General features: G+C 39.8%; 1 long non-coding RNA gene across 2 annotated transcripts; it reads right to left on the bottom strand.

Moving 5' to 3' along the window:
• Nucleotides 1–75,163: 75,163 nt before the first annotated feature.
• LOC121160616 lies at nt 75,164–141,257 on the bottom strand. Of its 2 annotated transcripts, XR_005884561.1 has the most exons (4): nt 140,233–141,257; nt 125,011–125,106; nt 105,839–105,913; nt 75,164–76,378 (listed from the first exon to the last, which is right to left on the bottom strand). It is a non-coding gene; the product is annotated as an uncharacterized LOC121160616 (long non-coding RNA). The 2 variants fall into 2 exon arrangements; XR_005884560.1 differs by lacking the exon at nt 75,164–76,378 and having other exon boundaries at nt 105,740–105,913; nt 140,233–141,253.
• Between the last annotated feature and the right edge of the window lie 2,922 nt (nt 141,258–144,179).

Raw genomic sequence — 144,179 nt, 5'->3', positions numbered from 1 at the left:
AAGTGACTAAACTTCTGGTTTATGTTTGCAATTGGATTTTTAGTGGAAATGCATTGGAACTGGCATCAGAAGGTCTGTGTTAGATTAACTCTACCACTTGTGAGCAATGTGGCTGCGTTCTGGTTTCCTCACCCGTACTGTGGTGAAATTCAGACATCACAAGGCTTTGATGAGAAGTACATGAACAGGTGTTTGTGAACACCTAGCCAGCAGGCCTTTCCCAGTAGACCTGCCATAAGTGTGTGGTGGATGTGGCCCTGAGGGTCTGTCTTGTGCTTGTGAAATTAACCAAGGACACAGTGGCTCCCAAAAGGGAGACTCTTTCTTGTTGAATTTTATCTTCATCCCTACTGAAGAGGATGGTGGTAATGGATTAGCAGCAGGTCATAGAACATACCTAATACAGCTTTCAGAAATAATGATTGTGTAGCAGTTATGCTTATTATTGTGTATGAGTTTGATAGAATACTTTCACTAGATTGTAAAGTGGATGGATGTTGGTCATGTTATTTTCTTTCTTTACTAGACAGAACTTTGGAATAATTTGCTCAAAAGATCCAGAAAAAAAATTTCGGAAGTACAGAAATGTTATATTTAAAACAGGAAATGGGAATAACAATTAAATATGGGTAGCTTTTCTTCTGTTACTTAGGAGTTCCTAAGATCTTAGTGTCCCTTCAAAAGGATATCGGTAAGTTTTGAACGTTTGCCAACTTCCTGTATAATAGAGAAATCATGTGCATACTACTCTCACGCATTGGAAAGGTCTAGAACAGAGGGTGTGTTTGGGGGGGCAAGATTTTTCCACCGACTTCGCGATTATTTGGTAAATGTGGGGTCAGCAGGTTTGAATATTTAACACTGAAAAAGAAAGTTTGGCACCATGCTTGGCACAGAAGGACTTTTGTTGGAGGGAATAGTTCATTTTTAAACATTATTTGGGAAGCCAAAACTCAAATGTAGATACTTGACTTCATGACTTCATGAAATGTTGATCAAGACACTCCAGTGAATAAAGCACACTGGACTCAGGGGGGCTCTGGGGGCAGCGGCCAAGTTGGGGACAGCACACAATGAGTCTATTTGGGTGATTTTCCTCCCCCCAAATACTTTCTCTCTCTCTCTCTCTCTCTCTCTCTCTCTCTCTCTCTCTCTCTCTCTCTCCCCCCTCTCTCTCTCTCTCTCTCTCTCTCTCTCTCTCTCTCACACACACACACACACACACACACACCCCTACCTCCTTCAAAATGCCATCACTCTTCTTATTGTGGGCTAATTGACAAGCAAGAAGCTCAGCCTGCAACACATTCCTCAGGACAAATGAGGAGCGACCCCTGCAAGGGGCCTGTGGGGGTGGGAGGCTCCGTGCAGATTTTTTTTTTTTTTTTACATGAATTCTAGCTCTATTTTGGGAAGCTCCCCGAGGCAAAGCCTGGAGGCTGGCTCGGGACTTGCTGAGAGCCACTCTCCCCAGGAAACCATCAGAGCTCCTTTCTCTCCTCCCTAGGTGTTTTCCGGAATTCCCCTCTTAGGAAATCATTGGCCCCCTCTGAGCTGCTCCCCGCTTAATTAGGGCACTCTCACCTCCCTACCAGACCCAACAACAGACCCCTTGGTCTCTAATTGTGACTATGGTTAATTCTGCCCAGCGGGCAGGTGGTTGCCGTAGCCCAGTCTCTTCCCCACTGCCCCTCCCTCTGCCCCGCGGGACAAATACCATACTTTGGATTTAACCCTTGAGGTTTATACTCCATCCCAGGGAAAACATGTAATTAACGCTTTCAGAAGTTTGTGACAATCAGCTTAGCACATATAGGGCTCTTCTGGTTTTAATGAAAGAAGAGCGTTGTATTGTAGAGTTTAGAATGCTTGTTTTTATTTCAATCTTCAACATAGGTAATTATGTTGGAACTTCAGTTGATTAGATGACTCAGTTTCAGTGGAATTAAACAAAACCAGGTAACTTTATTTGGGAAAGTAGCATTACTTGGTCCTCATCGGTTTCATAATTGTTTTACAATTGTGCGCATAGTTGGAGAGCCCTGGTCCGTAATTAAGAGCTTGTGCATGATTGTGGGAACCTGAGTCCCAGATTCTTCTTATTCTTGGTTTGCTCCTTGACTCTTAGCGAGGTGCTTTGGAAAGCTATTGAGGTCTTTGCCAAACATCTTAGCTGACTTGTCCACCACAAATACTGTTACAAGACTTCTTACACACATGTGATGTGCATGGTTTCTATTTCAACACAAGCCTTTTCAATGCAATGAATACTTGGATGGCTTTGATAGAGGCAAGAGTTTGCAGTTCCCTAGTTTACTATCAAATACACTCAGAAGGCAAATTTATGCTTGATGGCTTGTCTTATCCTCTGAAGAATTCCTGCTCCGTGTCTTCTTTGAAAGTCTCTGGGAACTATGGCAGTCTTTTTTTTTTTTTTTAATACTAATACATTTTAAATTATTTATTCATTGTATTTATGATGTGAAGGGAAAGGGGACAGAGAAGGAAAGGAGAGAAGAGGAGAATCTCCATATGTTGCATCATTCCCCACATGCTGCTAGCCTGCCAGGACTGGACTGGGCCAAGGCCAGCGTTCAGGAACTCAATCTTGAATCTTCCTTGTGGGGAACAAGGATCCAACTATTTCAGCCATCACCTGCTGTCTCCCAGAGTGTGTGTTGGCAGTCAGCTGGAATTGGGGGTCTAGCAAGGCTGAACCCAGGAATTCCTACATGGGATACGAACATCTCAAATGGTGCGTTGACCACTAGGCTTGATGTCTGCCCCCAAAGGACCTCTCTAGTCTGTGCCAGTCAAGCAGCGAGTTCCGCACCCCTTAGATGTTTCTATGTGAGGGAACCATCAGAGATCTCAAAATGCAGTGAACTGCATTTTGCCTCCCTTGGTCTGGGGTACCTGAGGCTCAGTAATCCTCGGCTCTCACGTGATGCTGTAGGGCCTGCTGCCACTGGTTTTCAGTGGATCACACTTTGGATGGCAGAGCAATGAAATCATCTGATTAAAGGGATTCCTTTTAATTAAAGTGTAAATGAGTGTCAGGCCCAACACAGCTGGATTTTGTGTGTTAATGGATTTTTTTTTTTTTTTTTCAGAAACTAAGCCTCAGAGTAAGTAGCTTGAGCTCTTTTTTGCAGGCCTACTTTTCTGGTGGGGAGGGGTCACCGGAATTGCAAACCCGATTTCTCTGGCTTCCCATCTCCACTCCATGCGCCTTTCTGGCTCTTCGCATCCGTGACGCATCTCCATGCATTCCATCTCTGCTCTGTATTCAAGGTCATGAATGAAACTAAAATATCACCTCATATTTATTCTTTTTGCATGATGAATTGTTTATAAATTCTTGGTAAAAGATAGATTCTAAAACACTGAATTCTGATACATTTGTGACAAAAATCTTGAGCCAATATTTGAATAGCCAGTATTGGCATCCAAAAAGTAGCACAACTTCAATAATAAATTGATAAAATTCCTGTATAAAATCTTTTTTAAAATTTGTGCTATTGCTAATAAACCAATATTCACTTCATGAAACTGTGCCATAATGGGAAGGATACTGGATTAGAACTGAGAGTGTTTCATTCTAATTTCAAATCTGTGGTCGTTTTCTGAGGGACACTGACCAACATCAATAGAAATTAAATCATACTATTCCCATTCATGAATTCTATTGATTAGTTGAGCAAATATTTGCTGAAAAGTTAGTATATAGTGGTTATACATGTAGTATACACTCAGAACTTAAGTATTGACCAAATTTTTATGTAATTTTTAAAAAAGCTTCATTTATATTTATTGGAAAGTCAAATTTACAGAGAGAAGAAGAGACAGAGAAAAATCTCCCACCTCCTGATTCACTCACTCCCCAAATGACCACAGCAGCTGGAGCTGAGCTGATTCAAACTCAGGAGCCAGGAGCTTTTCCGGGTTTCCCATGTGAGTGCAGGGTCCCAAGGCTTTGGGCCGTCCTGTATTGCTTTCCCAAGCCACAACCAGGGAGCTGGATGGGAAGTGGAACAGCCGGGGTATGAACCAGTTGCCATATGGGATCCTGGCACATGCAAGGCAAAGATTTAGCTATTGAGCTGTCATTTCAGGCCCATATTCTTAAATATTTTTAGGTCACAGTTTGTTTTTTTTTTAAGTTGCATTTATTTACGGCTTGCAATTTAGATACATAGAAAAAGGACTCTACCCTTACCTACATTCTGCCTGGTGTGGTAGGAGGTAACCTCTGTTTTCTGTTGCTTTGCTGAATCGGAAGTTAACTCTGGAAGCCCCGAGGACCTAGCAGGCTGCTTCTTGTAGCAACTTTTGCTGCTGGGTGGTAGCCAAGGAAGGTGTCCAGTTGCATTCATATAAACTGCTTCTAGTGAATTTGGGTGGGCTCGCTCGACTGTCAGGAAAACGGTTGTTGGCCAGTGGGAAGTATTAAGGAAACTTGGGACCAGATGAGCACCTGCTGAATGCCTTGTGCCAGGGCCAGTAGTGCAATGTGCACTGTCAGAAAGGTTAGTCATGTCATGACTCTGGAGAATAAGCACATTTGGAATGGGACCCCAGCCAGTCAAGGGGCATATAGGGAACATGCTACAACCTCCAGGGGGAGGGACAAGGGCAAGGACCCAAGAAGGTGTTGGCTTTCTGCCACTCACGCTATGATGGTTCTAGGCAAATCTCCAGACCCAGCAGTGGGCTGGAAGACTAAGCAGGAAATTGAAGATGAAGTCTAGTTAGAGAACAAGACTGCAGCCTGGTGCTGAGGGTTCATCAGACACCAGGCCTACAGTGGGAAGACAAATTCCAGACCCAACACATTGGTGTTAATCCCTGCCCTGGTCAGGGTTAGATGACTCAGATCCTGGGCAGGGCTGTGTCCATAATTGGCCAGAACTTGGGAGGCAGGGATCATGAGGGAGGAATGAGTGGGGTAATTTTGCTGGTATCCTCAGCCCCAGTATTGCCAACTTCACCGGTCCCTTTGTGGGTGGGAGGGAGGGGCACTGCAATCTGTCAGTAGCCAATGAGTTCCCTGACTCAGAAAGGCTTTTAATCTCTGGGGGTAACTTTGTAAAGTGGACATTTCCCGGAGATGTAGCACCTTGATCCCCACCTCCTGTTTCCTTACTAAACATTCTGGATAGATATGTTGTTTGTGTCCTCTGATCAAAGACCAGAGAGGGAACCACCTGCAGTTGAACCAATTTGGTTGATTGCTTATACATAGAAATAAGAAATAAAAAAAGAACATATATCATGAGGTTTCTGTGGCTATCTCAGTGAGAGGGGCTAGTGACTTCTGGTATCTGGGATTTTTGTTGATTCTTTAGGGGAAAGTTTAAAGATGAGGTTTGACCTGGAGTAGCATCTGTCATGAAGTGGGGATGATCCAGTGCTTAGGTATCTTGGTGAAGTCCCATCTATGGAAAACAAAAATCAAAAAAACCAGAAGAACTCAAGTGTTTGTTATTTACATTTTAAAAAGACAGGAATGCTGATTGGAAGTGAAGACTTTTATTTTAGCCCATGAGAAAGATATCACATATACGTATAATAAACAATCTCACATTGGTAAAAATCATTCTAAAAATTAGTCACCATCTGTATTGATAGACTTCAGCAGAGGGTTCCTAAAATTTCTCAGATAGGATCCTTGGTCAGTTGATAAATTCCCCATTGGGAAGGGGTTTATGACTACTGATGAAAAAATAGCCATTCTTCATCAGCCTCTTCTTAAGTATCATTTCTATGTGAAAAATGTGAGACGATGCTCTGTGGTAAGAAGACCGGGATCCAATCTCAGTTTGATGTCTTCAAGCAGGAAAGCTTGAACCGAACATTCCTAGGCTTGTCCCTCTTGGGGGCAAAGACGGGAAGCTGTGGATCTCCGTCACACCCCGAATGGAAGGCACAGGTTAAAGCCACTTTCCACATCCACAGTGCCTGACAGCATGAGCCTACACTCACTATGTGGTTTCAGAGCAGGTGGCTCAAGCCTGCACACAAATAAAACTATAATTTTGTCATGTTCTTATGATTAAAGAGAGTAGTGTTGTTTTTTTTTTTTTTCCACTGAGTATAAGCTTACTCAGGTGTGCTGTTTATTCAGCGTGTTGTAATGCACCATTTAGGTCATCAGACCATGCAGGTTTGCCCGGTAATTGCCTTACTGAAAACCAGATTACCTATTGTTGGAACATCAGTTTTTTGGGAGTATGCCAAATAACTGACAGCTGGGAATTATCTACAGTTCTTGTGAGATGAAGGTACTTGCATTTAGCTAAAATGGGTTAACTACTTCAGAGAAATGGATGTCTTCAAGGAACCTCCAAGGCCCTATCTCCAGCCTAGCCAGGAGAAATTTATCATGAGCATTTTCTTTCATGGGCTGCCATTCTTGAGGCTTCAACAAAGCAAGGACAATCTGACACTCGTGTTCTGACCATTTCCCCTGCCTAAGAACTTCTAAGGTGTTATTGAGATCTCAAAATTTGGCCTTTTTAGAAACTGGAAGTGTTTTGAAAACATATATAGCAGTAATTAGAAAGATGGGTAGATTTATATAGATGAAAAAACTTGCTATGGGGATACTTCTTAGCTCTCTATGTTGAAGATAGGTTGAAAATCAATAGTTGGGAACCCGTGTGGTGGGTGTATCAGGCTAATCCACCACCCTGAGACGCTGACATCCATATAGGCCCTGGTTTAGGTACCTGCTGCTCCACTTGTGGCCCTGGGAAAGCGTTAGAGGACAGCCCAAGTTTTTGGTCTCCTGCACCAATATGGAAGACCAGGAGGAGGCTCCTGGCTCCTGGCTGCTGGTTTCAGGTCTGTTCAGCTCTGGCTGTTGAGACCATTTGGGGAGTGAGCCAGTGGATGGAAGAGCTTTTCTTTATTTCTTCTCTCTTTGCAAAATTTGTCTTTCAATTATATATATGTGTGTGTATATATACACATATATTTGACATAAATACTCTTATACGCATACATATGCAAAATATGTATATATGCATGTATTTATGTATATATTCATATATTATATAATTTATATATCAAATATTTATATATACATGTACATACATACACACAAGTATATGTATGTGTACATATGCATTTATTTAAAGGTAGCTGCTAGGTTGAAATGTGCTGTTGCTTTCTCCTTTTAGACAAATGAAAGTGGGGAACATCTAATTATTCACGGCATGAATGACAATAATGGAAAACATGTTTCCATTAGTTAAATAAATAAATCACTTTATTTTTTCAAATTCTCTTTTGTCCATGTACCTGTAAGTTTATTTTTTCCTAGTTTTAACCATACCATACATACATGCTTGAGAGTGAATGCCATGTATAACTTTTTTCTTATCTTGAGTAATTATTCCAAATACATTGATAGCTTTAATTTTTTACATAGTTCTTATAGTTTTAAGAAACATTTTTTGAATTATGTTTACAGTTATTTTTCTGTATCCTTCGTCTGGATTTCTGGAAGTTCTATAGAGTAGGGGAAAGGGCTAGAGCAATGGCTCTCAGATAGGGCTATTTTACCACTTTAGGGATATTTAGAAATGATGGGAGACATTTTGGTGTCAAAAGTTTGGGGTGTGGCTGATAGGGTGTTACTCACATTTGGAAGACAGAGGTCAGGGGTGCTGTTGCATATCCTAAAATGTACAGGAAAATTCCTGCACTCTGAGAAACTCTTGCCAAGTTCGAAATGCCAGTAGTGTCAGGGTTGACAATCTTCCACCTCGACACTTTTTATCTGTCTCACATACTTGGCTTAGATTGTAGGGAATGCATAAAGAAATTTAAAATAGGCTTAAAAATCATCTCAAGATGGACTTGGTTAGGATCTGAGGCTGTGAAGTTGCTGGAAGCGATGTAGAGGAAACATTCCAAGACATAGTGCAAGGGATAACTTCTTGGATAAGACCCCCCAGAGTCCAAGAAGAAATTGAACCAAATTTTGACTTTATCAAATTCAGCAGTTTTTGCACCACAAAGGAAGTGATTAGTGAACGAGGAGACATCCAACAGAATGGGCAAAATATTTGCAAAACTAATCTGACAAATGATTAAGATTGTGAGTGTATCAGCAACTTAAAAAAAAACAAAAACAAAAACAACACACCGAAAAGTCATCCAATCCAAGCTGGGTAATGGGTAAGGATTGCATTAGGTAGTTCTGAAAAGAATGCCAATAGCCAATACGTACATCATTCAATACATGTGCTGAATATGTCACTCAAAACACAGCTCAATATCACTAGCCATCAGGTAAACCTAAGTTAAAACAGTAATGAGATCATGTCACCCCTGTCAGAATGACAAAGTCTGAAACACAGCAAGAGATGGAGGTGGGGATAAAGAGAAAGGAGAATGCCTGCACACACGACTCCTGAAAATATGAATGAGTGCAGCCACTGTGGAAAACAGTGTGGGAATTTCTTTAAAACAACTCGAAATAGACTTCCCTTATGATACAGCAATCCTGTTACTGTATATTATACCCCAGACCTAACCACATTGTCCAAGAAATATCTGCACCGTGATGTTTATAGCAGTACTGTTCATAATAAGCCAAAGTTTGGAATCAATCAAAATGTCCATCATACGATGAATGAATAAAGGCAATGTGGCGTGTATACATAATAGAATAATATTCAGCCGTAAAAAAGCAGTAAAAATTCTACCATTTGCAGCACAATGCATGAAACCGGAGGACATTGTGTTGAGGGAAATAAGACAGACAAAGAATAGTAAATACTGCAAATTCTCCCTTATATATGGCAACTAAAATTTAAAAAGAAGAAAACAAGGACAGAGAAAGGAATGAAAGAAGGGAGGAAGGGACGAAGGAAGGAAGGAAGAAAGGCAGACAGGAAGGTAGGCCGTCTGAGCAGGTGGCCACCTGCATCTTGGGAACGGGTTCCCGCAGAAGCTGGCCATCCAGGGGCCTGATCCTGGACCTCCCACCTCCCAAAATGTGAAAAATGTAAGCTTGTCCTTCATGTGCTAACATTGTGCATTAGGCTATGTAGCTGGAAATTGTTTTCATGTGCTTCTTTGTGCCTTTGACAAATGTCACACCCTTTGCTGTTTACATTAGTCACAGTGGAGGGGAAAGTGCCCGAGAACTGAGCTTCACAATTGGCAGAGCAGGTCACTGTGCTTGGGTTTACTTCCATGCAGTGAAGTAGATCATTACTCTTGGGTAGTAAGTAGCGGGGTTACAAATCAACAGGAGTCGCAACGAGAACCTGTTCAGCTGTCCACAAATCTCTCCTGCCATAGGCCTAACTGTTCCTGGATGCAAGATAGTATGCAAGATATTGTTTCATCACTAATACTGTGAAAACTTATTCCAGTACTGGTTTTCATCAGCTCTAACAAGGTATTGACTGTGACACATCAATATCTCTTTTGCAATGTTGTGTATGCCTGTGAGAAATAGCAGAGAAGTCTTCTAATTTTAATTGTAAGTTGCTATTATTGATAAAACACATGCCAGTTCAGATATGCTAAAACATAGAAAACTAAGTTTATCCCAAATTGATGAGGTATTGTCATATTGTCCATGTGATTGAATCCATGTGTGCTTTCTGTAAATCTGCCTTTCAAACAAAAATAAATAAAACCTTAACATTGGTCATTCAATAGTATGTTTATTCTGGTGCAAAAATATTTGTAATCCATTCTGTTTTTTCATTAAAAAGTTAATATAAAACACGTATTAAGAAGAAACCATTAGTGTGTTTCAAAATATCTTTACACCAAATGAAAATTACTTTAAATTCCATTTTCTCTAAACTTTTTGAATTTTTTTATAAAGGACAAGAATATGAAATATCTGGAAAAATTCTGTAATATTACAATGCAGTGATATATGAATATCTACTTATGTATGTATTTCTATAATCCATTCTGGTTTTTTCCATTAGTAGTATATGGACTAATATCCAGACTTTGGAAAATCAGTCCTCTATAACTTACTTTAACTTTCTGAATTCTGTTCAATTATTGGGTTACAATCCTTGGTCTTCCATTACAATACTATTCTATTCCTGACTAATTTAGACTTCAGTGAAAAAGCAAGGATGACTTCATCCTTTTGGCCCTAAGTATTCTTTTTCAGCTTTTAAAAAACTTAAAAAGGAAAGCCAGAAATGTTAGAATAATGCAAAATAGCCAATGATTGCAAAACAAGGCCAAAGTCTAATAACAGGTAATTCTGGCAGGTCATAAAAAGGAACACTTGGTCGTTTATGACTCAAAGCTTGTATAAGCTGAAATGTGATGATGAAACCTTAATACACCCTTTTTAAAAATTATTATTTTTTTTAATAACATCGTATTATGTGACACAATTTTATAGGTACTTGGATTCCCACCACCCCTCCTATAACCCTCCCCCCATGGTGGATTCCTCCACCTTGTTGCGTGATCACAGTTCAAGTTCAGTTGAGATTCCTTCATTGCAAGCATATACCAAGCATAGAGTCCAGCATCTTATTGTCCAGGTAAGTTCAACGGTTTCTTGGGGAGACCTTCTCTGGTCTGAAGGTAGAGCCAACAGAGTAAAAACCCGATCAATCAAAAGTCCCAACATAACATCAGCAACAATATACAATGTTATGATATTAATTGACATAGTATTGAGTAAACAATCTATTAAAGATAATGCAAGTTCTTAACCACATCCTGTGACTACTCCATTGACATTTCAACAATTGAGGTGCATAACAGTTATAGGAAGGGGTGTAGCACCAGAAAACCTTAATACACCCTTGAAGAAACTTTCCAGAGTCTAGATCCATCAATCCTAGGTCATTAACAATTTGCAAATAGTAAGAGTAGCTTTGTTGGCTTAATTTCAGAGTAATCAAGAAAACATTACTTTTCAAAAAGTTACTACTTGAGTGAAAACATGCAAAACTTAACTAGTTCTGTGCAACCATTCGCAGTAGTCAAGACTGCCCGGGCATACATATTGGTGGTGCATATCTTGTTTGAGTCAGAAGCCTAAAAAGAGTTTATATAAAACTGAATCAAGTCATGGTAAGACAGCTCAATAAAAGGACTGAAAAATAAGCTTATAGAAATTAGTGATTGACCTAGCCATGAACATAAAACATCCAAACAGGGAATTTTTAAGAAGTGAGAACATCAAAGCTGCAGTTGTAAAAGCAGCTTCTTTTGGACAAGGATAAAATTTAGCAGCCCTCTTGTGACCAATGTTGACAATAACAGAAAGGTGTATCGAAAAAGTATTGTAAGATGTTTTGTGGAGTCAGAAGTATTTTCTCTCTTTGCAAAAGATTTATACATTCACTTGAAAGGCAGAATTAGAGAAAGAGAGAGAGGGAGAGAGAGAGAATCTTTCCTCCTCTGGTTCTACCTAAACAGCCAGGACAGAAGCCAGGAACCCAGAGTTTCTTTTGGTCTTCCACGTGGGTGAAGGGACCCAATCATTCGAGCCCCCTTTCACAGTTTTCCCAGGCGGTGAGCTGGATCAGGGGAGGAACAGCTGGGACATGAGCTGGCACCTGTTAGATTGACGGTCTCAGGTGAGGGCTTAACCCTGAGCGACACAGCACCGGCTCCAGAATTATCTTCTCTTACACAAAACTCATGACTCTGCTGGGGAAAAAAAAGTCTCAGGTGTTCGACATTGCTAAGAATCGGTTGCTGCCAGAGATCGTGGGCAGCTGGTACACTTGCTTGTCCTCTGTTTTCATAAACATGAAGTGAGGATGCGAGACTTGTTTAGTAAACCCAATGAAGTCACTGGGAGGCCCAGGAGAACAACGTATGTGGCTGGACTTGTCAACCGCAAAGTGCCACAGTTGTATTGTATAGTTCAAAGGACAGAGCAGCAATTTGTCAGAAATATTCTTAAAATAATCTCAGACATTGAATGGAACAGAATATTTTACTAGCCTTGTGACTTTGTAAGTCTTTCAGTTGTTAAATATTTATACTTTACAATAAACTTCTTTGTATTTTCTTCCTTTACTGCTTCAATTTTTAAGTTCTTTCTGAAGCCCACAGATGTCTTTCTTTTTATATTAGCTTTAATAATATTTATCTCGAGATAGGTGTTTGGTGGAGCAACTAAGGTGCTGCTTGTACCACTTGCATGCAGTAACAGAGAGCCTACGTTTGAGTTGCAGCTCCATTCTTGTTTGTTTGTTTGTTTGTTCACTTATTGTTTTTTTAGACATAGTTTTGTTGGTGCTGGGGTCTTCCTTCTCCCTCTGGCAAGCTCCCTCCCCTCCCCTCTGTTCTCCCTCCAGTCTCACAATGGGTATCTTTCATGAATTTTCCTATGTCCATCATGCTGCCACTGGAGTGTCTCCTAACCATGCAGCGGAGTGTCAGTCATTTTGCTGTGAGTTCATTCTTGCTCCATTCTTTACACTCGCTAATCCCTGCCCTGGTGGCACTAAGTGGTGACTTAGGGGTGTCTGCTGCCCAAGCGGGAGTCCTGGATGAATTTCCTAGCTTTCAGCTTCAGGCCGACTCAGTCCTGGTATTTTGCAAAGAAGTAAGCAAATGAGAGATTCCTTTTTTGTTGTTTTCTTTTTTTAAAGGCTTGTTTATTTTTATTTGAAAATCATAGTTACAGAGAGAAGGAGATACGCACACATGGAGTGGGGCGGGAAGAGAAAGATCTTTAATCCACTCTCTAAATGACTATAACATCTGTAGCTGAACCAATCCTAAACCAGGAGCCAAGAGCTTCTTTTGGATCTCCCATGTGGGTTCAGGGTCTCAAGGACTTAAGCCATCCTCCATTGCTTTAGCAGACCATAAGCAAGGAACTGGACTGCAGTGAAGCAGCTGGAACTCTAACTGACATCCATATGGGATACCAGCACTTCAGGAGGAAGATCTGCCTGTTGAGTGACTGTGTTGGCCCCCATAAAAATAAATCTTACAAAAATGATATTGGTCTCTTTCTTTTAGGTAAATAGGAGGAATTGATGACATTTGAAAATTTTACTTGATATTGCCTGGAAATTTTGCTATTCTTTATGAGTTAAGTGTTTCTATTCTTACCATATTTCAGTAATTCAGAGATTCTTTGGTCTCTTTGTAGAGTGCTCACAGTTCAACAATTATCTCTGAGAGTCATTGCTCTATGAGCTGGTGATTCAGTGTGCACCTCCACAAATGTCATCAACAAGTAAATGTACAAAGATATACCTATGTAAATGAGGTTAGGTGATGTTAATGCTAGGAAGAATCAGAAAAGAGTGACTGTTAAGTAATGGATGTGGTGGAGGAAAAACAAAGTCACCCTGGGCTGGAGGGAGAATAAGTGTCCATGTCCTGAAACAGAACAGTGAGGAAGTTAGTGACAAAGAAAGGAGCATTACAGAGTCTGGGAAGAGTTGAGGAATTCCAGTTGCGGCATCGGAGGAGGAATAGTGAAGAATAGCTCGTTGGGTTTCTCCTGCAAATGGTGAAGAAACCTGTGAGTTACTAAGACTTGCAATAAGCCTATCAACTCCTGCAATAATAGCAGATTGCACTTCCTCATCCAGTTCTCATGTCAAAGTAAGCTCAGACTACTTGAACTCATTGACTGAGGGAGAGTTCAGGTCCCCTTGGAAAGGTTTCAGCTGGTAAGAGAAAGTTTCCATTCAACTGTCCCCAGAAGCTCAGTGGCCATCTACCAGGTACTGGGTCCTGGGGGAAAGAGAATGCTTGGACTTTCCCTAGGACCACTAGATCACTGGCATGGGCGCAGTCATGAAAATGAGTTAGAATGGGGTTTTTGGAGGTCAAGAAATAGATGAATTTGGGTCCAAGTCTGTCTGCAGTATGTGGTCAGTATGCATTCATCTTTGGGCCATCTATATGTTGATATCAGGAAACAAGAGCAGAAACAAAGATAGCAAAATCCGTCTGGGAAATTGGAGTGATATCCACAAAGTGGATCAATCCTGCCAGAGTGAATAGTGCCATGGTCTGATGCCAGTGGTGTACACAGAACTGGAATTTTTGAAATTGGCTTAGAAACAAATATGAGAATATGAAGCTTGTTCCAGGGCTTGGGGTTGGGTGGGGTGGAATACTCCTTAACCAAATTGTAAACTAAAAGGTAGTACCGTGAGGTCGGTCCTTTAAATTGTCTTCTAGCATTATACATTTTGTCTCGTAAACATGAAGCTCTTCCCTCTTGTTGTTTCCTGGTGACTTGATTAAGCAGCAGCAGCCAATGACCCTGAGAATCAGACTGGAGACTGTATCACTAGATTTTTCCCTGTTGTCCCATCCAGAACCTAGGGGAAACTCCTCTTTTCAGTCTTCTTTCATCATCCCTTGGTCGCAACCCTTGACTGTTGTGAGCATAAATTAGATAAATCTGTCCAAACAACTTTAAGCTTAGTAGGGGAAAAAAAAAATCGAACCAAACTCAATCTGTCATTTTTTCCTGGAGGCCAGGCTGCTCTGCACAGGGATGGCTTTTCTGCAGCCTTTGGTTTCATATTTCGCATCATGAATGCCATCAACACGTCACACTCAGACGCAAAGAGTTCTAGTTTTAAATTCTGTACTTGTTTATTTCCTTCCGACAGCCACATCATGAACCCAGCCCTTAAATGGGTCTCAGCTACCACTCCCTGACAAACCTCAAGGCAGCAATTTGCAGAGAAAAGCATTAATTAGGTCAAACAGAAACCACTCCATGGGATGCATTTCCATTCCTTTTATGCTGGCATAAATTGTATTTGAGTAATATTCACATTTGTAATATATATGAAATGTATTAAGATATAGTAATTTATTTGTTAATTATGTCATATAACACAAAAACAAACAATGAGGGTGATATAGGTATTCTGCACAAAGAAACTGATGAAGCTTTAATTCAACTCACAACATGGTGGATATTTCTGTTCTGCTTCTAATTAGACCATTTCTTTTGTTGCTCTTCTTATCCATTCCGGTGCCATTTCTGGTTTGTAATCCAGACTGTTTCACACGAATATTGGACCACTTGAAAATGCTGAAAGTTTAGAATATAAACCAATTTTTAAATTTTATTTATTTTATAGTGAAGGAGAGAGAGGAGGGAGAAAGGAGAGAATCCTGCCATCTGCTGGTTGACATCGCAAATATCCACAATGGCTAAAGATGAGTTACCCAGCAAAGCTCAAATCACTTTTTCCATATTGGTGACAGGGATCCAACAACTTGAGCCATTATCTCTGTCTCCTAAGTTCTGTATTAACGTAAAGCAGGAGTCAGGATCCAAGACAGAAGCTGAACCCATGACATGAGATGCCTGCATCTTCAATGCCAGGCTAAAATGTCTGCTCCTATAAACAGATTTGAGTTCATTGTATTTCAATGATCATGTGTTTGTTTCATTGCCTTACCCCCAAATAACTCTCCCTCGGTGTATACAGAAACATATCCTCGTTGTTGCTCTCCCAACATAACCCACAAGGAAATCTCTTTGTCCTCTGCCTGCAAAGATGCTATAAACTCTCTGTCAAACGAGTGAGGGTTTGACTTGACAGACTGGATGATGTCTGGGAAACTCGGACCCCTCCTTCACACCCCCCATCCACACAAAAAGGAGAAGAGGTTGAGCCTGCATGGGTTAGGACTTCCGGCTCCCAGTTCCCTCAATGCTGTCTTTCTTGTGCGATCTCTCTTTCTCTTATACTACTGAACATCCTCTCCCTAACCTCCAAACTAAACTGTGGTGAAAATTTTGTTTTGCCTCTTTTGGGTTTCTCTGTAAACTTTATTGCAAATACATTGCAACTTTTATGCATTTCCCAGTATTCCTCAGAGAGCAGTTAGAGCAGCCAAGTGGAATATATTCTAACCTTATGAGAACACAAACCCAACATATTTGTTTGCTCTTTCCAGCTCTGAGCTATGCAGCCAGCTGCTTGGTTTTTTGAGACCTCGGGTGTTGACGGAGTCTTAGGATGGGGCACAAGAGCTTGACCTGCTGCTTTTTCTCACCATCCCACTGTGGCCGAGGCCAGAAATTCTCCTTGACTTTATACTTCTCCGTACTTTAATGTCTCATTGTTACTGCTGAGAGCTTTTTCTGTTGAGGAGACACTTTGTGAATATTCCTTTAATTTACTATCACCATTCTGCTGCCTCCGCACAGTGTTAAACAACCTGCAGACACCAAGGACAGGAGACTGGTTATATGAAGCTGTTTAGGTTCTTGAAGGCTGGAACGGTCGGTTGAATGTCTTGCCCATCTTGCTACTTTGGCTCAACTGGCTGGGAAAAGTATTTCGGGCTGATTTTTAAGTACGTTTTTTCATCAAACTGTAAAAGTGATGTGTGTGTGTATGTGTGTGTGTGTGTGTGTGTGCCACACAGAGAGAGAAAGAGGGAGAGAGAGAGAGAGAGAGAGAGAGAGAGAGAGAGAGAGAGATTGCATTAGCTTATTTTCAAGATTGATCTAGTTGCAAGGTAAAGTCACACACACACAGAGGGAAGGACACAGAGGGAGATCTCCCATCTGCTGATTTACTCCTGAAATGGCCATCTTCGCCAGCTAATGTCAGTAGCCAGGAACTCTACCCCTCTGCCATGGGTGGTAAGGGTCCAACTACTTGTAGCATCCTTTGCTGCTTTCCCAGGCACGTTAGCAGGGAGCAGGACAGAGGTATAGCAGCCAATCCTCAAGCCAGCACTGTGGTGCTGGATGATAGCGTCTCAGGTGGTGGCTTAACTCACTGTACCACAATACCAGCCCCGGAAGGAAGCTTCAAACAATAAATATAAACAGACTAAAGAAGAAATGTTGGAAATGGTAAGAAAAAAGTATCTCCAAACCCTAAGTAAAACTTTGCTGAATCTATTTTATTTTCCTTAAAAGTGCTGTCTGTCTTTCTTTACCCTTTTTGTTTTTCCATTGTGTTCTCCCCAGGGAGCTCTACTCTGCATTCCTTTCTGCTGCTTCCTTCTGTTTCTTTCCTGACATTTAACACAGCCTGTTCAACTCGGTCTGGCTGTGGCGTATATTTTTAGATCCTCCTGCAGGCATCATCTCTGTGCCCAGTACAGTCCCAGGGGATCACTCAGGAGAGTCTTTGGAATGCTTTCCCTGGAGCCTTGAGAAAGTTTCCCTCTCTATGTCCCTTGCTTAGGATTTCCATTTCTTTGAGTCTTCCTGGTCTCTCTTGTCTGAACGTTCTTGGGCGTGTAGGCATGTGCAGAGCGGAGTGATTGCTTGATGGCTTGTGAGGCTGTGATACTACTGTAGTGAAGAGAAATGTTTAAAAAATCACTGCCAAGCAAGCAGAAATCCATCAAGAAAAGCAGAGTTGGGAAAGAGTGAAAAGTGTTGGGAGTACGCCACAGAGGTGTTTGTAGAAGATGGTCTCTGTTTTCTGTGAACAGCCAACAGCTTCCTTTATTGGGATGTCCACCAGATGCACACTGGAAAAACTGGATCATATAGGAGAGTCTTGGCTTGCTAGGAAGGTAACCAGAAACCTAGATGTGGCAGTCACTTTGGCCACTAAGGTTTCCTAGCAGCACTTTCACAGGGTTCGATGAAAACGTATGAAGTCCCTAACATGGGCTAGGTGCTGGTATTCTGAAATACAGATAGAGAGAAATCATCAGGGTTTAGAACTTCACTGGATCTGGTAACTTGGTGCAAGGGTGGGGCAGAGGTTGTGTTTGACAGGTATTGAGTGGAATATGCCTTAAGGGCTTCTAATGGGAGACTCCAGAGAAGGGTGGATATGCAGTTCAGGGGCTTAACAGGGAGAGTTCAGAACTAGCATCTTGGATTTGTGAGTCATTAGTGTGGCTGGAAGAAGTTACTAAAATCTCTCTGATCCTTGGTTTCCTAATCCGTGAACAAAATAAGTACTTAACGTCCCAAACGCGCTGGGTTTTTTCAATTGTTAACGGGTAATTTACATCAGAGTGTCTCTAAATTGTGGAGTGATTCCATTGTAAGATCTTGATATTACTAATCCAACACTCTGTTTATAAAATGTCCACTGGTGGCCTGGAACACAAAATGATGCCAGATTCAGCCTTTCCCTCAAGGGGCTTCCAATTACTTCAGGATCTGGAAAGAATATTTCTGTCTTCAAAACAACAAGGAAGGTGAACTTTTCCTGAGTACTCTTAGAACTTGGGTGGAAGCGTTGGGTACAACAAGGAGAAGTGTTTCTGAAATTGTCAAAGATTTAAGCTCTGCTTCTCGTGAAATTGTCAAGGATTTAAACTCTGCTTCTCGTGAAATTGTCAAGGATTTAAACTCTGCTTCTCGTGAAGATCATATCCAAGGTGATAAAAATGTCTGTCCAGCCTGAGTGGTATGTAAAAGCTTTTCATGTTCTTTCATCATAAAGTAGATTTATAGGATGCCTTCTCTATTTGGAAGTTGGCCCCTTGTGGAAGACTGAAACACCCTGTAAGGGCATTCTCCATCTTGACACAGGATAACCATGAACCAAATCAAAGTTAGAGCCAGGACTATCTGCTCAACTTGTGGAGCTTAGTACAAATCTGGGATTCAGGCCCATTCACAGTTACACAAGAATATTAAGATGGCAAAAATAAAGCACTAAGAATCAACCCTTTCAAGCTGCCATGCTCTGCTGAGGCATTGCCCACTTGTTTCCCCAGGGGCATCATCTAGGTCATTCTTTGAAACAAGGGAGAGAACTTGGATTCTCCATACACTCAGTGAGCGCTGTTAAAGCTAGTCCCTGTCAGATCAGTCCAGAAGCAGGTATAGGGATTATAATGATAGAGCATTCTTCCCTTGAGGAATGCATTTGCTTACTTATCAACAACAACAACAACATATACATTATTTGTTGAAACTTCAGTCTAAAGGCTACCTTCTAAATGGTTCACTGGGGAGTTTTTCTTTTTCTGTGTCCATGGACAGACTTTGTGCATAAGCAGGTAAAGGTTTGAACTCAATCTTTCTTTCCTGAGAGGGGAGAATTTGCCCATTATCAGGGCTTTCCACAGCATCATCTCATGAAAGGCTCATAGGATTGAGGACGGACAACATTCACTCTCACAGTGAGCACCTGTATTCTTAGACAGAGCACCATGAGAAAAACGTAGGAACTCCCTGAGTCCCAACAGTTTTTTTTTTTTTTCAGACAGCAGAGTTGAATATACTCTCTCAATACTCAAACACTTCCTTCTGAGTTTTCCTTGCCCCTTTATTATGGACAAAGGTTATATTTTGGGTCTGCTTCAAAGCCAGTGCAATTGCACATCACTTTGCCTCACAGCCATGTTTCTGAGCATGCAAACTGAGTCATCCTTCAGCGCTTAAGATCGCTTTCCATACAGCTGGGCAGCCCAAAGCAACTCCACAGCAAATGCTTTAAAAACAAAGAAACCTCTGAGACTTCAGTAATGACATTCTTTTTAATCAATACTGGAAAATCAGATTTACAGAGGGAAGGAGAGACAGAGAGGAAGTTCTTCCATCCACTGGTTCACTCCCCAAGTGGCTGCAACAACAAGAGCTGAGCCAATCCAAACCCAGGCACCAGGAGCTTCTTTTGGGTCTCCCACATGGATGTAGGATCCCAAGACTTTGGGCTGTCCTCTACTGCTTTCCCAGGCTACAAGCAAGGAGCAGGATGGGAAGTGGAGTAGCCAGAACACAAACCGACACGCATATGGGATCCCAAGGTATGAAAGTCCAGGACTTTAGCCACTAGGTTATTGCACTGAGCCTAGTAATCACATTCTAATGTTTATTCTCTGTTTATTTGGATTAAATAAACAGAGCTGCTTAAGAAATCTTAAGCGAGCTTAAAGAGCTGCTAAGAAATCTTTATCCAATATAAAAAAAATTAACATACATCCTATAACAGTTTCCCCAGAGGCAAAAGAATTCTGGGTGTGATATACTTGTAATTATATTTTAAGTCAATGTTTAATCGTAGCCTTAGGAGAGATACAGAATCGGAACATGCTTCTGCTCACTAGCCTGTGTGCACAGGGACAGTGGATGTCTGGCCAGCTGCTCCCCCGCACATCCTTGCCTTCCTTGATGACAGGCAATTGAGGACTGTAGAGTACGTGGTAGCCGAACTTGGAGAAAGAAGAAGTTGATTTAAATCCTTTTTTAGTTCGATTGTTTGCCTCAAACCCATTTGACTTGGAAACGATCTCTTAAGATTGCAGAACCTCAATTTCCTCAGGTTACCAGTGTTATAAAGGGTCTCTGTGAGAATGTGGGGAGACAAATTTCATAACAATTTTATAGAATGCAAAGTCTAAAATGCATTTAGTGATCAATGCAGAGCCAAGGTTTTACTTGCTTGTCTTATTCGGACTTCTAACACAATTGTTTTTTGGGATATCTGATCCAGATGTTTCTTATTCAGACCACGTAATTGTTTTCAATATTTCCTAGAAATTATTCATCTTCTCCAGAAAGTGTAGCCTCTTCTATCTAAAAATAAATCACTTGAGAGGAGAGTCTTGAGATTCTTCAATTTAGTACTGAAAACTAAATACAAGTACCTATGAGTTCCAGAGAAGGGACTGCTCGCCCTCTAGTGGGTGCCAGGAGAAATAGCACAAAATTTATAAACGCTATGGCATGTGTCTTTAGAGGAGTTAACTTCCCAAGTTATTGCTTTTTCTGCTGTTTAAATTAGACTCTAGTTTATTTACTAATTTAACCTGGCTACTACTACTCTACCAGTTTTTCCATGATCTATTTTTGTTTTGCAAAAGTACATACTGCTTTGACTTTTGAAAGCTGTAGAATATGAGATTTTCAGCACGAGTTCAATTCCTTCTTTCCAGGTGCCATTTTTATGGTTAGAGTAGTAACATGAATGCTGAATAGGATCCTGTCTTAATTTACTTTGCTTCAATTAATTTCAAATTAAATAATTTCAATCAAGATTATGAACTAGGTTTCTGGTGAGTAGGGAACGGGCAGAAAAAAATGAGTGCTCTTGGAAAATTTCTCAATGATGTTTTATCCCTTTACAAGAAACGAATGCATACCGTACTTTCCATGGAATTGTTGGCTGTTTATATTGTTTTAAATTGATGTGGGCACATTTTCATCTCTGCGTAGCTTTGAGCTTCACGCCATCACTTTTAAGTAAGGTAAATATAAGTTACATGAGTCATACAGTTACATTTACAAGTAATTATCTTTCATTTTATCACTAGAGAACAGACCTACCGTGCTGGAGCCAACCTCCGGCTTTTCTCCACCTCCGGGACTTCCTCCACGGTGAGAGGTGTGATACGAGGGCGGACAGGGGGTGGTATGGTATCAGTGGGCGTTGCGAGGACGGAAACTGCAGCCTTGTCCACTCGGATTCTGCTTAGCCTGTCCTTGCTGCTGCTTTAGTTTCACTGGGACATAATTTGTTGCCAAACTTTGAGCAGGACTTTAAAACTCAACGCTGAACGTTAAGGGTGCTAAGAACACAAGGTGGTTATTTGGAGAGGAGTCTTGGGGTGATGTTCGTAGGTCCTCCTTGGGGAAGTGCTGTCAGAAGGCTCCTGTGAGGGGCCGGTTTAGAAGCCTGAGCTGATTGCAGTTGCTCTCACTCCTCCTGAGCTTACCATGCAGTCTTTACATGGTCACAGCCACCAGCACCATCTATTGCTCTCATCAGAGGCCAAGCCAATTGCACCGCTCATTGTTGGACATGAATGTCACTTTATAAGTGAGTTGCCTCATGTTTTCATAGCAGCAGTGGAAAATTGTCATTTCTATCTCATGATGGGCAGCTGTTGTGTCCTTAGTAGGTCTTTGTGGGTCTGATAAGACTCAGTTTATGATGAGTGAATGTGACTGCCACTTGTGGTCTGATTCTACCAAGGTTCCAAGCAGCATAACCAGATTTTTTTGTTTTGTTTTGTTTTCAGAAAGTATCTAATTCTCTCTGGTCTTGCTCTAGTGCCTAAAGGTCCTATGCTGTGATTCTCCTTCTGGGATGTTCCACTGACTGCACACAGCATATTTCCCTCACTATTGATTTTTCTAACATTAAGTCCTTTTTCAGATACTTTTCACTAATGGTAGACTGCTGGAATGAACTCACACTTGCTTCAGAACCCTTTCCTGCCCAGACCTCACTCAAAGATTGCAGCTCTTGCAATCGCCCAAAATATGGACTGGAGCAGAAATCCTGGATGGAGTGTGCAGTTCCTGGAACCCCAAAAGACTTTTCTTGTTTGTGTCTTGTTTCTTTGGAAAAGTGTGCCTCAGCATGTCCTTAAGCACTAGATTTCTGAGCATTTTGCAGAAGTGGCAGATCCCCATCACTGAAGGTTTGCTTCCAACCCTCTGTAGCACCTGTGTGGCCTACAGTTCAAGCCATCTTTTGTTCATTTATCCCAAGCAACGTAATGCTGATGATGCAATGGATCAATATGCTATTCTGTGCCTGGTTCAGATCATCTGTCTCTCTGCTTGACCTCCAAGGGCAGGAGAGCTGGTGCAGCTGCTGGAAAACCTTTCCATGTGTCTGTTGTTTAACCCATGTGAATCTTCTTTCCTGAGAGTGATAGAAATGAACACTGCTGTCAAACCAACACTCTGAGGGAAGACACCATGACTCACACAGCCACTGCTATGGCAGTTGAGCTTTTGGGTTTGTCCTCCAATTTACTGGGGCCAGACCAGAAAATTAAATGAAGGCAAGATTGAGACTGTGATGGTCCATCCTCTAGGTGCTTCAGTGGCCTGATCATTCACAGCTGTCCTCGAAAGGGATACAGTGTTGGTTTTGACGTATTATCTAAGTTAGAGGAATATTTGTTTCACAGAATTTTATCTTGCTTTCCCCACTCTGGTAACCCTTACCCCATAGAACAACTGTCAACTGTGAGGTGTGATGATCTCGGTTGTATTTCTGCGATTCAGTGAACGGCCATAAATCAGTCTAGTGTCATGGCATCCTATCATCTGAGGGCTGTTGATGAACTAAAAATAACCTTTTCTACTGTCCGTGCAGGCCTGCAGGAGACCAACTTCTGATCCTAGTGATGCCGTTGCTTGCTCACCTATGTCTGCAATGTGGGTTGTGTCTACTGAACCATTCCGTTGGCTCTAACCATCCAGGGCATTTGCTATCACTAGGCAGCTGGTTCCATAGGTGTTGATTCATTCAAACTATAAATGGAAAGTATTTGTTGCTGCCAGGCCCTGTGAGCTTAGGTCTATTAGAGTGAACAGGCTATTTTGCTTGTTGCTATTCCTTACATTCAGTATGATAGCTATTGCCTTTTAAGCTATTTACTTACAATGCTTAATACCTACACATGGTGTGTGGGAGATGTGAGTAGGTTATAAGCAGCTACGGTGCCATTTTATACAAGGGGTGTGAACATCTAAAGGTTTGGGGTTCATGAAATGTCTTGGGACTGATCACCTATACACACTGAGAGGCAGCTGAATAGCCACCCTCACACATCTGCTTTCCTGGGGACCCCCATCTCTTCATGTTCCATCTGTCTCTAGAATTCTGTCTTTTCAGCAAGAACCATTACTGTCTCATGACTCATGCTAGTTGCAAGCAAGCATTTTCTCCTGAAGTCCCCTCCAAGGTCTTAAAAGGAGAAGATTAATTAGATTACACCTTTTCCAAGAAATAATATTTAAATGAAGTTATGCCAGAAAAAAGTGTCTATTGCTTAGAACCCTAGCCTCAATTGAGTCGACTAAATGTTTTTTTATCCAGTCTTACATCTTGTCTGCCTTTAGTTCTCTGAATGCAGCTTCAGGTATACTTCCAGGTTAGTGCAAGCTGGCTTCTTCTTCTTTTAAACATTTATTTATTTTTATTGGAGAGTCAGATATACAGCAAGGAGGAGAGACAGAGAGGAAAATCCTCTATCTGCTGATTCACTCCCCAAGCGGCCAAAATCGGTGGGTGGGTGGGGGGAGGCGGGGCTGAGCCAATCGATGAAGGCAGGAGCCAGGAGCCAGAAGCTTCTTCAGGGTTTTCCATGAGCGCAGGGTCCCGGGTCCCAGGGTTTGGACTGTCTTCTATTGCTTTCCCAGGCCACAAGATGGAGCTGGATGGGAAGCTTGGCTGCTGGGATATGGACCAAGACCCATGTGGGACCCCAGCACATGCAAGGTGAAGACTTAAGCTACTAAGCTACCAGGCTGGGCGCATACTGGCTTATTCTGATGAGTCCTTTGGAATATAGTGCTTTCCCAAATCTCAGGTCAGCACATTGTCAGCTGCACTGCAATTCAACCCAAGTTCGTCATAAACCTGATAGGTGCCCATGGATTTCTTACTAATACAGTTTCTGTTATTTCTGATATTTCAGAACTGGGCAATCCTTTCCTAGGAACTTTGTATTTGCTCCTGGAGCACCTGTTTTATTAAGCAATATCCTTCCTTTTACTTTTCTTTTTAAAATTAGATTTATTTTATTTTTATTGGAAAGTCAGATATACAGAGAAGAGGAGAGACAGAGAGGAAGATCTTCCATCTGCTGATTTATTCCCCAGGTGGCCTCAATGGCCAGAGCCGTGCCAATGCGAAGCCTGGAGCCCGGAGCCTCTTCCATGTCTCCCATACGACTTTGGGCCATCCTAGACTGCTTTCCCAAGCCTGCCTTTCACGTACACACCATTTTAGAGGGACACTCAGAAATTCCTGGAAAATAAAATCAGATATTGAGCCAATGGTTGGATATTTGGTTCGGCAGTTAAGCCACCATGGGGAGATTCATGGCATGCATTTGGGAATCTCGGCTTGAGTCCTAGCTGTGACTGGGAGTCTCACATTCTGGTACTGCAGACCCTGGAGGCAGCAGATGATGGCTCAAGCACTTGTTTCCTTGTAACCCATGTGAGAGATGTAGATTGAATCTTGCTGATGGCTGGTTTAGCCCTTGGCTAGTCCCTCCGTATATCTCTGCATTTAAAAAATTTTATTATTATTATATTATGATACAGTTTCATATGCCCTGGGATTTCTCCTACCTGCTGCCCAAATCCTTCCCAACCACACACACACACACCATGAATTCTTCCATATCGTTACATCAGCATAGTTCCTCATACACAGTCATAAGTCCATCATTGCATGCATGGACAATATCACAGAGTCCAGCATCCCATTGTCAAGACACATCCAACAATTTCACTGGGAGTCCATCCTCGAACCAAAGTAGAGATGCACACTGCACTGTATCCTCACATCTGGACATGTCAGCCTCCACTATACAATCACTATAAGCTCCCAAACGAAAAGCCACAAAACAAAATCAAGAACTGGAAGGAAAAAAAAAAAAAGCTTTACAACATCATGAAGTTAAATAACACTCCCATAACTTTTATATTTGGCCTGTTAATAGTGTCTTTTAATTTGTAAATCCTTTTTTAGTTTGACCCAGCTCTGCTTCCAGCTTTTTGATTGTTTTCGCATTGTGACAAGAAATATCTTCCAATTTTGAGATTCTTTCTTCTGCCTCCTTCATTCTACTGAGTCTTTCCACTGAATTTTTCATTTGCTCTGTTGCATTCCTCATTTCAATAATTTGGCTTGATTTTGTTTCAGTGTTGCTATTTCCTGTGTGACACACTCCTTAAATGCCTGCTTGTGCTTCTCACAACAAGTGTTTTGAATTCTGTATCTCGCATTTTCTCGAAAACTTCCTCAGTGAACTCTGAGGTTGGCAAAGGTTTTTGCTCCTTTGCAGGGAAGTCTTCAATAATATTCATTGTGCCTTTGTCTCTTCTTTTGCTCTTGGTCATTGTACTTCTGTTTGGAAGACTCTTCTCTTTAGGGCAGGTTTTTAAGCTGTGTCACCAAGGGTCTACAATTTGATTTTACTTATTGTGGTTAGTACATGATTCTTTGTTTGCAATCACTCCAATGAGTTTCAGATCTGGGGTGTTATGCTAGACTTCTACCATGGTCTTTGTAGCCCCAGCTGCTGGCTCAGCACTCCACCTCCTGTGATCCCATGCTGTCCTTGCACCCTTGTCTGCGCTTTTCTCCCACTGCTGGTTTGAGCAGTTCCCAAGATTAGGGAGACACCAGATGTCCTATATAGCTATGTTGTTGTTGGTACTGATTTTGCCAGAACTTGTTGGCTATTAGGTCTGATTGCCACACTGACCTATTTTGAGTCATAAGATGCCAAAGTTGGTAGTGCTTTCCACGTGGGACCAGTGCAATGCACTGAGCTCAGTGAGTTCACTCCCAGCTCAGCGCATGTGCAGTTCACTGTTGTCCCTGCAGTCTTAAAGCATTTGCCACACAGTACAATTTGGCACTTGATGTGCCACTTGTGGAATTCTGGATCTGCTGGCCATTAGGCCTGTGGTCTACCTGGACCTATTTTGGGTGGAGCTTGTAGGGTGCCACGTCATTGTAATTCATTGAGCCCAAAATGAGCTCTCTCCCAGCTGAGTGCATGTACAGACCTATCCATAGCCTCCCCACACAAGATAGTGCCCAATTTGGCTCTATTGGGGGTTTGGGCTATAAAATCCATCTTGTTCCTACATCGCCTGTTTGGGATCTGCTGCTCTGTCCCTGCTCCTGGTCAAATCAAACAAACCAGCACAATACACAATTCATTGTCTGGGTTCACCTCCTGAGTTCCTGGTGAACTTCCCTTGCCATCTGGTTGCTGGTGGAGCTCTGGCCAATGGTGGAGTTCAGATCAAGGCTGGTTGAATGTTGTTGGGATGTCTGGTCACTGTAACACCACCCCGTTACGTGTGCGGCTTTCCTGTGTCTGTCAGTCTCCAGGTGCCTCTCTGCCTCAGTCTGTCCTCTCCTATTTCCTGGAATGTGCCCTCTGCTTCACTCTGGCTAATGTTTATCTGTTTAAACGTGTCCTCACCCTATTCCCTCTTCTTGATTCTCCTGCATCTCTGCCTTTCAAATATAAGCAAAAAAATACTTTAAAAGAACGTGTTTAGTTTGATTAAAAATGTTTGAAATTTTTACATTTTTTCCATAATACCCATTTCCATAATCTATTTAAAGGTCCTTTGTATAGTTCATTTTCATGGTAATTTTTGCAGTGTGTACCTCAAAATTTACCATAAATTTGGAGCAACAGGAGAGTAGAAAAATCACAGAAGGTCCATATTTGTTTTCTGTGTATAATGCTGTGGATAAATTAATACACAGAAATTAACAGGAGAGTCCTAACACTTTGTAATTTCATTTTTTTGCTATAGCTATATTGAGTTATATATCAATCTTAATTCATGTGTGCTGCTAAGGCAAATTCAGACCTTTTCCTACCTTTTTTCTTTGAACTCCTAGGGTGTGTCAGCACTCACCTTTGTACGCATCTGTGTCTATATATTCATATATTTTATGAACCAGGATGTGCAAAAACTCTGTTTGCCAAGAGGAACATGCTGTTTTGTGTGTGCCCTCCTGCTCTTGCAAATGCAAATCGCTTTTTTATGTCTATCAAACACCAGTACACACTCTGGTGATTAACAACCCAGTGTTAATGTGATAAAAAAATTTAATATTAAATGTGTTTTGAATTTAGAAGTAATTTGTATAAAAATAAGTTCCTGCTGTGATTCCACTATTTCCTACCGATCTGAAATATTCTGCCTTGAAAAATGTATTATTGGCACATTTATCATAGATCAAAGCTCGTTATTTCAAGGGCTGACAAGTGTCTCATTGCACATTTATTAGGCAACTGAGGCTTAATCATATATGTGGTTTTAGGAGTTCCTATTCTATTAGATTTGTGACTTTTTTTAACAGAAGAATTTTAAAATGGAGAAATCTCTTAGGTCTGGAGCTGAACGGATGATAATTTTATGGAGTATTAAAAAAGAGTTATAAGGACTCACCTACATAAAAAAGATGGCTTTATTTTATTTTTATGTTCTGATGAGCAATTCATTTTTTTTTCCATTCAACAGTTCTAAGCAGTATTGAGCTTGTGAAACTTCCTGCCTTCTAGAAATTTCACAATTTTTACTTTTTTCTTTTAAAATTTCAAAGGGATCAAGTAGGTGAACAATAATAATTTAGAAAACAAAATCAAATAGAAGTCTCTCTCAGCAAAAACAGAACTTCCCAAAGTGCTGCATTTCTTAAAACAGTTGAAAACCTTTCATCAAATTTTAGGGTTTCTACCATGTGTTTGTCGCTGAATGGCTTGAGTATACCAGTGGAGAAAATAGCTTCAATTGTATGCCAAGGAAGTTCTCACATTCTTTTAAGAATGGATATCAAGGAATATGTGAAACACAAATTTAAGTTATGAGTTGTGTTAGATGCTGCTACCTGGTTTGACAAAAAAAAAAAAATAGTAAAGCTGAGAAGGGTCAGGAGAGTTGGGGAGTTGGGGAAAGATCTTCAGTTTTGAATGATATCAGCACTCCCAATTAAATGCTGGCATTTTACTAAAGGGTGAGGGGAGGTGGGATAGATTTTGTGGATCCCTGTTACAGAAGCATTTCAGATGTAAGGAGCAATGAGACACAGTCTCTGGGTTGGGTTTACCCTGGAATACCCCCAGAGTGGCCAGGAGAGTAAGGAAAATCAGTAAGGAGGCAGCCGTAGTAAGTGACCCCAGAAAGCCACTCCAGGGAGCCAGATCAGGAAAGCAAAAAGGCGCGGTGGCGTTTACTCTCAGAGGAAAGAGGAACCTTGGGAATGGCATGATTGGCTGAGAGCATCACACTGTGAGGGTGAGAACAAAGCGGAGTGAGTGTAAAGGCTGACACAGGAAAACCATTAGGAAAGTATTGCAATAGTTCAGGAAAAACAATTGGTATTCTCACCAAAGTCGTAGTTATAGTTGAGGTAATTAGAAATGTTCGGATTTTGGGTATGTCTTGCAGGTAAAGATGACAGATTTCCTGACTGACGTGGTGGGGGATGTGAAAAGGAAGAAATCAAGGATGAATCAAAACATGTAAGCTTTGGGAGTAGCAGCATGGTGTTACCATTGCCTGGGGTGGATGTGGCCATAGATGGGCAGGTATGGGCTGATGGTCATAGTTGTAGAAATTTGAACATATTAAGATGGTGACACCCATCAGATATTCAGGTGAAGATGTTGAAGTTTGGCCCTAGTGCAAGATGCATCTTTGGAAGTTATTAGCATACAGATAACAAAGCCAAGAGACTAAAATACCTGTAGAGTAAATGCTATTTAAAAGAGATGAAACCTAAAGACTTGTTTCTTCTTGTATTGATGTTTTGCAATAACTAGATAGTATAGTGCAATTGATACAAGTAAGGTCAAAAACAAATAGAATGATTTTGGGGACATTGATATCTCAATTGGTGAGATATGAATTGAGCTTATAACTGGTTTGCACAAAGAGACCATTGGGTCTCAGGCAGAAGGCTGTACGGAAGAAATGAAGAGTGTTGCTTACTATGGGGGAATTCACTTAGGATTGTTATTTAGGGGAGTTTTTGTGTTATTGTGAATATGGAAATGAAAAGAATAAGGATCAGCAGTCATTGCATACTTGCAAAGGTTTGTTATATGGTGTCATCTCTATTTCTCATTTGTGCCTCACTGAATTCTCAGATAAGCTGCCGCTATGTGGAGCAGGCTGTTACTGTTAGGACAAAGGCCAAAGTATTCTTTTTTTTTTTTAAGATTTATTTATTTATTGGAAAGTCAGATATATAGAGAGGAGGAGAGACAGAGAGGAAGATCTTCCATCCGATGATTCACTTCCCAAGTGAGCGCAAGGGCTGATGCTATGCCGATCTGAAGCCAGGATCCAGGAATTTCTTTAGGGTATCCACACTAGTGCAGGGTCCCAAAGCTTTGGGCCGTCCTCGACTGCTTTCCCAGGCCACAAGCAGGGAGCTGGATGGAAAGTGGAGCTGCTGGGATTGGAACCGGCACCCGTATGGGATCCTGTTGTGTTCAAGGCGAGGACTTTGGAGGCTGGGCCCCCAAAGTATTCTTAAAGTATACTTTCTGTGCGGGTGAAGAAATTTATTTCCAGCTTTTTGTATAGGGAGAAAGTGTATATCATGTTCTTTGGCTTGTATCTAAAACACCATTCCAAAGCTCGAAAATAATTAAAAACAAAAGTTAGTGCTGGCATGGTGGCATGGCAGCTAATCCTCTATCTGCAGCCCTGGCATTCCATAAAGGCACTAGTTTGTGTGCTGGCTGGTCTACTTCTGATCCAACTCCCTGTTTACACCTTGGAAAAGCAGCAGAAGATAGCCTATGTCCTTGGACCACTGTGTCCATATGGGAAACATAGAAGAAGCTCCCATTTCCTGGCTATGGACCAGCCCAGCTCTGGTTACTGTGGGAATTTTTGGAGTGGACTAGTGAATGGATGATTCTGTGTCTGTTTTTGTCTTTCAAATATATAAATAAGAACCAAATCTAAGATTCAGTTTGTGTGACTCATTATCCCAACTTTCCTTTTGTTCTTTTTTCATTTTGTGATATGCACTATTTTGCTGTCACTCCTTCATCCTCCATTGCTTCATGCACACACATAAACACACAAACAGGCACACATATATCACTGTGGCATTTAATACAATTTAGTATTTCTACACCTCTAAATTTAATTTGTTAGAATTTTCAAGTGCTTGGGAAGTTTTTTTTTTTTTTTTTCAGGCAGGAAAGTAGAGATTTTTTGAATGGAAATCAAATACAGTGCATTTATATTGTAGTTAAACATGTTTAAGGTCTATAATTAAGTTTGCAAACTGGGATCAATTTAATCTGAAAGCTTGGGTTCCATTAAACTTGTAAGTAACATGAGAGTAATAAGCTGAGCTGCCAGTGACAATGTGCGTTTGAGCTGAAGTCCACCTTCGGAGTGTCTTTCCCGCACACAGAAACCGCTCTTAGTGACACAAGGTACTTCTGTTAGATCCAGCAGTTGGCGCTTTGCAGGGACCCCAGGCATTCTACCGCACAGTCCAACTCTCAGCAAAGAGAAACAGACCTTTTCTGTCAAGTGGCCTTTTCTTTTTTGACTTATGATGCAAGTTTGTTCATCCTCTTAACTCGTATTCAAACATGGAGGTTTCATTTTTGAAACCCAGCATGTCATTGTCAAGTTTTTAGAAGACAGCACACAATGAATCTCAGAAACACCTAGCATTCTCCTAACAACAGCTCAGGTAAGTCTAGCTACTCGAACAGCTCCAGTAAGATGCTCAACACATTCATGGGATGCTCTTATTTCCGGACAACTTTGAGAGTTATAAAGTTCTTCCTTGGAAGATGCTAAAACCTACCTTCCTTTCTTTATTTTCCCTGCAATGATCCTCATTCTTCCTGCAGGAATGGGTTAGGAGCCCAGTGTTGGATTCTGACTTACATAAACTCTCCCTTCCACTGCCTTTTGTATGGCTTGGGCAGACCTTTCTTGTGTAATGGTTAATATTGGGCACAGCACTCCCTCTGTGTTCTGAGCATCTTGGTAGGGAGACAAATGTGCCCCTGACCCCATGACAGCTGCCTTGGTGCCCTCCTTTAGATATTGCATTCTCATTGAATACTGCTTTATTTTCTTTTCTAGATAAATGTTTGGCTTCAGAAGCTTAAAAGCTTAAATAAACTAAATAACCTGACTTTCCATATTTCCTTTGTGGCTGCTTTCTCACTTCAGCATGAAGTGTTGTCGCAATCTAGCCAGAATATGTGGTTGAAGTTCAGATTGAATCATTCACAACAATGGATGAGTGGGCTATTCAGAGCTCAGTGGGACAGGCCTTAAAAGTGAGGCAGAGCGAAAAGAAAACACTTCATTTTCTGTATTATTAAGTATAAACAGCTTGATAATATCCCTGTGACTATATTTAAAATTTCTTTATTCGGAGACATAGATGTCATAAATATCATTCAAAGAATCTTTTTATTGCGAATAGATCTGTTAAAACAGGCTTACCATGCATCAGAGCATCTGTCACGTTGATTCATATCTCAAATAACTCATGGCAATTAAAAATGAATAGGTAAAGCATTTGATATGCAAAGTTGTTAAGGTACACAGGAAAAGAATGCAGATGGCCAGCCAACTGGGTTGATACACTCTCTTTCTTCAGGATAAAATGTACGGAATGGAGAGACAAATCACATGAGGAATAGATGCTGTTGAATTTCTCTCTGCATTTGGTGAACATTGTGCATTTATCTGTTTCAACTCTCCCTTTTACCCCATCATTGTCCGGGTCCTTCAGGAAATGAGAATGTCTAAGGACCGTCGTAATGATCATATTCACTAAAGGAAAAGTAATAGAATTTTTGCTGACTGATTATTTTTTCCTTCACCATTAATGCTTCCTTATGATGGTAATGAAAACCTTGAAATATTAACTCGATTAAATGTTTTATAGTGAAGAAGGAACTAGCATTTTATAGAAGTTGAATTTCTGTTCTGACAAGGGTTTTAGTGAGTTGGCAAAAGTGAGAGAAGTGGTAAAAGAATCAATGGATGGAACATGAATCTTGAAGCATGGAGGGATTTCTAATAGCCATATTTTGTTCTGATTAACTCTCCTTTTCCCAGAAGCAAAGAAGATGTCCTCTGCTGGAGAAATGTATCAAGGGCAATCCTTCATCTTTAATAGTTCACTAATGATAAGAAAGCCATTTGCAGGCTCTTTGGTTTTAATTAGATGCTGGGTAACTATCATCATAGCTCATTCTGTTCTTTTTGCCAGAGCTTATACAAGATAACTTTTGTGGAAGTTGAAGCTTAATGATACAGGTAACTGTTTAATGTCATTCTGGCTGAAGCATGTAACACATATATTATTTTTATATTATTCTTCAAAAAGAATTTTTTTTTTGCGCAGGTGAGCCTATTCACAATAGCATATCAAGCACATCATGGTGAGAACAGAGATGTGCTGACCTAGCTAGGCACAAGCAGGAGTCTTACCTGATGACCATCAGAAGTCATTAGTAATTGTAAGTAGGCAAAAACTAAAGGTTTCCTTCTCTCAAGCCTTGTTTCCAGACACTATAATGCAGTGAAAAAGTATTTCCTACTGAAATCTCCAAATTATGTGAGCAATTACCAGTAAGCAACCACAAAATAACTATTCAGTTTGCTTGTATAAAGTTGGTGAGGTCCCATTCAATGTCCTTCTGTCTCTGGCTTTTTTTGTATCACTGTTGTCAGTAGTACGTTCTCTTAATAGAACGTTTCTTGCAGATAGATTTAATGCTATTTCAACAGCAGCATTTGATTAATTTTCTTATGAGAATACTATGATAGAATCTTTTGTTGTGAGATTCAAAACTTAAGTAGAGGCCAAGAACGCTGCATGGAGAACGATCAGGTTATTATATTCCTATAATCAATGCATAGTGGTTGGATACTGCTAATTTCACATATAAAGTATTGTTTCTGATATTCCGTAGGAAAATAAGCAAACTTTATGTTTCTGTATTTTAGATGAGTTCAAGTGTTCGGGTTTAAATACTGTGTGAGTGACTGGGGCTGATGCAATGGCTCAACTGGCTAATCTTCTAGCTTTAAGCACCAGCATCCCATATGGGTACTGATTCATATCCTGAGTACATGGGAAAGAAGCAGTGGAGGATGGCCCAAAGCCTTGGGAATTCCAAACTCATGTGGGAGACCTGGAGGAGGTTTCTGTCTTCTGGTTTCAGATCGGCTCAGCTCCTGTCATTGGTGGCATCTGGGGAGTGAATCAACAGATGGAAGACCTTCTTCTCTGTCTGTTCTTCTCTTTGTAAATCTGCCTTCCCAATAAAAGCAAATACATCTTTTTAATGAAAGATGGGTTAGTCATAATTAAGGAGGGACCCTCAAATACCTCAAATTTTAACCAAATATCTGTATTTCTCATTGTGTATTGAATAAATTACAGATAATGCAAGAAGGTTCAGGAAATACTGAGCCGCTATGAAGCTTCTGGTATTGTTTTCCTCTCTTCACTCCCTCTCTCTCCCTTTATTTCCTTTTTTTGCTTTTCTTCAATCTCTCTGTCTCTCTGTTCCTCACATTTTTCTTTCTGCTTCTTATGCAACAAGTGTTCATTAGGTGCCTACTGAGACAATCAGAAAACAGGAGTTGGGAACTGTTATTGTTTCATTAGTGCTAGATAAACCCATAATCTGGGTGAGAAATGTTTCTAGGACCTTAACCTTGACAAGCTGACAGGGCATGCTATTCTAGTTGTAATCCAGGCAAATTTGTGTAGCGTTAGGAGCCCAGACTTCTTGTCTTTAAGACAGGGAGTGGTAATATCCACCTGATAACTTTATGCTAAGGAACCAAAAATGTAGTCTCTACATGCATGAATCATGGTGCCATGAGGTGGAAGACACTTTTTACCTTGGCAACAGATTTCTCTGCAGGAGAAAGTTCTTTGGACTGGATTAATAGTTTGATGAGTGGTGGAGAAAACATTCTAGAAGCTTCCATGAGAAACAATTTATTAATGTTCCTAATCAGACCTCAGGGGGACTCAAAGGAGTAGCTATCTGGCTTTGTCTTGTTAGGGGACTCTAAGTTACATAAGAAGCTGTGTGCATGTGTGTGTGTGAGTAATGGTGATGGTGGCATGAGAGAATTGAGATTTTCAAAGAAGAAATGGATGAAGGAATATATCCAAAACACCTGTTTCACGACAAACCAACATGCATCCCTATGTTCATAGCAGCACAATCAGTAATTGCAAAAACATGGAAGCAACCGAAATGCCCATCAGCAGAAGATTGGATAAAAAAGCTTTGGTTCATCTACTCCATGGAATACTACTCAGCTATTAAAAAAAACAAAATGCAGTTCTTTGTGGCTAAATGGGCCCAACTGGAAACTATAATGCTAAGGGAAATGAGCAAGCCCAAAAGGTTAGATACCACATGTTTGCCTTGATTTAACCTGTAATTTTTGTTTGGTTGTTTGTTATTTTTTGAACCTGTCATTGATACTGTCTAAACCCAGATGTTTTGAAGAATTGAACTTGCATTATTTTTAACATATTGTTTACTCAATACTATGTCAATTAATTCCATAACATTGTATATTGATGCTGATGTTTTGTTGGGGCTTTTAACTGACAGGAACTTTACTCTGTTAGCCCTACCTTCAGACCAGAGAAGGTCTCCCCAAGAGGCCACTGAACTTATCTGGACAATAAGACGCTGGACTTTATGCTAGGTATATGCTTGCAATGAAGGAATCTTAACTGAACTTGAACTGTGGTTATGCAGCAAGGTGGAGGAATCCACTATGGGGGAGGGATGTGGGAGGGGTGGGGGGAATCCCCAGTGCCTATAAAACTGTATCACATAATACAATGTTAATAATAATAAAAAAAAAGAAAAAAAATCACTCCATAAAAAAAAAAGAAGAAATGGATGGAGTCTTACCTGACATGTGACATACCTTTCAATTTTCTTGAACAACCATTTTTCTTTTCAATTAATTTACATTTATTTGAAAGGCAGAATGATAGAGATCTTCTGTCTACTGGTTTGCTCTTCAACTGTCCTCAGCACCCAGGACTGGGCCAGACCAAAGCCAAGAGCTTGGAGTGCAATCTAGGTCTGCCATGTGCATGACAGACTCAAATGCTGAGCTATCGTATGCTGCCTCCCCAGGTGCATGTCAACAGGAAGCTGGGTGAGAAGCAGGGCAAGTACTCAAAAGTAGACCCTCAGCTACGTGATGTGGGTGTCCCATATGGCTTTTTAAATACTATACTAAAAGCGTTCTTCCATCAAATGTGGCAGCTATCTCTTATTTTAGGGTGGTATGAAGGTACTCCAGAATCAGTGAAGACACAAGAAAGCTTGCAGCTTCCTTCCAAAGACAATAACAACATCTGCCTCCTAGAGCCCAGTTGAGATTTAATAACCTCAGATATCATGTGGCATGATGTCTGTGGAAGATTCACAGAATAATTCCTGTCACATTTTAAGCATCCTACAAATATTGGCATTTTGTTTCATTATTATTTTGAAAATAGCCTACTCTCAGTGAGCACTATTTTCATTTCACTTCCTTTATGCTTGGGGCTTTCTTCTGTAGCAGATACTTATTTGCTGTTAACAAGCACTCTTTTTTTTTTTTCTAATTACAATGTATAGATACAGGGAGAGAAATGGAGGAAGAGGGTGAAAGAGGGAGACGAAGAGAATGAGAGAGACAGAGGGAGAGAGTTCCCACAGGACGGTTCACTTTTCAAATACCTGCAGTTGGCAGGGCTGGCTTGGGCTGAAGCTGGGAGTTGGGAATTCAGTCCGGGTCTCCCTTGCATGTGGAGGATTAACTCCTTGAGCCATCTTGGCTACCTCCCAGGGTGCCATTAGCAGGAAGCTGGAGTCAAGAGCCAGAGCTAGGGATTGAATGCAGGCACGCAGATAGGGGATGGGCATCCTCAATGATGTCTTAACTACTAGGTCACATGCCTGTTTCTCATTGTGAGTTAAATACTAGACACTTTCAAGAACTTCCAAAGTCCTGGGGAATGTCATCTTTACCTCTGCTGGCGATATCGCCTGACCTAGGCTCTTCAAGGCCCTGACAATGTCTTCCCCTACAAGGACCGTAGCTGATTTTGATGAGAGGCCTTATGTTCACTTCAGAATTCTCAAGACTTTGTCTCGCAGGGTATTTCCTACATTTTCTTGCAAGAGTTTGAAGGTTTCTGGATGTAGGTTTAGGTCTTTTATCCATGTAGATTGGATCTTAGTGTATGGTGATAGATGTGGGTCTATCTTTTTGTTTCTACAGGCTATCAGCCAGTTGTCCCAACAACATTTACTAAAGAGTCCTTCCCACTTGCTTAAGCTGTCATTGGTCTTTTTGTCAAAGATTAATTGGCTGTATCTGTGTGGATTCCCTTTTGGTGCTTCTATTCTATTCCATTGATCTTCCTTTCTGTCTTTGTGCCAGTACCAGGCTGTTTTGATAACCACTGCTCTATAGTATGTCCAGAGGTCCGGGATTGTGATTCCCCCTGCTAATTTCTTATTTTTCAGGATGGTTCTAGCTATTCGTGGTTTTTTGTGTTTCCAGATGAACTTTTGAATCATTGTATCCAGTTCCGTGAAGAATGTTTTGGGCAATTTGATTGGAATTGCGTTGAAAATGTATATTGCTTGTGGTAGTATAGACATTTTAATGATATTGATTTTGCCTATCCAGGAGCACGGGATGTTATTCCATCTTTTGAGGTTTTGTTCAATTTCCTTTTTAAATAGTTTGTAGTTTTCTTCGAATAGGTCTCCTACACTTTTGGTTAGATTTATTCCCAAATACTTCATACTTCTCTCTGCTATTTTGAATGGTATCCTGTTGGTTAGATCTTCTTCCATCTTGGTGTTATTTGCGTACACTATGGCTGTTGATTTTCGTTCGTTAATTTTGTACCCCGCCACTCTGCCAAACTCTCGTATAAGTTCTAGCAGTTTCTGTATTGAGTCTCCTGGTTTTTCTATGTATAGGATTATGTCATCTGCATATAGTGAAAGCTTGACTTCTTCAGAGACTTTGTCTCAAAGATGGTTCCATCCAATATAATTTTATTTACACATCTTATTTTCTGAATTTAGGAAGAGGAGGGAAAAAAAGAGGTTTTGGAAAGACATTCTCGGCTGATACAGACAGCATAGAAAAGCAGCAATATTTGGTAGCTATCTGATATTTTAGATTGCAGCAAGGTCTTCTGATCTCCAGTATTTCACAGGTCAGACTTCTGCATTCAAAGCCTCATGAATAATTGAAGTACACAGATAGTTCTGTTAGAAAACCAACTTGATTTATTCAGCTTCTACTTGCCTCACTTCTGGGTCATTCATTCAGAACTGCTTACAGATAAATCTGACAGCTTCAATTACACAATCCCCAGATCTGTGTATTGATGCCTATAACTTAGAGTGATTTAAGAGGTGGCTCTTGGAGTTAAACCCAGAATATGCTGTGATCATATAAGAATCTCAAAAGTTTTTATGTCCTTCCTGAAGCTTTACGTATATAATGCTAAATTATCAGTAGGCAGTTTAGAATTCTGGCTGCACAGACCCAAATACTGGTGAGTAAATCATGTTCAGTCCACAATGCAAAATCTAACCATACTTCTTCTGGGATGGCGTGTTAGTATTAGGAGGTACAACCCTTTAGAACAGCAGGCACACCTATTACAGACAAAAAATAAGCATAGGATAGCATCAGAAAGTAACCTCAACCCCAGAAAATGACCTCCCGGCCCGACCCGTCCCCAGTGTGTTGTGGCATGCAGCTATCTGCAGGTCCTTTAATATCCACCCAGGTTTTTGATACTTAATGTAGATACAGTATTCCGGAGCTACACAAATTCTCCTTAAACTTAAGTTAGGCATACAGAGTTTCCTCTGCTGTGTTGAAAATCAATCTGACTATTCATGAGTGTGTACATTAGGACTTACGACATCTCATATAAACAGGGAAACAGAGAACTCTGTTAAGTGCTCTTGTGCTTGTACTCGATAATAGACATGTAGTTTTGGACTTTATTTACTTAAAGCTGTTTGAAGAATAGGGTTAAGATTTTTCATGTGTGGAAATCTATTTATAAACAAATGGAAGTGTTTGCTATTCTCAACTGCTTTCTATTAATAAAGTCAGCCTAGAAGTTTTAACTTACACAACAATTTTAATGAGAATCTCATTTATTTTTTTTTTTATTAAAAACACATTTTGGTTGCATACGTTCCCTCATCGATTAAGAGGCACTAAATATATTTTCAGAGACAACCTTTCGTTTCTGAAAGCAGCATAACTTTATCAATAACTCAATTGTGATAAAAATAAAACACCAGATATTAATTTACCTGGCAATTCAGCCTGAAAATAAAATAAACCTTCCTCCTTTTATTAGGAAGCCACGTAACTCCTAAGTATCAAGAGAATGAGCAGATAAGCCACAGACTGGGAGAGATTGTCTGCGAAAGACCCATGTGATAAAGAGCTACTGCCCAAAACTTACAAACAACATTTAGAACAAAACAGCAGATAGCTAATCCAAGTGGAAAACAGATCCAAAGCTTGAGCAAAACCTCACTAAGGATACACAAATGTCAAGAAAACACATGAAAAATGTCCAATAAGTGTGCCGTTGCAAATCAAAAGAAGAATGCACTACACTGCTTACCTGTTGAAACGGCCAATATCAAAACATGCACAGTTACTAATGCCAAAGATGTTGACCCACACTGATTTTCATTCATGGCTGTAGGGAGTGCAGAATGACACAGCAGTTTGGGAAATTGCTTGATAGTTTGTTACAAAATCAAGCACAGTCGTAACAATGATATTTCAGAAATAATGCTCTTTGGTATTTTCCTAAATGAATTTAAAACTTCCATTTACATTAAGAGATATGCAGGGATGTTTAGGAAAGCTTTCTGCACAACCGCCCAAGCCCCTAAGCACGCACGATGTCCTTCAGTAGCTGATTGGATAAATAATAATGTATGTCCACAATGGAATATGTTCCAGTGCTGATGTGCAATGAGCCGTGAAGCCTTGGGTAACAAGGAGGAAACTTCAGTGCATCTAATTAAGACAAAGGAATCTGTCCGGGAAGGTTAAGCTCGGTATGATGTAGAGAAGGCAGAGCTAACAATGACGGCTGCCAGGCCTGTGGTAGATGGGGGAGGATACGCTGTGCCCAGGGGCACAGAGGAACTGCTCTCTGAGCTACTGCTCGGCTGAGACATGTGAACACACCTGATGGAAAACCATGCAATGTAGCACACCCATAGTGAGTTCTAATGTAAATTATGAACTTTGAGTGACAGTAGCATTTCCATGTTGGCAAGTGGTGACAAAGGTACTATTTCACGCCAGTGATCGTGGGAGAGGTTTGTGTGTATGTGGTAAAACAGGGATATGGCATGTTGGTGATCTGTATAATTTTTTTTTGAGATTTGCTGTGAGTCTAAAGCTCACAAAAGGAAACTTATTAACCACACAACAAAACAACAAGTTTATCTCATTCTAAAATCCATCTTGTTGAGGGAAGGAAAAGAATTTAGAAAGCAAGAAATGGTGCGTAAATATGTTCTAAACTCTATTTACAAGTTAAAGCCAGAATCCTCCTTGATGAATGACTATTTGAATTGTAATATCCCTTCAGTTCAGGGCATTTAAATTAATTAGTATGATTACCCTAATCTAGTGAAGGAAACTTAACAAGTGACTAACTTGATTTGTGTTCCCCTGGCGTCCTCTTTTTCCTTCTTTCCTCCCTGTTCGTCTTTTTATTCTTCTCTGTTTTCTTCATAAGAAAGCAAGACGTTTCTTTTCTTTTCACCTGCTGGAGAATAAGTTGGCTTATTGTTATTTTGTCTCATGCAGAGATTTGTCTCCTTTGTACTTTGGTGTTTTACTTCTTTTTTATTTGCACATCTTGCATTATTTTATTTATGTAAGGTGAACCGATTTCATGCATTTGATAGACCAGGATGCGGTTCCCGGTGATAGTCCCCGCCCCCTTCCCTCCTGTCCGTGTTCTCCGCCCTCCTTACTTCTCCACTTCTTTTCCTGTCTTAATTTTTGCAATGGCTAACTTCATAATCACTGGATTAACATTTCGTTATGTAAAGAATTCAATAACTGTCAAGGGACAAAAACACATTTTTTCCTCAACTGTGTAAATAAAGGCAATAAATAATAAGCAAAGCTCAAAGTCCCAGTTTTGCTCAGTTACATGACTTTTTTTTTTAAAGATTTATTTATTTTTACTGGGAAGGCAGATATACAGAGAGAGGAGAGACAGGAAGATCTTCCATCCGATGATTCACTCCCCAGGTGACCACAATGGCCGGTGTTGCACCGATCTGAAGCCAGGAGCCAGGAACCTCCTCCAGGTCTCCCATGCAGGTGAAGGGTCCCAAGGCTTTGGGCTGTCCCTGACTGCTTTCCCAGGCTACAAGCAGGGAGCTGGATGGGAAGGGGGCTGCCGGGATTAGAACTGGCAACCCTAGGGGATCCCAGCTTGTGCAAGACGAGGACTTTAACCACTATGCTATTGTGCTGGGCCCCATAACCTTTTCTTGTGTATTAATTGCCAGAGATCAGGGAAAACATGGTATTTGTCTTTTGGGGTCTGGCTTATTTCACTGTGCATAATGGTTTCCAGTTACATCCATTTTCATGTGAAACACAGGATTTAGTATTTCATGTATATCTACACACCATATTTTCTTTATGGGTTCATCCATTGGTGAACATCTGGGTCGATTTCCTACCTTTGCTATTGTGAACTGACCTTCAATAAACATGGGTGTACAAATAACTTTCTCATGTGTCGACTTCATTTTGTTTGGGGAAATTCCGAGAAGTGGTTGGGATGATTGGGTCCTATGGTGAATATGTTTTGTGAACTTTGAGGATTTTCTATACTGTTCTCCACTACAGTGGTACTAGTTTACTTTCCCATTAGCAGTGGTTTGGGCACCCCTTCCCTTGCATTCTCAGCAGTTTCTATTATTCTGATTATTACATATATTTTTGATTTTCAGATAATATCATTCTAACTGGGATGCAATGAAATAACATTGTGGTTTTTAGTTGCATTGCTCTGATGGCTAGTGATCCTGACCATTTTTTCATGTGCCTGCTGGCTGGCCATTTGTATCTTATTCAGAAATAAAAACGTGTATGTTTGTTTTTTTTTTTTAAATCACTAGCCCATTCAAATCCTCCAGAGAAACATATGTTCATCACTTCTTACCAGAAGTTCAAGCAAACATGCATACTTTTCAGTAGGATCATATTTTGTGGGTGTTATTATTTGAAAATAGCATTTGAGAAAGGGTGCGAATAGCTCATTTAGTAAGCAATTCTCTTTTCTTTGGAATAATGGAAGTAACCAATGATCTTGGATTAATGCTATGTACTCTGAGAAGAATGGATAGGGTGTGAGAATGTATGTGTACATGTTTTCTGAGAGGATATCCGTAGGAACTTCAGTAAACTCATCTTATACTAAGGTATATAAAAGTGCATTTAGACTTCTCAGCAAAGTTTCACAAACTGGCAAGCTGTGAATCTTTTGTGAATCATAAAGTTAGCTGAATACATTGCAACCTTATCATTTTTTAAAATAATTTTTCTCTGGCTGGAAAATGTCAGAGAACTAACATTCTTCAACAATTTCATGGAAAATACATGTTACGAAAAAAATACATGGATTTTGAAACATTCTTTTTGCACCAAGATAAGCTTATATTTTATACCATTTTATATGGAATCTTCAGAGTTTCCTTCTATGCGGCACTTAGGGAGGATAAATGCTATTTCATGAAAGTTTAGTTTCAGTGTTAGTTGTTAGTTCTAGGGATGACTGGTCTTTTCTTTTTATTATATGTTGCAATCCTAGTTTGAGAATCACGACATCAAACCACTTACCTGTCCCTTCCAGGAGGTGGGGAGTGTCCAGCCTGCAAGCTGTGACTTCATTCACCTGGTCCTTCCAAAGGCAACCAAAGTCTTTCCAGCAGGACTCAAAACTCAATAAATCTATCCCAGGTTGACTTTTAAGTTGCTAATTTTTTTAGGTGTGCAAATGATGTTATAAATATCTAAATGGACTTCGGCAGAAAGAAGATTCTCTATCACAGCAGCTGTTAAGAATGAAAGCTGGTAACATTAGCAAGTATCTGACATTTAACAGTGCCGTTGCTGAGAAAGTGCTGCAAGCACTTCATGAATGATGTGCTTTTGTTTACGAAGACAGAGGAGCTGCAGAGGAGCTGGGGCAGATGGGCACTGGAAACCCAAGAGTGACCAGATAAGCACCTGGGCTTCCATGGATGTGCCTGAGAGCCAGGGTGCGGTATGAGCTGATCATCGTTCCACCTGCTGCACTCAGCACTCTCCATTACGTTCCCAAAGTGTGTGGCCCATATTTTACATAAAATAAGATATCTGTAACATAGAAACAGTATCTAAACCATCCCAGAAACCACAGACACAGCTGAGCAATAATGTGCACCTGCAGATACAGTTCAGTTGGATTCATGGCTGTTGTTTTGAGAGATTAACTTAGTAAATGAGGAGAGAGATGACTATTGAATCAGATAGGCTCTGGATTGGAGTCCCACTGGAGTTCAGGCTGTATAATGAAAATCAGGAGAGAGCTTAAAAAAAAAGGATATGTTCTGGTGAAGCATAATAATTTCTCAATGTCAGTATCTCACTGACTAACACTTGCTTATTCCCCAAGTGGATAGCTTTCTCATTAAGTGTGCATGACCCATAGGCAAAATTCATGGCAAAAGAAATAAAATGTTATATTCATTTCTGTGCAAAAAATGTTGAAATCCATTGACAATGTTTTTCATTCATTGACACTTTTCCTCTGTTCTTGGGCACTCCGTGTTCCCTCCGTTGGCACTTGCATCTTCTCTTTGATTCAATAGATTTTGCCTTTCTGAAAACTTCACCTACAGGGTCAATATCCCGTACTTGTTATTCTGCAGAGATTTGCCTTTTTTTGAATTTCTTTCCTTAGGTATATTACCATCTGAAATTAGCTGGTGATGCTCCCTTCATGAAGCCAGGGATTCATGTCTGCTTGATTACAGTCCCAAATTCCTGGAGAAATGTCTGGCTATTGATATTTGTTGAATGCATGCAGTGGCATATGTAGTTACTACCTTGAAAGATAATCTAGAAAAAATGGAATTTTGGTTTCTAGGACCACAGTTGCTACCAGGAATGTAGTGGTACCTTCAGAATTAGCCCTGGTCCGCTATCGAGGTTGATATCCCACACCATATACTTTATGATCATGTTGAGTAGCCTAAAGGAACATGCATGGACATGTTATCCATAAATAAGCTTTATCTATATCTTTTTTTGTAAACAGATGCTCCTCCAATGTTGCTCAGGCCTAGATGTTTGCCAGCAGGAGATAAGACCCAGCAAGGGAGCCCTGCACAAATCCTCACAAGGGAACTGGGGCTGTGTTTAAGCAGCAAAATTTTGTTGCTGGCAACTTGGAGCATGGTCTTCTGGTAGTGGTTCCAGGCTGTAGCTCGGCACAATTTTCTTCTTCTGTGAATCCCCACCTGTGCAGAAGAGCATTACTGGAAGAAAGGCAGAACAAGGTCATGTCAAATTCATGGTCTTTGTGATTGAGCAGCAGTGCACGGGAGGATGAGGGATTCATTGACCTGGATTTGAACAAATACAGAGAATGGAAGGGAGGGAAGAAACAAGAGAGCTTAACTGGGCTGGGCAATGTTCACATCTTTGTATATGTATGATCTCTCTTGATTGCTTATAGGTAAGTGGACAGGACACATGGTCTAAGAGTAGATTAATGCTAGAAAACCTCCTTCTAAATGACGTCTTGTCATTCAGTTGAGTGACAAAGAATACTTTAAATAATATCCTTTGTTACCTCACGTAAAACTGAGAACAAGATGAATGAATCAGCTGGGGAGGCTTCTGCTACCTGAGTTGTATTATGAGACCTTCATACAAATGTAGATTCCTTATTCTGTAATCCAGCCCAAGAGCTCCGTCTAACTGGAGACATCTGTTCTGTACTCTAGGCCCAAGGACAGACAGTGTTGGAATCCAGCCCTAAAGAAATGTGTGGGTGTTGAAAAGATGTAAGAATAGATTTGTGGAAAGTCCTCCAGGATTCATGTCTGCATCCTTTGATATTATTTTATAAATAAAATCTTGGACATGTTTCATTATAACTCCCAAAGCTTTAAAAAATTATTATTTTTTTAAATTTGAAAGACAAAGAGGGACCTCCCATCTGAAGGTTCACCCCACTCCCCCAAATGCATGGAGCAGGTTTGGCTAGGACAGGTTGAAACCAGGAGCCCTGACTATGATCTGGTTCTCCTGTACCGATGTCATAGACCCAACTACTTGAGCCATTACCTGCTGCCTGTTGGAGAGCACATTAGCAGGAAGCTGGAATCAGGAAAAGATCCAGGGCTCAAACCCAGGAACTCTGGTTTGGAATGTGGGCACCCTAAATAGCATCTTAATTACTGCACTAAGTTCCACTCCCGAAAGTTTTTAAGGGTGGAGAATAGGTGAGAGATTTAGCTAGGATAAAATAATCTAATGTTTTAAGATCAAAATTCTTCCAGTGAAAATATTGAATCACTTTCATTTTTATTAATTTGACTTAAAGGGTCTTAAAAAATGCATTAAGGTTCCACAACATTTACTCTAATTATAATTTATGTTTCCTCCCTTCTTTTAACCTCTATCTTTCAGCCCTTAGTTTCACCCTTTATTTTCATTTTACCTTACAGCTGTGCTACAAGTCATCACCTCTCTCAGTAACAAGGTCTGTGATAGTCAATAATTATGTGATTTTTAAAAATGATAAGTTCTACTAATTGCTTTAGCTAATAAAATGCCACAGAGCTGATAAGCCTGAAATAATACTACTTAATTGGTTTTGCTAAAGATAGAGTTGGCTGACATTAGTCATAGTCTTTTAACTTTGAAGAAGTAATACAAAAGTGAAAGAAAATGATTACACATCTTTGGGGAAAATGGTGCTTAGATTATTCTGTTCTCACTGATAGAAAAAAGATATAGGAAAATAGTTTTACAGTCAATTCAGTTTTGAGATCTCATTGTTTCACAAAAGTGGTTTGTTTCTAAAAGACAGTAAAATACAATGCCAAAGGAAAGAAAAGCATACGGTATATGTGATCCAAACTAAAAAAACCAAAAAACAAAAAACACTTTTGTATTTTAAAGTACACCATCAAGAAAGTGAAAAGATAGCCCACAGGGAGGAAAGCTTTGTAAATCATCTCTCTGATACGGAGCTTGTACATGGATTATATGAGAAGAGCTGAAGCTCGATTAAAGAACAAATCGTCAAACTGAAGGATCTGTATATAAATACACACAAGGACAGATTGTGTGAGTAAAGGTGCATAACATCATTAATTGCTGGTAAATGTTGATCAAACCAGCATGTCAAAAAGTCACTTCGCACAACTGGAATGACCAGAGTATGTCAGAGAGAGGATAGGAGGTGTCGAATAAGGTGTGTGGAAAGACTACAGCTCGCAGACTGCTGATATAAACGGGGAATGGACCACCTGCTTTGGGAAGCAGCCCAGACGCTCCTCCAATGAGTGGTCAGATTCTCATGTGACCCAACAATTCCACTCATGGGTGTTCATAGCTACATCATTCAAAATAGCCTGGAAAAGTGGATGCTATGTACATGTCCATTGACTTCTGAATCAATAAATACATGTGGGATAGTCATACAAGGGAATGCTACTTGGCAATAAAAGTAATTTTGATAGATGTTACAACATGGATGAACTCTGGAAACTAATAGTTAAATGAAAAGGGCAGTGCTAAAGATCAACTCTTGTATGATTCCATATACTTTACAAATGCGTGTGTGTGTGTGTCTTGAATGGGCAGAATCATTAAGGAGTTTGTAGTTTCTTTGTGGAGTGGTGAAATATTTTACAATTAGACAGTGATGATGCAACAGGATTCTATGAATAACTGAAAGCATGGAATGATAAACATTTATGGGAAATTTCATGGAATGGGAAGTAAATATCAACAAAGTTTTATAAAATGGAACAATATTCTGTTAGCAGAATTTTATGGTCAGATTTCAGAGCCTGCTTGGCACTTTTGAAGGTCACAAATGTTCTTTTAACTAGTCAGCTTTATGGAGACTATTACTATCATTATTATATTACATAATACTGTTTTCATCTTTTACATTCTCCTAAATAGTAATTTTTAACCCATTCCATTTTAATTATCTTATTTTATGACAAATGTCACAGAATAATTATAACTTTGAGATGGCATACTACCTGAGTAATATGAGTGCTTAAATTTGTTTAATTCTCAAACCTTTTTTAAAAGGAGTATTTTTATTGGAAAGATAGCTCAGGTTTATGGAGAGAGGAAGAGAGAGCAAGCAAAAGGTCATCTTTCTGATGGTTCATTCCCCAGATGACTGCAGCTGAGCTGATCCAAAGCCAGGAGCAAGGAGCTTCTTCCAGGTCTCCTATGTGGGTACAGGGCCCAAGGCCTTGGGCCATCTTCTGCTGCTCTCTCAAGCTGTAAGCAGGGAGCTGGATGGAAAGCCAAGGTGAAGATTTCACCATTGAGCTACTGCACAGTGCCTGATTCTCCAACTTTCTGGGAATAATTTCAACCCAGACTCACCCAGATTCTTTCCCTGTGCTGTGTCACTTGTCTTACCTCATTAGTCCCATCAATATCAGCTCACACGATCTCTTTCTTGCCCATATTAGCCTCTCTTGCTTTGCTCTAACCTATTTTCTATACTGAAGCTAGCGATTTTCAAAATGCAAATAGGACCATGTCCTTCTGCAACGATAAAGCTCTCTGATGCCTCTTGATTGTTCTAAAAACAAAGGCAACGTTCTTCTGGGAACCAGTGAGGCTCTGAACCTCCACGTCCATCAGCAGCGTTTACTCCCGTGCTCCTTGTCTGTATATAGGAGCCAAATAAGCTTGTGTTCTCAGAAAATACAGTATCTGCAGTCCCAGTTTTCCATTCTGCTCTGCCGCTGTCATGTTCCTCGCTGTTAACCCCCAGGCACCTGGTAGGCTCCTGGTGGTGTGCAGATCACAATGCCATCTAGGTTTGGTTGTTAAACACCGTGTGTCGTTTGACAATTGTCTGGCAGACAGTGTGAGAGACGACACTCCGCTCCTTGTACCATCTCCTAGTTTATCAAAGACAGCAGAGAGCACAGTGACTGCTCAGTGTGTGCAGTAATGGAAACTTCCTCGGAGATGGCATTTTAACAGTGAGTGGGTATTTCGGGGCAGGAGGGGGGTTGTCACAGAGCGTGGGTTACAGTGTAACAACACAGACAACATTGTTTAGGGAAAGCTGAACATAACCAACCTGGCTTCTACTTGGCCTTGGGACGATTGAATGTTTTGTGAGATGAGAAAAAGGGCAGAGCTGCAGCTGAAAGGAAAGTGATTCCCACGTTGCAGAAGCCATTGGACAATTAAAAAAATCACTGAGTGCTTCTATCAGGAAAAGCCTCGGAGCAGGCCTTCTTGCTGGGAGGATGATGTTGGAGGGAGGGTGAAGTGTAGACCCAAGGTCGGGGTAACTGATCCTGGCAGGAAGGACAATCTGGGACCCTAAGGCCCTTCAATTTACATGCACAGTCAAGTCACTTTCAGTGTAAACAGGAGACAAAGGAAAATAAAAATTCTTGACTGCTTATCTCCTTCTACCGACCTCATTACTTCATTTTTTTTTTTTGCAGTGCAATGTAAAACATGTACTTGTTTCTTCACTTCATTTTAATTCCATGAAATACATTTTGTTATCCAATATATATATGTACAAATATTCTTCAACATATTTTCTATTTACAGCAGAAGTATATTTTCACTGAGAAGCTTAATACAGGAAATATGATGAAAATGAAACTTTTTCAGAATCCCAGCACCATAGGTGGTTGGGATTTTGCCAATTTGGAAATATTGCCTGGTAGCTTTTGTGCTAGATCATCCATGACCTTTTGTTTGAATAAGCCTTCCTGTGCTTTGGCTTGCCTCCGCAAACATCGTTCCTGCACACACACACACACACACACACACACACACACACACACACACACACACATTTCCTCACCTACCCGATTATCACACTGTCCCTCACATTTGTAATCTCATTCAGGGGAGATACCACGTTTGGCATTCCTTTGCCTTTAACATAATGCCCAAAACATAGCAAATACTGACATTTTTCAAAACGGCAAAGATCTGCCCATGTATCCATCAAATGGCATGTTGTATTCTTCCTGATGCAGTCGGCAGGAAGTGTTTGAGTAGGTGTAATTTATGATGGCATTTCTAAGCAATTGTGTTAAGACACTTGGGTACCAGTCTTAGAGAACGGACATCAGTGAGCCAAAAGGGAGACAGTCTTAAAGTGAAACAAAATGCAACTGAATACTATTTTTAAAGCTATTCAATCTGTGGATCGGTAGCATGTGGCCTAGTTGAAGACCCACGCCAACCACTAAATGTACTTCACTTCTAAGCAGTGTTTTATTTCGCATGAGCATCCCTGTGTGGTTGTAGGAGTGAGTGCTTTTTCTTGAACAGTTATGCACTCTCTTGGGAATCACATATTCTATCACTTCACAGATGCTATTAAAGGTACTCTGGCCTGTCGTGTGCAAGGGCAGGGCATCCTAAACATCTGACAACGTGCAAGATGACCTCTGATAACAAATAATTATCCTGTCCTAATAGACAGCCTTGCCAAACTTGAGAAACTCTGTAGTTGGGATGGGAAGATGAACTAGATAAACATATACCAAATCAAGAGTTTTGCTTTTCTTGATTAATATAAAAGGTTAACACTTCATTTCCCATGCAGAAATGTTTCTTGCTCGTTAGTGCAACTTGAAGTAAAGTTCTGGAGACTCAGATGTGTCATTGCTTTAAGGGTATGAACTGTGCTTCTTAACTGCCCTCATGGGTTTGTTTACATGGAGCAACTTTTTTTTTTTTTTTTGAGATAAAGGGTTTTATTAACCAATGGACAGAGCATCTGAGGAACTGCTCACTGATGGGGGCAGCCCAGGATCACTTCCGCATGGTGGGATGACCATGTGAGGGACACAGCTGCCTAGGGAACACAGCACTGGGCTTTTACACATCTTAGGTGTGAGGGGTGGGGGAAGCTGGCAGCTCCCTAGTTTGGACATACATGTGACATGTCATCGTGCTGGGTGTCAACCTTCTGACAGACTTTGCATTACAAATATTCCTGGATGAGAGTCACCTCTGTTCGGCTCAATATGCCAGCTTTTTGTTTTATGGTATTGGTGTGCACAGCTTAGAGCTAAAAAAGGGGTGTTGGAGGGGGAGGTTTAGGCCAGAATATGAGTCAGCAGAAGCTTGTATTAGCCTAGGAAGAGTTGGTAAAAAGCTTGTCTAGTAAGGCCTTGATAAACAGGGTGTAAAAAGAAAAAACAAAATATACATAATTGTGGCAAAGAAAAACGCTCTAGATTTGTTTAGTGTGCACATGCTAATAAGGAGCTAGGGATGAAGATAGTTGGGCTCCTTCATCTCCTTCCTCTGCTTATGGAAAAGGAGAGGCCTGTGCTAAAGCCAGGGCTCCAGCAGAAGGTGGCCTCGAAGGCCCACTTCAGCAATGGGTTGTTCATTGATTTTGTCTTGTGTTATTTTATTGGGATGTTCCTCACCATTGCCTTTGGTTTTGCTGGGTGCTATTCCTCTTCTCTGTCAAGAGAACATCTTTAAGTATCATTTGTAGGGCAGGTTTGAAAGAGGCATATTCTTTTAACTTTTTTCTACTATGGAAAAATTTTATTTCATTTTCAAAGACGAAAGAAAGTTTTGCTGGATATGTTATCCTGGGATGACAATTTTTTGCTTTTAGGAGCTGGAATATGTCACTCCATTCTCTTCTGGCCCGTAAAGTTTCCTTTATATGACAGCTGATTTTTTTCATGTGCACATTTAAGGATCTTTTCCTTATGTTTGATTGAAGGGAACTTGATGATCATGTGTCTTGAGGAAGATCACTTTTGATCAATTCTGTTTGAGAGTTCCATGGCCCTCCTGAATGCTATTTCCCAATTCTTTCTCCAGATGAGGGGAATTTTCCCTTACTATAATTATTACTAATTATCCCTCACTAAATATATTTTAAAACCCAACTTCTCCTTCCGCACCTTCTGGGAGTCCCATAACTCTTATATTTAGCCTCTTAATAATGTCATTCAATTTTTGAATACTTTTTCTGGCCTGATCCAGCTCTGCTTCCAGCTTTTTTTTTTGTTTGTTTTTCCCTGGTGACAAGAAGTATCTTCCAATTTTGAGATTCTTTCTTCTGCCTCCTTCATTCTACTTTGGAACCTGTCCACTGTACAGAATTCAAAGTGTCTTGAATTCTGTATCCCTCATTTTGTTGGTGTCTTCCTCAGTTATCTCTGAGGTTTGGCAAAGGTTTTTGCTCCTTTGCAGGGGAGTCTTCAGTAATATTCATTGTGTCTGTGTCTCCTCTTTTGCTCATTGTACTTCTAGTTATCAGATTCTTCTCCTTGGCACAGGTTTCTAAGTTATATCACCCACAGGTCTACAATGAGATTTTACTTATTGTGGTTGGTATACGGCTCTTTATTTGCAGTCACTTTTGTGACACTCCCTCCAGTGAGTTCCGGGTCTGGGTTCTTATGTTAAACTTCCACCAAAGTCTCTGTCGCTTCAGCTCCTGGCTCACCACTCTCCACCTCCTGTGATACCATGCTGAGGCTGCACCGTTGTCTGTGCAACCTTTCTCCCACTTCCAGTTGGAGCAGGTTCCAGGATCAGGGAGATACCAGGTGTCCTATGTAGCTAGGTTGTTGGTGGTACTGATCTTGTCGGAACCTGTTGGCTGTTAGGTCTGAGGGCCACACGGACCTATTGTGACCCATACAATGTCACAGTTGTATTATTTTCCTGTGGAACCAGTGCAATGCACTGAGTTCAGTGAGTTCTGGTGAGCTCAGCACCTGTGCAGCTCACTGTTGTCCCTGTAGTCCTAAAGACCTTGCCACACCATACAATTTGGCACTTGATATGCCACTTATGGAATTCTAGATCTGCTGGCCATCAGGTCTGAGGGCTACCCGGACTTGTCTTGAGTGGAACCTGTAGGATGCCACGTTGTTGCAGTTGACTGAGTTAGAAATGCGTTTACTCTCAGCTCAGTGCACACACTGTCCTACCCCATAACTCTTGCCTCCTTAAACAAAATGGCACCTAATTCGGCTCTGGGGACAGATTGGGCAATGAAATTTACCCTGTTTCTGCATTGCCCATCTGGGATCTGCTGCTCTGTCTTTGCTCCTGGTTAAATCAAGCAGACCAGCAGGACAAGCAGTTCTTTGTCTGGGTTCGTCTCTGGAGCTCCTGGTAAACCTCCCTTCCCACATGGTTGCTGCTGGAGTTCTGGCTGCTGGTGGAGTTCAGATCGTCACTTGCTGAATGCTGCTGGGATGTCAATCACTACAACACCACACCATTGTGTGCTGCTTTCCTGTGTCTGTCAGTCTCCAGATACCTCCCCGTTGTTGTTCTCTTCTCTCCTGTTTCCTGGAATGTGCCCTCTCTGCTTCACACTGGCTAATATTTCTCCATCTGTTTACATGTGTTCTTACCCAATTCTGCTATCTTGATTCTAGTCTCTTCATGTGGGGTGCTGGAAGAGACATCATAAGGGAGGTGTGGAACTCTTTAGGGGGATATATTACATTGACTCCCATTTTCTGGCAGGACAGAGAAGAGAGCTGGCTTGAATAGGAGGCAAGTACAGAACAGAGATTGTCTCTGGATAGAAATATATAGCTTTACCTGTAATGTCACTGACGCAAGGCCAACACCTCCATAGCAGTGTTTGCTTTGGAAGCTGGACTTTTTAGCTTGTGGCCTACCATGGTTCTGACCCAAGAGTCCTTCAATCTCCAGGGCAGTTCCATTTCTAGTGACCTGACTTCTGGCAGAACTGACAGTGTTATTTGAAATGCACTTTTCTCATGGGCAGCTGTTGGCCAGATCTCTGGGCTTCCCACAATGCAAGCAGGTGCTCCTTCATGGTGAGCTAATCTTGCCGAGCTTCCCTGAGCTCAGATCGCTGTATAAAGCCATATTCATGGGCCTCCTGCTGTCTAGCTTGACTGAGCAACATTTTAAAACTAAGATAATAGGCATAGAATGTTTGCATGACTTTATGATATTCAGTATTTGATAATTATAAAGTTGCTCCTATGAGAACGAAAGAGGAGAAATTATGTTCATTTTTGTGTCTAATTTTTTCCTTACTTGATCTAAGTCACAGAACAAAAATACAATGACATTTGTTTTGCTGAAGTGTGAGTTAAATCATCAAGAATTCCAGTGCTGAGAGAACTCTTATGTTCCGCCGAAGCAGTGCTTTGGGATATTAGTGCGTACAGCCAGGGCATTTTTGTTTTTCTATAGACTCCAAATGATTCGGCACACTCTGAGGTCTGACAATCACCCAAGGACAGTATGTAAAGAGTGGCTTAGAGGAGAGGCAGAACTGTGGTCCTGTGGCTTTAGGTCTGGAATCAGTCTGAGAACCTGCATTTGAATGGACAGATTCCTGTAGCTCTTTGGGTTAGCATTTTCTTTTCCTTTTGCTTTGAAAAGGCCTTCAAAATATTCTATACCTGAAGTAATAGTTCTTTCAACAAAGGATCCTGCTGTGGGAACCTTTGGTAAAGCCATTAGAATGGAACAGCTGTGGACAAAAGCAAGCTGATTCTATATTTAGAATGTTCTGTGGGGCCCAGTCTATGACAAATTCATTCTTGTCCTCTTATAATTGCCTGGATTTTAAAAGCAGAGAGCAGTTTTTAGTAGATCAGCTTTTTACACTGGATAAAATTTAGGGTTATTTATGTGTCCCTTAGGCAGGATGATATACCTAAAAGTACATGTCTCTTTCTTATTCACACATCAACTGTTGGGTTCTTATTTTACGAAGTCATTCAGCTCTCCAAGTGCCAGGGCAAAGTCTGCTGATGCTAATTGCTAATAGGAATTGCATGTTTGGAGGAAAGAATGGGAAAGGGGCGGGGAAACAAATTAATTCTAATTTAATTTGCATCCCCTTGCCAAGTTTGAATTGGGACCAATTTGCAAACTGAATTATCTCTCCAGCCTTGAGAGAGTTTATAATAATGCTCAAAGTTTCTTAACTCGTGGCAGTGCCTTTTTAATAAAGACACATTCACAGCTGCAGTTTTGGTGCACTGTAACGTATTGCTAATAATTGGGCTAATAAGATTTTAAAGTTAATTAAAAGGAAAGGAAAACACATAAAGTCTGCTACAGCTCAAACCAGTTGGTATGTAACAAGCTGACCAGGCAAAACTTCAAAGAATAAAACTTGTTCATTAGTGGCTTACTAATGATCTTTTTTTTTTTGGATAAAATCATAACTTTTGTGTTTCTTTTATAATAAATGATAGCCATTTTTAGCTTAGTCTTTTCTTTCAATAAGCTTTTATTGCAGAACACTTTTACCAAGCAGAAATTGTAAAGTTGAACAGTTCTAACACGCCCACACCCTTGCTTCTTCTATTAGTATCTTCTTTTTGTGTGGCAAAACAGCCACAGAAACACAAACACGGCATGTTCTCCCCTCGCATGTGGGAGTTAAAAAATATGAACACAGATGATTGCTAGAGACAGAGAGGTGTGGGAAGATAGTGAGGAAAAAAAAGGTATGACAAATATGTATCATGCAAATGATAATTATTTAGCAAGAATTTCCTCATGACCATTACTGTATTTATTCTTGCAGAATTCCCTGCAACAATCAAGGGAGTGACATTTTGTGAATGATTTAGTAATAGGTAGGCATTTTGACAATTTAATATTCTGTGGGAATCGGGTGGGGTCTAGCATCGCTTCCAAGAACAGACCGATTCTGACTGCTCTTGCTTGACGTTCAGGCTACTGTTTCAATATTCACAGAATCTCTTAACACCAGGACTGCAGGACCAACAAGGGGGAGGATTAGTTTGATTCAGCTCCTGACTGGCTTTTCAAAGGCTTTCTGTCTTCTCCGTCACAAGCCTGTCCTTGTGCATTTCCTGCACAATCTTTTTAAAGAAACAGCTCTTCCTTCAGCTTTGATCAGAGTGGTAGCCCTGTGTTTTCTGGTGTGATGAGGTCCAAACATCCCACAGCACAAGGAAGGTCAACGTCTTTGCAATGTGCATTCATTGCAAGAGGGCTCTGGAAGTGGAATAGCAAAGATGATCAGTCCCAAGAGTAATGCTCTCCCATCACTATTTTTTTATACAACGGTTATTTTTATTACTGTCCATGATACAGTTTTATAGATGTGGGAATACCCTTTCCCCTCTTGCTTCTCCCTCCCTGTTTTCTTCTCCCACCATCTGCTTCCCATATTATTACAAAAGTATAGTCTCACAATAACATTTATACATTTAATGTTCTTCTGTTTAAGTGCATGATGGCATTGTGGGTATAGATAATGGTAGAAATTCTAGTATCAAATTGTCAAGGTGTGTTTACCAGTTTCACTGAAAGTCTAGTCCTTCTTTTATTCTTGGGTAGAGATGCATACTGCAATATATGCTCACTTCCAGGCATGCTAGTCTCTATTATACAGTGCATCTACGGGAAGATATGCATACACTTTGTCAATTAATATATTTAATTGTTCTGTATTTTGCATGAATGTATCCTTATATCACAGAGAACATATGATATTTGTCCTTTGGGGATTGGCTTATCTCACTGTGCACACATTCTATTTCTTGGCATTCAATTCTGATTTTGGCAGTTCTTACTACCATATTTATTGTGACACAGGCAGCTAAGTTACTTTTCAGAGATCATTTTACTCCTGAATAGATGCATTTGTGACACAATCTCTGGTTTATCTTGGCTTTTGACTGCTTAGATATAACTTTTTCTGTCCTAATTAGGGTGAGTTGTGACCAATGTACAAACTGAAGTAGATTGTCTAGCTTCTGGAAGGTGTCCCTAAAGTGACATTTTTTTCTCCCTTCTCTTTTGCTTTTCCATCGGCTGCAATATGGATGCAGTAGTTGGAGCAAAATCACATCAGAACGACTCAGTCTAATGGAGAGAAACATGGAGCATTAAGAGAGAAGGGCCCTGCACCTAATATTGACAGGATTATGCCATCCATGGACCACTCTTTGCAACATTTTTGGGATGAAAGGAACTATTACCTTGGTTATGTATGGTTTTCTATTTTTATTATAGGCAAACTGAATATAGAGGGATTCATTAGTGTTCCTCTATTTCCAAAAAATCTTTCAACGCCTGCCCCTGTATTATTTGAAATATTCTCAATTTTTTTCAAAATCTGCCCCTGCACTCTTTAAAATATTCTCAAAAGGTGTAAGACTCATTGCTTCACATTTCTTGAGAAGAATTAGTGGCAGTGAGACCCCTAGGGAAAATGACAGACACCAGGTATGTGTGAGAGATCATATTCAAGGTAGGGATTCCACTATGGCAGTCTTCTCTCTGAAATTGTAGGCTGGGAGACAAGAGGATCTGAAACTTGTTTGATTTTAGATCTATTTGGGGGAGGTAGGTACAAAGGGGAAGAAGAACAAGAGTAGCAATGGTAATGCTTTCTTCACTTTTGGTCCAATCAGGTAAAAGTTCTAAGAGTTGATCAACGAACTTCATGTAGTTAGTGAGTATCCTTGCTCAAAGCCTGTGCAAGAAGAGCAGTTTTGAAAGGCAGTGAAGCTCCTCTCAGGGTATGTTTTCACTTGAGTTCTGCAAGCACTTGCTCAGGAGGTAAGGATTTAGATGCTGGAAATTCACTTTTGAGCTGATTTCAGGAAACTGAGATTGTCTCAGCTCATTCTTGTTGATGTAAGAAAACAGCATGGAGAAACAGGTTATTGATCTTGACAACTGGGGCTCAATCATGTTTGAGAATGTTCTGAGGGGCTATGCAGAGCATACTTCAAGATGTTCCTACCAACAATGTGGGAGGCAGGTTCTAATGTAGCAACCCTCATTGCTCACTGATGAACTCATTTATATTTCTGGCCCATCCCAGGCATGGGGATGAGAGCACTCCTGGGAACAGTCCAAGAGATGCAGGTGTAGAGATAAAAAATCATTAGCATGTAAAAACTGTCCCATCAAACTGAAGGTCACCTCGAATGTAAGACAAAGGGTCATGAAGAAAGCACCAACAACATCTGGAGCTGTTCTTCACTTGCACTGTTCATTTATGCTCAGGTCCCACACCCAATGGACTGTGTCCTGTGTGCCACAGGAAGAGATGCCTGCCAACATAGGGCTCTATAACAGACATTGGTATAATCTTACAATCTCTAAAGAAGGGCAGGTTACTGTGGGCCATAGTGGAGAAGGCAGGGCTTGTATTTGAAATGAAAATCACTTTGGCCTTGAAGGTTGGCCAAGTCTTAAATTAGAGCAGAAGAGGAATTGGATGCCAGCAGCTAGGATTATTATGGGCAAGAACTCAGAATTTAAAATGTGAAAGGAACAATCTGGGAGTTGGTGGCAGAAATCAAAGGTCTAGAGTGGGAGGCAAAGTTGGAACAGTGTTAAGGATTTTTTTTTTTTCCCAGAGATCTTATAGTTCATACTAAGTGTTCTGACTTGACTTCCTGCCAAGACATTCCCTGCTATTTAATGGGACTAAATTTATATATAATTAAAAATTCTAGTCCCTATTTAATGGAAAATATGACACTTTCTTACAGGGATAATTTTAAAGCAACTGTTCTGAACCTTTTAATTTCTATTGTGGTAGATATAAAAAAATGTTAGTTAGCAGCACACACTTCATAGATGGTATATTTTTAATTACCTGTATGCCAACTCTGTTGTTCTTTGCAGTTCAAAGATGCTATCGAGTACAAGTACTCAAAAGTAAAGATGTTCTCACAATGAACGATAATATCATTCATTTAGAGTAATTTGTAAGCATTCACCTTTTTTATTTCATTTTATGACATAGTTCCATAGACTTTGGGATTCCCCCTAACCCCTTCACAAGCCCCACTCCCCGAAATTGATTTCCTCCATGTTATTACAGCAGTACGGCTCATAAACTGTCACAATTCCATGGACCATGCAGAGAGTCCAGCATCTTATTGTCAAAATAAATTCAACAGTTTCATTGGGAGACCATCTTTGATCTGAGAGTAATAGCAGAATATCATCCTCTCAAATAAAAAGCCACAACACAAATTCAACAACAGGAAGAAACATGGAAATGTACATCATGAAGCTAACTAACATACTACTGATGACCAATGTGTTAAAAAATGCAGGTTCTTAACCACATCCTGTAACTAGTTTATCGACATCTCAATTTTAGTTTATATATAACTGTCTGCTGTAAAGCTTAAAATGGTTATAGGGTACTATTCAGCTGTCTTGTGTCTTTTTTTCATATTTATTTTCAGCAGCTTGTAGTAATTAAGTGAGATTTTACTGAACTTTGTGAATTTTAGTATAATCCAAACAGGTTTATAACTCTAAAAAGCAGTTATCTTAACGATTGAGGAGCAGAACAGGTTTTTTTTTTTCATTTCCCATGAAGTTTATTTTTTTACATTTTATTATTATTATTATCTTTTCATGATGCAGTTCCATATTCCCTTATCCCCTCCCCAGTTCCCTCCCCCTCACCTAGTTCCTCTATATCATTATTAACATATAGTTCTTCTTACATGTCCATCAATGCAGCATGGACAATGGCAGAGAGTCCAGAATCCTATTGTCAAGATATAGTAAAAAGTTTCTTTGTAAATCCATCTTTGTCTGGAAGCAGAAATGCATACTATACTGCATCCTCACATCTGGATGTTAGTTTCCATTTCACAGCTATTGTACATCCCCTTAAGTGAAAAGTCGTGATACAAAATCAACAATAGAAAGAAAAATAGAAATTTACAATGCCGTGAAGTTAAATGACATGTTACTAGATATGACAGTCTCCAATACACAGCTACTATACATCCCCTTAAATGAAGAGCCCCAAAACAAAATCAACATCCAAGAGAAAAAAGAAATTCACAACACCATGAAGTTAAATAACACGCTACTAAATGACTAACGTGTAGCTGAAGAGATGAAAATCAAGAACCTTCTTGCAGAAAATAATGCTACTGTATGATCCAAGAGTCATTGAATGCTTTAATCAGAAGAAAGTGTTTTGAAGAGATGAAACCAACAGAAAACAACAAAACCCATGTGATATAGTTTCCATTGATCTTTGTTGAAGTGTGTCTCCTACAGACAATAAACAGATAGATTTTGTTTTTTAATCCAGTCTACTAATCTATGATGTTTGATTGAACTTAAAACATTTACATTCAGAGTCAAATGTACATGGGTGGTACTTTGGTCCTGCCATTTTAGGAACGGGTTGTTCATTGGTTTAGTCTTCTGTTGTCATTTTACTGGGATGTTCTTCTCATTTGCCTTTGGTTTTGGTAGGTGCTATTCCTCTTTTCTGTCAAGAGAATATCTTGAAGTATCTTTTGTAGAGCAGGTTTGGAAGAGGCAAATTCTTCTAGCCTTTTTTTACTGTGGAAGAATTTTATTTCATTTTCAAAGAGGAAGGAAAGCTTTGCTGGGTATGTTATCCTGGGATGACACTTTTAGAATCTGGGATATGTCGGTCTATTTTCTTCTTGCCTTTAGAGTTTCCTGTGAGAGATCTCCTGTGAGTTTAATTGGCATTCCTTTATATGTCAGTTGATTTTTTTTCACGTGCACATTTAAGGATCTTTTCTTTATGTTCAGTTGAAGAGAGCTTGATGACCATGTGTCTTGGTGATGATCGCCTTTGATCAAGCTTGTTTGGAGTCCTGTGGCCCTGCTGGATCTTGTTTCCCAATTCTTTCTCCAGATAAGGGAAATTTTCCTTGAATATTTCATTAAATACAATTGCAAACTCAACTTCTCTTTCTGCACCTTGTGGGACTCCCTTCAATTCTTGAATACTTTTTTTGGCCTGATCCAGCTCTGCTTCCAGCATTTTGTTTGCTTCCCCCTGCTGACAGGAGATATTTTCCAATTCTGAGATTCTTTCTTCTGCTTGCTTCATTCTATTTTGGAGACTCTCCACTGTACTTTCAATTTACTCTACTGTGTTCTTCATTTCTATTATGTCAACCTTGATTTGCTTTATTGCTTCCTTAAATTTTTTGAACTCTTTCATGAGCTTCTCATTTTTGATCAGAATCTTTAAAATGAGTCATATGGATTCTGTGACCCCCATTTTCTTGATGTCTTCCTCAGTGAACTCTGAGGTTGGCATAGGGTTTTGCTCCTTTGCAGGGGAGTTTTTGGTAACATTCATTGTGCCTTTGTCTCTTCTTTTGCTTTTGATCATTGTACTTCTGGTTAGCAGAGTCCTCTCCTTGGGGCAGGTCTAAGATCTGTCACACTCAGGGCTACAATGCGATTTTACTTATTGCAGTTGTTACACAACTCTTTGCTTGCAGCCACTTGTGCCACAACCTCCAGCGAGTTTCAGGTCTGGGTTCTTATGTCAGATATCCACCGTGGTCTCCACAGCCCCAGCTCTTGGCTCACCACTCTCCACCTCCTGTGATACTGTGCTGAGGCTGCACCGTTGTCTGTGCAAACTTTCTCCCACTTCCAGTTGGAGCTGGTCCCAGGATTAGAGAGACACCAGGTGTCCTATATAGCTAGGTTGTTGGTGGTACTGATCTTGCTGGAACCTGTTGGCTGTTAGGTCTGGGTGCCACATGGACCTCTTTTGACTTGTACGATGCCAAAGTCAGTATTATTTTCCTTGGGACCAGTGCAATCCACGAAACTCAGTGAGTTCTCATGAGCTCAGCACATGCACAGTTCACTGTTGTCCCCTGCAGCCCTAAAGCTATTGCCACAGTGTGCAAAATGGCACCTGACGTACCACTACTAAAGTTCTTGATCTGCTGGCCATCAGATCTGAGGGCTACCCAGACTTGTCTTGGGTGGAACCTGTAGGATGCCACGTTGTTGCAGTTCACTGAGTTAGAAATGAGTTCACTCCCAGCTCAGCACATGCTCAGTCCTTTCCCTTGCCTTTGCCTCCTTATGCAAAATGCTGCCCTATTCAGCTCCAGGGGGCTGACTGGGCTATGAAATCCAGCCTCTTCTTGCACCAGTCTGTGATCTGCTGCTCTATTTCTGCTCCTGGTCAAATCAAACAGACCAGCAGGATGGACAGTTCTTTGTCTGGGTTCACTTCCCAAGCACGCAGTGAAAGTCCCTTCCCACCTGGTTGCTGGTGGAATTCTGGCTGCTGCTGGAGTTCATTCTGCTGATTGCAGAATGTTGCTGGAGTATCAGTCACTTCAATACCACACCATTGTGTCCTCTGCTTTCCTGTGTCTGTCAGTCTCCTGGTGCCCCTCTGCTGTTGTTCTATCCTTTCCTATTTCCTGAAATATGTCCTCTCTTCTTCATCCTGATTTAGCAGTTTAAACATGTCCTTACCTTATTCTGCTATCTTGATTCTCTGAGCCGAACAGTTTTAGGAGGGGTGCACAGAGAAATCTTCTCTAACTTAGTGAGGAGTAACTGATCTTTGTGAAGCATTTGCCGTTCAATGTTTGTGATATAACAAATTATTTGTGATGCACTTCAAGATTGATTGTGACATAGCAGTGTCTCTAGTGTTCAAAAAGTCCATTGTAAATGGGAATCCTTCAGCCAGAGGCTGGTATTGGCCTCAAAGTGTGGGCATGGGGAGGAAGGTTTCCATTGCTTCTAAGGTTATGGGAAATACTAATTCATAGAATCTGGAGTGAAAAAAAGAGTAAACTCCTGCCGATTGCCTTCCATCCCAGTACTCCAACATAAGGAAACTAACTTCTTTAGTTCATTTCTTCAGACATCCTTCCTTCTCTTGCTTTGGTAATTTGTATATATTTAAATACCAAATGTCACCTTTGATTCACTAAGAAACATTTGGTTGTTGCAGGCTTGCAATGAGAGTGTTGGCCTTGGCCTTAGCAGATTGATTGCTAGCTAATTTTAATTAGGCCTTTACTTGTTGCAATAATCTACATAACTTAACTGGGACAAGCAAGCATATATTCTAGTTGGGGAAGTATGATAATGCTATTGATTATATCAAATAATGAAAGCACAAGGAAAGAAAAAATCTGGGGAAGAGATGTGTAATTGATAGGCTTTTCTGAAGGGAGTAATTGACCAGAGCTCTAAATGGTTAGTTAGATGGCATGTGGAGATTTGAAAGAATATTTCAGGCAGGGGATCAGTAATCACATTCTGAATTGGAATTGTGCTTGGATTTGTGGGGGCGGGGAGGGGAAGAAGAATTAGAAAGAAAGCCAGTGCAGATGGAGCTTAGCCAAAAGCTAACTGGATACTGGGTTGGAAAAGTGGATGAAGTTCAGTGGCTACAGTGTCTGAAGGCAGTAACGATTTGGGCTTGTACGGTGAGTGTTTGGGGTTTGAGAAGATTTGAGTGATTATTTAAATTGATTACTCAGATTCCTGTAGAGAGGAGAACCTATAGTAGGGCAAGTGTGGCAATAAGGGTACTCTAGAAAGTTCTACATTGTGGTGGCTGGGATTGAAATGGTAATAATGAAAGTGGTGAGAAGTGGACAGATTCAAGGTAGAGTCAAGGCTGAAGGATTTTGCTGATGTGATGTATAGGACAAATGCAAGTTCTGCATGAGCATCTGCAGTGTTAGACTTGAAAGAAATTCAAAGGGTATGAGAAAAGGAGGAAATGAAGAGGTTTGTTTTGCACGTGGTAACTTTGATATGCCTCACTCAACTACCAAGTGGAGCTGTCTGTAGGCATTTAGGTATATGAAGGAAAGTTAGACTATAGAACTGAACAAGCTTATTTTTGAAGGAAGACTGTATCAAGAAGAAGTCCCAGTTCTGTACTGAAAGCCTCCAGAGATGAAGGGAATGATGAGGTTTGGCAACGTAGGAGTGGGGGCATCCACAAGCCAATGACAGTATAGAGAGTAATGTCTTGATGACTAGTGTCTTGATGACTAGTGTCTTGATGACAGTTTGTCAACAGAAATGGACCTAATCTAAAAAACAGAGCTGAGGTGGAGGGAAGGCCAATGACTAAGGATAGGCTGTTGGGTTTGACTCTTTGTCAGCTTTGGGACAATTGTCTTATTAGGCTGTAGAATGACCTTTATTCTTATATTCCACACCATATGCCCCGTATCTCATGTCATGCTGAGGGGTGTGTGTGTGTGTGTGTGTGTGTGTGTGATTGGATGAGATGATGAAGAGTAAAGGGGATCCTCGGCACATTAGAAAATGTGGCTGGATACAGTTCAGAGGTGTTCACGCTTGACAATGGTGTCAGCTCTACCAGAAACAGATCTGTTAGAATTGGTGAAATTACCTGGTAGCCTTTGTGAATTAAAAAAAAAAAGACTGAATCCATTAAAAACTTAGTTAAAATGTTTATGTTTCCAGACATCTTTTTGTAGTCTTGTCAGATTTATTAGGATCCCTGAATTATATTTTGTATGGTTTTTACAACTGTTTAATAGTTTCTGAGCAGGATAAAACATGCACATATGTGAAAAAATTTTAGATAAACAGGTTAACATATTTGTCCTGAAAACCTTTTCCTAGTTATGCTTGTTTTTATCCAAGTCTGTGCTTCAAAATAGACAGGGATTCTGCCGGTGAACTCAGATTCTGGTCCTTCTCTCCCATTTCCTTTCTTGCCAGGGAACTACTCAGGAGCACGGTTCAGTGTAAGACAGAAAAAGAAGATTTTCCTTATTTGTCATGCTGATCAGATTCCCAGGAGTAATTCACTCTCAACGGTGCATGGGTTTTCAAGTGCAGGTCAAGAGGGAACTTCTGTAAAGACAGCAGTTTAGACACTGTTGGGGCGCTGATAAAAGTCTTCAGCGTGGCTCTCATTCAACTCCCTGGACCCTGAATTTGAAGGTGGAGAAATTGCACCTGATCCTCTTTTACTGTGATTTATCCTCCGTCTCTGTTCTTTCTTTTTTAAATGATTAGGTTACATTTTAACTTACCTTATAGAGTTCCCTGGGGAGTTAAGGAATCTGCAGCTTGGTATCAATTAAAATTTATCTATTTTTTTAAGGAATTTTTATGAATAGCAATTATGTTAATTTTGATTATATCCTTTGGATAAAGAATATTTAAGGGATAAGATTATCCAAGGACTTTTAGAATAATAGGTTAAATTGCAGGCTCATCTAGTCTTTGCAAATTATGTTAATTTTGGGTGACCCATTGCCAATAAGAGTATTTATTCAATGTATTCATAAAAATTAAGAAAAACACTGCTCCAGAAGGGTACCAAACCTTAATTTCTTCTTTCAGAAGCAGCAGTTTAGCTTTTCTGTCTCATTAGTTGAACCGCTTATTCTCATTTACTTACTTTCAAATATTCTGTAATTATAATCTTCTATATCAAAAAGAACTTGTTTATATGAAATATGTCATTGAAAGGTAGAATTTTTTTTTAATCTCTGTCTCTCATTGTCCACAACATTAAGTTTAAAAACTGGAATTGCTAAGAGAAAATGCACAACCAATGTATTGATATGAAGCTAAGTAAACCACCCAGGGTAGATGCAAATCCTATAGAGGGTCCTACAGAGTGTCCAAGTGAAAGACATTTGCACCTTGGGTGAGATAGCTTTGGGATTTTTGTGGAGCCCAATTGGAAAAGATGCTAAAGTAAAGTCAGGTGACTACTAAAGGCCAAGTGAGGCCATTTACAAGGCCTTGAGCCATACTTCCCTGAGCTCTGGTAAGAAGCAGACACTGTGGGGGCCAAGGAACAAGTTTAGCTGATGGTTGGCACTAGCACTCCACATCAGTATACCTGAATTTGAGTCCCATTCCTGACTCCTGACTCTAGTTCCCTGCCTCTGTGGGTCCTGGCACAGTTAATGATAGCTCAAGTGACTGGGTGCCTGCCATCCACATGGGAAACCTGGTTGAGTTTCTTTGATCTTGGCCTTGCCCATTCCAGCCATTGCATGAATATTAGGGCATAATCCGGTGGATAACTCTCTTTCTTTCTGGCTCCTTTCCTTCTCAAATACATAAAAAGGATTTTTAAAATGTTCTTAAAAAGTAGTTATTTCATTTTTAAAAAAAGATTTATTTTATTTTTATTGCAAAGTCAGATATATGGAGAGAAGGAGAGAAGGAGAGGAAGATCTTCCATCCGATGATTCACTCCCTAAGTGACCACAATGGCTGGCGCTGCCTGATTAGAAGCTAGGAGCCAGGAACTTCCTCCAGGTCTCCCACGTGGGTGCAGGGTCCCAAGGCTTTGGGCCGTCCTTGACTGCTTTCCCAGGCCATAAACAGGGAGCTGGATGGGAAGTGGACCTGCCGAGGTTACACCTGGTGACCTTATGAGATCACGGTACGTTCAAGGCGAGAACTTTAACTGCTAGGCCACCGTGCTGGGCCCTATTTTATCTTTATTTCTGTTTTTTCATGATACAGTTCCCTAGGCTCAGAGACTTCCCCTTCTATCCTCCTCAATTACCCTTCCTCCAATTCTATTATAACAATGCTATTGTCCATCAACAACCACCACAAGTCCATCATTCTGTCATGGGAGTCCATCTTTTATTTGAGAGTAGAGATGGATATTGCAATGTATATTTACTTCATGGTATGCTTGCCCCCATTGTACAGTTCTAGACAAATACATGTAGTACATGTTTATTTATATATCTATTGATCTTACATTTTGTATAAAAGTTGCCTTGTATCAGAGAGCATATGATATTTGTGCTTTGGGGATTGGCTTATTTCACTGAGCATAATGGTCTCTAGTTGGACCCATCTGGTTGCAAATGGTGGACTGACTGCATATTACTCAGGAGAAAAAAGGTGTTAACCTGTACCTGAAGTTTTAATGATCAATACAGCTGGAAGAATCAATGATCACAAATCTATGAGACTTGAGGAACCCTGAACCAGCCTGGCCAGGATGTGATGATACGGTGTGCCACAGTTAAACAGGGGATTTATCAGAAGTTTGCAAAACCTGAGGCTTGGTTCAGAGGCTTAGAAAGGAAAATTTTTAAGTCTTTGGATGACTAACTTTAATTTCCTGGCTGAATTTCAGTTAAGTTCTGATTCCAGATAGAAAAAAAAAAAAAGAAATTCTTTCTCATTTTCTTCCTTTCAGGTAATTAATTAGTAAGAGATGAACTACATTTGACTGTGATATAAGTCAAAAGATTGAAAATGGTACTCCTATGGCAATATTTATTTTCCCAGTGCTTACATTGTCATGTGCTTTTGAAACCTGTGGATAGGCAGAGGATTCCAACTTACCCTGTATCTCATTTCAGCAAGATTTTATTGAATACTCACAGCAATTTTATTTTTCATTTTGTAAATATAAAGATATTTTTATTTGGTAACATGAAAATGTGCTATTTTATGCTGTCACCTTAAAGACAGAAAATAAGATGGAAAGCCATAATAAAGTTACCTGATTGTCCTGGGAAAACATTTAATCTAAGGATTGAAACTTTTTCCAGCCTGTAATGTGTTTGTTACATAAACTATCACTTTGTGTGATTCTTCAGGACATTTCAAGGCAGGGAACTTTAAGATTGACAGATTGATTAATTAGCCTTCTTGGTACATTTCTGCAGCACACAGACAATACAAAAATGTGCAGAAAGATGGAGCAACACTTTCCTAGATGCCTAAGCATCATTAGCATGCTGATAAAGCAAAGACCATTCTCAAAATTAGCCCTTCTTCTTGTCCAGCATTATGACATAGTAGGTTAATCTTCCACTTTCAATCCAGCTACTTGCTTAGCACCTAGGAAAAACAAAGATTCTCAAATGTTGGAGCCCCCGCTACTCACATGGATACCTGAGATAAGTTCTGTTTTGGGCTATTTCAACCATTTGGACAATGAATCAGCAGATGGAAAATTCTCTCCCTTTTTTCCCCCTCTCGCTTTCCCACTCCCCCTCCCTTTCTTTCTCTTTACAATTCTGACTTTCAAATAAACGAATAACTCTCAAAAGAAAGGGATTAGTCTTTCCCTCAAAATCACAATTAAGATCTTATTTGGCATCAGTTGGCAGATGCTGGCACTGGGGGCTCATTTGGTCAAGTTAAACTGCAGAACCACCTGGAGAGTATATAACCTGGGAGTGGGAGTGTCCCAGTAGGAAAATATTGGGCACCTCCCTCTTGGGTTACCACTCCCATTGGAGAGCATGAAAACCAGGACTGGGGCAGACATGGCTAGACACCCGCCAGCATGTGTATGGGCTGGATAGCAGGACTGGTTAGGTCGAACTAGGCTTCAATGTCCAGTGACATGTATGAGAGTTAAATGATGTGGGTCAGACTGAACCAGTCTGCAGTACAATATGGCAAGCATAGGAACCAGGGTAGGGGCAGGCCTGGTGGGGGTTATTGGGAGTCTCCTCAACTAGGCTGCAGCTCCTACTGGTTTGCGTGAGGGCTGAATGTGAAGTAGACAGAATCAGGATTGACTGCAATACTCATTGGGTTCATGTACAAAACAGGGCCAGAAACAGAACTGACCCAGCAATTGCAACCACCAGCATATGCACAAGTTGATTGGGGTGACGGACTGTGCTGGACTCTACTGGCAAGCACACACAAGAATCAGGTCTGGGGATAACCCCAAATAAAGTTTCTTTTGGGATTGCTCCGACTGAACTGCTGCTCTCAGAACCCCAACCATGAAGAGACTGTGTCAGCCAGTGGATTCTGAAGAGATTTCAACGTGCGTGGAATGATAAGATTGGCAGCAATTCCGAACTGTTGAGCTATCCAAACTGCTTGAGCAGAACCCTCGGAGCGTGCCTCGCATTGGGGACCTGGGATGAGTGGGAGGCTGGGTCTGGCTTCTCCCTTTATCTCTCCCCTTACCTTAGATACAGAAAAAAATATTAATTTTGAAACAATGGTCTTACCCACTTTCCTGGAGCCCTTAACCCTTTGTACTCTACTCAACTATATAAAGATTATCAAAATAAAAGAATTAAAAAAAATCTTATTAGCTCATTGGAATGGAAGCTCAGACTTTATATGTTCTAACTTTGTTCTAAATGGATCTTACTGTAATAAGAATATAGTATGGAATCTCTATAGTTTTAGATGAAAATCCAGTTTTAAGAGAAATTAAAAAAAATCTTGATGAGACCATATAGCAATCTTAAACTGTTAAGCACAACTTGAAAGCAAGATGATTAATTTGTGAGAATCAATCAGTTATGGTAAGACTGTATGCACTACCTTGTTCGGGGACCCACCCAATCTATTCACTTGGGTGTTTATTATTATTATTATTATTATTGGAAAGTCAGATTCATAGAGAGAAGAAGAGACAGAAAAATCCTCTATCTGCTGGTTCACTCCTCAAGTGGCCACAAGGGCTGAAGATGAGCCAATCCAAAGACAAGAGCTAGGAGCTTCTTCTGGGCCTCCCATATAGTTGCAGGATCCCAAGGCTTTGGGCCATCCTCCACTGCTTTCTCAGGCCAGAAGCAGGGAGCTGGATGGAAAGTGGAGCAGCCAGGACACAAACCAGCACCCATACATGATCCTGGCGCATGCAAGGTGAGGACTTTAGCTATTACTAGGCTACCTTGCAGGGCCCCTGAGTCTATTGTTACTGAAAGATTGTCACAATTTGCTTCCCAGGCCTTTTCTTTTCTAGTCTTATTCTGGGACTTTTCTGATGCAGCTTTCTTTCAGGTCAGGATAAAGAAAGCACAGTTACCAGCCTACTGCAAACTTTAAATGACATGAAAAGAGTGTAAAACACAACCGCTGCTCTCTTGTAGCTTGTATTCAGGTTCAAGAGAGTAGACAGATTTAAGATAAGTGTGTAGTTGAGAATCTGAATTAATTCTGAAGGATATTGGAGATCACAAGGCAATGTGATTTGGAAAACATTTTTTTGGAGAAGTTTGGATTTGATGGTTGGATAATATTTAAAAGGGAGCAGAGGAAGAGAGAAGCCAAGATGGATCGGGTATATGACATACCTAAAAGGCTGAATGAATACATGAGCTCAGAATTTAATAAAAATTACTAAGTGTCAAAAAAAATATAATAGTTGATATGATGGGATTGTGAGTCTCACAAAGCTTACATTCCAAATTAATGAAATGGATTAGGAAAAGAAAGAAGTATGTGAGATAGATATAGGTTATGAAATAATGAAGGTGTTATTAACAAAACATAGGTGAAGTGACAGGCAAAGGCAGGGTAGTTGAGACCGAGTATGTTGAGCATTTTTCAAATTTTAAAGTGTGTATGGATTGTTCAGGGATTTTGCTGAGGTTCGGATGCTGATTTTAATCCAGAACTCTGGGATGGGACCTACCAGTCTGCATTTTCAGAAGGACTCCAGCTTCCTGTCAGTAATTCTGGCTCAGAGAACACATTGAGCTATGAGGCGTTAGACGATGTGGAGTAAGGAACTTGGTTGCATGTAGTGAGTTGGAGCTCAAGAATCCTGGTATGGCAGGAAGGAAGAATGAAAGAGAAGCTTAAAGGGAGGATTCAAATGTGATTGAAGGGTCTGGAATGCCAGAATTAGAAGGTAAGACTCGAACAACAAGGCCAAGTTTGAGGATGCCTAATTCAGTAGGCACATGCAGGGTGGAGTTCAGCAAGGCGAAACCACCTTTCCCATGCCGGAACACATGTGAGATACAACAGTGTAACGCACGCCGAGGAAAAGCAGGTTCCTGCATGGGGAGGATCTGGGTTAAACCATTCAAAAGCCTAAACATAGGATTATGATGATCCAAGCATGCACAACAAGCTCTTCGTTGATGTGGGAAAAGAAGCGAGCAGGAGAAAGGACTGAACACAGACTGAAGAGCCCTGTGAGGGCTGGGTGAGGAAGAAGTGCGTTTTGAGGATGGGAAGCTTCATCCAGAGTTCCAGCTGGACACACTAGCTGGCGAGAACTTTGCCTGGGAGCTGAAGATCTGTGACTCAAGAGTCTACCACATGTAAATAAGTAATTACTCTGAAGGTAACTGTGTGAAGGAAGAGTAAAGCAAGGGAGAGACCAGGGAAGAATGAGAAAGAGGACATGAAGAAGGCAGGAAGGGGCTGTGGATGAATTCAAAAGTTCAGGAAGTTGTCAGGAGTACGGCATGTGTATCCAAGCACTGGACTTAGACTCTTGGCGCTGTCATTGTTGATAAGTCAGCTGGGAAGACAGGTCCTGAATCTCTCCTGTTTTGTCTCCCAACTGTCCCTGCCCTCTGTCAATGCTCCATTAAACCAATCAGGAGGTCAAGCATGTCCACCTGAGAATTGACTTCTGTCTCCAGTGGGAAAGGTGAGGAGAGCAGGACGGTGACCAGGAACAGGCCACAATTGGGAGTATGTTAATCCAAGCGTACTCAGCTTCTACAGATCTGGCAACAACGAATGTTCTCTGAGATGCTCCACTAAGACCTCCCCTTAAGAAGGTCTGGGAAAAGGAGAGGTTCTTTTGGCCATCCTTTTGTTTCATGGAAACGTTATCTCTTGCGGATGCTCAGCAGTTGTGAAAGATCATAGCAACTGTTGCCCGTAGGTTTAGAATACGGACTCCAGTTTTCCTGAATTTCAAAGGGGGTGTTCTTCGTATTTTAATTAGAGTAAATAGTGATGGCTGTTAAAGAAGAGAATATGGATATATGTACATCATAGCTTATTTCTGTATCAAGAGGAGGTTGAAGTTTTGCATTAATTGACATTATTCTTTTGCCTTTCTGGGTTCAGGACATAAGGTGACATTTACATGTTCACTGCATCAATGAGTGTTTTAGGCAGTTCCGCATCGAAGTACTAGGTGGCAGCCCAGCACTACCTTTGGGCATTTGGAACTCCTATGAGGTCCTCCAAATGACATTTTAGAGCAGATTTTTAGCAACACTTTAAAAAAGAATCACTTCAGCAGAAGCTTTACAAAAGAAGTAAATGATGATGTTGACACATTTGTAAACTGCCTTCCCCCAAACTATATTTTTAATCAAAAATCACACATGCAATTGAATGAGATATTAAAAACTTAAGCTTTCACGGAAAAATAAACACAGGACATAAATAGATATTTCACAGGAGAAGAAACACAACTGGCAATGCACACATACAAGATAGCTAGACTCTACTAAGAAGATAAATTCAAGTCACATGAGAACATTTTTATTACCACTCAATTTGACAGAATTATTTTCAAAATTTTTAGCCTGAAGAAAAATTTAGAGATGTGGTCAGAGCTTTCTGCATAAGCATTTTCCTTGATGTTTAATTTATGACAGTATAAAGACATTCATGGTTATGAGATGGCTATTTCTTCTGATGGAATATTTTGCATTCTTAATTGATAGCACTTTATGTTTTAGTTAGCTTCTGTCAAAATTATGTTACTCATAGCCACTTAGTGTAAAATTCGACGCACATAATATGTAAAAACACACAGAGAAAATGCATAGGTTAATCTTCAGTGGAGACATAGAGTTTACTCTGTAGATTTTTGTGCCTTGAGGACAATTAACTGTATCTAATTTTTCACAGCGTGGTCAATGGGTTGAGAGAGAGTGGTAGAACTTCAACCACAGGAAACAATGTTGATCTCACTTGACTGCTGCTGGGTAACTACACTGCTGGAGTAGCCCAGGGATGGACCTTGTTTTCTAGAATCAAATGAGTGTGTGTAGGTTTTGTGCTTACACTCAGTGCTGCTGTAAGCACGTTGATCACCTTGGCAACTAATGAAGGAATAATTCTAGTAGACAAGAAACTCAAATCTCTGTCTTGAATGATTGGAACATATCTGCAACTGTAAATATTTAACTGCATTGACAAATACATTAACCTGCATTTAATTTCCTTATTAACACACTCTTGCCTCTGCAGCGTGCTGTTTCTTTTGTCAAAAGCAAGAGGTTGTAACTGCTTGGTTTATTTGGTTTAGGTAATGATATGGAATAAACAAGACTAAGAAAAAAAAAATCAACTGGATCGTCTGTGTCCAAGAGGTTGCTTGTTCATTCTGCTGGAAAAATACAAACCGAATGTTTCATTTCTTGACTCACTTAATTTCTTGATTCAATTGTCTGCTCTCTTCATTGTGAGGAGAACAGAAAATAGAAAAGAAACTTTGGACAATGTCGACAGGAACACTGGAATATAAAGTAGGAGTGCAAAATTCAATATGAAAGACTTTTCCAAAGATCTTAACTTTTGATGAACATATTTATTTTTAAGTTATTTATTTATTTGAAAGGCAGTTTATGAGAGATGGATCAGAGAGAGAGAGCAAGAGAAAGAGAGAGTGTTCTTTCACCTCTGGTTCATTCCCCAAAAGGCCTCAACAGCTAGAGCAGAGCTGCTTGAGGGTCAGGAGTAAGGAGCTTCATGCGGGTCTGTACACAGGTGTCAGGAGTCCACACACCTGAACCAACTTTCACTGTTTTTCTAGGCACATTACAGGAAGCTGGATGGAAAGTGGAGTAGCTGGGACACAAACCTGGCATGCCGGCACTGCATGCGGAGGTTTTGCTTGCTACACCACAGCACCTGCTTAAAAATCCCGATTCTTCAATTTCACATACCTTCAGTGGAACTTTTTGGAAAGCTGATTGGAAGGTAAGTTTTCTGTGTCTCTCAGCAATTTGTCTGAACAACAGAAAGCTACTTCAGTGACTGCTTGAAAGCATTTTTTTTTTCATATTTCACACTTTGACAAAGAAACAGATTGTGAGATCTCTAAATTCTTTCTTATAATCTCACAATGATTAGGAAAACATATCATTAACTATGAGAATGTTTTGTCTGTGTTCATTGATTATTGGGTGTAGCCAATCTCCTGGCTGCTAGTTTGCCCTTGAGGTTCTATTCTTTTGTATTAAAATCAACTATTGTTGACCTGTTATTATGATTTCCATGGGGAATCATACAATAATCAAGAGTGGAAGAAACAGTGGTGATTTTCCCCGAGAGTCCCCTCATTTCACAGATAAGCTTGAACATCTGAGTGGTTTTTCTAGTTTAGGTCAAACCCTTTCTAATGAGCCTAATGAAAGGACAGGTTTTTATTACAATGAAGCACAAGACAGGCATATGTTATTATTCATTATTATAAAAATGTATCTGTTTAACAAAATGTTTAGTTTGTCCCTCATTATAGGATGAGTAAGGCAGGAAATGAGAAGTGTATGAGTTTTACAAAATGTAGTTTGGGGAATAATCTGCAATTTCTGGAGGGTGGATATTTGTATTTCTTTTACAATTTTAAGAGCAACATAAAGATTTCTCAATGATTCAGTTTTGTGATGCTCAATACTATAGCTACTAGTTTAATGATGCTGATACAGGGCAAATGATCATTTGCAATATGGCTAGCCTCAATTGGAATATACAGTGGTGCAGAACATCATCTGAAGTTTTGTATTATGAAAACATATAATGCACCTTGATGATACTTTTATTATATTTTATAATCAACAGGTTGAATACATATTGAAATGATGACAGTTTGGACATACTAGCTTAAAGAAATGTTGTTAGAATTAATATTAATTCTTGAAATTTGTATCACCTACTTATTCTTCCACTTTTTAACATTGCTACCCTAACGTTTATGACTATACTCACAGTATTTTGCTTTCGGTGGACAGTGCTTATTTTGACTAATAGTATGTATTTTTATTCTTTTAGAAAATATTTTTGAATGTAAAAATTATACAGAGAGTAGAAGAGACACAGGGAGATTGTCCACCTGCTTGCTGACCCAGATGGCTGCCATGGCCAGCGTGGGGCTAGGCTGAAGTCATGAACCAGGACTTTCCTTTTGGTCCATCAATTGGCTGCAGGGGCACAACCGTTGGGTCACCTTCATCTGCTTTTATCAGATCATTTGTAGGGAGCTGGATCAAAACTGGAGCAGCAGGAACATTAACTGTAGCCTATATGGAATGGTGGTTTCGCAAATGGTAAACTTACTTGCCGTGCCACAACACCTCTAGTCTATGGATATATTGCAAAACAAACCCCAAATTTACAATTCTTTGTATGAACATAGTTATTTGCACACCATAGCTTCTCATCAATATTCACATGACTTTTTATTTTATTAAGACTATGTAACATAGTATCAACGCAAAAATTGTGGACCAAAAGAATCGCATTTGGCATTTGCCAGCTTTATGTATTTTTTGTAATTCCATGCAGTATTTTGTAGCTCATAAATTTCCTAATTGCTTTAAACTTAATAAGCATTATCAATCAGCACCAAGAAATAGAGCTAGATGACAAATGTTAAGCAAAATTATAAATTCTTGTAGTATTTCATGCAGTGGAATTTCATCTTCAGGAACAGCACTTTTTCCTAAATGAGCCACTTATGAAACATTCAGAGCCATAGCTAAGCAAACCCATTAGACACTACTTGGTAATCTGTCTGCAAATTCTTCTTAAATTATAGGGGAGAAAAGTGCATTTATGTATTGGGACACAGAGGAATTTAGGACTTAAGGTAGGGTCTCACCCTCTCAATGCTTGTTGGCATTTTCTTTAAAGTCCATGTTTTTCCCTTTAAAAAATTATGAGACTATTGCACTTTTCTCCATGGTGTGTCTGCTTTTGTTTCAGTATAAAACTATCACAGTATTCTCCAAATACTCAAATAAGGTGCATATTCTATCCTTGTTTCTGAGGCTTTTTGTGCCTCTGATGTACTGATACTCTGAGAAGCACTGGCGCCAAGTTCTGAGAAATACAGAATTAGAACTGATGTCCAGAGCCTTAGAATCTTCTAGAAATCTTTGTGAGGCTGTAACAATGATTGGCTAAGCAGTGAGTTGTACAGCAGCAGCAGCTGGTGGGGAAAGAATGGAGGAGCCCTTCTCCAAGATGAGATAGTACAGAATGAAATGAAAAAACCAAAGGCTGTGAGTAAAGCACAAAGGTAGCCCAAGGCTTGTATTGATTGACACAACAAATTGATAGGTAAAGATTGTCTCTACCCACTTTTTACTTTTTATTTCCTTTTGAAATTTTATTTTTCCTGATACAGTTCCCTAGGCTCAGGGATTTCTCCTTCCACTCTCCTCAATTGCCCTTCCCTCAACTGTTTTCCCCCCTATTATAACAACACTATACTCCTTAAACAACAGTCACAAGCCCATCATTCTGTTAGTATACACAGTGGTAGAAAGTCCAGCATCTATTGTCAAAATACATTTAACAGTTTCATTGGGAGTCCCTCTTTCATTTGGGAGTAGAGGCGGATGCTGTAATATTTGTTTTACTCTCCAGTATGCTGGTCTTCATTGTACAGTTCTTCCAAATGAATTTATATAAATATATCGTTACCTACATATCAAATTATCTTGCATTTTACATGAAGTTTGTCTTACATCAGGGAGAACATATGATATTCATTCTTTGTGGATTCGCTTATTTCACTGAGCATAATGGTCTCTAGCTGGGACCATTTGGTTACAAAAGGCAGAATTTCATCTTTTTTAATGACTGAGTAGTATTCCACACCGTAGATGTACCATATCTTCTTTATTCCTTTTTTGATGAGTATTAGGTTGTTTCCATGTTTTTGCTACTGAAGATAGGGTCATTGTTAATGTAGGATTACAGCTTACTTTCTCATACGCAGACATCATTTCTTTTGGTTATATCCCCAGAAGTGGGGAAGCTGGGTCGTAAATTGGGTTAATGTTCAGTTCAGTCTCCATTCTGAGTTCCATAGTGTTTGTACTAGCCTACACTCCTACCAACATGAAGTAGGGCACCTTTCTGTCCACATCCACACCAACAAATGTGCTTGCGTATGAACTTGTCTCTGGGTCATTTTAATTCCTTAAAGAGTTTACTGATACATAAAAACTGCATTTTGTTGTACTACCTGATGATGTTTTGATATCTGTTCACATTGCATACATTTTGAATCCAGGTAAGTATCTATCTCTCTATTTCATGTTTATAGTTTCTTTAGAGTAAAAAAGAAAAAGAATATTTTCTTATATTATCTCAAAGAAATCCAATACACCATCACTAATGATGGTCACCCATCACTCCAGCACACCAGGACTTCTTTCTCCTATATCAGTGTAACTTTGAGCCTATTCGTCACTCCTGCCTATATTTCTATGCAATCAGTTTAAAATAGCGCTTGGAATACACATGCCTCTATTGAATTTGGGGGAAGGTAAAGACAAAATATCACTTCCATCATCATCATCATCATCATCATCATCATCATCATCCATAGCCATGATCTCTTACCTAAATCTATTTAAAAATGACCTGGCCCATCATTCTTGGTGTGTCACAGAAGATGCTCCTTTGCTGGATTGTTCAATCTCCCCCTTAGCCTCGTAGGTAGAAACTGATTACAACCTTGGGCAAGCTGAGTCTCCCAGAGGTTAAGAGATTTCCTGTAGGGATTAAGAGCTTCTGTTCCTATCACACATCGCCGCTCCTGCAACAGGTGTAGAAACCTTCTCAACTTGATTTTGTGATTTTTAGTGTTTCTCACATTATAGGCACTGAGCTAAGACTAAGAAAAGATGACTATGATGTGCTCCCCGCTGGCTCGCAAACCACAACTTCTTCGTGAAATGGCACGCCAAGCAGCGTGGAAGAAGGATAGCAAAATGCAATTACTTTCTTGCAGCAATTCATCAGGAGTTGCCCAAAGTTAAACATTTCTTACTTCACATTAGCAGATGGTGAGCAAGGCAACAATGTCTGCACAAAAACAAAACAGAAGTAATAAAATGAATTGGCACTTGAAAAGAAAAGATGAACCACCATTCCTGCAGGTCTTTTGTCTCAATCATTCAGTAGAATGAAAAAAAAAATTCACTTCATAAATCAGTCAAAGCTGGTCTCATTCTGCCATTCACAGAACATGGAATTACTTGCTTTGGCTGATAAATGAATGTCTTCACTGGAGTTCTGTCACCAAGGCTTATATAACTTACAGCGCAATTATTACTTATGTTCCAGAAAGAACTTATTTATTTTAGCTTGTATCATCTTTTCATGCTTGAAACGTGTCCTTTATGTATTTGCTTTTGAAAACTGGAGTAAATGACATTATAGAAATAAATTCTTCTATTACTGTAACTGAAATACAATTTGGAAAATGGGTAATACGAAGCAATGTGCTGATTCTTTTCACTTTATCACTGGAAGCCAGAACCAAGAACCATAGTAGTGGTATTTTCATAAAATTTAAGACTACTCTTCCACATACGATGCACCTGCTTTCAGATATGTATACATAGGAAATGAAATCACCGTATGGAAGAGATGCTTTCACTCCCATGTTTACTGCAACATATTCACAAAAATAAGGTATCAGTCTATGTATCTGTTGATGCATGAATGGATAAGGAAAATGTGATATATATACATATATATACATGTATATGTATATGCACAAAGGAATAATATTCAATCATGAAAACGAATGAAATCCTAATATTTGCATCAAAATGGATGGAACTCAAGATCATTAAGTAAAATAAGCCTAATTAAAAGAAGAACTCTCACATCAAAAGTAAAAATATACTTAATGTAGTCTTATAACAATGATTACTAGAGGGTGAGAATGGTAAGGAGAAGGAAGGAAGTTGATTGGGTACAAAAACATAGTCAGCTGGTACACTGTTGAGTACAATGAACGATAATGTAGTACAGAATCTGTAATGAACTGCAAAAGAGGAACCAGTAGATTCAGACACACGGAAAAGGTAAGAAAATGGAAAAGTTTGCTATCTGACTTTATTGGATTATGATGTGTTGAAATACTGCACTGCGCTTCACAATGAGTATAAATATAATATGTCAAAGTTTTCTAAAGTGAGGAGTTGATGAATGGTACAGTGGAGCTAAACTGCCAACTGTGACACCAGCATCCCCTAATGCAATGCCCATTTGAATCCCAGCTGCTTGGCCTCTGATCTAGCTTCCTGCTAACCTGCTGGAATAGCAACAGAAGAAGATGACCTGTGCATCGACTTACATGCATGTGGGATACTCAGATTTCCAGACCCCTGGCTCTAGGCTGGCTCAGTGCAGTCATTATGGCCAGTTGGGGAGTGAACTGGCAGATGAAAGATTTCTTTGTCTTTCTTTCTCTTTCTTTGTGTGTGTATGCCACTCTACCTTTCAAATAAATAAGTCTTAAAAATAATTTCTAACCAAATAACTTGAGAAATTATGGTTGACCCAAAGAAGTTCCAAAACCAGAGTGTATATTGAAATCTTAAGTTAATTAATAGCCAATAGATTGATTCATTATATTTTAGTTGTCATGGTCCAAAAAAGTTAGACACTATATATTATATATATATACATATATATATACACACATATATATGTAAACTTATTCAAAAGCCAGAGTCACAGAAAGACAAGAAGAGACACTTCTATCTTCTATCAATTCTCCCCTGCCACCCAAACACAATGGCTGCAAAATAAGGTCTGGGTTAGACCAAACTCAGGAGCCAGAAACACTTTCAGGTCTCCCATGTGGGTGGCATTTCCAGATGCATTAGCAAGAAGCTGAGTGGGAAGTGGAAATAGACAGGACTCCAACTAGTAATCCATTATGGGATGCTTACAGCATTATAACCTACCACACACAACCCCAACCCCACAATTTACCTACATATAAAAAAATGCAGTTGGTCCCAGCGTGATAGTCTTGTGGCTAAATTCTTGCCTTGCAACCCTAGCATCCCATATGGGCAGTTCATATCCCAACTGTTTCACTTCGCTTTCAGTTGCCTATTTGTGGCCTGAGAAGGAAGTCAAGGATGGCCCAGAGTCTTGAGACTCTGTACCCATGTGGGAGACCCTGTACCCACATGGTAGACCCTGTACCCACATGGCAGACCCTGAACAAGTTCCTGGCTGCTGGCTATGGATCAGCTCAGCTCTGATCATTGTGGACACTTTGGGGAGTGAATCAGCAGCCAGATGATCTTTCTCTTGGTATCTACTTCTCTCTGTAAATCTGCCTTTCAATAAAAAAATCCACAGTCATACATATATGTGCATGGATAAAACACACATTTACATTCATACATGTGTGCACAGAGACATACACATAAAGGCTTATTAAAGAAAAACCAAATTCTGTTTGAATGTTCTTGAAGGACAAATACTTGAGTCTCCAATTTTGCTCTGTGCATCCCATAATCTCCATTAATAACTCTGGAAAGAGGGCAGAGTGTTTGCCACAGTACGTAACCTGATAATAGTGCACAACTCCAAGTCATTTTCTAGGACTCCCGAGGGATTTTACCGAAAGTTGAAAATTAATCTATAAGCCATTTAACTTTACTATGTACACTGTGAATCTTTAGTAGCTTATGTCTGCGTTTTGAATTGAAACTAGAACGATAAGTTTTCATTGGGTAATCATTCCATTTTTGACATGCAACCTGGGATTTCGCAATACATATATCTAATTCTTGAAATCAACAATAAATTTTGTGAATGATCACCACATGTCAATACCTATTTGGCTTATAGTCAAGAAAGCAGAATTACAACCAGTAGAAACAAGAATTTTTTGATGCTTCAGCACATAAATAATACTTCCTACACATTTCAACAGAAATACACTGTTTTTTTTTTCAAAGTATATAGAGTTCTTCGGTAAAATTTAGGATTTTTCTTATCTTGCTTCATTTGAAATTACGTTGTATTGCAGAAAGTTACTCTCACAGTTATTCTACCCAGTTCCCCATATTTCTAAGAGGCTGTCTTAGGAAGAAGAAATTTGGTCCAGCCATCTATCTACTGCCCTCAGACCATGTTCCACCTGCCCAGCACAGCTACTTCTCTTAGAGGTTTATTTGCATTTCCTCTCCCACCAATTCTTGACAAATTTGATGAATTTCAGGGAGCAACTAAAGGAACAGAGGGGGAAATTGCTGCTGCTTTTTTTGGTGAACTTGGCTGACCTATGTCATACTCATCTTGAACATTCGTACAAGCTGTGGTCACTTCTTTGCTTTGGCCTCCCCTTTTGTTTTTATTTTTTTCTCTCCTTTATATTTCTATGAAAAGTAATGTTATGGAAACGTCACTTGAAAAGGTGAGTGTCAGATACAAATTATGATACATGGTTTGACTCTCTTTGAATTATATGTTCTATATATTGTTTGATTTTTCCCATTTATTTCAATTTTTTTAAAGCTGTTTCACAGACTAGCTCTTCTCTTCCAGGCTGTATTGTTGCCTCGTTCCTCCTGCCCCTCTGATCTTGCTCTGATTGTCTTACCTGGCATCACAGGCATTGTACAAGTCTAGAATCAGACTGGGAAGAAGAAAACTGCTTGGTGGAGGTGGAGAATGGAGAAACAGAAAGCTGATTGGATAAACAAAGGCTTTAGGTATATGGGGTAGGACTGTAGGTGAAGTTCGCGGCATTGGTATGTTAGCTTTTGTGCTACTGCACCTAAGTTGAGACATAAACTTTTCTTTTGTCCATTTAGATCTCTGTTTTTTCACTATTAAATTTTCCATCTTACTTTTTATTCCAGAATTGCAAGTTGTAGCTTCAATTTCCCACAAAGAAAATTTAAGCAGGAATACTGAAGACTATCTCTCTATGTTTATATCAATTTTTAAAAAGATTTATCTATTTTTATCTGAAAGTCAGATTTACAGAGAGAAGGAGATGCAGAGAGAAATAGCTTCCATTTGCTGATTCACACCCCAAGTGGCTGCAATGGTTGGAGCTCAGCTCATGCAAAGCCAGGAGCCAGGAACTTGTTCAGGGTTTCCCATATGGGTGTAGGATCCCAAGGTTTGGACCATCCTAGACTGCTTTCATAGGCCACCAGCAGGGAGCTAGATGGGAAGTGGAGCAGGTAGGGCATGAACCAGTGCCCATATGGGATGGCCAAAAGGATTTAGCTATTGAGCTGTTGCTCTGAGACCCTGTTCCATGAATATTACACAATGAGAGGTAAGATGAAGTAACATTTTTAGAAGCTCTATTCAGGCCCATGAATGTTACTTTTATAAGCATAAGGTTAAAAATCTTCCAAAAATGAGGCTCCTTAAGACTTAAACATTTCTGAAACTACACTTAAGATAAAATACAGCCATATACAAAGAAATTAAAATAGGACATGAATACATTTCTCAAATGGAAAATTTACAAATTTTATAAAATCTGAGAAACTATTAAAATAAAATGTCTCTCATGATTTGAGACACAGATGTACACACATATCACATGCTTCACTTATGACTTTTATGTTATATGGTTTGCAAGAATTTTTGATACTGAATTAAAAATATAACTTAGAATTATTACTTCATTCTGTGCACAAATCAAAAGGGAAATAAAGAAAAAGTATCTGAGGCATGCGTAAAATGTGTTCATTTCCAGATTCTGATATTCTGGTATCACGTTTGGGCCAGAGTGCTGGAATTTGGGATTTTCCATGCACCGCCGTTCCTCATGCCAACCAGACTGCTGACCATACAAAAATATTTTGGAAGAGTGCTCCAGTGTTGTTGGGATTGCGTCTGCTGCTTATTTGCAAACTTTGATGCCTGTGCTTACTTGATTGGTCCAGAAGGTATCCGCAAACTATTTTCACATAATAACCTGGCTTCCATTCATTTCTAAAATGGACCTGCAATGGTTTGCTGACTGAGAGACTGACTGAGAGAGTGTGACTATCTCGTATGACCAGAAATGACACCTGAGTTCAAGCATCCACAGCTAATGATAACTACTTTGAAATCTACCTGTTGACAGAAGTTGCAAGCTACACCCTGTTTTACAGGCACTTTTCATTGTTGAGATCCTGCACATCCTTGATTAAATTTGTTGCAAAATATTTAAATATTTTTGCAGTTGTTGTGAATGGGACTAATTTCATAGGCTCTTTCTCAGTCATGGAACTGTTAGTGTCTATGTATGCTATTGATAATTGTGTGTTGATTTTATATCCTGCAGCTTTACCAAACTATCTTATGAGTTTCAATAATCTCTTGGTGGAGTCCTTTGGTTCCTCTAAAGAGAATAATCTCATCTTCCTCCATAATTTCTTTTCCTGTCTAATGGCTCTCGTTAGTTTCCTCGGCTATATTGAATTTTCTTGAATATATTGAACCTCTTGTCTGGTTACAGTTCTTAGTGGAAATGTCTGCAACTTTTCCCCCACTCAGTAAGATGCTCACTATGGAATATTCATATAACGGGCATTTGAAGAATGTGTAAAATATGACGAAAGTTTACCATAATTGATGAAAAAAGGTGGACATAATAATAGATTTCTGACATCACATTTAGCTGATTGTCCCACAAAAATAAACTCTAGAGCTAATCATTCATTCACCACTACATCTCATTAAATGCAGATTGCAGAGGATCTTTGACCATTTTTTATTCACTCTCCTTTTGTTGGTTTTGAAACTTAGGGAAATTATGGAGTATTGAAACATTTTGTGTTGCAGCTTCAGGCTTATTCTATAATAGAGACCACCTATCACAGGGGCTCCGGGAATGGGTAGCTCAGGTTCTCTTTCTGAGAGCTGGTCCTGTTGGGCATGGGCCATTTGCATTATGGCAAAGGCATGAGCTTTAAAGCCCAATATTTCTTGGTCCAAATCCTGACTCAGTAAATAGTAATTGGGAGAACTTTAGAGGGTGTAAAATGCAGCTTTTTCCCCTACATAATGAGTGTCTTAAAGATTAGAATTGTTGATGCTTAAATGGACATTCAAAAAAATTAACTCTTAGGTGTGTTCAATGCAATGGTTCTAGGTGGATCTTTGTCAATGTCTTACGGTTTGTTTCTTACCTTCTGCCATTGGTCATGTACCCATGATTGGGAGTTTTCAACCTTATGAGAAAAGCAAAGTCTTGAACTTGTCAGCATAAGTCAACTTATTTCTATTGTGCAAAGCTTTATAGCTTTATTCATTATTATATGGAGTCTTTTAATTGTAATATGTCTACCAAAACCACCATCAAATTAAATGAAAACTTCTTATTGTTTCTAGTGATAGGGTTTTGATAAGGCTTGACATTTTTATTGCTTTTTGTTCAAGAGTTTTTTCCTTCCACATTTACTACTTTTTCCCCCATTCTTAGCAATCTCCTGATTGGGCCTAGCAGCTGGGGTTACACTCAACTTGTTTCTTTAATTTTTCTCTTAGAATTTACTTGGGTTTAACTTTCACAGAGGTTCACTCTGGTCAGTATGATGTTGCTGAAATAGCAGTTTTTGCAAGTCACTCAAGAATGGGAACTTCTCATTAACTAATTAATTGCTTGTAATTGCAAAATCTGTATTGCAGTGGAAAGGTATGTGAGGGTTGAATTAAGGGAAACTGGTTTTATACTTCCACTTTGTCACTTGCCAGGGGTGTGATTTGGGCCACTTCACATGTTATGTGTGGATCACAATCTTCTCATTGCTAATATGGATACAATCTAACCTCACTGAATTCATGTGAATATAAAAAGTGCTGACATTTGTAAAGTGCTTGATATAGACAAATCCTCAATAAATAATTGGAATCATTAAGTGCATTATTATGGACTTGTTGGGTTTTCTCTTAAAAACTTTTCTTATTTGTTTCCATTTTATTTGAAAGGCAGACAGAGGGACATAGGCAGAGAGACTGACAGAGACCTTGCTTCCACTGGTTCACTTTCTAATAACTGACAGCATCCAGGGCTGTGCTAGGCTGAAGCTATGAGTCCAGAACTTAATGTGGGTCTCCCTGCGAGCATCATGGAAGGTGTTGTCTTCTACTTTGCAGCATGCACATTTAGTAGGAAGCTGGGTTAGGAGTGGAGAATCTGCCACTCACGTAGCTTAAATGGTGACTTAAAGGCTAGGTTCAACTCCCTCCTCCCCTTCCCCCAGCTCTAGGATTTTCTCTTGCGGTATCTCATTATAATGGGAAAAGAAGAATTTCCTTTAATGGTGCAAATGGTAAGACTGGTGCTGCGTCATAGTGGATATTTGATATGGGTGCCAGTATTCTGTATGGTGACGTCCCATTCGAGTGCATTTATGTTCCTACTGCTCCACTTTCAATCCAAAGCCCTGTCGACAGACTGGGAAAAGCAGTGAAAGATGGTCCAATTACTTGGATGTCTGCACCCATGTGGGAGACCTAGAAGAAGATCCTGGCTTCTGGCTCCTGGTTTTGACCTGGTGCAGCCCCAGATGTTGTGGCTATAGGGGTGCAACCACAGAGGTTGGAAGATTCTCTCTCTCTTTCTCCCTCTGTGCCCCTCCGTTTCTCTGTGTAACTTTTTCAAATGAGTAAGTCAGACTTTAAAAAGTTTAGTTCACATGGCACATCCACCATCCATACACATTTTTAAAAGAAAGTAAAAATTGCTTTAAATATTTAAAAAATACTATATTATTTGTACATACTTATAAGTTTAATAATTTTATACATGCATTCAATGTATCAGATTCCTCAGCATTTCCATCTCTCTATTAATTTTCTTCTGCATGTAACTAATATTTGTTTTGAGTGAGGAAGACGTTTCTAAAATACTGGCTGGAAATTTTTATCTAAATCCCCTGGAAGATTGGCATTTTGCCACATAGACTACAGGTCAGAGACATCAGCGTGAGATGCTCTGACTTAATGGAACCTTGACTTCTGACGCCTCTGTTTAATGTATCTCATTCTGCTAGAATACTTCTGCTTCGTAAGACAGTGAGGGCTTTCATTCAGGAAGCTGTTAACAAGGTTAACAGAAATGGGCGGATATTCACATTTTCTCATACTTTCTCCTTATAAAGATAGAAGAAACATCAGAAAAAAGGAGATACTTCTTTAAAGGATAAAACATAATTTCATACAAATGAAAATGTTGGTGTTTCATCTAAGAATTAATCTTAATACTATGGTTTCTGACAAGCATTATGCACAAAATTGTTTATTCTGTTAAGTATTCCTGCACGGATGTCTCTCCATCCCAATACAGAAAGAGCTTGGCAACGATCAAGTTTATGGTACCAGGAGCATCATATTTTAGAACTAATTTTTTATAACACATAATTGCTCGTATAAATTTTGGCACTTCCTTAACTAAAGTTCTGATAACGAGTGTTGTTATAATGAAAACAAATGAGATTAATGGTCTTTTCCAGGTTTTTATCTGGCAAAGGCTGCAAGATTGAAATTCCATTTGCTCTGCCTCAGACAAAGTTGTATTTTCCCCAGTCTAAATGAAGTAATACAGAAGTTACTTTCAAGGTCATTTTTAGAGCATTGCCATGGTCACAGGGCCATCAGAATGTGTGGATATTCACTCGAAGAACTGCAAATGTTAAGGTGGCCATTTTTAAAAGAAAGACTGGCAAGTTCGATGAACAAAAAAGGGCATAGATATATTCTCACAAAATGAACATTACCTAATGTGCATAATAGATTGGTGAAAAATTTATTCCTCTTCTCTAACTATGGTTCATATTATAGCCAGAATAACTCAGAGTTTTAATGTCAAAGCATACAGTTATTTTTAGGAATGTGTCTTGACTGACAAGTCTTTTATTTGCAGAACCTAGGCGATAAAATCATGGTGTATAGCTGATGTCATAGTTTAATTAAAGAATTGCACTTTGTATATTACGCTGTTGCTTGTTTGTAAAATTACTGCAGCTTATTCACATATTGACATTAGCCACCCACTAAGGAGCTTTTTTTTTTTTTTTTCTGTAAAGGATGTGTTCCACTAGGAATTCTCACCAAATAAAAGGAAGATCACAAGGAAGCGTTCTGATTCACCTGCACTGAGAAATGGCACAGTCCAGCAGTTTCTTTCAGGCACGTAATCTGAGACTACACATATTTTCATTACTGTAGTCAAGAACAATATTGTGGAGTAAATATTTGCACTCGTATGTGGCCATTTTAGGATTTCCTGGGGTATACATAGTCTCACAAGGTAAATTATTAAAGAATCTGCCTTCTTGGGTAGCATAAAGCAGTGCTTGATATAGGTTTGATTATTTTACTTGTCTCTTTGATAATCCATAACTGTCTTCTGTAATTATTTTCATCACCCAGCCAAGCAAAGATAAAAGATGGAACACGTTTCCTTTGCCTACTCCCAGGGAAACTCCATTATCCTTGAAAGGCCACACATCTTCACAAAGCCCAATGTGGGTTGAAAGCAGCAGTCCCGCAAGGACATGCTGAGTGTGAGCCAAAAATGAAGTTGTTACCAGACAGCAAACTGCAGTCCTCGCATCTTATGAATATTTGAATGAGTGACTAAAAGCAGCTCAGTAAACTCTAAGCAACTGTGACAGCTGAAACTGCCTGGAAACTAGAAGTCCACAAGGACCACTATGAAAAGATCACTGGTTACCTTCTACCGCCTGCTGCTCTGGGTCTACACAGGAGCTGTATCACGTCTCTTTTCCTCTATTATAACTTACGGGAAATCAGATTTCTCTCCGTGCTTTGATAAGTCAAACAGCACCTTCCCGCCCTCCCCCCGCAATCTACCCCGTGTTATTTTGAATTTGTTAAAATGCAACCATTCCTCACAATTTTTAAGGCGAGAGAATGACCATGTTTGGTATTGACATAGTGATGCTACTGTTGTTTTTATTCGTAGAAAATTGGCCCTAGTCAATCTTTCATGAATATCTTTCTGCTCATTCCATGTGAAAAGAAAGGCAATGAGAACAGCATCCCAAAAGCCATAGTTCTTTGTGTAATTCTTTAAAAATCTCTAATAAAAAAAAAGTTAACCAGGCACACAGCTCGATTATGTAATCCCACACAGGTTATTGCTTTGCTTTTTAAAAAAGTTCGATAAATAAGTGTTGTGGTTGAAATAAATAATAATAAAAAAATCAGAACCGATTTTACCACCTAGACGAGTTGTAGAAAATATTTCCAAAACAAAACTATTAATGTATTTGTGTTTATTTGGCCTTTCTGAATATGTAGACAAAATGTTACTACTTCAATTTCATCTCCGCTTTACCAGGAAATAAAAGTCACACTCAATCTTCAAGATAACACCTTTACCTAGAAGAAGAGTCTGACATTTAATTCCTCTGAGTGTAATTTCTAATGGAACCTATTTCCAATCAGTTTTGTGCATTTGTGTGAATAGTTCACGTAAAAGGGAGCCCTCTTATCATCCACAAATTCCTAATTTATATATCTAATGAAGAAATTGCTGCAATTTCGTTCTAGTAGCTGACTAAAAATACACTCAGACTTGGGAGAAGCTTTGATGATGCTACTATTTGTTTAGTGATTATTTATAATAAAAAAAACTCTATGAGAAACACTCTATTCACCTCAGCGGGAATTATTGCTATTGGCGTTTGCACTACACCAGCAGACAACATGCTTTATTAAAATTATTATTTGAGAGGAAAGTCCAGGGAGGGAGAAGGAAGAGGGATAGGACTCCCATCTGTGTGTTCATTTCCAACATGCCAACAAACACTGAGGGTAGAGCAGGGATGGTTTCGCCAAGCAAAATTGGAAACTCAGTGCAGGTCTCCTGTGTGGACGGCAGGGACTCAATGGCATGAGTCATTCCTGCTCACCAGCAGGAAGCTGAAGTCAAGAGCTGGATCCAGAACTCACTCTGGCTCTCTCATGTGGGACGAGCTTGTCTGAACTAGTGCTTTAACCAGTAGGTGATCCTGTCTTTTCAGCTGCATGTAAATTAAAGGTTGGCATTAGACATTTCCAGCTTCTCAATTTTGTGGAAAAAGCGCAAAGAGGTTTACAAAACGTTAATTCTGGTTGGCATACACACAATAGAGAACAGGTCCTTTAGAGGGAAAGGACCAAGTCAGAATGAATGCGCTCCATGTCAAGACTAGAAACACAACCCTGTAAGTAAAAGCAGAACACAGTTACTTAGCAGCAGCACAAGGAGAGAGAAGCTGATTTTAATACCAAGGGACTGAATGCCGGTGGCAGACGCTCCCTACGCCCAACATCTCAGTACATTCGAGATTTCATCAGTGATTGCAGCTATTGCTAGCTTTGTGGGCCGAGGAAAATCATTTACATGCACAGGCCAGCTCTGCCTTGTGAGCAGTGTGCTGGGACTGGACTGATCACAAAGACAGTCCCAAGAACATAAATTTTAGAACACAGATTTCAGAGCTGAAAAATCTGGGTTTGCATTTCTGATCTATCACTTGCCAGTTCCGTAAGCTATCTGCATTTAAGATACATGGATAGTTTCTCTCTGCTAGGATTGATTGCAAGGAACAGTGCAGGTGACTGACATTGAGTGCACACATGTAGATGCTTTGTAGAATGTGAATTTTCTCCATCTCATTATTCTAAAGTCTTTGCCCTTCTTAAAGTACTAATTGAGTGAGTTTCCCTACAGTGCAATGAATAGAGGTGAGAGCCAGTCTGCGAGCATTACTATCTCAGGGTTGCATCTTACACACGGACATATGATGGTTTAAAAAAGTTTTTAAAGATTTTATGTTCATTGCAAAGTCAGATATATACAGAGAGGAGAGACAGAGAGGAAGATCTTCCATCTGATGATTCACTCCCAAGTGACTGCAATGGCCTTTTTATGTGTGTGCTGATCCGAAGCCAGGAACCAGGAACCAGGAACCAGGAACCGTGTGGGTGCAGGGTCCCAAGGCTTTGGGTCGTTCTCGACTGCTTTCGTAGGCCACTAGCAGGGAGCAGGATGGGAAGTGGGGTCGCCAGGATTAGAACCGGTACCCATATGGGATCCTGGAGCATTCAAGGCTAGGACTTTAGCTGCTAGGTCACTGCACCAGGCCCTGGTTTTAAAATTTAATGTTAGTGATGCCTAATGAATTCCAGGAAAGGAGTAAGAAGTGAAGAAGGATATAGCCAGTTGATAGTGCCACGTAGGGTCTTTGGCAGTTTCCCTTTTGTCTGTGGTGTAAAACTGTTTATATCACAAAGGAACAATATTTTAATTTTGAAGGTCACTACTAAGTCAGAGTTTGAAAATGAAAATCATTCCCAAATACTTGCACTGTGATTCATGATAGATTGACATGTACTCATTTTTCATTCCTTATGTAAATTTTCAAGCTAGATGATGAAAATGAAGCAAAGAGCCCTTTAGCCAAGCAGTTTTATAAGTCCTGTTTATATGATCAAGTGTAAGTCACAGTGATCTCACTTTTAGATATCTGACACAAAGAAATATGATTGATGCTCAGATGTTTAAGGCAGCATTTTCTCTAAGACAAACTAATTGGAATTGGCCTATGTTTCCCTGTACAGAACAAATAGCAGGTGCATACCTAACGTGGCATAAGATATTGCTTTTGAAAAGAAAGAAGCTGATCTATGACTTGTTGCTACCGGAAGACATTCGTGATTTATTGTTAGGTTAAAAAATACTGAGCAACATGCTCAGTATGTGCCCATGCTGAAATAAAATAAAATACATTTGCATATACATCATACCAATGATCATATATTCAACTAACAACAATTCTGAAATGATGCTATGTGTCTGTTACAGAGATGTCTGTTGAGGCTACTTTTAAAACAAACCTGTAACTTGTTAGTGATGTATATTAATTGCAAATATAATCCCTTTTTCATAAAAAACAAAATTTAAATAAAGTTTATATCTGTATTTGAATAGAAACATCAATATAATTTCCCTCATCTTATTCTTGCTTTCTTACCTCCCAAGCAAATTAACACTGATATTCTGTGAAAAAAAAAGAAACAAAACAAAACAAAAAAAACACCCCCCCCCCAAGAAAAGGCCAAATGTAAAATAAATTAATTTGTAGTGTTGGGAAAAATCATTTAATTTCAACATTTTCATCTGTACACTCCAAGGACTTGAAATAAACACAGTGTGGGCAGCAAGATCTCTCAGTTCTGAGATTCTGTGCTTCTGTTGATAGTGAATTTTACAGTCCTCACAGTGTAACTTCCCAGTAAATAACTCAGCTTTTACAGTAAGTAGGTCAAGAGTTTGTTGAAGCAATAACTAACAGTGATTATTATAATATCCTGTTGTGCTGTGTGCTTTGGTATTGGTGATGTTCTGAATGTCTTAAATGTGAATCTGTGGCCCAATAGCATATTTTTAGAACTTCATTATTCTTGTCTCAGAGGTTCTGACCTTCTGTGAAGTTAGTGAGGTCGCCTTGTTGGTAAGCATTGAGGGTTTGCTCTGCTCTTCTCTGCATTCTAAAGAGCTCTGTGAAGTTCGGAGTCCTTTTCTACCACAGCAGACAACTCAAAAATTGGTTGATGGACTTGTGGAACACTGTGTCATGAACCCTTGTTCATTTTATTGTTCAACTGGTCCATGGCATATATTTGCAACAAGCTGGCCTTTCAAGAGAATGAATTATGAATAAAGGCCACCGTGATTTGTTTGACACCATTAAAATTATTTTGCTTTCCCTGACCAGAGTGAGATCATGAATTATTCTCCCCTGAAGAAGTGAGTAAACATGACTCTGAGCGTTGTCCACTGCGTGGAAACGGATGAGAGGAACAGAAGATGCTGTCCCTGCCCTTGGAAGCTTCAATTTGTTTTGTGGGAGACAGAATGGATACAAAATAAATCCACAAAAGTAGAACATAGCTTGACATTTTAAAAAAGCAGCCAAGATAAGCATTCTGAACAGAGGGATGTAGAACTATGTTTCAAGGAAGCGCTGAAGTGTCTTTCTGAGGGCTTTAGAAAAGCACTTTACCCAGATACACAGCAGAGAGAAGAGTCAGGGATGGTTATGATACCACTATTATGAAGGAATTCTGCCACAATTTTTTATAGTGATAGCTCAGGCCACATTGAATTGACTTGCACTTAGCAAGCTAAAATAAGGTTATCACTTTCATATTTCCAGTAGATTAATGTCAGACCCAAGCACAGACAGCTGGAAAGTGAGGAGGGACTCTCTGTGGCAAGGGTGTTCCAAGTACAGTCTAAGTAACACCATCTACTAGAATATGGAAAAAATTCAAAAACCCATTTTTTTCTTCTCTTGGTTTTTCACCATTCTTATGACATAAAAGCAAATATTATAAATGTTTAATGCATAAATAAACACTCATGATTTGAACTACATGTTTATTTAATATTTGAAATATATATTTAAAATTTTCTAAGAGAATTTAGCTATTCCATCTATTTCAATGAGGAATTGAGATGACTATTAATATAAAGAGAAGAGATTTGACTAGTATTACATTGATGTAATACTAGAAATATATTAGGGAAAGGACTTAGAGAGCAATACTTTTGGGAAAAATAACACTTAAGTTAGTTTATATTATAAAATCTAGTCTTTGTGGAAGGCACTATACAAAAAATAAATCTAGTTGTTTTTTTGAAATTTTTATACAGTAGAAAGCTCAATCATTAATAGTTTGGTGACATTTCTTCAAATGCGTCTGGCTTTTAAGCTGAACCAGAAGGGGTTTTCATGTGGATGGAGAGTTCTGAAGGTAAGAGATCTGTCTTCCACTATTGTGGTCTCACTGTGCTGCTTTCAGAGTTCTGTGATTCACAAGCACTACAGCGACCCTGATGGGTTTGTGCTGTCACACATGCTGTGGAATCCACTCTGCTTTCCTTCTCTTTCCTGGCTTACACCATGCACACCGCTTTTTTCACATCATCCACTTTGTGTCTCTGTTCTTTTTGAGGTCAGGTCGTCCCTGGCTTCCTGCATCAGAGGGGCTATTCTTACTGTATGCTCAGTGTTTGCAATTTAATTAATTGGTAAAACTTGATGGAAACAAAGAGGTGATAAAAAGAGGAAGAGAGAGGGAGGGAGGGGGGAAGAGAGAGAGACAGAGAAAGAGAGAGAGAGAGAGAGAGAGAGAGAGAGAGAGAGAGATATCATTCTAATTCACTGATTCCATAGATTCATTCCCCAAGAGTCTTCATAAGTCTGGCTGGACTAGATTAAAACCAGAAGCTGGTAACTCCATCTTCGTTTTGCACAAAGGTGTCAGGGATCAATTACTTGAGCCATGTCCTGATGTCTCCAGGGAAGGTTGGAACTGGAATTTGAATTCATATAGTCCAGTGTGGGAAATGAACATCTAAAGCAGAGCTGTAACCACAGGTGGACTGTCCATTTTTGAATGGTGAATCAAATCATCAAAATTCTGGAACACCAGTACCATGGCAGGATTGATTAAGGCATATCTTCTGAGCTTGTGGCTTACTGAATGAGTGCAGAATTTTATCTTATTTCAAGAGAAAAATTTTAAGACAAGGTGGGATGGTATTGCAAAAAAAGTCACAGTGTTATTTTTCTTTATGAAATAAAAAGTGAAAATGTGATTTTATTAGAAACTTAAGCTTGGTTCAGTTTGTTTTCCAGATAAATAGAATGAGGAGAAAGAGAAGAAAAAAGAAAAAAGAGAAGGAGACAGTAAGAAGAAGGAAGGAAGGAAAAAAGGAAAGGACGGAAGGAAAGCAGAAAAAGAAAGAAAAAGAAAGAGAAAGAAAAAAGAAAGAAAACTATGTGTCTTTCTGAGTTTGTTCACAGCAGATATCTAACGAACTGGCTCATGTGATTGATTGTGGAGATGGTCAAGTCCATAGTTTGCACGATAGGACTTTCCTCCTTCTGAATTCTCAGTTTTTATCACAAACCTTCTCCTAATTGCATGAGGCTCACTCACATTGTAAGTATCGCATGAAAATGTTAATCTCATCTAAAATACTTTCATAGAAACATATGGAACAGTGTTGGGGAAAATATCTGAACCCCATGGACTTCCAAACTGACGTGTAAAATTAACCATCACAGTATCTCGCTAAGTCTTGGACAAACTTATCCCCTTGGTCGGCTTGGTGAATTACTGTGCTGCTGCACATTCTTTACAAAATGCTTCATCATTCTCCCCTCTGTACCAGAACATAATTATAGCTTAATAATGTCACTTTCAACAAAAGATTATGATTTTTTTTTCCTTTTCAGAAAAGTTAGAACCAGTTTTGACTGAAGGCATGAATTTACTGTGGAAAAGCAAATTGTTAACAGTTCTGTCTAAAGCCTCCAAGGGGGTGGATCATATGGATTATATGTTGCATATCCACTCCCACATGGACTTAAGAAAAGAACAGCACGTTACAAGTTACAGAGGAAGTATCTGCTAAGCTATGTATGCAATATTAATTCCACTTTTACCAGAGTCATGCCTTTCTAAGTCGATACATTTTCATCAATTTTAGTGCTTTTGAAACTGGGAAACACTTGACTGCTGTGATATGAATGCCATTGCAAGTCGTAGTTGACATGTACTTGTGAAATACCTTGAAAAGGTGAATTCCAGACTTGCTTCTCTCAAAGAACTCCCATAGCTCTCATTTGAATTAGATGTTTACGCAGTTAAGCATTAGGGAAAGAATTCATTTTGTTCAACATTCTTGTAATACAATAGCATTTTTCTCCAGTGGACATTCTAGTGCATCTCTTCCAGTAGGCATAAGGAAGCTTCAGCTTCCCCCGGTGATCACCTCCCTTGCTACCCGTTGGGAGGTGGAGTTCATGGACCCTTTTTCTCCTTTGTGTCACCTCCTGAAAGCTGCATATCCAATCCGATGCCTTGTTTCACTTCCTGACGCTTCAGGGGCTACTGTCCTGTCAACTGTTTCATGACTTTGAATCCTTGGTAGCATTCCTTAGAAGGTATTCCTTAGACCCAGCAGAGGAATATGGAACAGAACCCACTTCTTTTCACTGACTTGCCTTTGGCTGCTCACACCACCTTAGGTACAGATGGTGCTATGGGTTACTCAAATGCCATTGCAGGGTAACGTTCCCAATAAATGAAAATAAATACAGAGAGAATATGTGAGAGAACCTGTTTCTACCAATCCAAAGTTGGCTGTTTGTCCACTACTGTTCCTAATTCTTTTCTTCTTCCCTGGGCTCAGATTTGGTTTTTCTCGAAAGAAAGCCTGTTCAACTTTATCCATTGTTGGAGAAATATTCCACAAACCTGGGATTCATCCTCGTCCAGGATTTCCTCTCTTGTAAGCCTGTTTCTTCAAGGCAGAACTAATGAGACTGAAGTAACACTGCAGTGGCTCTTGTCGGAGAGCAGTGGCACTCGGATACACTGCCATCCGTGTGGATGTGGACATTTAAGTTTAACAGTTTCTTATCAGGGTGTGGTCACCTAGTCCTTCTTGTGTCCAAGTGCAAAATTATTTAACCCATGTGCTCACCCAAACACACGTAAGCGTGTGCACACATACACTCATGTACACATTATAGACAAACTCGATTCTTTGAGATAGTGAAATCTAAGCATGTTTGCAGGTTTTGTTTTTCTAGCTTCTCTATATGACAGCTTGGCCCACAAATAATGCCAAATGTTTACCAACTGTGAAGAACAACTGCAATTACTCTTAGTGTTTTCCATTTCACACTGAGCTGCGTGGACTCCTGACCATGATGGCGGGGAAGATTTTGGTTATCACTGAGCCATTTGTTCACTAAGGATTCTTCTTCGTACACCAAACCTAGCTTGGACATTGCCCTTGTATCATATTATGCCAAATAAAAAATTAAAATACAGAGAACAGAGAGACAAAAAGATCTTCCATCCATTGATTCACTCCCCAAGCTGTTGTAATGACTGGAGCTGCACTGATCTGAAGCCAGGAGCCAGGAGCTTCTTCCAACTCTCCCAAGCAGGTGTGGGGTCCCAAGGCTTTGGGCTGTCCTCAACTGCTTTCCTATGCCACAAGCAGGAAACTGGATGGGACGCGGGGCCACTTGGATTAGAACCAGTGCCCAAATGGGATCCCAAGGCATGCAAAGTGAGGACTTTAGCCACTAGGCTACCGTGTTGGGCTCCAACTGAACTTTTATTTTTTTTTAAAGTAAAAAGTGAATAGAACTATGGGGTAAGGAGAGAGTGAACAGAGTCGGGGTGAGGGGAGAGAAGACTAAAATGGGGTCAGAGGAAATGTAGGAGTCACTGAGTTTATCTGTCAAAATTTTGATCTGTAATTTATAGCAACAAAGAATTAGCTAGGCTAATTTTATATTCGTTGAAAATTTTGTGTCACTGTGTCTCCTCCTCTCCAGCAAATGTTAGTGAGAAGGATGAATGTGGTCAATAGAAGAACCAAGAGAAGGACAAAGGCACTTTCCCAAGATGTGAAATACAAAAACAGTATTGAGTGCAAGTTAGAAACTGGAGCCAGAGATGATGAAAGAGTGATAGAAACTCCGAGAGATGCTCCTCTTCCCCGTAAGATGATTGGATTTTCCACAGGATGGGAGATAACAATCAGGAATCAACTCACATAGAGTTTAAATGGCAACGTGATTCCAAATAACGTATTAGTAACATTTTTGGGGCTTTAACGGAGTAATTTGGAAGGATTCACTGAACATTACGGCGGTGGAAAGTTAGTCTCCTTAGCAACACAGGACAAAGTAGGTGGTCTAAGGCAACGTGGCAATTACTTGGATACTGTCTAGGATTCATTCAATTGAATGGAGCAAAGGTGTAGCCTGCAAATCACAAATAAAGGTTTCCCCAAACGCCCCTCTAATCGCTAGCGAGTTTAAGGCGGAGGAACTATGTGTCCTTGGGTACCTGTAGGGTGATGCAACTGCCCCAACCAATCCAAGTGTTTGAAGGCTCATTTTGAAATGCTGAACAGTTACTGGACGGTTGTACTAGGGAAGGTCCCAAACAATAGGAAAAGAGTGGATGCTTGTATTTTATTTATTGCCATGGTCAAATTAGGAGTTTATTATGCATTTATTTATGCATCCTTTAGTACTACAATGAAATTTGTGTACAAAATATTGCTGATTAAACCAAAAATCTAAGAAAATTCTCCACTTACATATGCTCTATACCACTGCTCCTAGCTTTAAAATTCCAGCAGTCTCACTACTGGATATATATCAAGAGAAATTGAACATATGAATCAAATATATACCTGTAACTACAGTGTTTATAGCAGTATTATTCACAAAATAGTCAAAATTTGGAATCAACCAAGTTTTCAGTCACCAGATGAATAGATAAAAAATGTACTGTTATATAAATTATAGTATATATATACATAAAATGTAGTATATATATAGTAATATGACTATTATTCAGCTAAGAAAAAGAATGACATGCCACTATTTGAAGAAAAATGGACTCAAAAAGAGACAACTATATTGATGAAAATAATGTAGACCCAGAAGGACAGATACTATATCTTCTCTCCTTTATGTAGGGATTAAATATTTAAAACAAACAAATAAATTAGCAACAAAAAAGAAATGTCTTAGCATATCAGTATTGCTTTAAGTATAATTTTGTAAAACTTTCATGACTTTGTGAAAGCCATTGCTAAAGATGCTATGCTACTCTATTTTAATGATATATGATTACTTTCTATCTTCCCATAAATGGGTGAAATGATAGCTTGTGTTTCAACTAAGCTAAAGTCTTGTTGCTCTGTGCTTGTTAAACTTTTTATTCAGTGAAATGGTGGAGCTTTTATTTTGGTATAAGTCTGGAGCATGGTATCTCAAAAATGAATACAAAGAAAGGAGAGGGAGGCTGAGAGGGAAGGGAAGCAGAGGCAAACATCACTGGGGTCCCAGAATTGTACCTAATCTTTTAAATACTAATTAAAATTAAGATAAAAATATTTAAAAAGGAAGTCCATCATTTTACACAGTAATTCATTGATTGTTTCCCAAGTAATAGATAAGGTCCAGGAAAAGAGTAAATTTTTGTCTTATTTTTTTGTTGTAACATTAATTAGTCTGTTACACATTTACTGATCACAGAGGTGATGTTTTACTTACATGGTTGCTACTGCACTTTGCTTTACTTCTTTACTTTGTAATTTGTTTCACACTTTGTTTTATCTCTCCAAGGATATAAAAACACAAGTCAGAGAAATTTAAGACAATGAGGATTATGAAAAAATCTAACTCTCCTTTCTAACATGTAGCCATTCTGTCGTCTCTCTGAGGGTACGGCTGGCAATAAGGATTCTTGGTGCAAATCAGAAAAATGGTCATTTTGCAAGTGAATCTTAAAAGGTGTTGCTCTGTTAGGACTGACACAGTTCATGTGAGAACTGGTGGTTTGAGGATCTGAGCTAGGTCTGCACTGCAACCCAACAGTCGAGTCTGCTGGGATCTGTCAAGGTGTGTCTAATGTTCTCCGCCTTCTACCTTTTGTCTCTGTAAGAGAGGAGGGATTGGATTGGAACAGCCAACCACTGCTTGAAGAGGCACCTGCTACTTCTGGCTCAGGCTCCAAGCCTCTGGCCAGGCAACAAGGGCCATTTGGCAGTTTTAGCTGATTTTCTCTGAAAAGGACCGTAGCAACACTGTGTGGTTTACAGAGTCTATAGGCAGTGGCTTTCAAAAATAGGAGGTATAAACCTTCTTATTAGCAAACCTATGTGCACAGCTAAAATAGCCATCGGGCCATCAAATGTTGCCAGTGAGAAGAAAAACAAGTGCCACAGCTTTACCCCAAACCAGGGCTAATAGCCAAAACATGCTGACAATTACCACGGATGGCTTTAAAACATTACAGCTGATATGTATGTCCAGCTGTCACTTTCATTTTATGTTCAGAATTCCTGCGGATGGTAGTGTCTCTATTTGATGAGTGAGGAAACTCAGGCCTGGAAGGTCAATTTGTGCAAAGTCACAGGGGAGACTTGATTTTTGGGGCCTAGATGTCTAGTTTCCTCATTTCATTTCAACACAGTCCCACAGCTGTGAGACTGTTCAACATGGTGTCTTAGGTTAAACACTTTTTCTTTACAACTTGCTTTTAGTTTTCAAAAACATGAACAACAGCTTTAAATGATGCTCCCCAGCCAGCATGCTTCAAATTTAAATATTCAGTTTTCTGTCTCTTTAGTATTCATGCATTCCTTCCTTGTGATAGGTCAGCCTTGCAGAGTGTCTTCCAAGATCATCTGATTGGTTTTAAAATTTTTATTTCAATATAGCATTTAACCCTGATATTTTCCATTATTTGTTTTTGTTTTTGGCTGTGATGGTGCCACGTTTTTCTCCCTCAACATTTCTAATGTTAGAACCATTACTAAATAGAACAGTCCTTGTGATTCCCTCCATGTTTCTACTCGAAACAAAAGTGAAACAAAATATGACTTATAAATGTGTTTTGAAAACAACAATAGATTTTTAGTAGCTCTATAAGAGTATTTTTTTAACCCCTCATGGTAAAAACGGTCAACTCTTCATTTAAAACAATTTGTGTATGATGTACAGAATAACTAGATCAGAAAGTGGTCACAACACTTTGTAACGCCCCGACAGCATCATTTGCATTTCACCCATCTCCTCCTCCTCTTCTTATTTTGCTTCTTTTTTAGAGGAAAGACTATTTCAAGGAGTCAGAATCTTGGAGAAAGACACAGCTCTTGATCCAAAACATACTCTTTCCTTCTAACAAGTAAGCAAGAGGGATTTTTAAAGAAACAGGGATGGTGGTAGGTAAGGTTAAAAACAAAATAATGGGGCCCACTTGGATAATTGGCTAATCCTCCCCTTTGCAAGTGTTGGGATCCCATATGGTGGGTACCAGTTCATGTCCCAGCTGCTCTACTTCCCATCCAGTTTCCTGCCAGTGGCTTGGGAAAGCAGAAGAGGACGGCTCACATCCTTGGGACCCTGCTTCCTGCCTTTGGATTAGCTCAGCTCTGGCCATTGTGGCCATTTGGGGAGTGAACCAGGAGATGGAAGACCGTTTTATCTCTCCTTCTTTCTCTCTGCCTTTACAATAAAAGTAATAAATAGATCTTCAACAAAACAACAAAACAATGTGTTCAACTGACAATGATCAGGACGCTCAGGCTTTGTTCTGAGGGTCTCTGTCTAGCTCATAACACAAAGTGCCAGACAAGTCATTTGGATTCATCAGCTATTTCAGGTTGACCATTTTTGTCACTTTTTTGTTTTTTAAAGCCCCTTTGTTTTACAGATGAAACATGCTACATTCTGCTATGGATTTGCCTGATAATTATTTCTTCCCTCTGCTTCACTGAAACAAAAATGATAAGAACAAAGGAGATAATGTTTCTGCAATGCCTGTGGGTTTCCCGAAGACAAAGCTGTGGGAATGCAGGGAAGATGATGCTGATGTGCTCATTGCTAAGGACATTAATGAAACAGGAGAATCGTGGCTTGAAAAAATGAGTGCCTAACCCGGGATACACTGACAGGTAAAAGAAGAGTCATCTTTGGTTAAAAACTCTGGGGTGTAATTACTCTCCACAAAGACTGGACGCTTCCATTTTCAGAAAATCAAGTAATCTTATGAAATATCATTCTAAAACTGTCATAAAAACCCCATGTTGCTTTCATATAGGCTCATTTCTTTCCTCGGCTCCTACTTGTTCAGCGGACTCCCATTTTAGAGACTGATTGCCTGAGGTTGCTCATTAATGCCAATCAATAGTTTAGCTAATGCTTTTCTTTTCCTTCAGATAATTTCTGCAGTTTCAAGGTCTTGGAAGAAATGTTGCATAGACATGAGTTCAAAGTTTGAGGAAGTGAGGGACCTAGGCTTCATTGAGAACCTGCTGTTACGGACTGAATGTGTTTCTCCAAAATAGTGTGTTGACATTTTAGCCACATGCTGGCTTAAGTCAGACATTCATCAGATAGGTTATTTTCCTATCCCTCTCCTGACTGTGTACCCACAGAGGAAAGGGCACTTGAGGACACGATGAGAAGATAGTAAAGAGGCTGCCTCTGAAACCAAACTTTGTGTAATACCTGGTCCTAGACTTTCTGGCTTTCATAATTTTAATAAAATTATTTTCTGTTGTGAAAGGTATCTAGGCTGTGGAATCTGGCTGTAAAAATAGCTCTAAGTACTATAGTAGGCTTGTGATAATAACAGAAGGCTAAAGTGAGGTGTCCTCAAGAACTTGAAGATGAGGGAACAAAGCCAGAAACAGCATCAACAACATTGTTGATATAGGTATTCCATGTATCAAGGACCTGGTATATGCCAGATGTGTGCTAGATTAAATAATTTAACCATCTCACAGCTGTATTGCTAATTGTGTTTATTTGCAACTTTCAGATGCAGTCCTAGAGTTTCAGAGCAGACTCAAGCTCACACGGTGATGAAGGGACTCCAGAATGCCTGTCTCATTCCCAACAAGCAATTCCAAGTGTTCAGAGACTAGAACAGAGTTCCAGCTGCCTGAATAAGAACTGGCTATCCCTGCCCATTGTGGTCATTTGGGGTGTGAACCAGCACAGGAAACCTAATTCTCTGCCTCCTTTTCACTCTCTGTAATTCTGCCTTGCAAATAAACTTCGAAAAATAAAATAAAATAATCCCACAGCTTATCAAACTTTGCTCACATGACAACTCGATCTTTTGTATTTAATACCTAAAGAAGTTATGTGACTGTCAGAAGAGAGTTTGAAAGCAATAAAACATAGGAAAGAGAAATTACAGACACGAAGCTTGGCATAATCATTCTTCAGACTTCTGAGAGAGTAACCCACTGTTGATGCTACTCAAATCAGCTTCCAAAAACTACAAAGCCGAGGTCCCAGGCTTGGGTTTCTATTACTAACAGAAAGCCTGCTTTCCCTCCTGTTCAACTCACATATGTGTCTTAAACTAGATCCTGAACTCTTTGAGAGATGGAAATATTACTTGATTGAAACTACTTCCATGTTTTACTTATGTTGAAGCAGTGGTTAGGTAAATAGTAAGTGCTCAATAATTGTTGGTTGAGGCTCCTCAATAGGCAACTAACTGTATGAAGTGTGCTGTAAAGCATTTGGGGGATTTGTGCAATTGCTGTTCATTGTTCTCTTTGCTTCCTCATCCTGGTCTAGGGCTCAAGATTGCCAGCACTAAATATTCTCCACTAAGTATTCCTTGCCTTCCCACAGACAAAACCGTAGGCAAGAAACACACACAGAAACCAAAGCAAGAGATAAGGGCAACATGATATGCACACTTAATTTTTTTTGCATTTCTCTTTTTTAGTTTTTAAAATTTATATACATTAAAGGATACAGATTTCATGTATTTCATATATGTAATTTTTAAAAAATTTAATTTTTTTGATGATCTTTACATAGTTGATTAGGACTCAGAATTGTCAAGAGCTACAGGAAAGTGGACAAGACCGTTATTTCCACATTCTCCTTTTTCCTTCCTGTATCTGGGGAAGGAGGGAGATAAAGGGAGAAGCCCTAACCAGCCTCCCAACCATCCCGGGGTTCCCGATGTGGGGCATGCTCTGAGAGCACTGCTCAGTGGTTTTGATAGTTCCCATGTTCTGAATTGCTGCCAATCTCACCATCTCAAGCATGATGAAATCTCTTCAGAATCCACTGGCTGACATGATTCACCTTAGTGTCTCCACTTGTCCAGATTTTCACTGCCAACACTTGAGTGGGCTAGTTGATCAATTTGAAGGTTCCAATGTACTGCCATATTCTCTATGTGCAACTGGATATGCTGTCAACTGCTCTGTTTAAGCCACCGAGGAGGCTCAGCTTTGATACATGCACTTCATGGTCAGACCATGGAACCTGCAATGGGTGGGGTTTTGAGTCTACCAGTTCTATTGGGAGGATCCCTAAAGAAACTTTATCTGAGGTGATCCCAGCCCAGATTCTTGTGTGTGCCTCCCAATACAGGGTCCGGCACTCACTGACTGTTGCCCCAATCAGCCTATGCATATACTGGTGGTTCCAATTGCTGGGTCAGTTCTGTTTCCAGTCCCGTCTTCCACAAAACCCAATCCTACACATCACAACCTTGGCCCTCATGCAAACCAGTGGGACCTGCAGCCTAGTTGGAGCAACCCACAAAATCTGCATTAGGCCTGCCCCCTGCCCTGGTTTCCATGATTGCTAGTATGTATGCAGACTGATTTTGCCTGTTCCACATCCCATTCAGCTCTCAGACACGTCAGTGGGCACTGAAACTTAGTTCAGTCCAAGCAGCCCCGTTATCTAGTCCACATACATGCTGGCAGGTGCTGCTCTGTCTAGCAATGCTTGCCCCAGTGCTGGGTTCTCATACTCACCAGATGGAGTGGCAACCCAACAGAGAAGTGCCCACTGTTTCCTTACTGCGCCCATTCCTACTCCTGGATCATGCACTCTCTAGGTGATTCTGAAGTTTGGCTTGACAGAATGAGCTCCTCATGCCAGCATCTGCCAACTGATGAGCCCAACCAACCCACACCCGCTCTGACTTATGCTTGCACTAGTAGGAACAGTCAACCCAGCCTGGCTTTTCACTGGTCCAGCTCACATGAGGCTGACAAGTGTTGTAGCTCTGTCTGGTCTGATTTACCCTCATACAAACTCACGCTCTCAGGTGAGAATGGTGATCCAGCATGGGAGCCCCATGCTGCCTGAGTACCAGCTTTGCCCTTTTTCCTCCCTTGGTCTCATATGTACTGGTTGGGTGCTGTGGCCAGTCTGACAGGGCCTACCTTACCTCAGCTTTTGCCAGTGGGTGCTGTAGCCTGGCCTAGCCCAGTCCACCCCCAATTCCAACTCATGCTGGTGGGGTCTTCAGCCTAGACCAGCCCAGCTGGCAACCAGTCCTAGCCTTCATGTGTACTAGTGTGTGTTTTGCAACTGAACCTGGACCCACACTCCATTCTGGTGTTTGGATTCACCAGGAGGTGATGTGAACTGGCCCTGCCTGGTTTGCCCCTGACCTGCACCAAATGTATGCTGCTGGGTACCATTCCCTGGCCTCCTCTGGGCTGCTCCCTATCATGGTTCTTACATTCACCTATATGGACTGTGTCCTGACAGAGAAGTTTTCCCAAGCTCCTACATTGGACCCTCTCCCAGTGCCAGATCTTGCACACACTGGTGGGTCTGTGGGCCAGCCTTACTCAGTTCACCTCCTGACCTAGCACGAACAATGGCCTTTCATGACCGGCCTTCAACCCACTCTGGTTATTGTTGTTGGGTGTTACAGCCCAGTCTAGCCTGGTCCACATGCAGACACAGCTCAGTCCTGGCTCTGTAGGGGCAAAAACCTAGCCTAGCTTGTCCTACAACTATCTTTGTTCTCACAAGCACCAGTGTGTGCTAGAGTATAGCCCAGTCTGGCTCACCAAGCCCCAGTTCACACTTACGCCAAGGGAGACTGCAGCCATATCAGGACCAGAATGTGGCTCCCATTCTAGCCCCCTAACATACCAGTGGGAACCATAATCAAGCCAGGGTGTCCCCTTAGCTCCCCAACCAGGTCTGTTCCCAGCTATAGCTCTTGCACATACCACTGGTTGCTCTGACCAGCTTGACATAGTCCCTCACCTATCATGACCTTTGCCTTTGGATGCTGTAGCCTGGCCTGACCGGGCCTGCTTCTAGTACCACCACTCACTGGCAGGTGCTGGAACCTGGTCCTGCTTAGCGTGCTCCTGTCCCTGGCTCATGCAAACTGAGAGGTGTGACAGCCAGCCTAGCATGGCCTATGCCCCAGCCTGGTTTATGCTCTTGCTGATGAGCTAAGGTTTGCTCAGCCCTGCCTGGGCCACCCCCTCCAAAACCACCTCACACATTAGCCAACAGTTGCACTTACCCTGCCCAGTCTGCCCAACACCCAGGCCTGGACCATGTGCTCACCAGTGGGAGCTATGACCCCACAGGTGTTTCCTAGGTTCTTCCACTTGGCCCACTCTTTGACCCAAATCTCACATGCTCCAGCAGGTACCAGCCTTACCTGGCATAGCCTGCTCCTCCATCTTGGCCTTTGTATGAGCTGTAGGATGTTGTGGCCTGGCCCACCCCACACCCTAATTTAGGATGCACAATTGGGTGCTGCATCCTGGACCTGCCCAGACTATTCTTAGTCCCTGTACCCATGAGTGTGGCAGTTTTCATGGTCACACCTAGCTCGGTCCGTCACCACCCCAACTTTTGAGCTAACCAGAGGGGTTTATATTTCTACAGAGTTGGAGCCACTTATTCCCCACAGAATCTACCCCTAGACCTGGTTCTCTTGGGTGCTGGTTAGTGTCATGACCCTGCCTAATGTGACCTGTTTCCTGTTCCAACTCTCAGTTAGGTACTAGGATCTAGCTCTGCCCCCAGCCATAGCTTTCATGTGGGCTGGTGTGTGGCAGTCTGAGACGTTCTGTGCTAACAGGCCATCTCAAGACTCCCCTGTGGGCTGGTGAATAAGTCTGACCTATACAGATCTTCTGGACTCTCCCATCCAAACCACCAGGTCTCGGTATTCTTGTTTACCTGCAAGTACAATGACCCCTTTGCTGCGAGTCATACAGGATTCATTCCTCACCTACACACACAGTGGCTTTTTACATGGATATCCCTAGGAAGCAGTTACTTACACCTGAGTCCCTAGAGCTTGCTGTAGGACAGCCAGTGAGTCGAGCCTGGTCCCACTTGGTATGCTGGCTGTCCAAAGCCGAGGACTCACTCACCACATGGCAGCGGTAGCCATGACAAGAGCTCCAAGCATTGAGTCCAGCCTGGTTCAGTACCCCCAGCAGCTGCCATGATACTGGAAGCTCCCACCACCCAGCCCCATGGCCACTCTAATTTTACATAGCATCAAAATAGTACAAATGAATTAATGCTATATCCACGGAGGCCTATTTTGATGTTATGTTTATTAGCTCTCTTTGACAAATCCACAACTTCTAACTCACCCTTGCTCCCCATCATTTTGAGACAGAACACAGGGAACCCTGGCATTATCTGTTAACACTGTCATTTTCAAAGGTCAAAAGCACTTTTTTCTTTTATTCATTAGACTTTTAAGAAAATATGGTCATGTCTTGGTTCTAACTGAATCTTTGAAAGATATGTCAGGAATGTGCAAGGCAATCTCAAAAGTGGTGGCTTTATTATATCAAGGAAGTTTGAGGATGACACATACTCATCTTCATGAAAGCTTGATAGTATAGATACAAAGATAAATTTCTGCTCCTAGTAGGTTAAGGTCCGGTCATGGATACTAATAGGACAATGCTTATTTTGTTTACTTTTGGAGTTAATGATTTGGAGTTAATGAATAAAATATTTTAATAAACATCACCCCCTGCTGAGTATTGATATACTATATATATCTATATCTCAGATATATCAGATTCAAATTTTTACTCTATATATTAGATTCAATTTAAAATATAATATATATACTCATACATATATTTTATATTTGGTATTATATAATAATATATCAGATATATATGCAATTTTTCTAAACTCTTACTGTTTGTATGGCAGTTCTTGGCACAAATAACTGCTTTCTGTTGGCTGAGCTAATGATTGTAAGTAATTATAAATGAGTAAATTTTTATGGCTGATTTCTCTTACATATGAAGGAACAAATTTCATGTATTTTGTGTACATAGTTTAAGAACATAATGATACTTCTCACCTTTCCCTCCCAACTTCACTTTCATTTTTCTTTCCTCTTCCTTCCTATTTTTTTTTCACTTTCGAAATGACACTTTTTAAAAACTTTATTTATTATTTGATGAGGCAATTCCATGGGGTCTGGGATTTCCCTCTCCCCTTCCCTAAATCCACACTCTCATTCACACTGATTTCCCCCATACAATTACAATAGTATAGAGCTTCATAAACAGTCATAAGTTCATCCTTCAGCAATCTAGGTGTATCCCAAAATTGTTATTTTGGACAATGGCAGAGAGTCCAGCATCTTATTGTCAAACATATTTAAGAGCTTAATTGGGAGTCCATCTTTGATTTGGAAGTATAGATGAATATTGCATTGTATCTTCACATCTGGGTATGATAGTCTCTATTAAGCAGTTGCTATACATCCCTTTAAATGAAAGGCCATGAAACAAAATAGACAACAGGAAGAAAAAATAGAAAATCAACAGTAACATGATGTTAAATTACATGCTATTGAATGACCAATGCGACATATTTTTAATTGACTTTATAGTCACAAGCTAACGTTACAAACAATAATCAAATCTCAAAATAACAGTTTCACACACACATTACACTTTGTTGTATTCTGCGTAGTGGTTATCACAAATCAGAGAAAACGTAGGATACTTGTCTTTTGGGGCTTAGGTTATTTCTCTAAGCACATCTATTTTGTTGTGAAACAGAATTTCATTCTTTTTTATGGTTGAGTTCATTTGCAGCCACAGTATGTGGTTTTTAGACATACCATTTTCCATTGCAACTGCCTATGTGTTTCTTCTTCCTTGAGACTCTTCCCAGGTCAGTGTATGTTGCGTACAGCCTGTGTAGGTAATACGAGCAGTGAGAAAGAAGGGAGCCAGTTCTTCAGCAGGACAAGTTTAACATGCAAAATGCGTGACATATCCGCCTGTCCCAGGACAAGAGACGGCATTTTAAATGGTAGCAGTCAACCCATTCATTAAAACATCCCTCATTCTGTTCTTTTATATCTTGAAGATGAAAATGAAATAATGAAGATAGCATGTCTGTTTCTGAGGGAAACTTTGACTCATGAATAATGTGACTTACTCTTTGTGAACATATCTTCCCTTTAGTGTTGTGAGCTCATGAGGAATGTAGCCATAACTGTTCTGTTCCTGTCTGCACCTTCAGCAAATACCTTAAGACTTAGAACATGCTAATGTTTCAAATGAAATTTTGTCTAGCCATATATAGCAGCGTATATTGCGGTGGTTTTTACTATGTTCATAAAATCATGCAAACATTACCACGATCCTGTTCAGATCATTTCCATCATTCCAAAATGAATCCCAGCAGCTCCCACTTCCTATCTCCCTTTCTTTGCCAATCTCCAATCATGAATGCATTTCTTGTCCCTAGTGATGTCATCACTCTAGACATTTGACACAAACAGAATCACAAGTACGTAATCTCTTATATGCATTATTTCACACAATATCATGTTTGCAGTGTTTTCCCACATTGTAATATGTACTAGCACTCCACTTCTTTTTATAGTTCAATAATATTGCTTTGTGTAGCTGTATAACATTTTGATGATTCATGCAGTAACTGATACACACTTAAGCGATTTACATTTTTGGCTTATCATAAATAATCCTGGCATAAAACATTTGTGCATAGGCAGTTGAGCCATTTAAAAAATTGCTATCAGCAGCACATGGAATTTCCAATTTCTCTATCTTTTCAACATTTGTTATCACATTCATTTTATTACAGCTATCCTATATCAGATTGAAGCTGATTTGAGAAAAATCTTTTAAAAACATCTTAGCCATTCTTTATTGAGCAATTCTCTTTCTATTGAAAGTTCTTTCATTTTGCAGAAGTACAGAAAAGAAACTCCCTGAAGTAGCTGATATTATTGACATGTAAAGACCGTGATTATCTTTTTTATGTGGATGTCCTCCTTTCCAATCCAATAAAATTGAAGGTAACTCGACACGATACAATGTGCAGCTCTGACTCTATTAAGTTGTATGGCCATAGGGGAAAATGCTCCTCTTTGGACTGCAGGTATTTTGTCTGCGTATTGAATAAGTCATGTTCAATGACATATTAACATGTCAGAATAATCCCTAGCAAGTCTTATGAGCTTTAAAGTTCAATGCATACAGCAGTGGATTTATTTTTTAAAATATCCATACTTCTCTCTTTTGAGAATTGTTCCTTATTTACGGCACTTGACTGGTGTGACTCCAAATTGATACCCTCGTATCAAGGAGTAGAACTCTTACTGGGCACACTAGAAGGTTCAAGAATAGGTGCAATCATTCAAGTCGAAACGATCAGTGCTTCTTGTGACCTGCTGGCCTGAGCTATTGGGGAAAAAAAATCTTCTGAGTGAATTTCCTATGCTAAGAGGACTTGCTTAGGGGTTATTTTGCTAAAAGTGCATGCTAATGGGTTACTATGCTAAAGCTACTGCCACTGGCTATATCATATACATTATACTGAAAATATCTGTCCTAGCAATAGTGGGAAAGTTGACATTGTTAGAAAGTGTGGATGCAGTCAAGCTTGGGATTACTTCTTTTTTGTTCATAACTCATTGTAAGTTGAATTTCAGCTACTGCTACTGACCAGAAAGATATGTGGCTAGTATAGGTTGAATGTTATGGGAGAAAACAAAGAAATGCGAATTCATACTTTCATGAAGCTTGTCAGATAGTTTGATAGCCAAGATGCAGAAGTAAGAGTAAAATAACAACAACCAAAAAACCCTGTATTTTAGCTTTTTCTGTATGAAGAAAGTGGCTTTGGCTGTGCAGCTATTGCTCAGACTCTCAACGAACACACCATTTCCAGGACTTTCTGTGTCCTAGCACAGCCTGCTACCTTGCTTGCATTCCAATGACCCTAACATTCAGATTAACTGTGTGACTTCCGACATATTTCCTAATCTCGAAAACCTCATTTTTGTCATCAAAATAGGTTCGATATTATTCAATTCATGTGTTACTGTGAGGATTAGTTAAAATAACATTGCTAACACTGTTTCTACTATATAGTATAAGATATATATATAACATATATATGAGATATATATAAGATATAGTATATTTAGCAAAATATATCTAGAATCTTTTCCTGTCTGGAAATATCCTCCAGTCTGGAGAAGAAAAATACTTCAGATTTAACTACTAAAAACGCATTTAAACAGAATAAACCTTTTTTCTTATTTAAAAAAGTAATATGAGCTACTTTAAACTACATTTAAAATTAACCATTTATTTGGGAAAATGAATCACACATTTAATACGCTAAAAATTTATTCACCTTATTTGTAAGGCACATACATGCACACATGAAGGGAGGCTAAGTTGCAAGGAGCAAGAGAGAAAGTGGGAGACAAACAGATATCTCCCATCTTGTTCACTTGCCAAATGCCCAAAATTGCCAGTGTTGGCCAGGTCAGATTCAGTACTGGGAACTTACTCTGGGTTTTCCACATAAATAGCAGGGGAAAATTACTTAAGATACCATTTACTATCACCCAGAGTGCATATTAGCAGGAAGCCAGTAATGGAAGTGGAGCTAGAACATGAATTCTCATGCTGCACTACTGGCTACAGACATTTTATGCAACATCTTAATATGTGTACTGAATATGTGCAGCTACTAATGTGTTTAAACAGCCTAATGTGATAGGAACAGACACCATTACGATCTACTACGGAAAGAGTGACTGCTACCTCTTTGATAAAGAATTCCAAAAATGATCATTAAAATACTTAAATAGATACAAGAGAGCAAAGTTAGACAATTAAAACTAGGAGGTCAAATTGTGTGTGAGAAATTTAGAAGAAAATACAGATGTTGAAAAGAAAAAAAACCTAGCAAGTTTTATAGAGTCAATTCTATGTCAAACATCACATACAGTTGAAAACTCAACAGACTTTATCAAATGGAAAAGAGAATATCTGAACCCAAAGACAGAGCTATTAAAATACACAGAGCAAAAAAACAGAAATAAAATGATCAAGAATGAAGATGGTCACCAAGATCATTGGAACAGCATTTAATGAGCTAATAACAGAAACTACTGATGAAGAAGAGAGCAAGAGCAATGAAAATATAACAAAATGATAGCCTCAAGCTGCCCAAATCAGGAGATTCAAAGATTCCCAAATGGAGATTATGGGACAAAATTCCCACCACAACACATTATGGTGAAGCTCTCAAAATTATAACACAAAGAGAGAATTCTAGAATTACTAGAGCAAAACCCTAACATAGCCTTCAGGGACATCCCTCCGATAAGATTAACAGGAGATTTTTTCAAAAGCATACTGCAAACCAGGAAGATATGCAATGGAATAAAAGAGCCACCAGTGAAGAATACTTTATCTTCTTAATCGTTTCTTTTTTAAAATAAGATTTACTTATTTTTCTTGGAAACACCGATTGGTAGAGAGAAGGAGAGACAGAAAGATTCTTCGTCTGCCAGTTCACTCCTCAAGTGGCCCCAAGGTCTGGAGCTGAGCCTATCTGAAGCCAGGAACCAGGAGCTTTTTCCAGGTCTTCCACACAGGTGCAGGGTCCCAAGGCTTTGGGCTGTCCTCTGCTGCTTTCCCAGGTCACAAACAGGGAGCTGGATGGGAAGTGGAGCAGCTGGAACATGGAACGGCAGCCATATGGATCCAAACGCATATAAGGTGAGGATTTAACCACTAGGCTATCACACCCAGCCTGAATTTTCCTTTTCTTTTCTTTTCCTTTCTTTTCAAGATTCATTTTTTCATTGGGAACTCAGAATTAGAGAAAGAAGGAGCAGAGAGGAAGATCTTCCACCCACTGGTTCACTTCCCAAGTGGCCATATGGTCAGAACTGAGCCCATCCAAACACAGAAGCCAGGAGCCAAGAGCTCCTTCCAGGTCTCTCACATGGATACAGGGTCCCAAGGCTTTAGGCCATTCTTTACTGTTTTCTCAGGCCACAGTAGGAGCTGGATGGGAAGTGGAGCAGCTGGGATACAACCCTAAGCTCATATAGGATTCTGGCACATGCAAGGTGAGGACTTTAGCCACTAAGCTATTGTGCCGGGCCCCAAATTTTTCATTTTCAAAGGTAAAATAAAGGCTTCCCAGGGTAAGAAAAAAAAAAAATCCTTACAGTGATTCATCACCACCAGACCAGCCTTATTAAGGATATACAAGGATGTCTTCCATACAAGAACAAAGAACAATACCTCCATGAAAATATTAAAAGAAAAAACAAATGGTATTCAAAGCAGAAAAAATTTTAAACAAACAAAATGAAAGGAGCAAGCCATTTTTTACTAGAATCCCTGAATATAAATGGATTAAATATCCCAATTAAAATACACAGACTGCTGGGTAGTAAAGCAAGACTTGAAATGATCCTGCCTGAAAGAAGCAGTTCATCAGTAAAGACACAAGCACTGATTTAAAGATAAAAAAATGAAAAAAAAAATCATTCCATGTGAACAGGCATCAAAGGCAAACATCAGTTGTTCAAATGATATCAGGAGAGTTAAGACATCTTTTGGGAGTGTCTGGTTTTGAGTTGCAACTGTGCTTCTGATTATAGCTGACTGCTAATATAAACCTTGGGGACATCACGTGGAGGCTCAGTTACTTTGGCCTCTGCCACCTGTGTAGGGGACCCAGTGTGAGTTCCTAAGGCCCGACTTCAGCAGTGCTTAGTTCCAGCTATTGCAGGCATTTGGACAGTAAACTAGAAAATGTAATGTTTCTCTCTGCCTACTTTTGTTGATGACACCATTAATCAGGCTTTCAAATACATAATAGTCTTCAAGAAAAAATCATTTAAAAAATTTTATTATTTTTGATACAATTTAGTTGATGGTGGGCTCTCCCCAATCCCTCCCAAAGTCACTCCTCTCCTTTCTGTTCTCTCTGGAATCATAATGTGTGTCCATGGTGGATTTTCCCAAGTCCATCATGCTCCCAAGGGAGTATCTCCCAGCTGTGTAGGAGAATAAATTTTTGTTGTAGGTTAATTCTTGTATCCTGGGGCCCTAACGTAGGTACAGTGAGGATTAGGCCTGCGTTGTTTATGGGCCGTACCAATCACAGTTACATGTGGACACTGACAATCACAGGTGGTTATAAACAATCCACAGGTTTGTTTATAATTAATTAACTATATTATATTATAGCGTACATATGATATCTGACCTTTTGGGCTTGACTCATTTCCCTTAAAATTATTGTCTCTAGTTTGGCCCTTTTGGCCACAAAGTAATACATTTCATTTTCTTTTAATTGCCAAGTAGTATTCTATAGTGTAGATGTACCACAGTTTCTTTATCCAGTCCTCTGTTGATGGGTATTTAGGTTGTTTCCAAGTTCTTGCGATTATTGATTGTGCTGCAATAAATATTGGGATGCATATTGCTTTGTCATATAACAAGTCTTTTGGATATATTCCTAGAATTGGTATTGCTGGGTCATATGGTAGGTGAATTTTTAATAACTGAAGTGTTCTCTATACTGACTTCCATAGTGGCTGCACTAGCCTGCCTTCACACCAGCAGTGGAGTAGGAATTCAAATGGGATAGGAGAAAATCAAATTATCTATGCTTACAGATGACATGATCCTATACAAAGAACCAGGAGACTCAGTAAGGAGTCTGCTACAACTAACATGAGATTTCAGCTAAGTGGCAGAATAGAAGATAAATGAAAATAAATCAACAGCCATAGTGGGTGCAAACAACCCCAAGGCTGAAGAAGAATGAACTAGCATGGTGCCCTTCAAAATAACAGAACAGAAAATGAAATGCCTAGGAATAAACCTAATAAAGGATGTGGAAAGCCTATATGAAGAAAACTACAAAGCATTAAAACAAGAAATAGAAAAAGATTTCAAAAATGGAGAAAAATACCTTGTCCCTGGATGGGCAGAGTAAGCATCATCAAAAATGGCCATATTACCAAAAGCAATATATACAGTCAACACCAATTCCAATTAAAATACCAAGAATATGCTTCACAGAATTGGAAAAATGATGCAAAGGTTAATCTGGAAATATACACACACACAAATATCCAGAACTATCCTGAAGAATAAGAAAGTAGCAGGAGGAATCACAATCCCAGCTCTCCAGACATGTTATATAGCAGTGGTGATCAAAGCACCCTGGTACTGGTACAGAAACAGGGAGGCAGATCAGTGGAGTAATATGGAAAATCCAGAAGGCAGCCCACACATGCACAACCACCTAATCTTTTACAAGAAAACAGAACACAATCCGGGAGAAAAGGAAGCTCTCTTCAATTGATGCTGTTGGGACAACTGGTTAATAGTATGTACAAATAAGAAGCAAGATCCACAACTTTCACCATAAACAAAGATCAAATCTAAATGGATTAAACCTCTAAACCTACACCCAGAGACCATCAAACGTTTGGTAGAAAAAGTCTGCAAGACATAGGTGTGGGCAAAACTTCCTAGAAAAACATCAAAAGCAAAAGAAGTCAAGACCAAAAGAAACAAATGGTACTACATTAAGAAGTTTCTGCACAGCAAAGCAAACAATTGGCAAAATAAATAAGAAACCAGCAGAATGGGAGAAGATTTTTGCATACCACACAGAAGACAAAGGGCTAATTTCCAGAATATACAGAGAGCTCCAGAACAACAATAACATCAAAACAAAGAAACCAGTCAAGAAATGGACACAGGAAATGGACAGACACTTTACAAAGGAACAAATTCAAATGGCTAATAAATACATGAAAAAAAAAATCTTTAAAACATAGGTGTTTGCTACAAAATGATCAAAGGAGCAATCCAAGAAGAAGAAATGATTATAATAATGTGAATGCTCTTAAAATGAGAGCAATTTTTATGATCTACCTTTTATCAGATCTAAGGGGGAGATGTAAGCTCCACTGTAATAATAATGGGGGCTTCACATTTTACTTTATTAATGGGTAAGTCATCAAGAAAATAAGATCAACAAAGAATCAGGAGTTGAATCATACTTTAGAACAAATTGACCTAGGAGATATTCACAATACTTAAAAATATCCAAACAAGAAAAGGCTCAGTAGCAGGGATGTTCATGATGAATTCTACCACATTTAAGAAATAACTAGTACTATTTCTCTTTATGCAATTCCAAAAACACTGAAAAAGGGGGAATTCTTCCAAACTCATCAAGAGGCCAATATGACCAAGGATGTAGGGATTTTAACATATACAAATTAACAAATATAATACATCATATCAACCACAGTGAACGATAAAACTCATATGATCATTTCTGTAATTGAAGAAGATAATGAAATTTATACCTTTTCATAAATAAAATCTTAAACAATGTAAGTATTTTATGAATACACATCAAAACAATTCAGTCTATACATGACAAACCGACAGCTTATATTATATTGGATGGGGAAAAGCAGACAGCATTTCCCTAAAACATGGAGCCAAACAAGTATATATATATGTTATGCAATGCATATTACATTATGTATTATATAAACATATATAATAAATTATATATATATTCTGAGCACATTTACGGAATAGGGTCCTGGAAGTTTTAAGTAGAACAGTTAGATGAGAGAAAGAAATGAAATCCATACAAATAGAAAAGAAAAAGTCAAATTATATCTGCATACAGATGACATAATTCTGTATTTAGAGAACTTGAAAAACTCTGCCAGACTTGTGTATGATCAATGAGTTCAGCAAAGTTGTAATGCACGAAATCGGCATATAAAAATCAAATAGCATTTTTATGGACCAATAATGAACTTTCCAAGAAAGGAATTGTAAGAGCAGTTATATTCACAACAGCAACAAAACTGTCTTGGAACAAATTTACCAAAGATGTGGACTAAGAGAAATACAAATTATTTATGATCATGAACAGAGAAGAAACATTACATGAGATTTGAAGATATCTTACAGTGCTGTAGCAACCCAGACTGCATGACACTGGCAATAAAACAGATACACGGACCAATGGAACAGAATATAAACTGCAGAAATAAATTTACACATCTACAGTCAACTTACCTTTGACAAAGGAGTCTAAAGTACACCTACAGAAAAGACAGCGTGGTGCTGAGAAAACTGAATATTCACATTGTACTGCCTACTGCACGCAGCAATCAACTCAAAGTGGATTTTAAAAAATGGGTACCTAAAGCTTGCAACTGTGAGAATGTTGGAAGAAATAATAGAATAAGCACTTCAAAACACTGGCATAAGCAATGATTCCATTTTTTTATAAGGCCTTGACATCAAAGAAAACCAAGAAAACATGAACATATGATTTGTCTAATATATGCCTGGAAAACAAAGCAAACAGTCACCAAAGTGAAGAGACAGCTAACAGAATGGCAGAATATTCATCCAACAGAGGATTAATATGCAGAATACATGAGGAATGAAAAAAAAATGCAACAGCAAAAGTAGAATTCAGTCAAGAAATGGTCAGACATTTGAAGACATTGCTCCAAAGAAGAAATGCAAATGCCTAATAAACACATGAAGAAATACTCAGTGTGACTAGACATCAGGGACAGAGAAATCAAAGCCACAGTTAGAGATCATTCCATACCAGCTAATGTGGTTATTTCAAAAGAGACAACAGAGAACAAATACTAGAGCTGATGTGGAGAAGAGAGAACCTTTAGACATTGTGGATGAAAAACAGTATAAAGACACAAAACTAAAGCCAAATCTTCCACATGGTTCAGTATTTCTCTTCTACATACGTATCTGAAGGAAATGAAACCAGCACTGAAAGAGATAGTAATATTAATATGTTCATTTCAGCACCACTCACAATAGTCAAGATATGCAATTAGCCTCCATGTTTATTTGAGATGAATGAAATAGACAAAGAAAAAGATGTATAGTATTAACACAAAATGCATAATATTTAGCCAGAAAAAGCATGAATAACCGACATTTGCAGAAAAATTGATGGAGTTACAAATCATTGTGGCAAGTGGAATAAGGCAGACACAGATAGTCAAATGCTATGTGTCTTCTCTTATGTGTGAGAATTGAAACAAGAAACAGACTCAAGATAGTGGTTCAGCAAGCTAGTCATCCAGGTGGTACCACCAGTATCTTCCCATACGGGTGCTAGTTCTATTCTAGGTTGCCTCACTTCTGATTCAGCTTTCTGCTTATGATCTGGAAAGCAGTGGAGGATAGCTCAAGTCCTTAGGCCTCTGAACCAATGTGGAATGCCCAGAGGATGCTCCTGGCTTCTAGCTTTAGCTCAGCTCAGCTCAGCCATTGCAGCCAGCTGGAGAGTGAACTAGCAGAAATGAAAGCTATTTCTAGGACGCAGAAAGTCCTGGAAATGGTGTGTTTGAGCAATAAGGTGCACAGCCAAAACCACTTTCTTCATACAGAAAAAGCTAAATATAGGTTTTTTTTCTTTTGTTATTTTACTCTTATTTCTGCATCTTGGCTATCAAACTAACTGATAAGCTTCATGAAAGTCTGGATTTACATTTCTTTGCCTGTTTTGTCTCATAATGTTCAACATATACTAGTCAATTATCATTCTTGTGAGTACTGACAAGTTCATAACTCACAATGAGTTATGAATGAAAAAAAGAACTAATCCCATGCTTGGCTGGATCCACAATTTCTAAAAATTTCTAACAATGCTGTGTATATGTGTTGAAATATCTAAATATACCGTTGAATATAGACAAGCATTATATATTATTGCAGAATTTAAAAAAGAAAGACAACGTGAAATGAGGAGTTTGTTATAATAGCTTAAAACAATGGTAAGCTTCTTCTTCTTTTTTAAACAGAATAATCTTCCCGTGGAGCAATTGTTTTTCTGATTAAATTATACTCATAAAGAAATGACTGCAGTGCCCTTTAGAAAAATAATATGATTATGAAAAAAGACCACCCTTTTCCTGTACATTTTAATGATTACCAAAGCTAGCTCATGGTTTGGATAGAGGCCCAGGAAAGGATCCGAATGGGATTATATTTTCTTAATCTATTAGGATAATGTGCAGCTTCTTCCCAACTCCACCCTACCCTGTCTTACGTGGCTTGTATTGTTAGCAGACCTTGAAATGGTGATATTCTAGAGACAGATGCACACAATTTATCATCTCCAGACACTGTGTCTGTCACAACTTAACATCTAAAGAAGAACGCATTGCTGACTTGGAAAGAATATGATCAAGTATGAGCACCCAGTTAGCAGTCAGTGTGCTCAGCATTATACTAACCTGTAAAAGTCACAGCCCAAGTTCATTAAAAATGATAGTATGCACATGTAAATGTACCACATAATTCCTCCCGTTCAAACTTTAGTGAGTGTTGACTTTAAACTTTTGAATCAAAGAGATCAAAATGTCAAGAAAAAAACAAGGTTTAATGGAGCAGTCTTTTTTTAAGATTAAGTTAAGTTGGTGAAATGTATTCCACCCACTGGTTCATTCCCCAAATGGTGTTTAACAGTTGGGGCTGGTCTCTCAAGAGTAGTTGGAGCACCTTCTGCTATATTTTCAGATGCATTAGCATGGAGCTGGATTGGAAGCAAAGCAGCTAGAACTCAAACCGGTGCTCTAATCTATGATGCTCGTATTGCAAATGATAACTTAGTTTGCTATGCCACTCTGCTGGCTCCTCAGTACCTATTATTAAACTGTATGCTTGGGTCCATAAACACAGCTCCAGGGAGAAAAATTATTCTGTTACATAGAGATCAGGAGGTCTTTGGCAGTAACTCTGAATCACTGCCAGTAGTAAACAACCCAGAAGGAAAAGCTCAGTCCTGCTCAGATGTTATATCAAATTATTGAAATCTGTTAAGGTAATTTTACTTAGATGTGCGTATGGCAGTTCAAAGATCCAAAGGCAACAGTCAAGGGCACCAGACACACTTGAGGAAAGAGATGCTGCTGTTTCTTTGTCTTAAAGACACTTGCTATACCCAAGAGGCACTGGGGAGTATGCAGTACACTTGGTGAGAGAACACATTGAGTGAGGAAAGAAGCCACATCTGCCACTTTGGTTTGAAAGGGCTGCTGAAAAGACCATACTGATCCGGCAGTCCCATCCGCAGGTGCTCTGCTCATGCAGAGTTTGGCTAGCCAGTGTGACTGGCAGAGGGGCTACGCACTCCAGGAGGGTGAGGTCCTTCAGCAACCTATGTGCCTTATCTGACTTGTGGGTTCTCTGATAACCAATGGGAGCATGTGACTGTCCAAAAGAGTACTAGCTATACATTTTTTTTCTGGGTGGAGATCTAAAATTTTAATTGTTTCTGTTTATTTGAAAAGCAAGATGAGGGGAGAGAGAGCGAGAGGGACATAATCCATCTGTTTGCTTACTCTTCTAACGTGTGCAACATCTGAGACTGTGCTAGGCCGAAACCTCGAATGAGAATGCAATCCACGTCTCCCAGATGGGGATTAGGGTACTTTAGCAATTATCTGCTGTCCATGAACAAGAGGCTGGAATCAGGAGTGAAGCAAGGCCTCAAACCCAGGAATTCCAGAATGGGTTGTGCATGTCCTAAGAAGCATCATAACTGCTAGGCTGAGCACTCAGCCCTAGGCTGAGCACTCACCCCTAGGCTGGACTGTAAGTACTTGAAAGGAGAATCTAACATTTCCATGCCCTCCACCAAAAAGGACTCTCTTTCATAAGGAAGCTAGAGCTTCAATGTGCCAAAATAGGATCTCTGTCTATTCGCTTTGTGCACAGAAAGATAGTTTTAAAGATTATGTTGAGGATGTGCAGAAAAATAACATTCCTTATATTATTCATCTCTGTCTTTCAGTTGTTTAATATTAGCTTGTGTTAGCTTGCATTATCTTTTCAGAAATAAAAAGCAGAAAAAAATTAAGCTCACTCTAGGAGTGAGAGTCTTCACCTACCTGTGATGCAGACATGGTATCTATGGCAGAGAAAGAAACTTTGGGGGGATCAGGAGAGACTGTGGTGATGAACATATATTAATTTTATTCCACAGACTTTGAAAAACAGGAATTGAGTGGACCTAAGGAAAGCCCTCAGGGGTAGTGGGACAATGCATCTCTTCATTTATTCTTCCAATAAATATTGATGAAACACCTCCTATGTACCTGACACTGTGTTGGCAATGGACTGAAACAGCAAGACAGCTTCTGTCTTAAACAAGCTTACAGTTAACAGATCAGCAAATGCATGCTGAGTACATTTCATCTGCAGAGCAATGACAAGTTCTGGGTGTTTTGTGTCAATGAGCACAAAGTGTCTTTGAAGGTTAATTCTGAAAGGTGCATCAACACATTAAACTATCCACTCAGGTTGTGTGTAATTAGGCATACAGTAGTTATAGATCAAGAGCAGTGATAAACAAAGTTCTTTTTGTCCGCCCATTGTGTTAACTTTTTTATTTTCATAGAATTTTCTTTCAGGAGCCATGGGTTCTGTCATTATTAATTCTGTTGAAAGGAGGGAAGGATTGCAATGGGAAGCTTTTGTCTTTCTTGATTGAGCCACAGCTCCACTGTGCTCATACAATACCTCCCTCTGAATAGGCATTCTCGGGTCTCTTCTTTGTCTGAGAGCATGCAAACAGAGCTTATTTACCCCAGTTGTGAGTTCTGCCTGGCCAGTGATTGCAGGCTTTTGAGACCTTCTGAAGGGAGGTTGTCAGGAACAGGCAATGCAACAGCTCACTGAGCCTTTGAAACTCTGGTTTTGCTTCCAGTTAGATTGATCTCAATCTACTGCTCTGGATTCATTATCTTGCATGTTAACAGCAAGGTTATAACCAAGTCATCTAACAATTCCTAATGTATCACTGGAATAACATTTCCGGAATCAAATCACCTACTTATTGATTTTGGCTAGTGTAAAGAAGCAGGTTAGCAATCAGTCCCGTGGTGATGTGTACAATAGTGAAATGTGTGCTGGAGCTCAGTGTTTCTAACAGCCTTCCTTATTTCAACAGAGGAAACTCTAACTCTGTTGTTGCTCCTTTCCATATTTCAGTATTTCTGGAAATAGATGTTAACTACCTAACCCAGTTGTTGGGCAGTCTAGAGGAGAAGTTGTTTAAATTATTACTCTATGAAGGGGTGATTTGTGCTTTCAAATATGTGTTTGTCCTTTAGATCCTTAACCTTTAGCCAATTCCATGTTTGTCATGATTTATTTGCTGTGTATGTTTTGACCTTCTCTTGGCAGATGGATTCAACATTATCTTCACGGAGAATGATTCTGACATTGGCTAAAGAGATGTAATTGTATTCTACTTATGTAATATAGTAAGCTAGAGAATTTTTCAAAAAGCTGCCGTCATATATAACTGTCAATATTTTGAACCACTAAATTGTTATGAAAAATTCAGGGACAATAATCCATTTTGAGAATATAACCAGAGAAGCAAATACTGTAATGACTGATTGACATTTCAGGAATAACATCATTCAGGACATGCTAATTTCTCTGCAACCCTTTTCCTTGGATAAGTGTCTATTATATAAATAAGCTTGGTTTTCAACCCATTCCCAGAATTTGCTTTCAATAAGCAAGGCTGGCTTTTAAAAGAAACATCAGTTGAAATGAGATTTTCTTATATTCTGTATGGTTCTGTAGCCCCAATGTTTAAAAATGTAAAATTAACCTGCATTATAGCTGCAATGAATGATTTTCTTTGCCAGAAAAGAGGTTTCTTTTTTGTGTGTCATGTGATTTTCACTGTTTTTGAGGAAACATACTGCTGCATGAAGCACTAAATTGCTTTGTGCATTGAGTTATCAACTGCAATGAGAAATATGTTATCTAGGAGACAGGAGAACTCTGGTCTCCATTCTGCCATGATGAAGATGTCAGTAGGACTTGAACTTGGAGTTTAATTTCTCTGTCAGTGGGACTTGAACTTGGAATTTAATTTCTCATAGCTCTAATGGACCTTAGACTTGTCTTTCTCTACAGTTGTTGTTTAATAAAATGTCTTAGGATGCATTCTAGCTCTCAAAGGTTTATGATACCTAGTAAAAAATATAGAATGTCTCATAGATACTTTTTCTCTATACTTTATAAAAGAATAACTGTAATTTTAAGTTGAGAGTGGGAAATTGACCTTCTAATCCCCTGGCACTGCAGTATCTCTCTCTTACAAACCATTTTAGTGGGACAAAAAGGCTCACACGCCATTTGTCCAGCAATTTTTACTTATCATTACAAATGAAAAGAAAAATTAAAGAGCTCATTAACGTAAAAATGTTGCTTTTTAAAAAATCAGATGTTAACGGAGTTGATCATAAACACTGTAAATACATTTTTGTACCAGAAACCATAGATTCTGGTATTGTAAAAGGATTGACAGCAATAATTTGAGTGTATCTGAGACTACAAGTTTATAAAACATTCTGCACTTAAAGAAAATCCCATTTGCCCCTTAATCACCAGAGTATTGTTTGTATTAGATGAAGAGTGATGAGGGCCTAGACACAGATCAAGAATCCCTAATTTGCTTCTTCATTTGGTTTGCTTTGCATTACACAATGCTGCATCTGTAGTAGAATGAGATGAACCACCATGTACTTCCATCATTGCTGTGAACTGTTGGCATACCACGTACTCTTCATACTGAAATGTATCTTTAAGGAAGAACTGCTGAAATGGGCCCAGCATAGTAGCCTAGCAACTGCGCTGCAACCCCATATGGGTACCAATTCTAAAACTGGTGGTCCAGTTTCCTGTCTAGCTCCCTTATGGCCTGGGAAAGCATTCGAAGATGGCCCAAAGCCTTGGGACCCTGCACCTGCATGAAGAATCTCCTGACTCATGGCTTCAGATGAGCTCAGTTCTGTTGCGGCCACCAGCGGAAGGAAGATCTTTTTCTCTGTCTTGCCTCCTCTCTGTATATCTGGGACACTGTGGAACAGCAGGTTAAGGTAGCATTTGGGATATCCTCTTTCCATAACAGCGTGCCTGGCTGGGGTCTTGGCTGCTATGTGTTTCCTTCTAACACATCTGGGAGACAGCAGATCATGGTCTGCGGGCTCACATTTCTGTCACTCATGTAGGAGATTCAGATGGAAGTTCCGGCTGCTGGCTTTAGTCTGACCCAGCCTGGTTGCTGGGGGCACTTGGTGAGTGAGCAAGTGAATGAAAGATCTCCCTCTCTCTCTACCCAGCCCCTGCTCCATCTTTCTCTGTCATTTTACCTTTCTAATAAAAAGTGAATTTGGAAAAAAAAAAGGCAATCCTTCTAGAAGGATTCAACCCTAGTCTGTAATTCTCAAACAAAGAAATGTAGTAAGGAAAGACTGAAAGAAAAATAGCTATATGCAAAGATAGCATTTATTTCATGGAGTCTGATATGGGCCTTATAGAAAATGATTATAGATGCACAACCCTGTTCTAGGAACCTGTTATGCCTTAGAACACTGATGGAAGGCAGGCCTTGGGATTAACCAATCTCAAGTCCTCAGGCACAGTGAGTTTTTAAAAATATATATTTTTTATTGCATTTCATTTTATAACAACGTTTCATAGGCTCTGATGTTCCCCCATTCCCTCTCTTTTCCTCCCCCCGTGGTGGATTGCTCCACCTTATTGCAGTATTACAGTTCAAATCCAGTCTTGTTTCTTTCATTGCAAGCATGTGCCATGCATAGAGTCCAGTATCTTATTGCCCAGCTGAATTCAACAGTTTCTTGGGGAGACCAACTCTGGTCTGAAGACATAGCTGGCAGAATATCATTCCGATCAATTAAAAGCCATAACAAAACATCAACAACAGTTTCTAACATTATGGGGTTAATTAACCTTGTATTGAGTGACTGATACGTTAGACAATGTGCATTCTTAACCACATCCTGGAGGCACAGTGATTTTTACCTAATAACACAAGATTGCTTTCAGACACTAATGGGGGGACACACTTTGGCTATTCCCAATGACTGGAACGTCTTAAAATGCAATTAACTGTTGATGAAGCAGAATGCATAAGAGGTACATGATGTAAAATACTGGTTAAAGACAATGAGCTCTGTGTGGAGCAAGCTGATGTACTGATGTTATAATAATGGAGAACAATAACTGCCTGCATGGTATTAGTATCCCTTACAGAAGCACCTGTCACCTAGAAGGAGCGTACTTCCTCATTTCCTACCCAAAGCAAAGCAAGTAGGTTCTGATCCTAGCAATTGATCTACTCCCAGCATTTCTAATTGCTTTCCTATTGGCAGACATCACAACCACTTGTTATAAAATACATTATTATCAGAATACATTACAAATAGTATGGAATACATTAATATCAGAAATAATAAAATATTAGTTTCAGGGCCTGTATTCTCTTTAACCATGAGCTACTGTGATCAGTTGAGACTCAGACTCCTTTGTGGGTGAAGCTGTGAGAGGCTGACAAGAAGAACCAGATAGCTTAAATAGACCCCATAGGCCCTAGAAAGTCTTTTCACTCTCAGTTACTTTGGTGAATTTTTGGTCAAGATGGCACATGCATCACTCATGAATCAAAGACAATGGCCTATTCTCCTGGTGTGTGGACAGCACAGAATTTCTAAAGCTGAGTACCCCATTTTACAATACTGGTTGACAGCATGACAAAATAAGGTAAGAAGCGGGGGACGCTGTTACTTATAACAGGTTTAGCAGACTAGTGTCTGCCTCTGTGTACCATTTTCTATGGCATGTCTTGGTATCTCTTGCATGAAATCCAGATGTATTTTCTTATTCTAGGTAGAGTCTACTAGGGGGAAGTGCAAAAATTCAAAACCTAGACTTTGTGTGTAAATGGATGTGTATGCATGTATAACAAATTTAAAAGCATTTGCCGACTACTATATCCGTTCCCATGTTTACAGAGTTTGTGGGAATTCAATGAAATATCACCCCTAAGGCATTAATCACTGCATACCCTTGGGAACTATCTTTGTCATAATTACAATGAAAAAATAATCAGTATCCTTCAAAAGTTGGGACCCACACAGCAAAGGTAAAAACACCAAGTGCCTGGGAATGGAATCAAGAGGGAGGAAAAGGGGCGTTGTTGTGTTTGCTCTAAGCTCTGGCCCCTGTTAGGTATGATATCTGGGTTCTGTCTTTGACTGCCACTGTTAGATTTTGTAATTTAGTGCTTTTGTGGTTTCATGGTCTCACATGAAAACAGGAATAATACCTCCTCCCACAAAATGCCAGAAGGATCTGCTGTATGAGAAACCTACAGTGAGGTCAAAACTGGAGGCCAGCAATACAAAATACGGTTGCTGGCATTATGAAGAGTAAAAATGCAGAACCGAGTTTCAGATGCTTTTCAGGGACTGTAATCAAAGGCATTAGCCTTGCCACTGACTTCCAGGACCTCTTGAGCTGGAGCCTCTGTGTTTAATATCAGTGGGCTGGAGACAAATATCTCGGTCCAGGAAACCAATGATCCTTCCCTAATGGACCGTCAATACAAAGGAATGCTTGTCATTTTGGATCTGCAGTGAAGGTTCACTAGTAAATGCTTGTTAAGCATTCCATCAAGAAAAATATGGACATGAAAAGCGTTCATGAAAATGTTCCCCTCCTCCCAAATAACCACCCCCCACCTCAAACTCATTTGCCGAGGTGCAGTGGGTCACCAAGTTCCTCTTCAATTAACTTCGGTGAGGGTTGCATTACATTTTGTAACCCTTTTTCTCCCAGGGGGAAAAAAATAAATTCTTCTCCAATCACCATCTGCTTGTCTACCTCTCCGTGCTTCAGTTGGTGTCGGCCAATTCCAACAGGAGGGCAGAGGCTCAGAGGTAGGCGGGAGTTTGACAGCTCTCTCAGAACCAGGACAAATGAAGGTGCTTTCCACTGCGTACAGCCAACATGCTTCCCCTGGCTCAGTGTGAAACACTTCCAAACGACTGTACTAGTCACTTCCCACCCAACATATCCAAGAACGCTTCTTTAAAGGGTTATTTTCTTCAACACAAATGTTGGTATGTGATGGAAACCCTCTTTTCCTTCTATTTCTCCTAAATACGACTGCCCAGGAAAATAGATCAATTCTTTCTGATTTTTAAAAACTAACAAGAAATGCTTAGTGGGTAAAAGGCAAGGAGCAACATTTACTAAATGCACCAATACCAGGAAGGAGGTCGAGTTAAAATTGTATTTGGATGTTGGAGTTTACAAAAAAAAAATTAAATTCCATTACTGGAGACAAAACATTGTGTGTGTGCATTAGCTCTTGGCTAGATAGCCAGTGCTCGTGCACACAGTATAATTTTTATATAGAAATGGATGCCTTACAAATCGATGCTCTCCAATCTTAGCAATGCCTTCACTACTGCTCAGAAATCCTGTTATTCATCTGATTTCCGACCGCAGTGCCTCGCTCCCTCCACCCGCGCTGAGAGCGGCTCCCAGCCCCAACACACTCTAGTTAAGGGTTTATTGCCCAAGGCTTCCACTGCCACGCATTTTACACATACGTCTTTGGTTTCATCTCTGATGGTGGTAGCACCTCTCTGTGTGTAGTCCTGCAACGCTAGTTTTTGATCTTTGCAATGTACCTGTTTCTTTTGCTTCTTTGTTGCGGGGACTTAGCCTAATGTTTTTGCCTCTTGAACTCCACAGGCTTCCTGGAAAAATGTCTGAGATGGTGTCAAGACACTGCTTTGTTAAAGTGGAACCTCCGGGGTTTATGGTCTGCATTGTAGGATCTGCTCCTACCCGTGCAGGAACATTCCAGAGTATGGCCTAGCTGCCAGTTGAAGTTGAAAGCCCTTCTCTCTAACACCTTCAGTGACATCCTCCTGGATTTCTATACCTGCCAAAACATGTATTCAGAAATACTTTCTCTTCAAACTGATAATTCTTTTTTTTCAGTGTTAAAAATTCTGTAACAGTGTTATGTGGATGCCCTCTGATTTCCCACCTCCATGCATACCTCAAACCCTCATGATCTTTCTCTGGGATCATAGGCAAGACATTTTCCTTTTCTTCCACGGTAAGTCTGTCCAATGCTCTTCATGTCTTCCAGTGCCTGAAGGTAGATGAACACGGACAGGCATGAGGGAATCATGAGCATTTATTTTGTTTCTACATTTTAACCAATATCCTTCTGCCACCAACTCCAAAATCCAGGAATCTATCCCGTTGTATTTCCAGAATTCCAATTTCCTATTGATAACTTTACTGATGACTTCCACTTGTTTATCTATTATCTCTCTGTTCTCATTTTAAACATTTATTTGTATTTATATGGAAGTCATGCAGAGGTGGTAAAAGGTCATTCTTGTTTTTTCTGGCTCACTTCATGGATGCTCACCAACAGCTGGGACTAATCCTGGGTGCAGCCAGGAGCTTGGAATTTAGGCTGGTTTCCCCACGTGTCAGAGCAGACTTGGACCATCACCTGCTACCTCCAAAGGGGGTGAATCAGCAGGGAACTGGAACTGGAAGCAGACAGACTCAAACATGGATACTCCAGCATGAGATGCAGGCTACCCAAGTACTGTCTGAGTTGTTATACTACTAAACACTCCCAGAGATGACCTTATGCTATAAACTTTGCGGATCAGCTTCTTTTCAAAACCCTACCTCCCTCGTCATGTCAAATTCTAGTAATGACATTATAACAAATTTGTCATCACATGTTAGCGTTACGTCTTTTTCTCTTGTGGTTACTGAGAACTCACCTTCTTCCTGTCTCCTCTTTAACCTGTCTCCTCCTGCTGCCAGGGACATCTTCCTCTTACCTGTGCTGTTGAAGCTGTCTTCACAGGGTCTCTGAGTACTGATGTCTCTCTCTCTGCAATTTGTCCTCCACATTTGCTCTTAGAATTTTATTTCTCAAGGTCAGTGATCATACTATGCTTTCACATTTAAGAATATTCTGTGCTCTTTGGCCCAACAAATCAAACACAAAGCTTGCTTCATTTAGTTCAGGGTCTTCTGCAATCTGTCCGCAGGTTAGAGTTTCCCTCCTATCTCCCACTATTTCCTTTTACTCATCTTATCATTGGGTTTTTTTTTCTATTATTTTTCTAACTGCTAACATTGATATACATTTCAAAATCTAGTTCACGACTTTAAAAAACACCTTGTGTACAAAGGCTTCTCCAGATACCTCATTAATAGCTCCTTCCTTCTTGTTCTTTTGCGTAAATCTTCTCTAACCCTTTTCTTTGCCCCTGATCAGTGTGTGGGGAGTGACTTGAGTGTCAGTGTCAGGCTGCCATCTTCAAGATGTGCCCAAAGTCTCAAGATGAAAACAAACTTGGAGACAACAATAATTTACCTCCCTCAATGGAGATAGAATATAAAATGTTTCTGATAGCTTTCAAGCGAATTGTCATATTCATGGCCCTGTGTCCCGGTCTTTACCAGGCGGCTGAGCAGACTGCAGTTGGTGATAAGGCTGGACAGAGAACGCTCTCTAGGAGAGGCAGGTCGCATGCAATGCAGTGTGGTTACAGAGAAGCTGTGTTTGACCCAGTGAGACTTGCAGGAGCAGGAACCCAAAAGAGAGCAAGGTTAATGACTGTCTATGAAGAGAATTGGGAAACACAGATTAGAGTTATATTTCTACAACAAACAATGTGAAACTAACCAGAGCAGCAGCATAAAAACAGAGACCTTTCTTGCCAAGTTACAAAAGATTCCATCTGATAGACGAATACACAGACAACGGTGAACAAGTTTCCTTCCTAGGCTCCCAGCTTGCCTGCTTGCTTGCTTTCTTTGTCTTCCTTCCTTCCTCCCTTCCTTCCTTCCTTCCTTCCTTCCTTCCTTCCTTCCTTCCTTCCTTCCTCCCTCCCTCCCTCCCTCCCTCCCTCCCCTAAGAGAGATAGAAATTCAACATGAGACACTCATTCTGAGATTGCTTTAACCATGTCTCCCTCGCTATGGCTTCTTTCCCCTATGGCTTTTTCCCACTATGGCTACCTTTCTCAGGAAAATTTGAAAACATGAGAGAAGGAGGAAAGATGTGCTTGCTATTGTTTATTCAGTGTTTCAAAGGTAACACAGCTAGATGTTTATACAGAAAGTGAGGCACTCAGATGAGAGTGACTGACTTGAAGCTCCGCATCTCAATCAATAATGCCTTAAATGAGTGCTTTGAAGCCTAAATTAACCTCTATAATAATGATTTATTCATTAAAAAATAATTTCTTACCTCTACTTTTAAAAAGAATAAAGCAAATGTGAATTATCTATATTTTATGATACTGAACACTTTTTAACTTATTTATTACTTCTCCTAATATGTTTGAAAAGGGAATAAAGTTAAAGATGCGAACAGCCTCCAATCCGGTGGTTTATTTCCCACATGCCTGCAATTCAAACCAAGTCTCCAAGTGTGGATGAAAAGAACTCAGTATCTGGGGACATCATCACTGCCTCTGAGGGTCAGAATTAGCAGTTAGGCACTTTAGGATGAGACATGAAAATATCTGGTGAAATGCAAGTCTCACTGCTTTGCACCGAGTATACACTAGCTAAAGGAAAATATGGATATTTGCAAGTGTCTTGAATCCAAGCTGCTAATTGCATTGTAGTCTACTGTAGGTAGGTACACAGAGAAGTGATGCAGAGCTGAAAATGGGGCTTAGAGAGGGACTCTTAAAACACACTTCAGCCCCAGTCTTTCTAAACCAGCACCTTTCTTTGCAGGTCTTTCGAAACAAAATTTAAACAGCAGGAACCTCTGTTCCACCAAAGAAATGCTCCAACTCTACAGCCCACCTGTGGTGACATACGCATGAGCACTGTGAGGTCAACCTGGCTTGCCAGGTGCAAATTCATGGCCCTCTGAGAGTCTCGCTGACACCCTGTGAAGGCATCAAGCCACTGCTTCCCCGCTTGCCCTGCTCTGGGAGAATTACCTTCATTTTCTGCCTATGTTTCTCTGCCACAAGTCAAATCAAGCTTCAGAATTCATTAATTACTGGGACTGCAGAGTACCCCGAATTCTCCTACTCACCTAATCCTGTTCTGTCTCCCTAGCATGTCCGGCCTCTCTCGGTGACAATATCATCTAGTGATTGTTCATGAGAACTGGTTCTCTTAATATATTTTAAACATTAAGAAGCTATTTTATTTACTACAACATTCACAATATGTACAAATACTTATAGATGAAGTAAACACAAAGTACACATACGGGTGTCTACTGTCAGAATATGCAATTAAACAAATGTAGGAAATGGCTACAATCTCGCTTATCTACCACTATTTTGAACACAATGCTTTATATTCCTTCTCAAATATTTAAAACACTTCCTAACTGCCCAAAATGAACATAAATAGGGCCGGCATTGTGTTGTAATCGCTGGACATGCCAGAATCCCGTATAACAGCTGGGTGTGTCCCGCCTGCTCTGCTTCCTACTAAGTTCCCTGCTCATCTGCCTGAGAAGTCAGGAGAAGATGATGGCAATGTTGGGCTCCTGCCACTCATGTGAGGACCAGGCTGATCCAGATTCTTCACTTCACCCTCATCCAGCCTCAGTCTTTGCGGCTATTTGGGGAGTGCATCATTGGATGGAAAATCCCCTCTCTGCGTTACTCTGTCTTCCAAATAAATCCTTAAATGTAAATGTCAAAATATGCTCATCTCAATAAACAGACTCGCACTGTTGCAAATTTCTGTTTTTCTTCCTCTTGTTGATTTTGTTTTGTGTCTTTTCATTTAATGGAATGTGTAATAACTGTGTAACAAAGACTCTTACATCCAGATGTGAGGATAGAACACAATATGCATCTCTACTTTCAGATCAAAGATGGACTCCCAATGAAACCGTTAAGCACATCTTGAAAATAGGATGTTGGACTCTCTGCTATTGCCCCTGGTGATGGACATACAACTGTTTATGAAGAACTATACTATCATAATAATATAGGGGAACTCGGTGTGGGGCTAGGGGATCAGGGGAGAGAGGATAAGGGAAATCCTAGGGCCTATGGAACTGTATCATAAAATATTAATAATAATAAAAAAATGAAAAAAGACACAGATTCACAGTGAGAAGGAGATGTAGGAGAAAGATCCTGCATGTGTGTTAGTTCATTCCCTGAGCAGCTGCAACGGCAGGGAGCTGAGCCGATTTGAAGCCGAATCCTAGAGCTTCTTTCAGGACTTCCACTTAGGTGCAGGGTCCTAAGGTTTTTTGAATCATTCCTTAACTGCCTTTCCAGGCCACAAGCAGGGAGTTGTGTGGGAATTAGAGCAACAGGGATGTGGTGCCCATATGGGATCCTGGTGTGCAAGGTGAGAATTTAGCCACTGAGCTGTCATGCCAGGCCCCATAACTTTTTAAATATTTGATTTGAGCAACAATCCGTGATGACACAGACAGACATGCCTTGGTGATGCTACCAATCTTTTTGTTAGCTCTCAGCTTTCTTCTCTATCGCTTATTTTATATTCACTGTTTCTCAGCACTGAACTTATTTTCTCATGATCTACATTAAATTGGGCCAGTGGGAGAATGAAGGGTGACAGGATGGACCCGTTTGGGTCTTTCTCTTCTCTCTGCTTTGTTTGGAGTCTCTAGAAAGATAGGAAGCATAATTTGTTACAGCCCTATGAAATATGGAAATAAAAATTTAAGAATTTAAAAATAATGTGGCTTGTGTTTGGCGCAGCTATGGAATTGTCTGGCATGATCACGTCCCAAATCCCATAAGCATAGTTTGAACCCTGGCTCTGTTCCTGATCCTGGCTTCCTGTTAATGCTCACCCTTGGGGGCAACATGTAATGGCTCAAGTAATTGGTTCCTTGATGCCACCAGAGACCTGGGTTCTGGCTTAACTTAGGGCTGGCCACGCCTTGGTTATTATGGGCAAGTGGGGAGTGAATCAGCAGGTGGAAGCTCCTCTCTCAATTACAAACAATATTAAAAATAAGCTTAATTTAAACATTTCAAGATGGGAACGTCAGAATTTCAAGCAGGCATTATGTCATTTTTGCAGACTTGGGCTCAGAGTGGCTACACACATTTCGTGCTAAGATAGAACTCTCTTTGGAGAACCATCTATTGGCTTTAGCATCCAAGTCCTTGGGCAAGTGCATGGATACCTCCTGCTTCTCATCTTCGGTCCTGGGGGTGAATGTCTGTGGTGACAAATTTTCAATTTTCCCCACTTTTCCTGCTTCCTCTTTTAGCCTTTACCACATGTTTGTACCTTGTTCTATTAATTTCTTCTACTGAATTGCATGTCCTAACCTTGCTGATAGAGAGATCAGCTTGGTCAACTTGTCGCTGTTTTCTTTATTCTGCCATAGCTAAATGCATTGCTATTGCAGGATAGCTTTCTGATCGTTACACCAAGCTCAGTCTCAGAGTCCTCTTCAACATGATGTCGGTTGACACATGAGGTAATATTTGTGTGGCTTCTCTGCTTGATCTCTTTTTTAAGCAACTACATTTGTCATTTGTACCATGACGGTGGTGTACTTCATTCAACTAATGAGTTGCTTTACATTTTTCATCAGTCCCATCATAAGTAGCTTTGTCCATACTTCCTGTGTGTACTCCTCCAGTTGTCTTCGCGATGCGGTCTTTGAGGTGGAACTGCCTCAGGAAAGAATGCACATTTCATATTTTAATAGAAATTGCCATTTCAGAATGGACAGTGAGTATCAGAATGTTCAAGCTCGAAATACGTCTGTAACAGGCTGTGTTTCATATTTTCTGTTTAAGGTGATTGGGAGTGCTTATAGTTCCTTCGATAAATCATTTTTGTAGGTCTTTGAAATTTGTCTCCAGATCCATTTTCAAAGGCACATAAAAGTCACCCTGTTTTATTCTGTATATAACTTGTCTTTAAAATAAAGAACACTATTCAGCTTAATCACCTCGCTTGGTCTGTAGACTTGTTTTCAGTGGACTTCTGATTATTTTTCAGACATAAAAATCTACGTTCATGGGTGGAAGCTTTCTCACTTTTGAGGATACTAAAAATAATAAATTCCTGTCCCCAGAACCTTGGACAGAAGTGTTGGGAAACTTTGCTAAGAAATCACTGAAGATTTTTTAAGTTTATGGCTACCCAACACAACTCCTTTGTTCGGGAGACAATATTTGTGATGCATAATGTTGGTGGGTATTTAAAAAAATTCAGTTGTTTTATGATATCTTCATTAGAAGTAGGTGATTCTACCGATGTCTACTGTCATCACAAGGTTTTGTCAAAGCACAGTAAAATAGTGATCGTGTTTTCATTGACAAGGCAATGAACATATTTCCTTTCCAAGTAGCTCATCTTTAACTTGCAGTTGTTCTAGCTGAAAAAAAAAAGTTTGTTACTATGAATGCAGTACATCATGCTGCTTGGTTTTAAAACGATAGGCCAGCCTGCAAGGAGCTTGGGTGATTTCATTTTGCATATTCTACCAAAAGTAGTTTCCAACTGGCCCTTTTGGGGGAAAGTTTGGGAAAATGCTCTCAGACATTGGATTTTCCCCCCATTGTTTTCTTAACACAGCGCAAACAAAAACATCTTCCTTTCTCCACTGTGGGTAAAATCTGTGGGTTTCATGTGCTGTATCTGGTCTTAGTAATACAGAATTCTTTTGGTCTTAGAAATATGAGTGATCAATGATTTATTTTTGTAATTCCTTAACTCTTAAGCCATTCACTAGAAGCTGGTTTCAGAAACCTAAGACTAGACTTTGTGTTTAAGACACTCAAATGAGTTGCTGGGTACGTACTCCTTTTCGAGCTGTGTTTTCCTGTCAGACTAATAAATTCCTGTAGGCCTCAGCTCTTTAATTCCCTTTAGACAGAACTGGAATCAAGAATATCAGCCTTTTTTTAAAAAAAAATCACTATTTTTTATGACACACAGAAATAGCTACAAGGACTACCTTAATCTCTTTTGCTTATAGGGCCATAGAACAGTCTGTATTTCTCAGAAATTAATGATCGCTGGAGGCCCACACACATGCATACGGATCCCTGGCCCTCGGGTCTGCCCGAGTGCCTTACAGCACAGCACTGAAGTAAAATCAGACTTAATTCTCTGAGTTTGCTTTCTTCTTATACCCTTGATGTTTTACAGGCTTCCATTTCATTTCCTCTACCAGCTGTGTTGCAGCTATAATATTTCAGTTTCTGCACAAAGTATGAAACAAGGGTAGAGGGGTCCAGCCTAGATGTTCATGCATAGCATGAAATCGACTGGGGCTTGGGCCATTCATCAGTCTTAGCCCCTCCTAGTATACATCCAGAGGTGTAAGCATGTGTGTATCCAGATGGTTTTCCATCCCCTTTCCATCCATGAAATTCTCCCCAGATCACATCTTAACTTATTCCATAAGATTTCTCTAATATTTGACAATAAGTGCTTATATATTTGAAAGGAAGAGTTAACAGAAAGAGACTGTTCCATCTGCTGATTCACTCCCTAAATTGCCACGATAGCTGGGGTTGGACCAAGCTGAAGGTAGGAGTCTCGGGGTCCATGATGTCTTCTAGGTGGGTGGCAGGGATCCAAGCACTTGGGCCATCTTTTGATGTTTTCTTGGGCACACTAACAGAGAGCTGTATCAGAAGCGGAATGATCAGGACTTGAACCAACACTTGTATTGAATGCCAGCATTCCAGCTGGCAGTTTACTGTGCTGCACCATTGTGTTGCTCACAAATTTTAAAATTTATTAGCACTTCACAGTACTTTGTCTTTCAAACTCTTATTTTTACCTAATGCAATATCTTGAATATTTTTCCCCAATTGTTTTCTCAAAGAGACTGAACACGACTCAAGCACACTTGGTAGTGTTTCTCTCCTGCAGGGTCCCCTCCACCACACTTCCCAACCCAGGTCTAGCGGAGGAGTCTAATCGAAGATCTCATAAATGCAGCATTGGGATCAGTGTTCATGTAGTAAAAAGAATGAAATTGCAGGGATTTTATTTGAGCAATTGAAATCGAAATGTTAATGCCAATAACTGATTTGTTTATGTTCATTGTTTTGATGAATGGTTACGTCAACAGTGTAATATCCTCTGCAGGAATTTTATGTGGCTCATGTTGAACAAAAACATACTTTCTTCACTGGTTCCAGCTTTCAAAAATTTACAAAACAAAAGAGTTCATTGAAAAATGTCTATGTATGATTTCTTTTCAACATTCAGTTCTTTTTCTGCTTCTTATCTTTTGCCGATTATATCATGTTTTCAGTTTCTCTTCATTCTCACAAGCCTGCAAGATTGGGGCTAACAATGTGGTTCACTGTACCAAACCTTTATTTGTAATGCCTGCGTTCCAAACAGGGTGAAGATTTGTGTTCCAGCTTCTCTGCTTCTGAACCGGTTCTCTGATAATACACCTGATAAAGCAACGGGACATGGTCCAAGCGTTTTGGACTCCTGGCACTCATGGGGGAGCCCCAGATGTTACTCCGTGCTCCTGGCATCCGTTTGGTGCAGCCCTGGCTTTTGAAGCCTCTTGGGGAATGAAGCAAATGGTGCAAGAATATGGCTGCTTCTCTTTCTCTTCCTCTCGATCTCCCTCTCTGTTTCTGTCAATCTGTTTTTCAATTAGATAAAGCAACATCTTTAAGAAAAAATAATGTAAAAGATTAAAAAACAAAATGTGTTTTTCTTTTTCTTTTTTTCCTCCAAATCAAATTATATTTATTTATTTATTTATTTATTTATTTATTACATTGCATCATGAGACACAGTTTTACAGGCACTGGGATTCCCCCCTCCCCTCCCCAAAACCTGCTCCCCCCACCATGGTGGATTCTTCCATCTTGTTGCATTACCACAGATCAAATTCAGTTGAGATTTTTTTCCTTGCAAGCATCTACAAAACATAGAGTCCAGCATCTTATTGTGCAGATAAGTTCAACAGTTTCATGGGAGACCTTCTCTGGTCTGAAGGTACAGCTGAAAGAGTATCATCCCAATCAATTGAAAGCCCCGGCATTACATCAGTAACAATTTATAACGTACCAGAATTAGTTGATATGATATTGTGTAACCAGCATGTTCAAAGAGAGAGAGAGAAAACAATAACAACAAAAAGAGTACAAGTTCTGAACCACATCGTATGACTTCTACATTGACATTACAATTATTAGTTTATATACAGCTGGGTTCTATACACCTTAAAATGGCTATAGATTACTATTCAGCTGTCTCATGTCTATTTTAATTTTAGTATTTAGCATTTCATAGTGTTGAAGCCTGATTTTGCAGAACCTGGCTGTTTTTCGGGTAGTGTAACTCTATAACTGTAACAAGACATATGTCAACAGTTTAGGTGAACGGTTTTAGGAGGGGTGGGCAGAGAAATCCTTAATACCCTAGTGAGGAGCAACCAATCTTCAAAATGTGTTTTTCTTAAAGCTTCTAGTACTTGAAAATATTATAAAGGAGGATTAAGATTCAAGTGGTTTTCAATTTAAATTATTTTTATTATTAAAAAAGTTGAGAATGTTGCAGGGTGTGAGCGAGATCACACCAGACATGTCTAAGGTTGTATTAAGGAGTCTTTACTTACCAAGCTTGGTGATACCAGAACGTACTAAAATAGCAGATCACAAGTCCAATGAAAGCAATATACAGGGACCATTCTCAGGGATTACCTGTCCTGGGTCAGCCAAGAGTCGAGGTGCCAGAGTAATGGAAACACCTGACCAGAAAGAGAGAGGGTGAGCCCCCACTTCACCTGCCTTTTAAACAGTTGATAGATGAGTCACAGGTGGGCAGGAGCGAATACCTAAGTGTTGTGGACTAAGGAGTTAATTGGCGCTCATTGGGATGGGCAGGAACAGGAACTGGGCTTGTAGATAAAAAGACTAATTGGACTCATCTGCGTCCAACATCCTGGCTGAATTAGGACGCGGGGGGGGGGTGGGAAGAGTATACAAAGAGAAGTGAAGGAGCAATCACTGGCTGCACTCCATAACAGTTGAGTATTCTTTCAATTATATACTAATATTAAAGGAGAAACTTCAGTAAAACATTAAAATTCCAATGAAAATTAAGTCAAACTGAAGTTAAAATTATTACTTAAAATCTTTCTTCTTATTATGACACATTTCAGATGTGCAAACATAATAAGAAAACAAAACCTCTATGTACCTATTTTCTAACCTCAGTAATTTATCAGCTGATGGCTGATCTTACTCCATCCCACCATTTTATCTAGACCCTTCTCACCTTGATGTAATCAAATTTATCATAAAACTTGATATATAAACTTATCCATATATATCTCCAAAAGATAATATGTTTCACATATTACACATAAAGTGTTTGATATTTTGATGATCTCATATGTTGCATACTTTTAATAACAGATCTGAATGAAGGGTCAAGTAAAGGTTTGCATCAGAGTTTTCCAAAGAAACAGACAGGAACTGTATATCTACATCTGCGTTTATCATCTACCTGTTTATCTAGCTAGCTAGCTTTCTAGCTCTCTATTTATCTATCTATCTATCTTCATCATCTATTTGCCTACACACATTTAGAGAGATTTATTAGCTTACATGATCGTGAAGGCAAAAATCTTCCATGGCCTATTTCTGCAAATTTTCCAAACCCTGGAAATACAATCTTCAGTCTTCTTCTGGAGGCATGGAAAGCAGCTGAGCTGAAGATAAAAATCACAGCCAGGAAGCACAGAGGTAACAGGTCCAACTCAACAAGTCTGCAAGGAAGCCAGGAGTTGGCCTTCTGTCTCTGCTTTTGGTCTGCATGGATTCTCAGTGGTTTCTGGGATGCCCATCACATTGTCGAGAGCAACAAAGTGTCTGAGTCTGTAGATCCAGGCGCTGAATTCGCTCACAGACACCCCCAGAAACAAGTTTCAGTTGAACACTCCAGCGCCTTCTCAGGTTGACACATTGAACTCACTGTCAGGTCACATATTGTAACATTTCTTTGAAGGTTCTTTTAATCTTTGGTATTCCTTTTTATCCCTCTCTTTTCATTTTTTTGCACTTTCTTTGTTGAAGGAATAATTTTATTCTGTGGAATTTCCCCAATCTGTTGTGTTTATTGCCTCCCTTTTGTACTATTTAACCTTCCTGACATTTTAAATATTTAATTAAACCTTCCTCAGTATTCTGCAGAATTACAAGTACTTTCAATTTGAGCTTCCAATTAAGTTTATATTTAATTACTCACGAATGTAAAGAATTAGTGAGTGTGCATGCATTTGCATATATACTCCTGTTTTAGAGTAAAAGAAATTCATAGTACAAAATATTTCTCAGTATCTACAGGTAACTTGTACCTTTAGCCCCAGGAATCTATCAGTACTTTTCAGATCCACACACAAGAACTTGAAGAGAAGCAAGAAATAGTTGAGTTTATTGAGAAGTTATACATCATTAGGAAAGAAGCTATTAGAGTCACACTGATCAAAAATAATTTGTAAGTTATATTTAATTTGTTTCTTAATTTTCTCCTCTCCCATTCAAATTGTCCTTGCTTTCCTTACATGCCAATTATTCCCCCACCCCCTTTCTCCGTGTGTGTGTGTGTGTGTGTGTGTGAGAGAGAGAGAGAGAGAGAGAGGGAGAGAAAGATTGAGAATTTCAGTACACAAATTCCTATAGCCATTAGGATTGTTTTCAAGACTTCTGTGGTCTGAATGGGTGTCCCTAAAATTTGAATGTTGAAATTGGAATTTGAATCCCCAAACTTCTTGGATGATTGGGTCATGAGAGTAGAACACTTATCAATGAGATGGATGCCTTCATAATGGGGGTACCTCATTCTTTCACCGCATGAAAGTAAGATGAGCGTTAGGTGGTAGGAGCCCATCACCAAGCAGACCATGGCAGAGAGCCCTTGATTTCTGGTTTCTTCAGGCTCCTGATCTATGAGAAAGCAATTCCTGTTGCTTGTCAGCCACTTAGTTTACGGCATTTTGGTAGAACAACTTGAATAGACAAAGTTAAAGATATTGTGTGAGAAATGCACACTACTGAAAGAGGGAAGAGAGTGTAGGAGACAGAGATGTGGAGGGAGGGAGTAAACATCATTATATTCCTAGAATTGCATGTATGAACGATATTGAACCTTTTGAAAGCTAACAATAAGTGAATAAAATATAATGTGACATTTTAATAGAAATAATAGAAGTTAAACAAAACAACAATAACAAAAGTATTTTCTTAGAGCCGGAATGATGTCAGCCAAGAAAACGGATGTTTAGGCCAAAAGAGTATGTTGTGCCAATTCTGCAGTTTGGACATCAAAGTAACAGAAACCCATGTGGGTGCCCACTGGGTGTGCCTGTGCATCTGTGATAGTTGAGAACTCTAAGATGCAGGACCAAAGCCCACAGTTCTCCCTTTCAGGTCTTAGAGTAGTTCTGTTCTCTGAGGGAAAGTAGTGATTTTCTTGCTTCTTTATTATTATTATTATTATTAGATTTACTTTACTTTTATTGGAAAGGCAGATATACAGAGAGGAGGAGAGACAGAGAGGAAGTTCTTCCGTCCACTGATTCATTCCCAAGTGCCCACAACGCTGGAGCTAAGCCGAAGCCAGGAGCCTGAAGCTTCTTCTGGGTCTTCCATGCTGGTGCAGGGTACTAAGCTTTGGGCCATTCTTGACTGCTTTCTCAGGCCATAAGCAGGGAGCCGAATGGGAAGCAAGGCTGCCAGGATTAGAACCAACACCTATATGGGATCCCAGCGTGTGCAAGGTGAGGGCTTTTTCTGCTGTGTTACCGCACTGGGCCCTTCTTTCTTCTTTTGAAAATGCATATTCATTGACTTGAGAAGCAGTTACAAAGAGAAAGGGCAAAACACAGACAGAGCTCTTCCATCTACTGACTCACTCCCCAGATGGCTGCAGAGCCAGTACTGGGCCTGCCCAGGATGGAGCCAGAAGCTGCTCCAGGTCTCTCATGTAGGGGCAGAGATCCAAGCACAAGGGCTAGCTTCTGGTATTTTCCCAAGCACATTAGCAGGGAACTAGATCAGAAATAGAACATCCTGGACATGAACAGGCACCGATATGACTCACCAGTGCCACAGGCTGAGGCTTCACCCTCTATGCCAAAGCCCCAGTCCCAGCTCCAGAGTGGTGGCTTCAACCTTCAGTCACCTGTTCCCACCTTCATGGCTCTTGCCATTGCCCTACCTCTCATGCTGTGTTGCCTGCTCCGTTAGCGTTCTGTTGTGCAACAAATATCACCAATATCAAGGCTGTCTGCTTGATATTGAAATTCAGATATCCTGAGGTTTTAGAGGCTCCTCTGGAGGTCTGTAACTTCTCAACTCATTCATATTGAAGAAAAAATTCATTTTTTTTTTTTTTTTTGGTTTTCTGCATCTGCAGGATTGAAACCTTGGCTTTTGTGCGGGCCATCAGCTGACAATGTGTTCCCCTGATCTAGGGTAACGTTGTATTTTATAGCAACTTATTGAGGGTGACTATCACTCGTATTCAGGTTCCTGAAGAAGGGGATTATACACCCCCCTCCTGGGGGGGGGGCCTGAGCATTCTGTCGACCACATTTACCTGTGCATTCACTTCATAAACTTAAACACACTTGCTTATGGAAACGTTATTTTCTGGATTTCATGTGCCATGCATGTGTTTGCTTGTGGTGCATATATCTTTTTATTTAAATACTTATACAAATTAAGATAACTGCATCACCAATAAAATAAACCGTATTTATCAGTATATACCCTAGAATTATCTCAACTCCATAGGGTCAGGTACTGGGAAACACTGCCTCCGAGGATAACACTCAATGACTATTGAATACAGGGTTACTAAAGCAGCAAGACATGGAAAGACTTTGGTTTCCATGAAATAAAATAAATGTACGTATATTTTCTCTTTAAGATTATACAAGTTATTAGTTATTAATGTTCATCAAAATGTGATTTTCTTCACTGTGGAAGGGAAGTGATACCAAGGTAGGGTGGTATCATTCGGTGCTTAGCATATTTTGTTCTTAATATCTTTGTCATAAAGGTAAAAAGCTCAGTAGATCAGATATACTATTATGTGGTTTCAGAATTCACAGCAATGACATTTATGATAAACAACCCTAGTCTAATTAAGTTGTACATTTTCATGGAGAGGCAAAGATGACAGATATCCAAATTTCTCTAGAGAAATTTTAACTTGTGTGTTGATAGGCATATCTCTGAGGAGTTGGCTAGCCTCTTGCAAATCCTTGTGGCACTGAGACACTTCCTATCACAGCAAACAATCTTTTGGTCTGATGATTCTCATTATCCAACCTTTCGCCATTGCCTGAAAGGCTTCAGTAGATAAACATGCTGGAAAAGCCACATTTCTCTATGGAGTCACTTCTGTGGATTCACTGCAGCCCTGAAGCTCGCTTATCTGATGGGGCTGGAGAACCGCTTACTCTTGGCTTCAAGTGTCTGCCTGGTTTTGCCCATTGATTCACAGTGACACAGGTGGTAACTATTCAAATTGTGGCATTGGGTCCCCCGTCTCAGATTAACCTGTTATGCCTTTGGCTTTGAGAGCTTCCTGCCTAGGCACAGGTCTCTTATCCACAGCTTTCCATGCTTACCTGATTGGAAGCGCTCCCTTTGCTTTCATGTATATCCACCTGGGGAGTCAGCAAGGATGACAGGAAGAGGTCAGTATGTCTCAAGCCTAGGAGATCTGAGGTTTGCAACCTTTCAGTGAGGTAGTCAGCTCTCTGCTAATCCTATCCATCAACACCAGTTTCTTGGCCAACCAGCAATGCTTTCTTAGCTGGTGTAGTGCATGTTGTCTGCAATACTCTTCAAGGTTATTGGCCTTTCCTTTTTACTTAAATAGTAAAATCATTGCATACGCATTTTCAGTTCCTAAAGTGACCATTTTACATTTTTTTTCCTGTGTCTGGAACCCAACAGCTGATAAACTACATGAGTGAATGTTACTTCAGTTTCCATTAACAGGCAGTAATGCAAAAAACACAGTATTTTGAAATACTCTGAGTTAAATATTAAATATATGTATGTTATTATATAAATTAATTGTTATGTGTTAATATAAACATATTAAGTTGCTTAAAAATTGTGGCACCAGACATGTTATCATTCAATTCCATAACTTCTACTATGAAGAATATATCAGTTAGGAAATTTTTTTGGGGAAATGCAGCAAGTCTGAAAAAAATGGATCAAGCTAGTTTCAACGGTAAATATACCATTTCATTTAGTAAGAAGTCCAGAGGGCAGGATCAGGATACAATCTGATCTTTGGCTTAAGTGTTCAAGTACTTATTGTCAAGCACCTCTTTGTCCTTCGCATCCTGTGCAGACTGGCTTCCGTCAAAGTCCCAAGCTGCCTGGAACTGTTCCAGTTTCAAGCTGTAGGCAGGCAATACAGAATGAAAAATGACTCTTTATGCCTCACAGAAGCCATTCTTTGTCTCTTTGACTAGCAGCGATCTCTGTCATATACCCAAGTCAAGAAAATCCTGGAAAAGGGAATGCCATTTCCACAGTTCAAATAGACAAGGCATCCAACCTGTGGCTGGGATGGGACAACTTTCTCCTAACTCCTAGGGAAAAAGTAGAAAAAGAACCAAATTGGAATTCTGATGAAGAAGGAAGACAGAGGACTACCAAAGTTATCTGCCACAACCATGAGACCGTAAGAGAAACATTAGACATAAAAGGTGAGGTAATTTGCTCAAGGGCATACGGCTGACAAATGGGAGCCGAACCAGTATGCAGAGCTGCCAGAATGCATCTCCAAGATCATACATTCAACCTCCTCGGTTTACAGCTTGGGACCTGTCGGCCAGAGTGTTAAATTACTTTCTCAGTATTACGATATCTAATTAGTATCTGAGATTTAACCAAATTCAGTTCGGACACATCCTCAGTTCAGACACATTCCAGTCCTCTCATTTCTCGATTGCTACCTTCTTGTTCCATTTGTGTTAACTGATATCTATCCCAAGCATAATTACATGGAATTGTGAAGGACCTGAAGCAGTGCCTTGGTCATAGCGGGTGCTAAAACGAAATTTGTTGATTGAGCCAATATTTCTTAAATAACATAAATCTTAGGAGTCTAAGAGCTTCAGAATACTTTCAGTAGCAGGTTGTGTGGACTATGTCTTCCCAACTCTCTCCCCATTCTGTCATTTTACAACTATTATAAAAAATGGCTTAGCCAAAGAACACAGCGAAAAGTTCATCTTGTGTGAGGAAGCATCTTAAAAAGATGGTGTGTAAGTGGTACAGACATTAATTATTGTGTAAAGCAGAATGCAAATTCAAATAAAGAGAGCAGGATAATGGCAGCTTTTCTAACTTTGTGTCAGCTTGAAAAAAGTTGAGAAGTGCTGTGTTAAGCTAATGCTGTTGTGTACAAGCTTTGTCAGCATAAAAATATGATAGCTATCATCATAAAAATGCTGTTTATAAAAGAAAAGAAAATAGCAGCATTTCATCTGTTTCCTATTAGTAGTAGGGATTTAATAGTTACAGCAATATTTTGGAAAAAATTATTTGAATCTTCCATATCAAAATGAATATATTTTATTCCCTTTTACATTCCACTGCGGTCCACCAAGCAGTTAACTCCTTGGGCTTTCATTGCCTGGATGTAGGTGTTACTTAATTCTGATGATGTCTTTAGCTAGCCATGTCAATTTTTTAAATGCCTTTTCATGGAATTTCAATGTATGAATGCACACGTGGGTCTTAAGAGGTCACCCATCTTGACATGAAGCTCAATGAGGTTTTACAAATAGAACACATGTACAAACACAACTCAGGTCATTATATACTGGCCACAATAGTCTATTTTCTTTAAGATTTATTTTGTTTTTATTGCAAAGTCAGATACATATAGAGGAAGAGAGACAGAGAGAAATATCTGCCATCCGATGATTCACTCCCCAAGTGACTGCAACAGTCAGTGCTACGCTGAACCGAAGCCAGGAGCCAGGAACTTCCTCAGACTCTTTCACACAGGTGCAGGATCCCAAGGCTTTGGGTCATCCTCTACTGCTTTCCCAGAACATAGGCAGGGAGCTGGATGGGAAGTGGAGCTGCCGGGATTAGAACTGGTGCCCATATGGGATCCTGGCACATTCAAGGCGAGGACTGTAGCCGTTAAGTCACCATGCTGGGCCCCAAAGTAGTCCACTTAATGCTTCTCTTTCTCTTCTCCACAATCAAAAGGATCAAGATAAAAATAAGCAGTATTCTGACATAGATCACCATAAATCAATTTTGAATCATTTTGAACTCTGTATACTTGTGGGCCTCTCAATACATTTATAAAAGAGAGACTTAGAGGCAAATTTATTTTGTTGCAAAAAAATTGTGAACCCATGCTTTGGAAGAGTTTTCAAAATTCATGAAAAAAGTGTGCAATATTAAAAATGCATGCATTTCAAACATTAAAACATTTACTTTTGATTGCATTTTCCAACTTACATTTTGAAAGAACTTAGCATTGAATCATTCGGTAAGCATTATCTGGGCCTGCTTTTTCTCCCCTCAGTTTTCTTACCTTTCCGTGATGCTGCATTGTGTAGTGGTTTGTTTTGGTTTTTCGCTGCTTCCTTTTATGGCAGCCATGGAAGCAGAAGGGACGGTCAGGTGCCAGGGTCTAGCTACACTGTCCTGGGGATGCAGTGAAGGATCAACTTCACTTGAATCCTGGGGATTCAAGTTGAGGATAAGCCTGCATGCAGCGTCAAGTCACTGAGGATTTCTACTCAACGTGGGAGTCTTACAAAGGCAGTACTGACCCTGGGTTCCCTTGGATTTGGCTGAGACATTCTGAGTGCCACAACATTGTCTGAGGCTCCTCCCTATTCAACTCTCTTGTTTCAGCACCATCAGATCTGCACTGCCGTTGGAAGGCTTGCTCTGCCACCCCTGCCGGCTTTAGTTTCACAGGAGCTGTGCTCAAGAAGCATCTTGCACTCCTAACTCTTTCCGTCATTTGTTTATCAGACGATAAGTACTGACCTCTGTTATATAACTGGACTTATTCTAGTGTTGGTGAAGATTTTGCTTATTTGTAGCCTTGCCACACTGTGAAAGTGTGATTATAAACATTCTTGTACATGTATTTTAAGCACCTTTATATGCACTGGAATCAGGACCTAGAGGTGGTATTAAACCGTGGTGCTCCCATGTGGGGGTGCAGGCATCTTAGCTATTAGGTCCAACACCCTGAGAACAACTAAGGGGCTACAAAAATTTAAGTTAGCAATGCATAGGAAAGTGCGTGGAGAAGTTGAAACAGTCATATGCATTTTGGCAGTAGTAGAGACTGGCAGAATCCTGTAGTAAAAGGTTGAAGCTGTGCGTAATCTGTAGTCAGCAATTTAACACTGTTTAACCTGTATGCGTATAAATGTACACCATGACATGTCCTCTGCTTCCTTGGTTACTATTTTTTATGGGTAGAAGTTGGTGATTTAATATTATATAATTGAGTAAGCTTTTTCCTTTTTGAGAGCCCTGAAGACTAAGAAATCAGTGTTTTTCTGAAAGTCGGAGAGTTAATATTTTCTTACAGAAGGATTATTGTTTTGTTTCCTGATTTTAATCATATAATTTACTTCAGTTGATTTCTGTGTACAAGTTAAAGTGGGGCTCATGATTAACTTGTTAAACATACAGATATCAGCTTTGTTTGTTTGGAAGGCCATCTTTGCTTTATGAAATTGCACTTTCAACTTTATCTTACATTTTATTTTGTTCTACTGGCCCATTTGTATATCCTTATAGCAGAAATATAGTGAAACATCTTTAAGATTCCTGACAGCTTGGTAATAAGTCTCTCAAGTTTGCCATTGTGGGACACGATTTTCAATCAGATTCTGAGGTTAGATAGTGTTGGGATTCTGACTGAGATACGTTGATTCATAGATCAATGTAAAGAAGCTGCCATCTTAATCACCATTAGTGAATTTTCAACTCCGTAAATATGATGTATCCCTTCATTGGGTTACTAGTTAATTCATCTCAGTAATGTTTTATGATTTCTGTGTAGAGAGTTTTCACAAGATTTGTCCAATTTATTCCAACACAATTGATTTTTTGATACTATTATAGTTCATTTAAATATTTTCACTTCCAACTTGTTTCTAATGCAGAGAGATGGACTTATCTTTGT

Source organism: Ochotona curzoniae, unplaced genomic scaffold (assembly GCF_017591425.1).
Source record: "Ochotona curzoniae isolate NIBS_2020 unplaced genomic scaffold, NIBS_Ocur_1.0 contig_4514, whole genome shotgun sequence".
In the NCBI taxonomy this organism is placed as follows: Eukaryota; Metazoa; Chordata; class Mammalia; order Lagomorpha; family Ochotonidae; genus Ochotona; species Ochotona curzoniae.
The sequence above is the reverse complement of the archived record's forward strand: the minus strand, read 5'-3'. Positions and strand labels throughout refer to the sequence as shown.